At 65.6% G+C, this 130262-nt stretch overlaps 6 protein-coding genes across 14 annotated transcripts; 4 read left to right on the forward strand and 2 right to left on the reverse strand.

The window, feature by feature from the left end:
- Positions 1–12610: 12610 nt before the first annotated feature.
- Positions 12611–39681, forward strand: INF2 (inverted formin 2). Of its 4 annotated transcripts, none has more exons than XM_043554429.1 (23): positions 12611–12740; positions 24120–24519; positions 26057–26172; positions 26240–26399; positions 26738–26771; positions 27366–27507; positions 28211–28352; positions 28563–29309; positions 29880–30025; positions 30103–30164; positions 30595–30697; positions 30923–31008; positions 31338–31438; positions 32023–32093; positions 32164–32271; positions 32360–32430; positions 33110–33230; positions 33571–33735; positions 33818–33920; positions 34113–34274; positions 34833–35441; positions 35876–35932; positions 38719–39681. In XM_043554429.1, the coding sequence occupies exons 2-22, from the start codon at positions 24129–24131 to the stop codon at positions 35929–35931; spliced, it is 3696 nt and encodes a 1231-aa protein (XP_043410364.1). In that variant the 5' UTR covers positions 12611–12740; positions 24120–24128; the 3' UTR covers position 35932; positions 38719–39681. The 4 variants fall into 4 exon arrangements, with proteins under 4 accessions (XP_043410364.1, XP_043410365.1, XP_043410362.1 ...); XM_043554430.1 differs by lacking the exon at positions 12611–12740 and adding an exon at positions 18591–18703; XM_043554427.1 differs by lacking the exon at positions 12611–12740 and adding an exon at positions 22249–22476.
- A 2910-nt stretch (positions 39682–42591) lies between these two features.
- Positions 42592–60258, forward strand: ADSS1 (adenylosuccinate synthase 1). Of its 2 annotated transcripts, XM_043554431.1 has the most exons (13): positions 42592–42843; positions 50363–50465; positions 52667–52729; positions 53456–53506; positions 53822–53888; positions 54617–54724; positions 54826–54907; positions 55667–55793; positions 56366–56520; positions 57525–57649; positions 58442–58539; positions 59643–59792; positions 59874–60258. In XM_043554431.1, the coding sequence occupies exons 1-13, from the start codon at positions 42649–42651 to the stop codon at positions 59924–59926; spliced, it is 1377 nt and encodes a 458-aa protein (XP_043410366.1). In that variant the 5' UTR covers positions 42592–42648; the 3' UTR covers positions 59927–60258. The 2 variants fall into 2 exon arrangements, with proteins under 2 accessions (XP_043410366.1, XP_043410367.1); XM_043554432.1 differs by lacking the exons at positions 42592–42843; positions 50363–50465 and adding an exon at positions 52042–52140.
- A 4607-nt stretch (positions 60259–64865) lies between these two features.
- Positions 64866–71736, forward strand: SIVA1 (SIVA1 apoptosis inducing factor). 3 transcript variants are annotated; one of them, XM_043557102.1, is made up of 5 exons: positions 64870–65047; positions 66966–67160; positions 67885–68041; positions 68296–68358; positions 69953–70141. In XM_043557102.1, the coding sequence occupies exons 1-5, from the start codon at positions 64930–64932 to the stop codon at positions 70008–70010; spliced, it is 591 nt and encodes a 196-aa protein (XP_043413037.1). In that variant the 5' UTR covers positions 64870–64929; the 3' UTR covers positions 70011–70141. The 3 variants fall into 3 exon arrangements, with proteins under 3 accessions (XP_043413036.1, XP_043413037.1, XP_043413038.1); XM_043557103.1 differs by lacking the exon at positions 68296–68358 and having other exon boundaries at positions 64874–65047; XM_043557101.1 differs by lacking the exons at positions 67885–68041; positions 68296–68358 and having other exon boundaries at positions 64866–65047; positions 69953–71736.
- A 2975-nt stretch (positions 71737–74711) lies between these two features.
- On the reverse strand, positions 74712–96419 carry AKT1 (AKT serine/threonine kinase 1). 2 transcript variants are annotated; one of them, XM_043557099.1, is made up of 14 exons: positions 96312–96419; positions 93662–93801; positions 83777–83905; positions 81090–81201; positions 80765–80912; positions 80509–80640; positions 80374–80439; positions 78870–78938; positions 78559–78684; positions 78360–78488; positions 78065–78279; positions 77429–77516; positions 75852–75954; positions 74712–75601 (listed from the first exon to the last, which is right to left on the reverse strand). In XM_043557099.1, the coding sequence occupies exons 2-14, from the start codon at positions 93705–93707 to the stop codon at positions 75522–75524; spliced, it is 1443 nt and encodes a 480-aa protein (XP_043413034.1). In that variant the 5' UTR covers positions 93708–93801; positions 96312–96419; the 3' UTR covers positions 74712–75521. The 2 variants fall into 2 exon arrangements, with proteins under 2 accessions (XP_043413034.1, XP_043413035.1); XM_043557100.1 differs by lacking the exons at positions 74712–75601; positions 77429–77516 and having other exon boundaries at positions 75872–75954; positions 96312–96411.
- Positions 96420–102794: 6375 nt separating this feature from the next.
- Positions 102795–106245, forward strand: ZBTB42 (zinc finger and BTB domain containing 42). The gene has a single exon (XM_043557107.1). The coding sequence runs from the start codon at positions 102847–102849 to the stop codon at positions 104071–104073; it is 1227 nt and encodes a 408-aa protein (XP_043413042.1). The 5' UTR covers positions 102795–102846; the 3' UTR covers positions 104074–106245.
- LOC122469594 lies at positions 105887–121964 on the reverse strand. Of its 2 annotated transcripts, XM_043557106.1 has the most exons (4): positions 121919–121964; positions 109612–109785; positions 108442–109419; positions 105887–107626 (listed from the first exon to the last, which is right to left on the reverse strand). In XM_043557106.1, the coding sequence occupies exons 3-4, from the start codon at positions 109186–109188 to the stop codon at positions 107078–107080; spliced, it is 1296 nt and encodes a 431-aa protein (XP_043413041.1). In that variant the 5' UTR covers positions 109189–109419; positions 109612–109785; positions 121919–121964; the 3' UTR covers positions 105887–107077. The 2 variants fall into 2 exon arrangements, with proteins under 2 accessions (XP_043413041.1, XP_043413040.1); XM_043557105.1 differs by having other exon boundaries at positions 108442–109785.
- Between the last annotated feature and the right edge of the window lie 8298 nt (positions 121965–130262).

Genomic DNA, 130262 nt, shown 5'->3' on the forward strand with positions numbered 1-130262 from the left:
TGCCATATCTGGGACGTACTTATACCTAACATTGCAGAGGACATGGTTATATACTTAGACTAAAACAGTATTTATCTGAAATTCAAATTTAACGGGGTGTCCTGTATTTTTATTTACTAAATTTGGCAACCGTACTCAAGGGTGTTGCTGTGCCTTTGTTTACCTGGTTTAACAAGTGCCAAACTTGCGCTCAGCACATGGCAGGCTTCCAATAAACATCGGATGGATGGATGGATGGATGGATGGATGGATGGACGGATGGATGGACGGACGGATGGGTAGACGGGTGGATGGATGGATGGATGGATGGATGGATGGATGGGTGGATGGATCGATGGATGGACGGATGGACAGATGGATGAATGGATGGGTAGGCGGGTGGATGGATGGATGGATGGGTGGACAGATGGATGGATGGATGGACGGACGGATGGATGGATGGATGGATGGATGGACGGATGGATGGACGGACGGATGGGTAGACGGGTGGATGGATGGATGGATGGATGGATGGATGGATGGATGGGTGGATGGATCGACGGATGGACGGATGGACAGATGGATGAATGGATGGGTAGGCGGGTGGATGGATGGATGGATGGGTGGACAGATGGATGGATGGATGGATGGACGGACGGATGGATGGATGGATGGATGGATGGACGGATGGGTAGACGGATGGATGGATGGGTGGATGGACGGACAGATGGACATTGGATACTGTAATGGTTTTAACACTAAGCAGCCTCAAGTATCCCTCGACAGAACCAGGGTGGAAGCAAAGGAAGTGCCTGCTGATGGGAAGAACCTCGGCTCTGACACCCCTTACCACCTCTGGGCTCACTCTTCTCAGGCTCTGAATCTGCAACATGGAAATGCTCTGCTGTGCCCCAGGCTGCGGGAAGCCCAGTGTGCCGGGGCATGCCCCATGCGTCCTTGACGTGGGAGGGAGGGGACTTGCCTACAGGCTTCAAAGCCTGCCCACCCCCCCACCCCCGATTTCACATGAAAGGTGACCTCTCAATTCCCAGCACCAAGGGGTCGCTCCCAGACAGCTGACCATTCCCATGGCCACGGCCAAGCTCGCCAGCCTCTCCAGGCAGCCCTCCAGAGGCCTCTTCAGTGCTGGTGAACCTCGGATACGCCCCTCCCACCTGGGGGTCCTGAGCCCTGGGAACCACACCTTTCCAGAGAGGTCCACCTCTGTCTGTAGGGAAGGGGCTCCCACCAGGCGGGCCCAGGGCACCTGTGGACGTCTTTCAAACCAGCCCCCCTCTTTTGGAGTGCTGCCCCCTTGTTGAACCAAGGCCTTGTGGGAAGCAGCCCACGGTCCTGGCCCCACCCTGTCCCCTGCCACAGAGGCTGCGGGAGGGTGGGAGTCCCCGGAACTCTCTCCGGGGTGGGGCGCCTCATTGCCAACGTCCCCTTCCTCCAAGGGCCCCAGGCCAGGAGTGCTACAGGCGCCAGCATGGGGGAGGGGTGGAGACAAGGCTGACGGGGCAGAGCTGAGACCAGCAGGGAGCAGGAGAGGGGAAGGGGCCTTCTCCTACCTCCTGGGACTTCGGTGGGGCCATCCCTCCCGGTCTCCTTTCCTCCACCAGGTCGGGTTTCTGGCTCTTGCACCTAAAATGCTCCCGACTACTTCTGTGCCCTGAACAGGAACCACATGGGGTCAGGTCGCAGGGTCAGGCCGAGCCCCATGGGCACCTCCACCAGCGTTCAGGGACCAGGGCGCCATCCTGCCAGCGGGGACCTTCCCGCTGGCTCTGACCCGTGTCAGGTGCACTGCACCATCACCCTGAATATCCTCTAGCGGCCTGAACCCAGAGAGGCAGAGAACACATGTAGGGAGCCGGGCGATGGGCCCCCCACATTGCTCAAGGGGGGCATGTGGTCAGGGGGAGGGCAGGCTGCAGTCTGCCCCCACTGCTTCCTGCCCCCACCTATGCCTCCTATCCCCTACCCTGGAACCCTCAGGCCCAGGCTGCTCCCTGGTCTGCGGCTGAGGGGGAGGGGTCCTGGGGAGACTAGGGGTCTGGGAGCCCCTTTCTCTCTCGGGCCTCAGTTGCCCATCTGCATGTGACATGACGGGGAAATGTCATCATTCCAGAGGAGCGAGAAGGCAACAGCCTAGGGGCTTGCCCAGAGAGGACACCCCCTCCCAAGGGCCGGCAGGGTGACACAGGGGCAAGGGGAGGGGCTGGAGCCCCCTCAGAGCCGGCAGGAGTCCTCCTGGGGGCGGGTCTTCAGCGACACTTGGCCCAGCCCCTCCCACAGCTGCCGGAGGGGGAAGGGGCGAGGCGTGAGGGGGTGGTTCTCAGGGATTTGCTGAGCCAAGGTTCCCACAGCCCCAGGGGACAGGGGACGTCTGGGTCACCACCGCACTCGGGGGCGAATGGTTGGTACTTGATTCCCCCCCCCCCCCCCCCCCGCCACTGCCTGCTAAGCTCAGGACAGACGTGCAGGTTCTGAGGTTCCTAAGCTGGGGACGGGGGAGCCCCCAAGTTGCCCCTTGGTCAGAGCCCCCGTGAGGCCCGGCTTGCTGTGCGGAGCACCAGACAGCACCCCCTCGGATTGGAGAGCCCCCACCCCACCGAATTGGAGGGCCCCGTGGGGGCTGAGGTGAGAGCTGCTTTGGGAAAGACCCCCCACCCCCACCCCCGTCAGCCCCAGGGACGGCGCGCCCCCTCCCCCGCCCTCTCCTCCTCCTCCTCTTCCCAAGGAGACAGATGGTGATGGAAACGGCCTCCCTCGTTTTCCGGAGCGTGACTCAGTCCGCAGCTGCTTCCTCAGCCCCACACAGCAGCCTGCCCTCCCCCGCCAGCCCCGCCACTCCCCCTGCAGAACTCAGGCGAGGGGCTGGGAGGTCTCTGCCGGACCGCCCCTCCCCAGGCCCGGGGTGGGGCGGGGGGAGAGCTGCGGATCCGGGGCCAGGGCCTGGGCTCTGCGCTCCTGGGCTGGGGGACCCCAGCGAGGCCTCTGGCTTCCTGCCCACCTGACGTCACACCCCTGGGCGGCAGCGGGGACGACCCTGTGTTCTGGGTTCCCCAGGTGTCCCAGGATGTGGAGAGATGTGGGGAGTAGGGCAGGGGAGGGGCACTGCCCCGGGGGTGTGGGGGTGTGGGGGGCGGGGCTGAGCCCTGGTTCTCAGGGACACTGACCTCCACCCGCCTGGGAGAGGGCTGAGTACAGGAGGGGGGAAGGGCTAGGAGGGAGCCCCGAGGGAGAAGCAGCAGAGAAATTTCCAGAAGCAAGTCCAGAGGTCAGTGTGGAATGCTGCAGGAACCGGACAGACCAGCCCTTCCCCCGGGGTGGGGGGGGGGTGGTAATGAGTATGAGCCAGAGCCCAGCAGGGCAGATCCACCCAGGAGTCGCCCCTGGGGAACCCCGGACCCCTCAACTCAGCACAGCTCTCCCCCACACCTGCAAGCCCTCCTGGAGGCCTCCCAAGGACAGTTTGCGGGACCCCCTCCAGCTCCTCCCCACCGTGTCTTTCTCTCTCTCCGCTGCTGCCCGGCCAGGCCACAGAGCCGCCCGGCCCCCAGGACAGGGGCACGGGCGCAGACACGCACAGGCATGCACAGCCATCTGACCTGCCAGGGCGCTGAGATCTGAAGGCTGTGGTTAGAGCTCCTCTTCCGTGCCCCTGCCAGAGAGAGCCTTGCTCACACACCCCGACACCCCTCTCATCCCACCCGGACCCCCAGCACCCTGTGGGGATGGGGGGGGGGGTGGGTTGCAGAAACTGAGTTCAAGGAACTTCAGTCCCTCTGCCCAGGGCCACAGACTGGGGGAAGCCCAGGACCCTAGACCCCAGGCCACAGCACGTGGCTCCCTCCACGTGTGGGGCTTGTGCAGGTGGCCAGGCCAGAAGGGGCCTCCTGCTGGCTGGCCTGAGGGCCACCTTCCAGCCGGGGACACCAGTGCTCCCAGTCAGTAGGTCCCTGGGCCCCCTGGGGCTCCCGCAGGGGGTCCCCAGACAGCCCTGCAGGCTCTCCCACCCTCGGGGTGCTTCTGCCTGCCTGTGAGCTGCTCCCCACTCTGAATGTCAGGCTCCGTAAGTTGGGAACAACAGCCCCCTGGCCCCCTGACCAGATAGGTGGGAGGAGGGGTGCGGTCATGGGCGGGAAGGGCCAGTGTGCTGGGGGGAGGGGCGGGGGGGAGGGGCCCATGTGCTAAACAGCTGTTTTTCTCCAGGTGGAGCCTGTGGAGGCTTGTTCTGGTGGGGAGACTCCCCGATGTGAGCTGCCTGCCCTCCGTGCGTGCGGCCCTGAGTGAGCTCCTAGCCCCTTGGGCCCTGGGTACCCGTCTTTGACAGGTGGTGACACCTGCCGGGCCTGGCTGCATGACGCGGACGGGCTGAGCCTGGCGGGCACCCCGGGTCGCGTGCTGGGCGCCCACCGTGGGCACGTGCCACACTGGGTGGCCTTCCGGGCCAGGGCCTGAGGCTCCCTCCCACGCTCTGTCCCCACGGAGCTTCCCACGGCACGTTCCAGAGCCAGGGGCACTGCCCCACATCCACATGATGAGGCGAAGCACAAGGCCGGGGCCTGGAGACACCATGGGGTCATGGCTGAGCAGGACCGCAGCCCCAGAGGAAGTCAGCACACGCTGGTCAAGACAAGCTGCCGAGTGTCCCCAATCTTTGTAAATGGCCACCTGCCTCTGGAAGCCTAAGCTGAGCGCATCCTCAGCAAATACTGGGGGGGCCTGGCTGCCTTCGACTGCTCAGCACCCCTGTCTCCCAGGTCTTCCCGACAGACCAGGTTTCTGCCCTGTGGCAGAAACCAGAAGCTGACCTCTGACACACACACACACACACACACACACACACACACACACACACACTCATGTCTTACCCCACCAGCTCTGGCCAGCTTGGCCGCACATCACAGCCGGCCTGGCCCTGCCCCCTTGCCTCCCTCCCTGCACCCAGGGATCCTTCCTGATAGGTCAGGTCTCTCTCCCAGATCACTGCCCCGCCCTTTCTAACCCTTCCCCTGCTCTCCCTGCCCTGCTCCGAGGCTTGTCCAGAGAGCCTCCCCAGACTTCTCACCCCCCCAGCCCCTGGTCCACAGTGGCCGGCTGGTCCCCCCTGGGTCACCCCTGGGCCTGGTCCCCTATACCCGCCTCCACAACATCGCTCTCCTTATCACAGAGAGAGGAGGGCGCTGCTCAGAGGGTTTCACGCAACTCACACCGTTGAACCCCCCAGAAGAGCTGGGTGGGACCGGTGTTTCCACCCTCCCTCCAAGGGGCCCCAGATCCAAGCAGCCGGGGTGCCTGGCAGCATATACGCACAGAACCAGCATCTGGGCCCCCGGGGCCAATGGCTACGATGCTCCTGGGCTGGACCACTGGGCCACACTGCCCACTGTCCACAGGGCGTGACCAGCCTCCAGGGGGGCCCTCCCCAGGCAGGTCAGGCCCACCCAGGCCCACTTCTGGAACGCAGCCCATGGCACTCGCTCCCTGACCACACGGGTGGTGGTCAGACGGCACCTACCCCCGCCCCCCCTTGCCCAGCCTGCCCAGCCCCCACCTCGCCACTGCCCCCACCAGCAGCCACTCCCGGGTGTCGGGAGGCAGGCCATGATTCAGGCCTGAGTCAGCAGCTTTGGGAGAAGGACTTGGCCGCTTCTGCCAGCACGGCGGGGGGGGGGGGGGTGTGTGGGGAGAAGAGTCTAGGCTCTGTTGGCTGGGGTCACCGGGGTCCCCTGGCCAGGGCACACCTGATGGAGCCCCGGAGCCCTCTTCTGGGGGAAGTTTACACACACACAGCCTGCCATCTGGGGGTCGGGTCTGGAGCAGTGGGAGCCAGTGGAGGAGAGACAGCACGCAGTGAGGTGGGGTCTCGGCCGGAGGGGCTGCTCTCTGGGCTCGCTCAGGCTGCAGCCCATCCATGTGCCCCCTTCCAAGAGGAAACGGAGCTACAGGCTGACACAGTCACTCAGCAAACACCCCTGGGCGCCTCCCCAGCCAGGCCCTGTGCCGGAAAAGCAAACACGGGGGTGGGGGGGGCGGGACACCCAGCCATGGGGCAATTCACTGACTGGAATGTGCAGAGAAACAGCTTTGGCTCCCGGGGGTGGGGGTGGGGGGGCGGGGGGGTGTCAAGGGCTCCTGAGAAGCTAAAGCAGGGAGGGGCCTCCCGCTGTCCCCCTCCCGCAGGCTTCGAATCTGGATCTTGCGAATGCGTCTGTGCTCAGTGAGTACGTGGGACACGGTTAAAAATGGGAATAAGAGAAGTCATCCTCAGGACAGCCATCAGCAGAAAGCCTGGCGCCACACTTGTCCGTCGCCTTCAGGGACAAGACGCTGTGTCGGCTGAGCCCGGCTGGGGACACGTCCGGAAGGACCTACCATCCAGAGGCTCGGTGGCCATCGGCCCCTGGGCGCCCTCACCCTGTGAGCCGCCCCCAACTTGGCAAAGGGCGGGGCTGCACCCGCGGGGCTGAGAGACCAGGGGCCGAGCCCAGTCACCGCTGTCAAATTAGCACCTGACTTCTGGTTAGTCTAAAAAATACGACCCAAGTAACCGGAGCCAACGGATAGAGGAAACGGTGCCTGGGGCGGCCCCAAAGGGCTTTGCCCAGGAGCCAGGGAGAGCCTGGCGGGTCCTGAGCCGCCCGTGTGGCGGGGACAGTCCGGGGTTCGTTCTGTGGCAGAGCGGGGAAGGTGGGGGGAACCACTCCAACCGCCACCCCGGCACCCCTCTGCCACACCTGGTCTGGAAACACGGGCTAATCAGGCAGACAAATGACACACAGGCCTGTACGGAGAGAGGTCAAAGTTCGGTGGAGACAAGGGACAACAGGTGCCTGGTGCCCAGAGGCAGAGAATCGCAGTGGAGGGAGGCGTCACCCCTGCAGCGCCCGTGCAGAGGTGTGGGAGAGAGCCTTCGCGGCCAGTGTGGGCAGAAGAACCACCTTGGGGTCATAGTTTTTTGGTTATTTTTAACCCTTAAGTCTCCGGCTGCTGCTCAGGAGACAAGCCCACAAGCCAGGCCCTGAATGGTGCTCGGGAAGGTGGGCCGGCAGGTGTGGGAGCAGAGACCTGGCGGGCGGGGGGTGTCGGGCAAGGAGCAGGCCAGCTGGGGCACCAGGGGCCCCCACCTCCAAGTGACTCTCCAGTCTAGTCCGGCCGTGGGACAGCTCAGGTGCACTGAAGCTGACGACACTCAGCACCCAGTTCAGGGATGGCTGGGCAAACTGGGGGCCAGGCCTGAAGGTGGGGTGTGCTGGGACCACAGGGGGCTGCGGCGTTGGGGACCCCGGGGCAGGGCTGGAGGTCCAGGGGTGGGTCGGAGTGAGGCAGGCCCCTGGCCGGAAGGGTCACAGCCACCCGCAGGGATCCCATTCATAAATTCTTGGGTAACAGGCTCCTTCCCCAAAATAAAGTCTTCACGGACCTGCGATGCCCAGGCTGGGCACCGTGTCTCTAAGAAACACAGTCCAGGAGCCAAAACCACCGGCAAGCATTCCAGACTTGGTTCCGTCTCTTCAAGAACACCGGGGAGAATCCGACTCACCAGCCTAAATGCCCCTGTTCCCCACCCCCCACCGCTTCGCTGCCCTGAGACCCGATCCCCTTCGCCCCCTGCCCCCTGACTGCTTCCCTCTCTAGAGGGTAGAGAAGACCCACCCTTGAACCTGCAGCTTCAAGGCCAAGGGCAGAAAAGACCTGTCCAGACACTGAGTTTGGGGCGCCATGGGGCCCGGGGGCCCCCTCACCCTCGAAGTCCCCCAGGGTCTCCATCTGGTGTGCCCCCCAGTTGCTCCCTCCCCCCAGTTCCCAGAACCAAGGCCGCTGGTCCCAGCGGCTTCCACCTGGTTAACTGCAGGAGCCTTTCTTTGGGCACAGGTGACGCAGCCCCCAGTATATAAACCAGTCAGAGCTCAGCTGCTCTCTGCCCCCATCACACTGAGTTATCCGTGCAGAACCCCACTTGTCCGTCTAGACCTTCCCTGGGCAGCTGTGGTCACCAGAGGAGGCCAGGGAGGGGAGGGGCAGCCTGTCTCACCCGGGGTCTGCAGGAGTCCCAGAGCCCCTCTCTGCTCTGCAGGCCGCATCTCCGGCCATGGCCCCGAGCACCCCCCAGGGAGTCAGGGACCACTGGCCACCCCCAGCTCAGACAGGTGCCTGAGGGAAGCAGGCCGCAGACAGAGGGACTGTAGACCTGGAGACTGGCCACCCCTGCCAACACCCCAGCCTCTGTGCAGGCAGCGCCCGTGGCCCGAGGTGCGGAGGACAGTGAAGGAGCAGGTGCCCCTGTGCCCCGCCCTTGGCAGTGAGGTCCTCACGGTCTCGGCAGCCCCGGGGGCCTGGCGGTTGTGGTCTAGGGTCACCACGAACAGCGAATTGGCTTCTAGGGGACACAGGGTTAGCGGCTGCTAGCCTCCGGCCAACATTTCCCCAGCTGATCAACACATGACCTGGTTCTGTGCGTGTTTCTGTTTAGAAACGCTTTATTTAGTGTAGAGTTGATCCTTGAACCACAACGAGGCTAAGAGCACTGACCGGCGCACCGTCGAACATCCACGTATAACTTTTAACTCCCCAAGACTTTACTCATAGCCCACGGCTGGCCAGAAGCCTTACTGGTAATGTAAACCGTCGGTTGGTATGTATTTGTATGTTACGTGTATCATACGCTGTACTCTTACAATGAAGTGAGCTAGAGAAAAGAGTGTTACCAAGAAAATCATAAGGAAGATACGTTTGCAGCACCAGGCTGTATTTATTGAGAATTGATCTCCGTCTAAGTGGACCCACGCAGTTCAGACCCGTGGTGTTCACAGCCAACTGCACACTACAGACTCGCTCTCCCTGAGCTCAGGGCCAGCGGCTTTGTAACCAGCACCTGAAGGAAGTTCCCTGACCCAGGCGTGTCCTCCGGGAGGCACGTCCCAGCACAGGATTAGCCATTTCAACAGGGAAATCTCCACCAAAGGGACAAAAATGTGGAAAACACAGTCCTGAACAGGCAGGAGAAGGACGCTTGTTTGTGGCGCAGAATGAAATCGGGAGGCAGGACACCCCCTCCTCCGACCTCAGCGGGGGGCCTGATCATCGGGGGACTCAGTTTTTGCCACCCTGGGCACGTTTCCGAATGCCTGCGATTTTAGGGTCACGAACGCGAGTTGAACGGAAGGCGAGCTTGCGAATACAGTCTGCAAGTGATGGCGGGCTCCTGCGAGTGTGTGTGGGTGTTCAGACAAAGGGGGTGGAGGTCACTCCCGGACCCAAGCCTCTCCTGACCAACCGGGCCACTGTGCTCGTGAAAGCAGCTGCTGGTTCTGGGGCCCGGGGGCAGCTCCTAGAGCAGGGCAGGCCCTGACTGACCCCAGCTGCCCGCAGCCGTGCACAGACAGGTTTGGGGGGGGGTGGGTTGGCACCCCCTCACTGACTTCATTCTGTATCAGCGTCAGAAGTCATGTCAGGGCACCCCAGTAAGGAAACAGAAGGAAAGATGTTTCAAAATGAAAGCAATAAAAAGCATTCTGGGTGTCTGTCAGGGGAAACAAAACCTTGGTTTCATCTGGTGGCCTTAGAGCCCCCCTCTGGGCCCGCGAGTGCCCACCCACCACACTCAGGGTGTCCTGGCCTTCACCTCCGCCCCCCACGTCAGGCAGGGAGGCTGCTCTCTGAGAAGTGCCCACGCCAGCCTGCCCACGCCGGCAGGGCTCACGCGGGCAGAACCAAATCCCCATCTTCTGCTTCCTGATGAGAAGTGGTGGCCAGCTCTGTGCGGGTCTGTGCCGGACGACGTGGTCCCCCAGTGCCGGTGTCGGGAGGCACGCCGTCTCCGGCTGGTGTGCTGGCCGCGGCTGGCCGTGTGTCCGAGCTGCAGCGGGTTTCTGGTGCTTAGGCATGTGGGTATGGGCACGGGCGCACCCCCAGCTCTGAAAACAGACCCAGGCCCCGCCCGGGATGGGACCTGCTGGACGGACACGGCTTCCAGAAAGAACATCCCTCATCAGACGGGCTGAGTGTGCTGGAGAGTGTTTGCAGAAGGTTTCTGAGGTCTCCCCCTCAGGGACGGGAAACCATGTTGCAATGGGGCCTGGGTCTAGGGGGGCCTGGGGGTGTGGAGCCACTAAAAGCAATGGGGACCAGGGTCGAGGATGGGTCTTTGTACGCCTCAGTGGTTCCGGCAAGATGAGCCCACAAACTGAGGCTTGGCGGGGCAGAGCTCCAGGCTGGAGAGAAAGTCACTCCGAGACCAGTGTCCGCTGCACCTCTGACCTCAGCCACGCACTGCACTGCACACGCGCTCACACGCTCCCTGCCTTCCTCCTCCCGCGTCACCGTCACCCGTTACCTGTTCCTGCGCTGAACTTGGCCCTCGGGGTGCAGCACAGAACTGCCTCCCCCCGGGTGCCTCACCACCAGGGCCTGGCCTGGGGACCCCGTCCTGGGTCCCACCCGCCCCGGGCAGGGACACAAGGGAGCCAGCCCTGGGGGTGCCAGCCCACCGGCAGCCTCCCTTTCCTCCATCCGGGCAGGGGGCCTCACAGCCGAGGGGGCCACAGAGGGTCTGGCAAGCTGGATCCAGACCCCCGCCCATGCCAGGCCTCTGCTCCAGTCTCTGGGTGCGACTCAGGATCCCGCCCACTCCGCAGGCCCGTGGGAGGGGTGAGAGAAGGTGTGGGGCGGGCACAGAGACCCTGCTCAGCACTGGGCTCCCAGCGCGACCTCCCCCACGCCCCCCCCTCCCAGCCCAGTCCTTAGGCCAGAAGATCCTCCCACCTGTCTCCACCACATTCTCGCATCTGTGAGGTCAGCAAACACACCCACTAACCACAGCCGGCAGCAGCCAGGCGCCAGCTCAGGACAGCAGAGTCAGCCAGGCCCGCGTCTCCTACCTGCCTCCAGGGGTACCAGCTTCTCGAGTCAGGACAGTGTGGAGAGGCCTGGAACCCAGCTCCAGGGAGGGCAGGAAGGCTTCCCGGAGGAGGCCCCGAAGCTCCGCGGGTCAAGGAGAGGGGAGGGGGCTGGGTGGGGGAGGGCTGGCCCCCTTCCAGGCTGAGGGACACTTGCCCAGGCCAGGACTGGGTGCATTCCAGGAACTGTTGAGTCGCGCCCAGGAGTGGCCGTCCCGCTCCGAGTCTCCAGGTTGGAGCACGGCCAAGAGTCGGCAAGCGCCTCTCCTGGCCGGCTCTCATGGGTGCGCAGGGGCCCTCGTGCGGTAGTGGCCTGCTGCCCTGGGGCCGACGCTCGAAGAACCTGCGGCTGTGGGGCCGGGGAGGGGCCGCACTCGCCCTGGGAGTGGGCATTGATAGGCCAGGAGCTCCGGGCCTTATCCCGACCTGACAGAGCGGCAGAGGGGCAGCGCCGTGGGCACCGAGAAGGCGCGGGGCTGCCCCCAGGGCAGGAGCTGGATCAGGGCTGGGAAACCAACCGCCCGGCCACCGCCCCAGCACCTGCGTCCACCTGGCCCCGCCCACCCGTCCGCCTCCCCGCGGCCGTGATCGTGATCGGCTGGTCTCGGAAAGGCTTGTCAGGCAAGTCCGGGGAGCGATGCTCTGTCCTCATCTTGCCCGAGTTACAAGCTTTAGAGGTTCCTGCGTTCTTCTGCACGGGTGGGGAAACTGAGGCATGTGCAAGCCTGACTCACGGAGTGCTGGAGCAGGGCCCCAGGGCAGGGACAGTGTCTCCTGTCAGACTGGGGCAGCACAGAGGCCTGCCTGCTTGCCTCCCCCCACCCCACCCCCCACCCCCAACCCCCGTGCACCCGTGGCCCCCCGGGCCCTCAGGCCTGGTGCACTCCAAGCCCAGGGACCTCCAACTGAGGGTTAGATGTCGGAAGGGACTTCCAGAGCTGGGGGCCGCCTCTCCCTAGCCAGTCAGCCAGGCTTTCTGAGCCTGCTATGAACAGGCCACCCTGGCCAATGTGGGGGTCAGGGACCAGGTCCGGCAGTCTGGCAGGATTGATTGGGCCGGGCAAGAAGAGGGGGTGACAGAGGGCACGGCACAGCAGTCCCGGATGCCGGGAGCCCGGCAGAGTGGGGGCAGCCTGGAGACCACTCAGACCCCATGTGGGAGCTGTTTCCGGAGGTCTGCCGGGAGGAGGCTGCAGGGGCTGGCCCGGAATGCTGGGGGCGTTCTCCATCGCAGAGCACCGGGAAGAGCAGTCTCCCACGGGGACCCTGGGACTTGGCATCCAGCTGGCCAGAGTAGGGGTCCCATGTAGAGGGCAGAGGCACGTGAGCGACACCAAGGAGGCGGTTCACCCGCCCCTGGGGCTGGACCTGGAGGAGGGGCCGGGGGTGACAAGATGCGGCGCGGCGCGGTGCAGCCCGAGGAAGGGGCCCGCCCCGCAGCGAGGTCTGAGGCAGGGGGGAATGGCTTCCAGACGTTTCCCAGTACCCCTCCCCCCCCGCTCCTCGTGTTCCGCACCCACCGCCACCCCCGGCCGCCAGGAGCGAGGCCGGCAGGGCGGGGAAGGGGCGACTTCGGGGAATTTCCAGGCACGAGGAGAACCCCGGAAAGCGCGCGGGCCACTGGCGGGGTGGGCGGGGCCTCCCGGCGACCCCTCCCCGACTCCGCCCCCGGGCGCGCCCTGTCCCCACGTGGCCGCATGCCGGCGGGGCGGGGCGGCACCTCCTCTTCCGCGCGCCCCGCGGAGCGGGAGCCCGAGCCCAGCCCAGCCCGGCGCGAGCCGTGCGGAGCCTGCGGTGGGCGGCCTGGCACGGCCTCTGGCCCGACCCGAGTGAGCGCCGCTGCACCCCAGCCCGGTAAGTCCGCGCCTCTGGGCCCCCCGCCCCAGGAGCCGCAGGGAAACTGAGTCCGAGCGAGGGGGCCCTTGGGGTTGGGGAGGGGGGCTGGGGCAGCGCGGCGTGCGCCCCGGGTGGCGGCACAAGGCGGCGGGCTCCCGGCTCCCTGCCCCCGGGCGGGGCCCCAGGAGTCCCCCTCCCGCCCCCCCCTCCGCCCCCGCTGACCCCGGGGCTCATCCCACCCCTGACTGCCGACCCCCGCGCGGAGACGCAGCTGGAACGCACTGGCCGCGGTGGTGGCCGGTGGTCAGCCGGGCCAGCGCCCCGCCCGGTGCCAGCAGAATTTCCCCTTCCCGCGGCTGCCACATCCTGACCATGAATCAGCCACAGTTGGGAAAATAAACTTCAACTTCGGGTCGGCAGTCCGGTGGCCCCACGAGGTGCGCACGGGCCGGGGGTCCCGCGAGTGCTGCTGTGTCTGTAGCTGCAGGGGAGCAGCTGGGCGCACCCGGGGCCTTGGCACCCCGCAGGCAGGCCTTGGGGGAGCGAGAGCCCCCATCACTGAGCTGGGTTCCTCCCGGTGGTCGGCCGGTTCTGTGTTCCCCCGCTGTTCCTCCAGTCCCGGCCCTGGACCCCCTTCCTGGGGAGGGACCTGAGGTGCCATCAGCCTGCAGCTGCTCCCGTGGCGTTCAGGCTGGGGTCTGACTGCCTAGCCTCCTGAGGTTCTGTAACCCAGGGCCCCAGGCTGCATGGGGGCCGGAGCTGTGACCACAGCGTTAGTGTCCCACTGTGACACACAGAGACCCCGACTGGCGAAGATGGCCGCGAACCTGCCCGGGGTCAGGCACACCCACAGGGGGGCTGTACTGGGGAACCTCCTTTCCCACCAGCCTGCTCCCTCTGGCAGTGGGACCTGGGCGGGACGCTTGCCTTCTCTGGGCCTCAGTTTCTCCATCTGTACCCTGACGGTGGGGACAGTGGCTCAGGTGTGGACCTCTTCCCTGGACCCAGAGCAAATGCCCTAACCCCCTTCACCGTGCTGTCCAGGGCAGGGAGCGCTGGGGGAGAGGGTGCCGCCGTCCCAGCGTGTCCAGTGTCGGCTCTTGGTTCTGGCTCTGGGGCCTCACACTGTCCCCATCCCTCACCAGGAGAGCATCGACTCTCAATTTAAAAAGCCAAGTTGGGGTAGCAGCCCCCAGCTGTCCCCTGTCCCCCGTCCCAGCCCCACGCAGTGGCTCAGGGACGATGGACAGGTCATCAGGGCCAGCAGACAGGCAGGGGGGCCCTGCCGAGCAGAGGACCCAGAGGATCGAGTGATCAGGTGGGGCTGCCCTCCTGGGACCCAGCCATTTACAGCAAAGAGTTAACCGTCAGGTGAGGGCCCCCCACTTTGTGGAGGTGCTGACGGCTGTCGGAGCTAATTGCGAACACCTCACCTTCCGGGACCGCGAGCTCCTCACCTTAAATAGACTCGGTTCGCCTTTCCTCAAAGCGCAGTTGATTCCAGGTTGGAAAAGTTAGCAGGTTCGGAAGGGCGGGGGAGGGGTGGATGGTAGCTGGATAACCTCGCACGGGCGCTGCCTGCGGGTGCAGGGCCCGCCGCCACCGCCGCCGGACTGGCTCCGGCCTGGGGTGTGGGCACTCCCTGAGGCACCCAGAGGAGGAACCAGGAGGCAGAGTGCCCCCACAGTTGGAGGGGTGAGGCCTGGCCCCCTCCCCTCTGCACCCCAGCAGGGGTCTAGCAGTTGCTTGGCTCAAGGCCCAGAGGACACAGTGGCTTGGGAAAGGCAGTGGACAGAAGTGGGTCCAGGGGACCTGGGCCCGGCACGGAAGGTTGAGGCCAGGCAGGAGCCAGGCCTGGGGGACCCTGTGTGTCCAAGATGAGAAAGTGGTTGCAACCCATTATCAAGGAAGGAGTGCCTGTGCTGGGCCAAGCGCCTGGTCCCTGGACGTGTGACAGAGGATCTGACCATGAGGTCCCACCCCCAGCAGCCTCACCCCTAGCAAGGAGGGTCTTGCCGGGCCCACCTCGCAACACCGGACAGCCTGAGTCCTGAGCTGGCCTGGAGTCTCTTCACCAGCTGCCCACCTACCCAGTGCGCAGAGAAAGCTCCAGACCGCGGGAAGCTCTCGCTCCGGGACCGCCAGCCTCCTCCTCCTCCTGGGCCAGGCAGCAAGACAGGGGGCAGGGTGGGCCCGTCCCCCCAGCAGGGGCCACCGCTGCTTGTCCGCTGGACAGCACCTTCCCCAGGTGTGATTGAGGAAGCTGTGCGGCTGCTCGGGGCCTCCCCTCTGCCGGGTGCACTGCCAGAACCTCCTGAGAGCGAGTCCCGAGCCTGGCCTGTGCACTGCAGCAGTCCCAGGGTCCTGAGTGGAGTCTGTGTGCAGAACGGGTGAATGCACGAAGGAGTGAATGGACCCACCCCACGGCCTCCAAGTCCCATGCCTAACCAGTGAGGCACGGGTACTGTGATTATCATCTGTTTCACGGAAGAGGAAACTGAGGCACGGGGTTGTTGGCTTGCAGAATCTGTGGTGTCACTCTGGCAAGATGCATTTATAAAGCCCCTACTGTGTGCCCCGGGCTTCTGGGCTCACCTCACTGCTCCAGTGGGCCAGAGCAGGCGTACGGAAAGTGCTTTCCTAGGGTCAGGGTGAGGACTGGCTGGCCCCGGCGAGCACCTGGAGGCCAAGGCTATCCCCTGTCCCGCGTCACCACCACTCTGGGAATAGGAGAGCCTCATCCTGGCCCAGCAGCACCCTCTGGCCTCCCAACAAGGGAGGGGGCAGGCCCCGGGGCACCCACCTGGGTGACTCCCTAGCAGTGCACGTGGGCAGGCAGCTGCTGTGGGGCAGGAGGGGGGTGGTGACAGCACTGGGAGGACTAGGCCACCGAGCTACCTGAGGACAGCGTGCGCTCTCTGCCCGGCCAGGCCACCCTCCCCGCCGTGTGCTGCTGGGGCACCCTCCACCACGCCCCTGCCTGTGAGCTGGGCCCACGTGGGAAAGGAGAGGCTGGAAGGTGGGAAGGTGGACCCAGGGCCACCTGCTCGCATGAGGCTGGCCTGGGCCGACCCCACAGGGAAGGCAGGGGCCGACGTGAGCAAGGAGTCGTGTGCAGTGCTGCTGAGGGCCATCATGTGGGGCCCTCCGTGGGTGAGAGACCAGCCAGGAGATACACTTGGGGAGGTGGAGGCAGGCCGTGCCTCCCATTTAGCAGATGGTGCCACTGAGGCCGAACCTCCAAGCCTAGCCTTGTGGCTAGCCCAGGGCATGCTGGGTCAGGGAGGAGGAGGCCAGTTCCAGATACACACACAGCCCCGGGTGGTGGCTGCCCTGCACTGTCCCAGTCCTCACCATGCCCGGGCCAGCCAGTGCCCACCCCTACATGCACACACACAGCCCGTGGGGCAGGGCTTTCTGTCTCTGAGCTCGATCTTGGCCTTGCAGAGTGCTGGTGGACGTGGGTGTGGACACCAGCAGGGGCCCTGGCCAGCTGTGTCAGAGGGCATCAGTCTCTCCACTGTGCCTGGCCCTGGGTGTGACCTCAGTGTGCGGCCTGCTTCCGCCGCCATCCGGGTCCCCGTGCCCGGGTGCACGGTTCTGCTCCAAGTACAGCCTGGCACCGCCGTCCTCGAACAGCCACAGGGAGGTCAACTGTCCGCTCTTGGCCCGGCCGGCGGCGGGGAGGGGGCGCGGCCTGTCCCCCCCTCCCACCTGCACTGACGGGAGTGCCGGGCCGGGACCCCGCCCTGCTGGAGGCCCCCACTGCCCCTGCCTGGTGCCAGCCGGCTGCCGGCTGCCATGGAGGTGGGGGCGGGGGAGTGGGGGGCCGCCCCCCGGAGGTGGCAGAGTGATGGGAGGGACGCCCAGAGGTGGGACCCGGGAGATCACCTGTAAGAAGAGGTGGGGGGTCCCGCCCAGGAGGGGCCTCCCAGGCCAGGCAGGCAGTGCTGGCTCAGCCAAACCAGCGTCCCCGGAGAAAATCCCGGCCCTTTTACAGATGAGGAAACCAAGCCCACGATGGGCCTGGCCCTGCGCAACTGGCAAGAAATACCTGGGGGGGGTCTTGTGCTGGACACTGGGTCTCGCTCACCGGCGCGGGCCAGGCTGCTGGCACTGGCTGCCTGAGCCAGGCGGCCCGGGGCTGCTGAGTGGGGGGCTGCATCTCAGCTCATGTCGGCTGCTGGTAGCCTGGCTGAGGAGGAGCAGGCGGGGGGGCGCAGTGGATGGGTGGGCAGCTGGGCACGGCGCTTTCCGGCACATTCCCGGGGCTTACGGATGGTGTCTGTTGCTCTGTCAGCAGGCCCAGGGGTTGGCACTGACCCGCGCATCCCCATTCGAGGACTGCGGCCAGAGCTCTGGGAGGTCCCGTGGCTGGTCCAAGGGACGCAGCCAGCCAGCGGCGGAGCCTGATCCCAGCCAGAGCCTGAGCCGTCCTCTGCCCTCAGGGCCCTGGTAGTGCCGGGCGGCCCCTCCCCCCCCCCCTCAACCCGCTGCTTTGTCCTCCCTGCTCCTGGGCAGGAAGCCTCCAGCTGGGACCGGGGACCGGCCAGGGGCAGGGACTGCCAGGGCAGGCAGTGGGCAGTCTTGAGCCCTACCCCAACACCCCGAGGCCTCGGCAACCACACACTGCAGGGCCCGAAGCCTGAAGTCTCTGGCCAGCCCTTCTCCCTGGGCACCGAGTGTCCTCCCAGCCTGGGAGAGGCCTTTCCTGAGGACGGCAGGGAGACAGAGGAGGGACATGGGACCTCCCGAAGGAGGCATCTCTGAGCTGCATCTGGTCTTGGGGGACAGAACCCAGGGAGGAGGGATTCTGGTGGCCTGAGGTCTTCCTGTGGCCCAGCAGAGCCCCTGCGGGCGGAGGCTGTGGCCAGGCGCGGGGCCTGCGGGCGGTCCAGCAGCCCCAGAGTCAAAGGCCACCCTGCCACGTGGGGGCCTCCGGTTCCTCACAGGCAACACAGGTCTGTACTTGTCACTGTCCTCCAGCGATCACTGTTGGAACTGGCTCAGCCACGGAAGGCAGCGGTGGCCGCCGCTGACCTCCTCAGCCACCCCATGCCACCCTCCTGTGCTGAGGCAGGCGGGCGGCACCCGCCCCTCACGCCTCCGGCCACCAGGCGCTGGACCAGACCCCTGGGAGTGTCAGAGGGGACCAGCCCCCTCCAGGGACTCCCACTGGGCCTGCCCTTCGAGCAGCTGGGGGAGTAGAGGCCTGGTGACAGCAGGAGGTGAGGGCAGACCCAGTCCCTGCCAGCTCCCAGCGCAGGTGGAAGCGAAAGCTCGGCTTCCTGGCGTGGGTGCCTCCACCCCTTCCTGTCCTTCCCCACCCAGCAAGCCATCCGCTGGGGTCAGGGGGACACCCAGACCACCCCAGCCCGGTCCCAGAACCTCCTCCCAGGGAACAGGGGCAGGGGAGTGATAGGGGAGGGGCAGGGGTGGGGCAGGGGCGGGGCAGGGGTGGGGCAGGGTCGGTATCAGCAGTGCCCCCCCCCCCCCACAGGCGTTTCCTGTTTGCCAAGTCCATCCCCCACACCAGGGCAGCCCTTTCTGTGGCTTCTTTCCTAACCCAGGAGGGTGGGACCCACGGAGGATGCAAACAGGCCCGGCCTGGGCTCTGTGTCTGACCTCACTCCCACCTGCCCCCAGATCCTGGTGGCATAGTGCCTGGCCTCCCTGGTGACCTGAGCTGAGCCCTGTTCCCTCTGAGATTTGGGGCCTTTTCTGTCTTTCTAATTATGACAAAGACCACATTCACCCAGATGCAACTTCTGTTAGCATTCAGGCGTGTGTCTTGTGTGATATGTTTTATGGTTGAAATCCTACACAGTACGGCTTGGTGTCCTACTTCCTGTCTCTGTTTTTAATTCAACACTGCTGTGAAGGTCTTGGCGCCCACCCGCCTGCAAGCCGCCCCTTCTGTCTTATTGCTGGATGCTCCGGGCGGCCCGGCCGGCCTCCTCACACACAGCGGGGCATTCAAGGTGAGGGCTTGGGAGGCATGGATCTTGCACCCCGTGCTGGGACTGCAGGCAGCAGGGGGTTGGAGCCTGAGACGGAGGGGGGGGCGCGGGCGGCGGGAGGACTCTGCCCCTTGGCCAAGGTCCTCTGCACTCTGTGCCTGCGGGTGGGCAGGTGATGGGCCGGCACTCTGGTGTTCCTCCTTCCCCAAGGCCCACCGTGCACTGGACCCCCACGGGGGATGAGCCCTTGGGCGGGTGACCCACCCAAGCCCCTTGGGGGCTTGCAGCCTGGTGGGTAAGGCAGTATGTGCCCGACGCTCAGAAGGAACCAAGGTCTTGGAGGGCGGAGAATGGGGTCAGCCTCAGGGGCTTCCCCAACCCTGCAGGGCCCCGGCTGCCCCTGGGCTCCGGGGGAATTGCCGCTGGAAACACAATCCAAGGGTTACCAGGCAGTGGAAAAATTCGGAGCTAAAAATACAGCGTGGCAGCCCCTGCCTCCAGTTCCGGAACCCCGCTCCTGCCATCTTACCCGCCCTCCCCAAGGAAGACAAGCTCGCTGTTTGCACCCCGCCCCCGCCCTCACTGGCTCTGGGCCCAGAAGCACCCCAGCCCTGGTGGGGATGTTGGCAGGGCCGCCCCTCTCACAGGTGCCCAAGTCCCCAGCCTGTGCCTTCCCAGGCCCTCGCGGCCCGCCCAGGGCCCCCAGCCCCTCCTCCAGCCCTCGCAGGGATCAAGGAGCAGAAGGCCAAACCCCCTCCTCCAGGGCGCCGAACTCCCGCACTTAGTGCGGGCTTCCCCGCCGCCGCACGCTGCTGGAAGCCCCCTCCCGCCCCTGGGCCCATGCAGGGGCCTCCCGGCAGCCGTGCCCAGGACATGGCTTGGTGCCCGGTGCCCGCCTCAGGAGGCTCTCCCGCTCAGGCTCGGTTTCCCTATTTGCATAGCAGGGGCTGGTCTCTGAGGTCGGGGGGGGGGGGGGGGGCAGCTCTGACCCTGCCCCCGCCCCCACACACACAGCTTGACAGACAGGCAGGGGCGGTGGCTTGCCGTGAGTCAGCACAGCTGCCCGGGCTTGTGGGCGCCGGGATGTAGGTGCGGGCAGAAAGGCAGATGGGTGCGCGAGGAGGGGCCGGGAGGACCGGCGTCCAGTCTCCTCCAGGTCCTCGAGTCAGCAGCGCGGGCCGTGAACGCGCGTGAGCCGTGGGCTCACCCAGGAGAGCTCGGAGGGAGACCCTGCCTTCGGAGGACACAGTCTGCAGGGGGAGGCGTGGCCCCGCCCCAGTGGGAACCCCACGTTATTGGTAGAAAAACTCGAACGCTGGAGAATCTCGGGCGACATCACACTCCTGCGGGAGCCCCAGCGCCTTCCTCTGCGGAGTCCCTCTGGTGCAGGGCTGGGGGTGGGGGGGACGGACTGCCTGGGGAGGGGGCACCTCCCAGCTGCCCTAGGTCCAGGGTAAGGCCTCAGCCGCCGCCGGGGGCTCGGGCCCTGGAGACCCTCGTGCTCTACGGCGGGCGGTGCTGGCTGCAAATATTCTGCGAATGCAAATTCCTGCGCTGGCCCCGCCCCCGCGCGGGTGGGGGCCCCGAGAGCGCATTCCTGAGCGTGTGGCCCCGCCCCCGGCAGGCTGGCCACGCCCCGCCCGGCGGGCCTGCGTCTGGGAAGGTCCCTGCGACCCCGCCCTGTCTCGGCGCCGGGCCTGGCTGGGGGCCGGCCACTCAGCCCACGAGTCGGGCAGGGCCGGACGCCCGGGGACGGCGTTACGACAGCCACAGCGCTCCCGGGCGCTCGCCCTCCCCACCAGGTCCAGCTTCTCCCCTGGCAGCCCCGCAGCAAGCGTCACTGTACAGATGGAGAACAGAGGGGCAGAGGGACTTCCCCGCGGCACACAGCCAGCGAGCGAGCCCAGGAGCCTGGCTTCTGGCTCCCAGCATGCTGCCTCCCACGCAGGTCCCCTCGCTGTCCTCCCGAATCCCTCTGGGGCTCGGGGCGGAAATGCTCAACCGCCACCCGGATGGGAACGAGCTGTTTATTCTGAGCCGCTTCAGGCAAAGAGTCGGTCACCACTCGCGTTTGTCAGACTCGAGGCAGGCGGGAGGGTGGGAGCACTTCGTATTTTAGTTCCATGTATATGTGTTCGCTGTTAGTGTGGACGTGCGTGTACAATGTATGCGTGCGGTGCATATTTTTTAAGCATTCATTTTTAAAAATTATTGTATTTAAAAATTTTATTGTATAATTATTATTATTAAAATTATTTATTTAAGTAATTTCTACACACAATGTGGAGCTCGAACTCACCACCCTAACTGAAATCAAGAGTCAGAGGCTCCTCTGACTGAGCCAGCCAGGCGCCCCACATCTATACTTCTTATATATAATTGTTGCCATGTATGTGTAATATCATGTGCACACGTATGAGGTATTCATGTAGTACATACACGTTACACAATATATGCTTACTGGGCATGTGTAATATGTGCATTAACGTACATGTGCAGCCTATGTACCTAGTGTAGAATACGTGCGTTAATTATCACTATGTAGTACATATAATATCTGTGTGTATACAATGTATACGTGTAGTACATGGGCTCTGTAGCATGTATATATTAATATGTGAAAGTATTTTCTATGTATAGAAAGCTTCGTTGTAGGAAAAAGGGGGGCTCAGGGGCACCCGGGGGGAGGGGCTGGGGGCCTGGGAAGTGGGACAGCCCGCGTGATCGCTTGGGGAGTGCGCTCGGCTTTCTGGTTGGTCCTCAGGTGGACGTGGCAACAGAAACTGTGGAAGCCGTCATCCAGCCCCGGCCATGTGGGACACTGTCCCAGGGTGGTTGTGCGTCAGAGATCGAGGTCCGACTTCCGGCAGGTCTGCCGTGGAGACAGCGGGCCTCCTCCTGGGCTGTGGCTACAGTTTGTGGGTCCGGAGTTCTGTCCTGGTGTCTGGCCGCCGTCCATCTGTGTATTCAGGAGCTCGTCCTGAAGGGCAGTTGGAACATTTCTAGGGAGTCATCCTCAACCCAGGACTAAGCAAGTGGGCCCTGGATGAGGCCAGGCAGCCTGGTGGCATCACAGAGGGAGAAAAGTCATCCCTACCCACAGCTGAGCTCACTCTCCTAGTTGGACGCCCTCTCCATACTGGGCCACAGCCCGGTGCCTCGTGGGGCATGGCCAGCTTGTGAAACTCAGCTCCGGAGCACACAGCTTAGGATCCTTCGTGGACAGGCAGGTGGATGGGCCGGTCACCTGCTGCTGTGGTCCCACCCACCCCACCCCCACAGGCCAAGGGAGCCCCCACAGGTGGGGTCCCTTGGGGTGGAGAGCCCGTGGCCGCCAGGAGCCCGGTGGGGTGCTCTGGGCCACGCAGGCTGGCTCTGAGAGGTTGTTTTCTGCATCTAGGGACCCCTGGGGCTCTTGGCCGGGGAAGATACTTAGGATGCTGGAGGCCTGGCCTGGGAGAGGTCATGTTCCAGCCACTCAGCCTGTGCCAGGGAAACAGGGACTTGGGCCAGTGGGGCGGGGGTGGGGGCGGGGAAGGCAGGGTCAGTCCCGACCGCGTCTTTAGGCAGCAGCACCCGAGGTGCGTGCCAGCGTGTGCGAAGGCCCCTCTGCTGTGCTCTTCGTGGTGGTGGGAGCGGCCCCCTCCCCTGCCACCAGGAGGCCGCCCAGGAGGGACCAGAGCCACAGCCGGCAGCGGTCAGCAGGGATGAGAAGCCAGGAGAGTGTGAGGGGCGGCCCGCGGCAGGGCCTGGAATGGGTGGGCAGAGGCAGCCGGAAGGTCTTGCGCATCTGGGTGAGTGGACGGTGAGGGAGGGGGTAAGAGGGCCGGGCTTGAGGGAGCAGGTGGGCTGTGCAGTCACAGGGAGGGCTGTAAGGGCTCCTGGGGGATGGTGACCGCCACCCGGCCACCCCCCTGCAAGGACACGGCACCCACTCCCTCTCAGGATGCCCCCAGTAAGCTGATGCAGAAATTCAGGCGAGGAAAGGAGGCTCAGACGGCTCGAGTGGCCGGTGGGCCCAGAGCCGTTCCTCACCCCCCCCCCAGCCACCCCATTGGGGGACCCCAGGGGCCTGTCCGGCAGCCAGCCAGGCAGGAGGATGAGGGCCTCGGTGGGGGTCTGGGCCCACTGCAAACAGGAGGGGCTGCTGAAAGGCCAGGCCAGCCATGCCAGTGGGGGGAGGGGGGGCGCCCGGGAAGCACAAGGGACAATACCCAAGAGTCACCAAGGCAGAGGGGGCGGGAGGCCTCCAGCTGCACCACAGTGAGCACAGAGGGCCCAGAGCCAGGCCTGGGACAGGCCCCTGGGCTCTCGACCCCGCTCGGCCTGCATCTCCTATATATGACCTCAGATGGTCCGTGGGGTCTCCCCCCGACTTACCAGGTCCCGCAGCCCTGAGATCGAGGCCAGGCTGGACGGCCAGCCTCTCCCAGCCCCCCTCGGACTGGAGTGCAGTCTCACTCAGCCCTGCCCTTTCCAACGGGGGGGGGGGGGGCGGTGGGCATGTGACCACGCTTCTCTGGGTGCCTCCCCCGTTCCTGTCCTGTCAGGTGGGCGCGGTGGGGGGCTGGGGGGCTGTGGCGTCCCCGGGCGCGAGGCGTGACGGTACCGCCGCGCTCTGGTCCTCGGGCTCCCTCTCGGCAGCCCCGGGCTGTCCTTCTCAGGCTCTAAATATAAAACCTGAGCCATACATGGTCGCGGAGAGCCTGGGCTGCCCCTGACTTTTGAGGCCGGTCCCCAGAGGCCGCGGTCCGGGACGGCGTCACCACCGAGGGGCCGGAGGAGGGGGGCTTGCCGGGGGTGGCGAGGGCGGAGGCACAGCCCGGCCTCTTTAGGGGAAAGGTGTGTGTGAGGGGACGTCCGGTGCTCCGTCCACATTGGTTGCCAAACGCAGGGCCGCGGAAGCCAGGGCCTGGCAGGCTGCTTCCCCGCAGGGAGGGCCCGCGATTGGGTGGGCACCGGGCATGACCCTCAAGTCAGCCCCTTCCCCGGCACACGCCTGAGGCCTGGAGTTGCCCCGCTGTCCCTATCTGACCCTGTCCACTGGGCAGGGGAAGTGCCCCGGGACAAGATAAGGGAGCCCTGGAGACGCCACTTTTGTTCCATCATCACCGCTGGGTCAGTGGTATTCCTGCCGGTGTAGCCGCCTCGAGGCCCTCGGGTGGGCGGGGGCGGGAGGGGGACGCTGCTGTCAGCCCAGCCGCTGTGGCCAGGAGCACCTGGCACGGAGGAAGCCCGGGGGCGGTGGCAGCCCAGACGGGACGAGGGTCAGCCTGCAGCGTCCCCCCCGCCGCAGGGCAAACCCGGCGGGCGGGCAGGCGGGGATACTGAAGCAGGGGACCCGGCCCGCACCGGCCCCGGCCTCTCTCCAGCGGTGGGGCACCCGGGGCACGGAGTTGGGCTCGGGGCTGACGCTCCCCTCCCTCCGGCCCTGCAGTTCGGCAAGATGTCGGTGAAGGAGGGCGCGCAGCGCAAGTGGGCGGCGCTGAAAGAGAAGCTGGGGGCCCAGGACTCGGACCCCACGGAGGCCAACCTGGAGAGCGCCGACCCCGAGCTGTGCATCCGGCTGCTGCAGATGCCGTCCGTGGTCAACTACTCGGGGCTGCGCAAGCGTCTGGAGAGTAGCGACGGCGGCTGGATGGTGCAGTTCCTGGAGCAGAGCGGCCTGGACCTGCTGCTCGAGGCCCTGGCGCGCCTGTCCGGCCGCGGGGTGGCCCGCATCGCCGACGCCCTCCTGCAGCTCACCTGCATCAGCTGCGTGCGCGCCGTCCTGAACTCGCAGCGGGGCATCGAGTACATCCTCAGCAACCAGGCCTACGTGCGCCAGCTCTCCCTGGGTGAGCCGCGGGCTGCCGGGAGGCCAGGCCGGCACAGACAGCCCCTTAGTAACTCTGCGGGAGGCTCCAGGCCCCGGAGGGCAGCGGGAGGGCTGGGGTCACAGGAGAGAACTCAGCTGGGCAGGCAGGGAGGGCTTCCCGGAGGAGGAACCGGGTTCGCATCGGCCCCAGATCTGGGACGTCCAGGTGACCTTGGAGCCCTGGTCCTCCACCAGCCGCACCTGGTTGCCCGGTCTGTTCTGTGACCCTGCCCGGCCTTTCCGCCCAGCCCTGCGCTTGTTGGGGCCCCACCCTCTTCCCCGGCTCTGCCTACACCACTCCCACCACCCGCCACCCAGGTCCGGGCCCTGGCGGCTGGAGTCCCGCTTGCCTTCCACCTGGCTCCGAGCCCTTTGAGCCTCGCCGCCGGAACCCCAGCCCTTGCCGATGGCCTCTTCCTCCACCTTCCCCCACACCCCTGCCCCTGCCCATTCTGTGCCGTCTCCAACCACGTGGGGCTTCACCTCCAGCTCAGGCTGCTCTCTGCCTTTGTGTGCCTGCTGATTCCTTAAGTTCTTTTTTTTATTTTTTTTTTATGTTTATTTATTTTTGACAGGGGGGGAGAGAGAGAGAGAGAGAGACAGACAGAGCATGGGTGGGGGAGGGGCAGAGACAGAGGGAGACGCAGAATCTGAAGCAGGCTCCGGGCTCTGAGCTGTCAGCACAGAGACGGACACAGGGCTCGAACCCACGAACCGCGAGATCATGACCCGAGCTGAAGTCGGACGCTTCACCGACTGAGCCACCCAGGCACCCCTGACTCCTTAAGTTCTGACTCCCGCTCCCCTCCTCCCGGACGTCTCCCAAGGCTGCGCCCAGGGTTGGTCTTCCACCCTTGAGAGCAACCTCAGGTGGCCCTTAGTGAGCAGGGATCACTGTGTGTCCCTTGCCTGCCAGGCTGTGCTGCTCCATGGCAGCACCCGGGCCCCATGATGCTTGGGGCTCCAGGAGGGGCCAGTGACGGGTGAGTCGGCCCGTGGGGTGGGCGAGTGCCCGTGTGGGTGAGCAAGCCACAGGCCACCTCGTTCCTGCCCTACCCAGCCTGGGCTTGGCTGTGCCCCCTGTGCCAGCTCGGGGGATAAGGTGGGAGGCAGGGGGCCATGAGGGCGACGGGACATACCAGGCTGTCAAGCACAGTCGGTACTGAGTTTGATGGAAGCATGGGCTCTGCCCAGGGCCATGTGCCAGCGTGGCCCTTGGCAGATCCAACAGGGGCCCCTCTCAGAACTGAGGCCCAGTCCAAGTGGACCCCCGCCTGCGAGCCCGTGCCTGCGGGGTCTGCCTCTCTGGTCCCGGAGGCGGGTCTGGGCACCTGGGGAGGCCAGCCAGGGAGGTGGCCCGTGTGCCGGTGCAGGGCGCCCTCTGGTGTCCACCTGCGGAAGTGTGAGTTCAGCTCAGGCCCAGGGGAGGACCAGCCGCCAGGAGGGGAGAGGGGGAGCCGGGCCTGGGGGCCTGGGCCCCCGCTGAGACTCCCCCACAATCCCCCGCCCCTCGGCAGCTCTGGACACGTCCAACGTGATGGTCAAGAAGCAGGTGTTTGAGCTGCTGGCTGCCTTGTGCATCTACTCGCCTGAAGGCCACATGCTGACCCTGGACGCCCTGGACCACTACAAGGTGAGCCTCAGGGGACCCTGGGGCCTCGGTGGGCCCGGGCACGTGCTGACCCCTGCCCGCCCTGCAGACCGTGTGCAGCCAGCAGTACCGCTTCAGTGTCATCATGAATGAGCTCTCGGACAGCGACAATGTGCCCTATGTCGTCACCCTGCTCAGTGTGATCAATGCCATCATCCTGGGCCCCGAGGACCTCCGCACCCGCACCCAGCTGCGCGGGGAGTTCACTGGTAACCGCCCGCAGCCCGCCCCAGGACCCCAGAGGAAGGCTCTGGGAAGCCGGCCCCCACCTGCCCCCCTCTGGGGACTCGGGGCCTCTCGGTGTTGACGCCCATCCCCAGCTCAGGTCCTACCAGTTGTGGGATGACCCCTTAGTGGGTGCGACCACGTGTCCCTCCAGAGTGTTCCTGGGCCCTTAGGAATGGCACCACCTTCCGGGGGGTGGGAATAAGCCCACGGGGAGACCAGAGGAGAGGCATCAGAGGTGCAAGCGACCGGGGTCGGGTTGGGGGGGGGTGCTGGTGGCAGCAGCCTCTGAGGCCTGCTGACTCCTCCTGTCCCTTCCCAGGGCTGCAGCTGCTGGACGTTCTGACACGTCTGCGGTGAGTCCCCTGCACCATCCCCCAAAGCCAGGCTTGCCTCCCCTGGGCCCCACACAGCACCTCCAGAAGGGCAGGAGAGGGCTTCTGCCGCTGGACCCAGGCCAGGTGACAATGCAGTGTGCCAGACGGGCCACTCTGCGGGGTCTCCCTGCCTGGGGCCTTGGAGCTGCCCCTGGAGGCTAGGGTTGCCTCATGCAGTGCAGGACCCCTAGCTGAATAAGAGGGCTCCTTCCGTGTAAGTATATCCCAGATGTCGTATAGGATATACTTATGCCAAAGGTCATTGGTCGTTTATCTGAAATTCAAACTTATTTGGGTGCCGGGGAATCCACGTAGCAGAGAACCCCCATCCTGGGCCTTCTCAGGACCACTCTCCTGGGTGGGACCCCAGCCCCGGGGATGCCAGCTGGGGAGTGGGGAGCCAGGGGGAGGAGCCTGGGCCTGTGGCTCTGCTGCTGAGCTGGCCTCGGGCTGAGGTGTGGCCACATGCGAAGCATGGGCCACGCTGAGGGTCGTCCGTGCATCTCTCCAGGGCCGGGGGAGGCTGGGGGGTGGGGGGCAGCGGCCTCAGCCCATCCGGCCCCCTCGCCCCAGGGATCTGGAGGACGCCGACCTGCTGATCCAGTTGGAGGCCTTCGAGGAGGCCAAGGCCGAGGACGCGGAGGAGCTTCTGCGCATCTGCGGCGGCGTCGACATGAACAACCACCAGGAAGTCTTCACTTCTGTGTTTCACAAGGTGACGACCCCCGCGACTGTGGCCTGGGCGCCGGGGCTCGGACACGGCTGCCTTCCCGGCCCTGGTAGGCCCCACCCCCAGCGGAGCCGTGGGCCAGATGTGGAGACGCGAGGGAGCAGTGAGGGGTCAGGGGGCTGGAGAGGGGAGAGCCTGGCGCCTGGCGGTAGGTCCGGGCTGTCACAGGCACAGAGCCAGGGCCCCAGGACCTAGGAGGACAGCATCGCAAAGGCCTGGGCTGCCCAGAGGGAGCTGGACTGTCCTGGGCCCCAGGACTGTCGCTGGCTACCGCCAAATGGCCTGAGGGGCCCCAGGACCAGCAAGAGGCCAGGAGGCTGATCTCTGGTCCAGCTCAGGCCCTCCCTGGCTGGGACCTTCTGTCCTTCAAAGAAACCGTGGCTCTCATCCAGGCGCGAGCATCCCCAGGGGGCATCCAGAAACATCCAGAGACAGGAGGGTTGCCACAGTGGGGCAGAGGGCACTATTGGCTTCACGGGGGCCGGACCAGCATCCCACAATGCACAAGGAAGCCCCCGCACGGAGAGCGGCCCCACCCCAAATGTCACCGGTGCGACGGTCAGGGAACCGTGACCCCAGCTCATCACCAGGGCCCTGCAAGCCGTAGAGTGCTGATGGGGTGGACGTTCCCGGCAAGCTGAGGTGCTCCCGCTGACCCAGCCTCCGCCCCCCCCCCCCCGCCCCCCAGGTGAGCTGCTCCCCAGCGTCCGCCCAGCTGCTGTCCGTGCTGCAGGGCCTGCTGTACCTGGAACCCACCCTGCCCTCCAGCCAGCTGCTCTGGGAGGCTCTGGAGAACCTGGTGAACCGGGCCGTACTCCTGGCCAGTGACGGTGAGCAGGTGGGGCCCAGCGGGCACGGTGCCCACAGCCCTCACCCACCTCCCGCCCTGACCGCCCCCCCCACCATGCACGGCCAGCAGGGTCTCAGACCACTGCGGGAGGGTAGCCGCCCCCTGCCTGAGGGCAGTGGCCACGCCTGTCCCACCTCCCCCTCCCCACCTCCTCCGGCCCTCGGCCCTGACCCCGGCACCCCCTCCCCAGTCCAGGAATGCACCCTGGAGGAGATGATGGAGCGGCTTCTGTCCGTCAAGGGGCGGCCACGCCCCAGCACCCTGACCAAGGCCCACAAGAGTGTCCAGGCTGACCTAGGCCAGGGTCGGAGGGGCAGCGTGCCCCAAAACAGCGGCGCCCCCAAGGCGGGGGTGGGGGGCCCGAGGCCCGAGGTGGACCTCAGCAGCCTGCACGCCGTCGAGGACCTGGTTGCTCCACAGCTGAAGGCCCCAGCCCCCCCACCTGCACCTCCACTCCCTGGTCCCACCACGGGGCCCCCTCCCCCGCCCCCCCCACCTCCTCCTCCCCCCCCGCCCCCACTGCCAGGCCTGGGAGCCCCAGCGCCCCCACCTGCACCCCCACTCCCTGGCTCCACCGCCGGGCCCCCTCCTCCTCCCCCCCCTCCCCCACTGCCAGGTCTGGGGGCCCCACCCCCTCCACCACCCCCCCTGCCTGTCTCTGGCGGGGCCTTACCTCCTCCACCTCCACCGCTCCCGGGCACGGGGTGCCCGCCCCCACCCCCGCCGCCTGGCCTGGACGGGGGCCCCCCTCCACCCCCACCCCTGCCGGGTACCTCTGGCCCCTCTGCAGCGGGTGGCGTGGAGGAGGTCATCGTGGCCCACGTGGGCCCCAGCCTGGGCTCCTCCGCCTGGGTCCCAAGCCACCGGTGCGTGCACGCTCCCACTGTGCGCATGAAGAAACTCAACTGGCAGAAGCTGCCGTCCAATGTGGCGCAAGGTGAGCCCCCACCCGGCTCTGACGTGGAGCGAGGTGAGGGCCCGCCAGGCTCCGTGAGTGGCTTCCTGCCCGAGCGGGGGTGCCAGGCCCTGCTGGCCTGCGATACCGACTGGTAGTATGTGTGCTCACACCTGGGCCCCCATGTCTCCCCCGCCCCCCTCCCCCAAGTGTGGGCTAGGGCCATTTGATCTCTGCTCTGGACTCAGCTCCTGGGAGGTCTGGGCAGGGCGGGGCAGGAACGGGTCACAGGTCACCTGTGAAGGGCCTCTCTTCCCACGTGCACCCTGGCAAGCCGATGGGTGGCTCCGATGCCACAGCCCCACAGCGCCCAGGCCCCTGGGTGCCAATGCCCAGAGAAGGTCAAGGCCGGGGCCTCCTGCCAGCCGGGTCACGGGCACGTATGCGTCCGCATGCATACGGTGTGACAGCAACGGGGCGGCGGGGTGGCGGGGGTGGGGGGGCCTCCCCTCCCCTCCCCTCCCCTCCCCTCCCCTCCCCTCCCCTCCCCCTCCGTCCGTCAAGCCGCTGGGTGGGTGGGCGCGAACCTGACCGGGGGCCCCTCGTCCACAGAGCACAGTTCCATGTGGGCCTCGCTGAGCAGCCTGGGGGCCGAGGTCGTGGAGCCGGACTTCTCCAGCATCGAGCGGCTCTTCTGCTTCCCCGAGGCCAAGCCCAAGGAGCAAGTGGCAGCCCTGGCCAGGAAGGAGCCCAAGGAGGTGGGGCCGGGCTGGGGCTCAGCCAGGGGCCTCTGCTGCTCCCCGGGCACCAACACCAGGGCGGGGGTGTTTTCCAGATCACTTTCCTGGACTCCAAGAAGAGCCTGAACCTCAACATCTTCCTGAAGCAGTTTCGATGGTGAGCGGCACAGGCGTCACGGCCTCGCCCCTGCCCCGCCCCCTCGCCCGCACCTCCCGCTGGGCTCTGCGGCGCCCTCTGCAGGCCGCTCTGGGAACTGCACGTCCCGTCCCTGAGACCCAGACATCCGCGGGGAACCCCTCTGGTGGCTCCGGCTAGGGAGCTCCCTGGGGTGCCTGAGCCAGACGGCCCGTGTGGTGAGCAGCCCCCCGGAAGGGGGAGGCGGAGGGTGCTCTGGCAGAGAGGGAGTGTGGTAGTCGGCCCCCGGCCTCCTTACTGTGCAGCCGAGGCAGGTGGTTTGCCTTCTCTGTGCCCCAGGTGTGACCAGCGGAGATGTCACAGGCCGAGGGCAGTCCCCGACTGGCAGGGTCCCCGGGAGCCCACATGAGGCCCCTCTCCTCCCATCCCAACCACCCCCTGTCACCTGCAGCTCCAACGAGGACGTCACTGCGATGATCCGGGCTGGGGACACCACGAAATTTGACGTGGAGGTCCTCAAGCAACTCCTCAAGCTCCTCCCTGAGAAGCACGAGGTGAGTCAGGGAAAGAGACTTGCTAGTCCTGCCGGGGGCGGGGTGGGGGGGCAGCAGGGAGGAGCCGGGGGCGGGGGGAGGGCTCCCGGCTCGCGGAGTGTGCCGGATGGGAGGGGAGCCCGCGTGAGCAGCCCCGGTAAGCCGGTCCACACAGGTGCAGGCAGGGCAGAGGGCTTCCTGGGAGGGACGGGATCCGGAACCCCAGGAGTGGTCTCCTGTCTGCAGGTTGAAAACCTGCGCGCATTCTCGGAGGATCGGACCAAGCTGGCCAACGCCGACCAGTTCTACCTCCTCCTGCTGGGCATTCCCTGGTGAGCGAGTGGGGGAGGGGTAGAGGGGAGGGGAGAGGGGCCGTGCAGGCCGTTCCCTCAGGACTCCGTGAGGAGCGCCACACGGGTCACTCGTGCAGCCACCCGCTCTGAGAGCCAGGGGTGCCCCGCAGGGAGGCGGCCGCCCTCCGGTGCAGCAGAGCTGGTCCGAAGTGCCATCTCTGGGCCCTGCCCCGGTCCTGCTGAGGCCCAGGAGCGCGTGTTGGAGCGCCAGGCCGTGGGACCCCTCCCCGAGCTCTGTGCCTCAGCCCCCGGCCGCTGCCCACCTGCAGGTGGGGGGCCCCGTCCCTGATCTCCCGCTCTGTCCCCAGCTACCAGCTGCGGGTGGAGTGCATGTTGCTGTGTGAGGGCACGGCCGTCGTGCTGGACGTGGTGCAGCCCAAGGCCCAGCTGGTGCTGGCCGCCTGCGACAGTGAGTGGGGGCGGGGCGCTCGGCACCAGGAGAGGGAGCGGTCGCCCGCCAGAGACGCACGCAGTCGTGCGCACACAGACACAGGCACGCGTGCGTTTGCGGGTACACACGTACGTGTGCACGTATACACGCACGCACACGTGCAGAGGCACACACGTGTGCACAGACTCGCCGCGTTCTCCAGATGAGGGATCAGCAGGAATACACCACAGCCACAGGGCAGAGACACGCGCGGTGGCCCCCCACTCCCTTCTTGGCCACGGGGCCAGAAGGGCCACCCTCCCTGACGCCCCAAGGGACAGTTAGCCGAGAACCAGGGAGGTCACAGCTACAACCTTCTAGAAGGTTCCTCTCAGCACCCTCATCCCCAGAAGGGGGCAGGGGTCATCTGCCCCAGGGTCGTGAGGGTTCAGTGAGAACGCTGGCGGACCTGCTCCCCGAGCCCCGGAGGCTGTCCGCGCTGGGATTGCAGCCGAGCCCAGGAGGGAGCGTGGGGGAGGGGACCGAGGGGTGCTGCCCCCACGCCGCAGCCTCAGACGCCTCGCAGCACCCACCCCTCCCTCTGCCCTGGCGCCCTCCCGCAGGCCTGCTCACCAGCCACCAGCTGCCCATCTTCTGCCAGCTGATCCTGAAGATAGGAAACTTCCTCAACTATGTAAGTGCGCCGCGCTCCCGGCCGCACCCCCAGCCCCAGGAGGCAGGATGCTCACTCCCCACCCCCGTAGGGCAGCCACACGGGGGACGCCGACGGCTTCAAGATCAGCACGCTGCTGAAGCTCACGGAGACCAAGTCCCAGCAGAGCCGCGTGACGCTGCTGCACCACGTGCTGGAGGTGCGCCCGCGGGGCGCCCCGGGGGCCCGGGCATCCCTGGGGCCCAGGCGGGGCCACGGCGGCGCTCACCGGACGCGTTCTGTTGCAGGAGGTGGAGAAAAACCACCCGGACCTCCTACAGCTTCCGAGGGACCTGGAGCAGCCCTCCCAGGCAGCGGGGTACGTGCCCCCCACCCGCCTCGCCCACGCCGGGACCCCCACCCTGGTCCTGACCAGTAAGGCGGCCGGACCAGGCCGGGCCCCCAGATGCCCGTGGGACCCTCGCTTTCGATCTGGGATAGGACCTCGGGTCCATCATGGCCTGATGGCCTGTCCCCAGATGATTTAGGGGAGGAAACGGAGGCCACGAAAGGGAGGGAGTGACCTGGTCGTGGCCACACCAGGGGCTAGTGCGACACCACCCTTCATAAGGTTGACCCTCACAGCAGCCCGTGAGCAAGGCCCATTGCACAGATGGCAAAACCGAGGCCCGGGGAAGTGGGGCTGCATCCACCTGGGTCACTCGGCCCAGAGGGGCAGCCCTGGGGAGGGTGCCCCGAGCCTTCCAACACCAGGCACACGCTGCTATGGGAGGTCGTCAGGTCCCAGAGCTGCAGAACCTTTCTCGGAGGGTCAGACTAGGAGGATGGGCCGAGGCTTTGGGGGTCGCTGTCCTGACACGTCCCCCCAGCACCGCTTGGCCCTTCCCAGAGCCCTGATGTGCTTCCAGAAGCCTGTGGGTGTACGCGGTGAGGGCCCCCAGTGACCCCGCGGGCGTGCAGGGTGAGGCCCCCGCCGACTCCACGAGACTGGACCTCAGCTGTCACCTGACCCCAGCGCACTCTCGGGTACTTTTCAGGATCAACCTTGAGCTCATCCGCTCGGAGTCCAGCACCAACCTGAAGAAGCTTCTGGAGATGGAGAGGAAGGTGTCCTCCTGCATCCCTGAGGTGCAGGAGCAGTACGCCCAGCGCCTCCAGGCGAGCGGGGCTGGGCTCGGGGAGCAGTGGCCCGGTGGCGTCCAGGGGCGGGCCCCTCCAGCCAGTGGGCCAGTCCGGGAGGGTGGAGCAGGCAGGGCCGGGTGAGCGTGGGGCCGGGTCAAGGGGCCCCGCGGCAGGGCGGCGCTGCTGTCCCTGGTCCCGAGGCAGCTCCTTTCCCCGGGGGCCGCGGTACCCAGTTGTCTGGTCCCACTGAGAAACCACTGCCTGTGGGGGCCCCTGCCGGCGGCCATCACCCTCCCAGGCTGTGTCCCTGTGACGGCAGGTGCCCCCCCCCCAAAGGGGCCCTCCCAGGGCCGTGACCGTGTGCCCACGCCCCCAGGCCAGCATCGAGGCCTCCCGGGCGCTGGACGAGGTGTTCCAGGCCATCGAGCAGAAGAAGCTGCAGCTGGCCAGCTACCTGTGTGAGGATGCTCAGCAGCTCTCCCTGGAAGACACGTTCAGCACCATGAAGACCTTCCGGAACCTCTTCCTCCGCGCCCTGAAGGTGGGCCCGCAGCCCCTTGCGGGCCTCAGGCGGGACGGGCGCCGAGGGCTGGGGTCACGGGCTCCGTGTTGGTCCCGCGCAGGACAACGAGTACCGGAAGGAGCAGGCGGCGAAGGCGGAGAGGAGGAAGCAGCAGCTGGCCGAGGAGGAAGCGTGCAGGCCGCGGGGCGAGGATGGGAAGCCCGGTGAGGCCAGGCGCCGGCCAGGGGCCCGGGGAGCCCCCGCGGGGCTGCGCCTGCATCTGGCCCACGCTCCTCCCTGCCCTGGAGACCCAGCGGCACCTCCCACGCCTCCCGGCTCCAGGTCCCCTGGGCGGGCTCGGGGGGGGGGGGGGGGGGCCACGAGCCGCGTCTCTGAGGGTCCCCGGGGCTTCTCAGTCAGGAGGGGAGTCGGGAAGCAAGAGGACGTGTGTGTCATCGATGCCCTGCTGGCCGACATCAGGAAGGGTTTCCAGTTGCGCAAGACGGCCCGTGGCCGAGGGGACGCAGAGGGCGGCAGCAAGGCGGCTGCCGGAGACCCCCTGAGGGACAAGGCGCCTGGTGAGACCCTCTCCCACCTCCTCATCGCCATTTCCCGCCCTCCTCGCTGCCCGGAGCCTCCCCTCCTCCAGGAAGCCCTCATCTCCCTTGCCGTGGGAGGTGGGGCCAGAGGAGCGGCTCACCCTTCTTGTGCTGGGGTGTCTCTGCCACGACAGAGGGCTCCCCGCGGGTGTGACAGCCCCCAGGCGGGCCTTTGGCCAGAGATGGGCCAGCGGGCCTTTGACATCCGTCCCTGGGGCTCAGGGGTGCTGAGGGGGGCGGGGCGGGGCGGGGCGCTGCACTCCATTCTGCGTGGCTGCCACGGGGGCTGAGGGACAGGGGTGAGGTAGGCCCACACCCCGGGGGGGACAGTGGATGCCGAGGGCTGTTCTCCGGGAACCCCCACCTGGAGGCCGCCGGGGACGCCTCCTGGGGCAGCGGGTGCTGCGGAACGGGGACGTTCCGGTAGAAGCAGATACGGAGGGAGGCCCCCCGCTCCAGCACACCCTAAGTGGGGGCGCCGTCGGGCTGGCCTGGGAGTTGGGCCCCACCCTCAGCGGCCGTGTCCTGTGTCCACAGTGGCCACCAGAGACCCTGCAGGAGACACCAGCCACCCCGCCTCTGAGCCCCACGGCAGGGACCGCGGGGATGCCACGGCCCCCGGCCCGAAGCCCACTGCTGACCCATCGGAGGAGGAGGGGCCCGGGCCCCTGGGGAGGCGTTCTTCCTGGTACACCGACGCCAGTGATTTCCTGGCCGCAGAGGACCCCCAGGCCCCCCAGCCCTCTGCGGGGGCCTGGCCGGTGGTGCTGGGAGGGGCTCAGGCCCTAAAGCCTCTCAGGCTCTCTGGTGACAAGCCCCCTGGGGCCACGGGGTCGAGCCAAGATGCTGAAGACCCCGCAGGCCCTCGGGACGCCTGCCTGGCCGAGGCCGACAGCACCGTCCACAGGCCGGAGGCTACAGGCCCGCGTGGCCACGGTGCCACAGGCCCCGGCGTGGCTGGGGACGGGGATGGGGACCAGGAGGACACAGCCCCGGATTCTGCACTGGACACGTCCTTGGACAGGTCCTTCTCGGAGGACGCAGCGATGGATTCCTCAGGTTCCGGCACCCTCCCCAGGACCCGGGAGCGAGCCTCGAAGGGGACGGGCAAGCGAAGGAAGAAGCGCCCCTCAAGGAACCAGGAAGGTAACTTGGGGCTCCCCTCCCGTCATCCTTTGTGCCCCGGAAGCAGGGCACCTGGGCGGGCAGGTCACACAGGGCCTGGGGGCACTGGCATGGGGTCAGAGCTCATCCGTCCCATGCCAGAGCCCTGAGTCTCTCTCTGCAGCGGGCAAGTGGCCCTCATCCCCCCCCCCCCCCCCGAGAGCGTCCCCACGGCCTGGGGGAAGGAGGCCACGGCCCCACCTTCCGTGGGCGGGAAGGGCGACTGTGGGGCCGCCGAGTGGCCATGCCCCTGGCCCACTGGCAACCGCTTCGCGCGACCTCAGGCAGGGAGTGGCAGGTGGGGCCGTCAGCCAGGGGCCGCCTGAGGCCCGGCCGTGTTTGGCTCGGCGTCCAGCTCCCAGCTCAGGGTGGGTCAGGAATAAGCCGTTGAGTGCGTTTCTCTTATTTGGAAGCAGAGGTTGCCCCTGACTCTGACGATAATAAAACAAAAAGACTCTGTGTGATTCAGTGAGGTACGTACCCCGCCTGGCGCCTGCACTAACGGTGAGCAGAGGCGGGGCCTGGGCCCGGCCGCTCCTGGACGCTAACCCGCTCCCTGCAGCTCCCCCCCGCCCGGGCCTGACAGCAAGCCCCCCTGCCTCCTCTGCCGCTGGTGGTGGGACCTGCCAGCCCTCCGCCTCGCCCCCCCTCTCGGGAAGGGCGGGAGCCATGCCTCGCTTAGCTGGTGTCCCCGCTGCGGCCGGGTGCGACCTCAGAGCTGTGCGCCCAGCAGAGGGGCCTCAAGAGGGCGGGGTGGACAAGACCAAGTCGGGTGCCCTCCGGGGAGCAGGGCCGCTGGGTCCCTGTCCCGACCAGCCTAGCTGACCGTGGGGTTTACTGACTCCCAGCCTCCGGGTGAGACCCTCCACAGGGCACACCCCAGCCCTCCTCTGGCCCTGGTCTGGCCACACGTCCTCCTGTGGGGCAGTGAGTGACAGGCCCTCTCCAGGGAGCGGGGGGGCCTCCCCTCCCTGGCCAGGTCCTGGAGGCCATGAATGGGTCGATAGGCACCTCCTGGGTCGATAGCACCAAGACCCCCGAGTACGGGCAGGACCGTCCGTGTCTCTGATGTGCCCAGCAGGCTCACAGACGCAGACGGACAGGCCTGGGGTCCCTGCTGCGCTCTGGACTGTGTCAGTGGGTGCCGATCTGGTGTGTCACGATGGGGGGTGGGCGTCTGGTTCTCCCCACACCTGCAGCCTTGCTGGGGCCGGCTCGGCTCCCGGCTCTGGGGCTTAGGCCTCAGCTGGCACCCAGAGGAAGTCAGGGGCTCCCGTCTTTACGGTTTATCCTCACTGTCGGGGACAGCCTTCCGTCTGTCTGCTCCCGGGGTTACTTTCTGAGCTGGGCTGGCGTGTCCTTTACGAGCCGGGTCCGCCCCCGCTGCCGGCCCCAGGTGTAGGGGACAAGTGGGCCGTGTGGTCCGTAGGTTGGCCTGCGGCTACATGTGCCCACTGCCCAGTGAAAGGCCGGGGTGCTGCCTCTGCTGCCACACAGCCCTCCCCAGGTCCCCCGGTCCCCGGGGGGGCGGGGCGGGGACAGGAGGCAGGAATCCCAGCCTCCTCATCTCCTCGAGATTTTATTTGCAAAAACGTCAACCCGACAGGAAGTTTGCAAGATCATAATGAACACCGCCCACCCTTCACCCCGAAATGGCAAAATCTTGCAAAAAATAGCAAAGTTATCAGCATTTGCTGCCAACTTTGAGCATTGCTCTCAACTTTATGAAACAATTTGAGAGTTCTAGACATCATAACGCTTGGCCCCTGAACCTGACCTCAGGGGTCTCCTGAGAGCAAGGCTTTTCTCTCCCCTCCCCCCCCAGGACGAGTCAGGGTCTGTCATGTGCAGCCCCAGGCAGGTGTCCCCAGGCAGGCCTGTCATACTGTTCACAGTTGTTTGGACTTTTTGGAAATGAGGTCCTAGCCAGGACCAGGCATCCAGCCTTGGTCTGTCTTGTGTGGCTCTGGGATTGTGGTTGTGGAAGACACCTTCACTCCAGGTGTTTCCCCTTGCCCCCGGCCCACCTGGTTCCCAATGGTGTTTGGGCAGGAATTCTGCACACGGGACGTGGGTCCCCCCGCTGATCCCCAGCACCGCAGGAGAGCTCGGGGCCATTTGCCCTGTGGTCAGTGACCTTCACATCAATTACCTGGTGAAGGTGGTGATTTTGAGAGACCCCTGCTGTGTGGTGCCCTGGGCGCCCCCCGCCCCTGGCCCTGTGTCCTGGCACCCTGCAGTGGGGCTGGGATAGAAACCGTGCTCTGAATGACTTTTTTCTTAAGATTATTTTTTTTAACTTTTTAATGTTTATTTTTGAGAGAGAGAGAGAGAGCGTGAGCGACTGGGGGAGGGGCAGAGAGAGAGGGAGACCCAGAATCCGAAGCAGGCGCCAGGCTCCGAGCTGTCGGCACAGAGCCCGGCACGGGGCTCGAACCCACGAGCTGTCAGAGCGTGACCTGAGCTGAAGTCGGGCCCTTAACCGGCCGAGCCGCCCAGGCGCCCCTTTCTTGAGATTATTTTTTTAATGTTTATTGTTGAGCCGGAGAGAGAGAAAGCGCTCGAGTGCGTGCATGGGAGAGGGGCAGAGGGAGAGAGGGAGAGAGGATCCCAAGCAGGCTCTGAGCTGTCATAACAGATCATGACCTGAGCCCAAATCAACAGTCGGACCCCTGAGCCGCCCAGGCGCTCCACTTTGAATGACTTCCGACCTTTCTGCCCCAACTTTCTCAAGCATGCTCCCCAAACCCAAATCTGCTGCAGACGCTCGGGGGGCCTGGGACGGGCCTGGTGTGGCCGGGGTGCGGGGAGGGGAGTCGGGCAGGGTGCCAAGAGCGGGCCCCTGGACCAGAGGGCTTTAGTGGGCCGGGGACCTTGCAGGGCCAGTTGGGGGGGCATGCAGGTGGCAGGAACTGTCCAGGTGGGGACAGCGTAAGGGAGCAGGAGGGACACCGCTGGGGAAGCACCGGGAGAGACAGCGGTGCCGGGGATCGGTGAGGGCAGACCGTGTGCTACGGGCCCAGATCCGGCCTGGACGGGTGGGCAGGAGCCAGCTGGCTGGGGGGCATCCCAGCATCTTGCACCCGGAAGAGTCCTGCAGTGCAGGAGCGAGGGCCCAGGGTCAGAGCGGACCCAGAGACAGTAGGCCCACCGGGCAGTGGTGATGGGACAGCAGGAGCCTGGGGACCCCGACGCAGGTGCCTCGGCGCTGTCCCCGGCAGGTCTGCTCCTAATGATGCTTTCCTCTCGCCCCCCACAGGCCTCGGCCGTAAGCCCAAAGCCAAGTGAGCGTGCCCGCTGCCGGCCTCCACACAGCCGTGGGCCGCCAGACGTGTGGTTGAGCGGGGCTCCTCCGGGGCCAGGCTGGGACTGGGCCCCTGGGAAACCAAAACTCTGTGCCTTACCCTCCGGGGCCGTGGGCCTCCCGGAGCTTCCTGGGGCGTTCTGGCCGAGACCCCAGCAGGCACCAGAGCCCAGCCCCCCGCACGCCCCAGCCCCCTCGTGGTCCGCTTGCCGAATGCCGATGCCCACGCCCACGCCGGCGCCCGCATGCTCCCCAGCACCTGCCCGCGGGGGTGAGGGGCAGTGGCTGTGTCCCCAGGGCACCTTGAAGCTTGCGCCCTGCCCTCCGGCCACCTGGTGCCCAGATGCTTCTGGAGACGGGCCCTCGCGGACCTCTCCCTGCAGAGCCATGGGAGCCCCCGCCCGCTGCCTCCTTACCGAGCCTCAGTCCCCCGCTCCCTGCTCTGCCCCCCCAACCTGCTTCACCAGGCCGGAGCAGAGAGTGGTTTTTCACTGAAATAGGGTTGTTCATGCATTCCTGCTGTCCTGCGGTAGCTGAGTTGGGTACGGGTGGGTGGGAGGACCCTGGGGCCTCGGGTAGGGGCAGGCTGGCCAGCATTGCCACAGATACGCCATGGTCCCCCTACTCGGCTGACAGGATCCACACCGGGCACGCCCAGCCCTGGGGGCGGGAGGGCATCTGTTCTCACTGCCCCCACCAGGCCCTCGCCACCCTGTCGGCAGAGTGACCCAGCCTGCAGCTGCCGCTGCCTCCGGCGGGGTCGGGCGTGCCCCCCGCCAGGCCGAGAGGAGACCCAGGGCCCACCCCGGGAGGGCCAGCCTGCCCGCGCCCCCACACCCACCCCAGGTGTGCCCTGCCACCCAGGCTGGCATCTGGAGAGCCTCAGACCAATAAACAATAAAGAGCAGAGCCAGCCCAGCGAGGGCCACGTGGTCTCAAGAAGCTGTGAGCGAACGTGCAGGGGCTGGACGGTGCCCGGAGGGGTCTGCCCTCCAGCAGCTGTGATGCGCTGGGGGGAGGGGGGGGGGAGGTGGGCGGGCTGGAGCCCACAGGGCACCCAGAGTGGCCTGAGCAGACGGTAAACACCCCCGAGGGCGGGTGACACCCCTGAGGGCGGGTGAGGCGAGCAGGGCTCTTGGGGGCAGAATTCATGTACCTATGGCTCAGCCGCTGTGGGTGTGTAATTCGGTGACTTTTCAGCAGATGCACTAGACGTTCAAGCACCAAGATCCTATTCTAGAATATTCCACCATCCCCCAAAAGTTCTCTTAGTGCTCACTCCGCGTCCCCCCTCCCCCAGCCCTCAAATCTGCTTTCTGACTCGTGGATTTGCTTTCTGTGGACCATTCGTATGAACGGAATCCCAATACGTGGCCTTCTGTGACTGCTACGGTTCACATGGCGTGCTCTCGAGACTTCTCCGTGTGGCGGCGTGTGTTGGCACAACACCCCTTTTTCTAGCTGAGTAACACCCCGCCGTCTGGCGGGGCCTCGCCCTGCTCCCCCTTTGTGTGCAAGACCCCGCGTTGTTGCGGCGCGAAGCGTTTGCGCCTATCCGCTCGCCTGTGTTTGCGCCTACGCGTGCGCTCGTTAGGCTGGGGCTACGCGTCCGACATCTTAGGAAACTGCGGCCCGCCCTCTTCGCCCCTGCCGCATACTGTCTTCACCCCTGCCGTGCAGTCTTGCGCTCAAGGGTGCAAGCGTCCTGCAGGCATCTGTGGTGTCTGCGTCCTGGACCACCGTGTATGATGTGGTTCCAGGGGGCCGTGTGGCCCCCGGATGGTGGAAACCCCATGGGGCTGAGCCCGAGGTCACACGGTGAGGCCCCCGAGCTTGCTGACTTGTTCCTCCACCACCCTGGTGACAGGCCCACTGTGCACCGGCCACGGCAGAGGGGATGTGTTCTAATTCAGGCAGGGCCGTGTGACCGGCAGGGCCCCAGCTGTTGGGCCAGGACAGGGCTGTTTATAGAAAAGCCCAACCCCGCCCCCTCCCACCAGGCCCTCTGGCTATTTATAGATGGGGCTTGGGGGAGTCGGAGCCCCTGCCGGACAGGGTTTGGCCCTGCAGATCCCGTGTGAGCCCCCACGCTGGCCCCACTGAGCCCCAGGCTCCCCCAGGAAGGGCTCCAAGCTAGCAACCCCCCCCCCCCCTTCGGCAGAGAGAAATATCCCCATCTGACGTGACTCGCACATCCCCTTCCCCTCCGGGGCTCCTGTGGCCTTTCGGAAGGCTGGACTCCTTCTGCCAATGCAAACAACCCTTCCCGCCTTCTCGGTCCCTTCTGCTACAACCAGGCCTTTCCGACTTTTCCGTGTCTACACAGCCAGTTCCCCTCCCAGCCCCCACTCCCGGAAACACCCAAGCCCCCTGCCACAGCCCCTCCAGGCTGCCCGAGGCCTTGGGCCCCACCCTCAGCCTGCTCTGCCTGGCCTTGCAGAAGCCAGCCCGCCTGCCCCTGCACTACCAGCCGGGGCGGAGGGGGGCTGTCGCCCAGGGGGGCCAAGGACGGGAGGCCTGCCCCTCGCACCCCACTTGTACCCGCACCCTGGTGTTTGCCCCACAGCAACTCCGGGAGGAAGGAACCGCCCACGTGAGAGAAGAGGGTCTGGGCCGCGGAGGGATCCCAGCCAGGACCCCGGCAGGGGGTGGGCCGAGGAGGGGACAAACGAGGGGCAGGTTGGCAGTGCAGTCCTGAGCTGGGACTCTCTGTGAGTGACTGTGTGGCAGCCAGAGTCTGCTCTCTCTTCCTCCGTGGGAGCTCTGGTCCCGCCACCGGAATCCACGGAGCCCGGCGCTCCCTGAGCCCTGGCCACAGGTTAGTTGCTGGGCTCTGGGCTCTGGGGGCCTCTGTACTGAGACTGCCCCCCCCCCCCCGCCGCCCCCAGAGGGAACAGGGTGAGAGGCTAACAGTGTGCTCCTGCCCCCCCTCCCGGGGCCCATCCCTGGCCCCATCTCCCAGTGGGGTGAGCCATGCCCAAACCCGAATCCACTCAGGATGTGGCGCATTCCCGGGAGGCCACGCAGGGCACCCAGTTGGGAGCACGGGAGCCCAGCAATGGGATGCAAATCCTGTCTGGAAACCCAGTCCCTGCACAGGCTGGGCCAGGAAAGGTGTCTCGAGTGGAGCCTCTTGGAGACCCTGGCCGTGTGGGGGTTGGCCAGCATCCCTGGCTGTTTCTCTGCTGGCCAGGTGGCCCTACCGTCGCCGGTCCTGTGTCCCTGGACTCTCGGGCCCTGCGGACCAGAGGCAGCACAGCCCGAGTGGGGCCTGCCTGCCCCGTGCTGGACGCCAAGCCCCCCCCCCCCCCCCCGAGAGTGTGCGTGGGTGTGCTGGGGGAGGGGACAGCCGCGCGCTCTCTCTTTGGCCACCAGAGTGCGCGCTTGGGTCCAGGCACCCAGGTTCACCTCAGGGCAGGTGCGCTGCAAGCCCCCAAGATGCAGCCCGCCCCCCCCCCAGGTGCGGTGTGAGGACACGGCTCCCCTTTTACAAGCCGCACCCCACCCTGGAGAGGGCCCCCCAGAGTCTCTAAAGCCCTGAGGTCGGAGGCCGGTGGGGAGCCGGTGGAGGGCTCCCCAGGCCCCGCTCGGGGCCGGGAGCGCAGACGTCCCCATCCGCCTTCCCGAGGGAGAAACCTGGACCTCGGAGCGCTCTCGCCGTCGTTGTGCCCCCACCCCCATGAGTAAGCGTCCGCGGCCCAACTCGGCTCCCCGGTGGTGGCTGGGCGGGCGGGGGGCGGAACCCGGCAGCCTGGAGGTCACCGAGAGGCGCCGCCGCACCGGCCAGGCCCGCCCCCGGCCCGCCCCCTGCCCCGGGCCGGCTCCTTTTAATGGTGCGGCGGCCAGGCCCTCCCGTGGCCCAGCGCAGCCGAGGACCGCACCAGCATGTCGGGAACCCGAGCCTCCTCCAATGACCGGCCCCCCGGCTCGGGCGGCGTCAAGCGGGGACGGCTGCAGCAGGAGGCGGCGGCCACCGGCTCCCGGGTGACCGTGGTGCTGGGCGCGCAGTGGGGGGACGAGGGCAAAGGCAAGGTGGTGGACCTGCTGGCCACGGACGCCGACATCATCAGTCGCTGCCAGGTGCGGGCCCCCGCCCCCCCTCCAGCACCCCCCCTCCTCCCCGCTCCCGGGGACCCTCTCCTCCCGCGCCCTGACCTGGCCACGCCTCCTGGATACCTTCCCTTCCTGGACACCCGGACCCTCGCACACGCACACACTCCCCTCCCCCGCCCCCTCCCCCAGGGACCGCCTCCCCCGCCCAGCCCCACCCCTTAAGGCCGAGGGCCAGGGCAGAGCTATAAATACAAGTGCTGAGTTGGGGACACCCGATCCTCATGGGATGGGGTGGGGTGGGGTGGCGCCCCCAGCTTCTGTCTGGTTTGAGACACCCTCCCTTCTCATCCTGTCTGGGTCTGGCACAGGGCCGGCCAGCGGGGTGGCCCTGGGGCATCAGCCAAGAGGAGGCAGAGGCAAGGGCAGGACAGGGGGCCAGGACCCGGAGGAAGAGGGACCAGGGGCAAGGAGGGTCCCGGCCAGACTCGGGGGGAAAGGGAGGGGCCACGGACGGCTGGCCAGGGTGACCCAGGGGCTGGCAGCACCACCGGGGAGCCGGACACGGGCTCTGTCCCCAAGGGCCCCGGGCGGCCACTGCCAGCTATGGGCTCCCTCCGGGCCGCTCCCTCGGAGCCACTGCCCCCCTACCAGAGCGAGAGCCACGCTGCTGACCGGATAACTTAGAGCTCAGGGCACAGACGGGTGGGCTTTACGCTTCGTGCTTTGGCTCCGCTGCGGTTTGGAGCCGTGCCCAGAAATGCTGCTCCGAGTGGGGAGGGGACACCCCTGAGCTCCTCTGCCTGGTCTGTAGCCTTATCCCCTGGCCCCTGCCGGGAGGGCTCAGGCTGGGGCATGCCCCCGGGGAAAGGGTGAGCCCAACGCTTGGCTCTCGGCACACGCCAGCCGCTCTCTGTGCCCACTCCTGTGCCCTCCGGGCAGTGGGTTCCCGGAAGGTGCTTCCTGGGATCGTGAGAGGCTCCCACCCTCCGTGCCCTGAGCCTGGCCAGCGAACCCATTCCTGTCCCCCCGCTCCTGGGCACACGGCGCCACGGCCCTCCGTGTAACCTGCCGGCCCCAGTGAGCCTCACGCGTCTGTCTGTGGCCCGTCTCCCTCCTGAAGAGACTGGGGGCCTTTGTGGGCTCTCCTCGTTCTGGAAACGGTTCTGGAGTGGGGCCTCCCTGCTCTGCCACCTGGATCAGCAGGCCAGGCCCTGCCCTCTCCCGTCCATCACCAGTAAGAGTCCCGGACGGGACCAGCCACGGGCAGAGCAGGCTGGCCCCCATCTGACTTCTCACACTGAGATCACCCGCGTCTCTGCCTGTAGGAGCCCCGGCGCCCTCACCCCACCCCCCTCCAGCCTCCTGACAAGCCGGGAAAGTGAGGCCCGGAGAAGTTGAGGAATGGGAATCAGCAGCACGTGTGGGCCCTCGCGTGTGCCACACACCCGTGGAGACGGCCCTGGCGTCCGGCTGCCTGCTGAGGCGCCAGCCTCTGCCCTGGGGAAGGCTGCCTCTTACTCGGGGTGCAAACGCATGAAGCCCAAAGTCACGGCCACCGGGTGCACAGAGCCACACGGAGCCGTGACCCCGGGAGCCGGGCAGCACGTGGGAGCGAGGGGCCCAGGGAAGCGGGCGGCGGGCACGTGCAGTGGGCAGAGCAGGCCGGGCCAGGAGTCCCGTCTGGGTGGCTGCCTGGAAGGGCTGAAGCCGGCCAGCCCCAGTGACCAGAAGGGTCACCTGGCCTGTCACTTGGGCCCGGGGCCGTCCTGCGGGGCGGCTGCTGACTGGCGCCACCCTGCCTCTGCTCGGCCGACCGTCCTCCGCCAGCAGGCCTGTCTCCTCCGTCTCGCACTCAGCACGGCCGGGAAGCCCTCTGCGGCCCTCGTGGTCTGAGGCCGCCTGCACCCCCACCGCTGTCCTGTTTCTCTCCCACCCGTCGTGTGGGGACCGTGGTCGGCGCCCCAGGACCCCCCCACGACCTTCCTTACTGTCGGGGGTCTCACTCAGGCTTGGCTTCCTCCCGCTGCTGTTTCCCGTGCCACTTGAACGCTGAACAGACGCCTCGCGCCCGCCTCTGTGCCCTCCCAGCTTTCACGCCCCGCCCCCCGCCCCCCGCAGTGCCTGGTCCGCGCCCAGCGTTCTGGGTCTGGGGGTGCTGCTTTGGGTCCCCCGGGGCCTCCCTTTGCTCTTGGCGGGGCGGGCTCCCTCTGGACCGAGTGACAACAGCCCCGGGGGCCTCTGCTCTCTGTACGCAAGTTCACACGTTCCCCCTGTGAGCTCTGCTGGCCCCTCCTACGAGCCCCCACACCTCCTCAGACCTCCTCCGGGGTCCCTCTTTCAGCGTCCTTCCTTCACCCCCAGCCTGGACTCGGCCCCAGGCCCACAGAGCCAGGGGCTCACGCTCAACCCTCCCTCCACCTCCCAAGTTACTTTGGTCAGAAGGCTGTGGGGCCCCCTGCCCAGGACCGCCAATTCCCTCCTTCCAGCTTCGGTGTAAACGGGGCTCCGTGTGTGACGTGCTCAGTACGAGCGAGGGTGCTGTGCTGGGTCTCGGTTTCCACTGTAGTCCAGCCAGTCACTTCCTGGGAAGGGCCTGGGGCCTCGAGCGGTGGTGGAAGGTCTGGTGCTGCACACGGTGACCTCAGTGGTTGAGGGGCCACGCCCTGCGGCTTGTTGGTGCTCTGGGACCCCTCTCCCCGGGGGGTTTCAGGAGGCACCTCACCTCGAACCCCAGGCTGGCCGGGGCCCTCCATAGGGACGGGGGCCGGGAGCGCCCGGGGTTGCTTCCAGGAGCAGGCCTCCCCTGCAAGTCTGCATCCTCTGATGGCACTGACCACCCAGCGGCGGCTCTGGAGGGCCCCCCCCCCCCAGGTTACACAGCCCCCTGTGGCCCCGGCAGGTGAGGCCTGCCTACCCACCTGGAGCCCAGGACCTCCCTCCTCCCAGCCCCCACCCGGAGCCTCACTGAGCAGAGGGCAACTCTTTGTTTGGGTTGAATGAGTGAACGAGTGAAGGAGCTTGCCTGCGGCAGGCAGATAGAGACGGGGTGAGGCTGCGCACAGGAGGGTGAACCGGGTTTCTCCCCCAGGGGCGGGGCTGTGGCCGCAAGCGTCTCCCCCTGAGGGCCGGCCCCTTGCAGTGTGTCGTACAGGAGCCTGATAAAACCTGGCTCTGCAGCCCAGGACCCAGACACACACCCAAGCGGACCCCAAGCACTCTGGGGGCTGGCCGGGAGGGGCCCCGCAGCCTCTGAGGAGCTGCCCCCACCCCCACCCGCCCCTGCTCACCTCCCTGCTCACTCCCTCCCTTTGTCCACTTGTCGGGCACTTGGACCAGGGCTGGGGGCCGACAGGGGCGGTGCCCATCCAGAGTGAGCCGGACTGGGAGGCAGGCTCTGGCTGCAGGGATGGGGGTGACGCTGTGTGAGAAACACAATGAGGGACGTCGTTGGGGAGAAGGGGCCTGGGGCCATCAATGCTGACGATGGCGGGGGCAGGGAGGAGGGGGCTGCATCGCAGAGCAGACGGCCAGGCTGGTGCCTCCCTGGGAACCGGGGCTGAGGGGGCACTGTGGCCAAACGAGCCGTCCAGAGCAGCGTGGGGACCCGGGTAGCTGGGGGTTCAGAGAGAACGGGAGGAGTGGTGGCTGAGCTGGTCGTAGGGGTCAGGCCCTGGCAGGTCAGAGGTCAGCGGGGTGCTGGGGCCAAGGGCTTGAGAAAGGGGGCAGGGATGGGGACGGATGCTGGACGGCAGCGGTACACGTGTGGGTGACAAGTCCCCCTCCATAGGGCGGCCACGCGGAGCCCCGTGGGTGTGGACCGTGGCGGCCAGGAGGGGTGCGGAGAGGCACCGGCGGCCAGGCAGGGGTGCTGTGGGAGAAGGAACAGCTACAGCGCCGGGCGTGGGGGTGACGTCCCAGGAGCATCCTCTCCCCTTCGCACTGCCCCCCTGTACGCTCCCAGCCCCCACCCCCGTTGCCTCCGAGGAGGTGACATCCCTGAACAGCAGATGGTCCCTCTGATCCGGCAGAGCCCGCCCCTGAGCGTTCCCAAGGCCCGCGGGCGCCAGACCAGACTTGGGCACCGGGTCCTGCTCTTCAAAGGGCACGGCTGCCTGCCCAGGGGAGCTGCAGAGGCAGGTCCGTCAGGCCTGGAAATGGCCCCCAGGGGGACTCAGGGGGTCAGCAGGGGCCTCCTGGAGGGAGGGCCTGAGGGCACCAAAAAATTGCTCCCATAGACTCTCTGTCCCCCAGGTTCGGGGGCCTGGTGGGGACCCGGAGCGGGCTCTCAGGGCTGCACAGCCTTGAGATGCCAAGGAGGGTGGCGGAGGGCACACGGGGCGGGGCCCGCTCTCTAGATGGGGCAGGAGAGGGGTCTGCGCTGTCCGGCCCACGGCCGCCACTCACACTCGAAGCCCAGGCAGCCCCGTGGAGAGGCTCCCTGCTGGGCCTGGACCCCGGCTTTGCTGGGCTCCTGCGGGGATGGGAAGGTCAGATCTGGCCAGACTCCCTAGCGGGCCAGCCGTGGCCTTGGTTCTGCTCCTGTGTCCAGGAGTGAGGAAGCCCCCCTTTCTTAGATCTCTTCCTCCAGGGAGGCAGCTGGCAGGGGTGTCCAGGAGTGACCAGACAGGCTGGGCGGGGGCAGTGGGACTGGAGCTCTGCCCGACCTGAGGCTCGAGCAGAGGGAGGACCCGGAGGCAGGCAGAGCCCCCTGAGGCCGCCCCGAGCCCTGCCTCTGTGCCCAGCTCCCACCTGACTGGCCAGCCCCCCAGGGACACCAGGAAGGGTGAGGCCAGCTTCAGGCAGTGGAGTCGAGGTCTGGGAATCCCACCCCCCACCCCGGCCGCCCTGAGGTTCGGAGTGGTCCTCGCTCACCACCCCCCCACCCAGGGCAGAACCTGCCCCCTGAGACAGGGAGGCCGAGAGGGGCCGCCCAAGAGGCAGTCCCCACGGAGGCGGCCAGGCTGGCCACGCGTCCTCACCCATCTCGCTGGACCCTGGACAAGCTCCTCCCTCCAAGCGGTTTTCCAAACCAGGCTGGAGCGTGTGGGGCCGCACTCTCAGCCCGACGGCCCCCTGGCCCAGCCGTCCCGGGGTCTGTGGACTACAGACGGCACCTGGGCCACCACCTGAGGAGGGCAGGTGGGGTGTTCCTGCCCCGACCTCACCAGCAGCCTGCGTGTGACCTAGGGGAGGACAGACCGGGGCGGCTCTGGGACAGTCCCCCTGGAGCTCTCAGAAGTGTTCCCTGCAGCCCAGCAGGCCCCGGGCACGGCCTCCTGGGGCTAGCTTCTGCCCCCGGGAGAGGACTGTGGCCTGACGCCTGGGCCCTGCAGCTGGCAGCGGTCACCTGACGCCCACTGGCCCACGACGGCCTGTGTCTGTTCCTAGGTACCCGTGTTTACCCCAAACAAAGGTGGGGGTGTGCGTGAGGAGCTTCTCATTGTGTGTGTGTGTGTGTGTGTGTGTGTGTGTGTCCTGGGGCCAGCTGACCCTGGTGCTGGGTACAGGGAGAGTGGGGAGGGACGGGGGGGTGTCTGGGGGGGAGCTGGGGCAGGCAGGAAGCGGCCACGGGGGGGGGGGGGGCAGGCGTCTGCAGAGAGGCAGTGGGGCCTGCGTCCAGCCCAGCCTGGATCCTGCTGCGGTCACTGCTCTGGGGACCTCAGTGGCCCCATCTGCCAGTGGAGACCACACCCCCAGGCGCCCCTCCTGTGGCGGCAGTTGTGACGGGGCATGAACGTCCAGTGCGCGTAGACGTGTGCAGCACACAGGTGCCGAGGCCGGGGCAGAGCAAGGACAGCGTGTGCCTCTGGGGCCGAGCCCTCTGCCCCGCTCCCCTCCCCCACCACCGGCCCGCCAGCATCTTCTGTCTTCATCCCCCTTCCCTCCCACGGCCCCTCTGAGGCCCCTTCCCTGGCTCCTCTGGAGCAGCCCACCAGGGTCACCTCCCAGCACCGTGTCTGTCCTGAGCCCCCTGCGGCCTGGTGCTGTCCTCCTGCCCTTGCGCGGGGGACACCCCCCCTGGGCTCCCAGGCCCCCACCGCCCCTTCACCCTTCCTGTCTGCTCCCCACGGGGCAGCCCATCCCTTTCCACCATCATTTGCCGGGAGCCTGCGGTCCGTTCCCACAGCCACCGGCCTTCAAGTCCCAGGGCAGCTCGGTCCCTGCCGGCCTCAGAGCACCTGGGGACACGGCCCGGTCCTGGGTCGTGGTGACCCCAGGCGTCTGTTAGAGAGGGTCCTCCACACCGTGTCCGGGCAGCAGCAGACCCAGAAAGACCGTCCACGTGCACTAAATAAGCGGGGTGCTGGGGAGTCGAGGGGGCCCCACGTGGAACTGCTTTCTCGCAGGGCCGTGTGGGACGGTCGGTACAGCTCACAGGGGTGAGTGGGGGTGGAGGGCGCGTGGGAGCCCGGGAGATGCGCTAGGGCACTGATGCATGATGGGAGGCGCAGGAGGGAAAGCTTCCGGCCTGGGGGGTCTCCCGTGTCTGCCCCTCGCTGCCCCCAGGCTCCCGGCCATGCCCCCCCACCCCCCACCCTGGGCTGTGTGTGGAGGGACTGGAAGGAGCAGGTACTCCTGGTAGGCAGGTGGGGGGAGGAGGCTGCTGGCATCCAGACCTGCCTGGGGCGGGCAGGACCATGGCCCCCGGCCCCCCCTTCGCAAGGCTGGAGCACAGTGGGCCGGCAGGGAGAGGCCCGATGGATAAGGCTGTGTTTCGGCGGAGATTAGGGCAGGAAGGTGGGCGAGGCGGGGCCCCAGCCAGCAGGCTTCCGGCCCCAGGGGCCGCTGGGGTGCCCACAGTGCCCTCTGCTGGTGGGAACGGGAGGCTGGGCCTCCCTCCTGGGGCTTGGCCTCCCCCGGCTTGGCCACCCACCCCAGCCAGTCCGAGCCTGCCGTCACCTGGGTGTCCCCAGAACAGGGCTGGCCTCGGGATTGCTTTTTCCTTTTCAGGCACAGGCCGAAAGGGCGGGAAGGGAGGGGCCCCTGCTAAGGGGGTGGGAGCGCTGGCCCCGACGACCAATGACTGCACCTGTGCCTCACCCAGCCCCAGAGGTGGCCGCCAGGGTCCACCACCGCAGAGCTCGAGCTGTGGGGGCCTGTCCGGGTTTGCGCTTCCTGGGAGGGTTGGCCCCTCATTCCCGCATCAGAGGAGGGACCCCCAGAGAGGGTCACAGGTGGGGCGGAGTTATAAGCGCCTCTGGGCGACCTCTGCCAAGCCAGCCTCCTAGGGGCCTGCCCACGATGGGGGGTCCTGGGGGGCTGGGGGACCGGCTGGGCCAGCCCCTCTCCAACCCAGTCCCCCGGCCAGGCCCCCGCACCTCATGCGAGGAGTGGGTCACCAACCCGATGCACCCCAGACCCGGATCAGAGCCACCCGCCACACCAGAGTCCCCAAGTCCAAGTGTGGAGGGTGTCCCGTGCACCCTGGGGGAGGCAGCCCCCAAGCACCTTGTCTGCAGCCGGTCCAGAGTGAGGCCGGCAGGCCCTCCCAGGGAAGGGCCAAGCCCTGAGGCTCCTGCACATTCAGCCGGGTCTCTGTTGCCAGGGCGGAAACAACGCGGGCCACACGGTGGTGGTGGACGGCAGGGAGTACGACTTCCACCTGCTGCCCAGCGGCATCATCAACACCAAGGCCGTGTCCTTCATCGGTGAGTGTCCGCCGTGCCCAGCCGCCAGCCTGGGGTCCCGAGTGTGCCGGCAAGATGGGCCCGGGGTGCCACGTGGGGCTGGGCCAGACGGAGAGGGGGCGGCGGGAGGCCCGTCCGGGCCGCAGGGACCGGCACGTTTGCGACTGCGGGCGTGAACGTGAGCGTCTGCCCGCCTGCACGTGTGTGCGTGCGAGCAAGTGTGCCGTGTGGATGGGGACGTGCACGTGTGCAGGCAAGCGTGTGTGTGCGTTCGCGGAGGCCCAGCCTCCTCACCACCCGCTCCCCACAGCACGGCTCGCCCTCAGGGCCGGGACCTTCGTGGCCCTTCCGGGACTGCGGGGTCTCCCGCTCTGTGTCTCTTTGTCTCTGTCTGCCTCTCTTTCTCTCCCCTCCCTCCCGGCCACTGGGGGGACTGCCTGTCCTGCCCTCAGCTCTTAGCCTGAGCGCCCCCCTGCCCGGGCCAGGCCCCCAGGACGCCCTCCCACGGTGTCCGGGACTTTTCCTCTGGCTCCTTCCACGACTTAGCAGGACCTCACTGGTGACGTATCCGCCCCTCCCCGGTTGGGAAGTGAAGTCTGCAGCTGCGTGTGAGCCCAGCGAGGGCACAGTGTCGGGGAAAAGAAGGAACGTGTGGGCTGAGGGGCCGTGTGTGGTCAGGCGAGGCTGGGCAGAGGAGAGGGCTGCAGGAGTGCAGACTCGGGTGCCCTGCAGGGGCCGAGGACAGCCCGGGGACAACCCGCAGGCTGAGGCCCTGCTGCAACCAGGCCCCGGGCCCCACTTGGCGGGAAGCAAGGCCAAGGAGGCACTGCTTCATCGGAGGAGCTCTGCTTGCCGCTGAGGAGCTGGGGCGGGCGGGGGGCCAGCAGCCGAAGCCCAGGCTGGGTGGTCACCGGGCAGCACGGCAGGGCTCAGCCCAGCCACCGGCGTGCTTGGGCAGGGGCAGAACGTGCCAGAGCTCACGCAGCTGCCCCTCAGCTTGCGACATTGCCTGGGCCCCTGCCACGTGGTCATCTCAGGACGCCGTGGCATTTAGGTGACCTTTTGTACTGGGCACGGACCGCATAGTCTCGGAGCCACTCCCATCTGGACCTGTGTCTCGTCTCCCTTGGCCGAGCCTGTGCCACCGCCCGCCAGCCCTGGCGGGGACCGGGCCAGGAGGGGTTCCTCATGGGAAGGCAGCAGGTGCCCCAGCCCCACTGCCTCTGGTCTAAGAGGAAAGGGCTCGCGTTTCACGTCGGACCCCACACCAACGCGCCATGTGACCTGGGGCCAGCCACCTTCCTACTCTGGGCCTCGGTCCCTGCTCGTGTAAAGCATGTATGTGGATCCCACTCCAGCGTCGTATGGCTAGGGACGGCTCAGCTCCCCGGAGGCCCCAGTCGGGTCCGGGCACGGCTGGGGCTGCATTTCTCCCGCTTTTCCGCTGCTCAAATCAACCGTAGCAGCTTTACTGAAGTGTAATTTACGTGCTGTGAAATTCGCCACAATCGCGCAGCCGCCACCACAACTCAGCCCTAGGACACTGTCATCACTCCAAGAGGCTCCCTCACGCCCCTGGCTGGAGCCCTGCCCCCGCCGCAGCGACCACCAAACGCTGTCCGGCCCTGTAAACGCTCCGTGCTGGCTTTTGTCTTATTCGGGCCCTGTCGTCTCTACCGTGATAAATACGTAGAACGTAAGCTTCCCCTCTTGGCCACCTTCAGGCACAGGGCTCAGCACACGAAGCGCGTGTACACTGTAGCACACCCACCGCCTTGGTCCGTTTCCAGAACTTTCCATCTTCCCAGCCTGAGGCTCTGTCCCCATTAAACATTCACCCCCAGCCCCTGGCACCCCCTTTTACTTTTTGTCTCTGCGAATCTGACTCCTCTGGGGACCTCGTGTGAGTGGCCACACTGTGTGGGTCCTTTGGGGACTGGGCTGTTGCACTCGGCGTCGTGTCCCCGCGGTCCGCGTGCTGTAGCAGGTCCGAACGTCCTCCCTTTGCAGGGCTGCGCAGGCTCCCAGCGCGGCCAGAGCCCAGTCTGCTTCCCGCTCACCGCGTCCGGGGCCCGGCTTCGCGCACACGGCTGCTGGGAGCGTGAGCGCGCACGCTTGATGACGCTCTCACCGCACTTGCCGTGAGCGCGCACGCTTGATGACGCTCTCGCCGAATTCGCCAGGGTCTGCCATTCAATCCAGTCTCCTGTCGTGTGTTGCAGGCAATGGGGTGGTCGTCCACTTACCCGGTTTGTTTGAAGAAGCAGAAAAGAATGAGAAGAAAGGTGGGTCCGCGTCCCCACGCGCTCACCCTGGCCCGGCTCTGGGGTGGGGGGCTCCCCGACTCGGCCGGGCCCCCACCCGCCTCCTGCTGACCTTGCCCCTGCAGAAAGCCGGACTTCGCTGCAGGACGCACAGAGCAGGGCGGCCTAAAGCCCCAAATTGGCTGTGGGCCCCAGTGTTTGTAAGGCGCTTTCACGACACGGGGGACAGGTGGCTCTGGAGCGTCACATCCAGGAAGTCAGGGAGGGGCCCTGGGACCTGGAGTTGGCTGGAGCCCCCCAGCCAGGACTGGGGAGCGCTGGGCCCGCCACGCCTGCACGCAAGGATGTGGTTTCCGGAGGCAGGAGGCAGAGAGGGGCTAGAGCGAGGCCACCGGCCAGGTGTCTGGGCAACTGCGCCCCGTGACGGTTGTCTAGAGGCCGCAGCCCTGAGACCCCGATGGGGTCCGAGGAGGAAGCGTGCCTCGGCCTCAGGGCTCGAGTTCAGGGCAGGAGACAGAAGAGTCAACGGGAACCTGACCCTGGGCCGTGAGCAGCAAGAAGTGACAGGACGGAGGCCCCGCAGGGAGATGTGGGGGGCGTCCCGGGCGGGGCGGTAGGTTCCGGGGCCCTCGGCGGGGAGAGAGGCCAGGAGGGGAGGGCACACCCCTGGTGGCCTCTGTGGACTCGCCCTGGGAGGGACCTGGGCCAGCTGCCCCTGAGGGCTGACCGCCTGCCCCGTGGCCGCAGGTCTGAAGGACTGGGAGAAAAGGCTCATCATCTCTGACCGCGCCCACCTGGGTAAGCTCCACCCACCTGCCACGTGAGCGATGACGCGGCCGCGGCCCTCCTCCCCGGGACGCTGGGCCCCGTAGCTCCACGGGGCCTTCTCGAAAACTTGAAAGTGGGCAGTGGGTGGGGGTCACTGTTCCCATTGACAGGTGGGGAAGCTGAGGCCCGAGGGACTCACGGTGACGCGTGAGTCCGGGCGGCGGCCAGATCCTAGTATGTCCCCTTTCAAACTGGACCACCTGTCCCGGGCGGCTGGGCTGGCGCAGGCGAGGCCCTTAACCCTGTGTCTGTCTCCCCCCTGGGGACCCTGGCCTGGCCGGGCAGTGTTTGACTTTCACCAGGCGGTGGACGGGCTGCAGGAAGTACAGCGACAGGCGCAGGAGGGGAAGAAGTGAGTGTCTCCGGGGGGCTTTCGAGTCTGGGGGCCCTGGGGTGTGCGGAGAGGGGGCCGAGGTCCACTGGAAGCCACCGGGACCGCTGGTGCCCCGGCCCCGCCCCGCCACACACACACACACACACACACACACACACACACACACACGGGCCACCACTTCACCACGGCGCCCAAACCCTCGCCCCACCAGCACCAACGGCTGTTTCCCTGGCCTCCAAAGATCCTGGCGAGAGTGTGCCAGCGGCGGGCTCTCAAAGTCAGGACAGGGTGAGGCAGTGGCCGTCCTGCCTCGTCACGTGGCATGCTCACTTGCCGCATGTGTGCGCGCAGGTACGCGCACGCCTACCGCGCGCGCTCACACGCAGGTACCGCAGGTGGCAGTGCCGAGCATCCCGTCGGCCGAGCCGGTCAGACACGCAGGGCAGCAGCCTCAGTGCCCCGCAAGAGGGAAGCTGGGGCCGAAAGCAGACAGGATGTCTTAGAGCCAAGGCCTGGGACCACCTTCCAGGGCCCCAGCCCCTTCCCCCACCCCCATCCTGGAGAGGCCACCCCAGACTCCAGGTGCTACTGCTGGGAAGCGCCCCTCCCAGCTCTACCCTTTTTGTAGGGGTGCGAACCGGGGTCTGGGGGTGCCGGCCCGGGGCCCTGAGCGTCGGGGCTTCTCCCGGGCGCCCAGCAGGCTGCGGGGCCGGGCTCCCTGTGTTCACGGCCGCCCCATCTTCCAGTATCGGCACCACCAGGAAGGGGATCGGACCTGCCTACTCTTCCAAAGCGGCCCGCACGGGCCTCCGCATCTGTGACCTGCTGTCGGACTTTGATGAATTTTCCGCCAGGTACCCAGCCGTCCGCAGCCCAAGGGGGGGACCGTGGCTAGTGAGGAGGGGCGCGGACACCCAGGCGGGGCGAGGGGTCGCAGTCACTGTCACCCCTGCAGATTCAAGAACCTGGCTCACCAGCACCGGTCCATGTTCCCCACCCTGGAAGTGGATGTTGAAGGTCAACTCAAAAGGCTCAAGGTAGAGCAGGGACCCCTGGCACGGCGGGCAGCCTGCCAGAGGCGCGACGCCCTGTCCGACGTTCACGGAACGCTCGCAGGGCACGCTGTCACAGGGCATTCTTATGGGGCGGCTGGCCTTCTTAGGGACCTCGGGCCAGCCAGGTCAGGAGGGTCCCCTCGGGAGGCCAGGGGATGCTTGGGCCCCTCGCGTTCCCACAGGGCAAGTTTCCCAGGAAGCACTGGAGAAAGAGGCTGTCCCCGTCCTATTTGGGGCATGAGGTATAGGGGGCCTTGCTGACTCACAGAGGGGCAGCATGGGGTCAGGGACAGGATGAGGGGAGCACAGAGCCCTTCCAGAAGTTTCCAAGGCTGGGATCTTGGCTCCTTCCAGTCCTTGCTGGAGGCTGTGAACGAGGACAGGGACAAACCGATGAGGATGCCAGTCACGTTGGATTAGGGCCCACCACAGTGACCTCAACGTAATCTCCTCTTTAGAGGCCTGTTTGCAAACGCAGTCACATTCCGAGGGGCCGGGGGCCAGGACTCGGACAGATTAACTGGGGGGACACAGTTCAGCCCATGACAGCAGGAAGAGGCTCGTGAGAGTCGCAGATAAGATTCAGGTGGGCCCAGGGGCTGTTCCAGGTCTGGGGACAGGTTGGCAGGTCAGGACCCTCGCGGGAAAGGAATGTTCTGAAAGGATCAGGCTGTCAGGCGGGGCTGGAGCTGGACGGACGTGGCCTGGCCCCCTGCAGCCTCCCTCTGCCTCCCCCCACAGGGCTTTGCTGAGCGGATCCGACCCATGGTCCGAGACGGCGTCTACTTTATGTACGAGGCACTCCACGGCACACCCAAAAAGATCCTCGTGGAAGGTGCCAACGCAGCCCTCCTTGACATTGATTTCGGTAGGTCCCCAGCCCAGCTGCTCCCAGCGGACCTCCTTTCGTGCCTGCTGGGGACCAGGTTGGCCACTGACGGGACGGGGCAAGGCTCCCCCTGAGGATGATCACGCTGCACCCCCCGCCCCAGTCTTCCTGCTTCAGCGGGGAGGGGGGAAGAGGGAGAGATGATCTAGAAGGAAGGGAGAGTGTCCGGAGCTGGGCCCAGGGCTCCCCGCAAGGCTGGGTACAGCCGGTGCTTCCGGCTGTGTGGGCCCCCTGTACATCCTGTCCCGACCCCGTGGCCGCACCCGAGCCGAGGCCGCCTGGTACAGCAGGGGAGGCCCCCACCATCCAAGCTGGGAGCAGCCTTCTTCCTCTGTTCACCCCCAGACTCCTACTTGAGCCACAGCGGCCTGACTCACAGTGCCCTTGCAGGCAGCTCCCCCAGGTTGGTCCCTGAGACCACCGGCCCTGGAGACCCCACCAAGGGGACTTAGGGGAGGCTGAACCCCCCGCTGTCCTCTGCCAAGAGGCAGCCCCGGGCCGGGGTGATCTGCAGGGGCGGTGGACACCCCCCGTCCGGTTCTGTCTTGCAGGGACCTACCCTTTTGTGACATCATCCAACTGCACCGTGGGCGGCGTGTGCACGGGCCTGGGCATCCCGCCACAGAACATAGGCGAGGTCTATGGCGTGGTGAAGGCCTACACCACACGCGTGGGCATCGGCGCCTTCCCCACCGAGCAGATCAACGTGAGTCCCCAGCCCCCGCGGGGCCTCAGCAGGGGGACACAGAGGCGGTGCGGGGCGCTCAGCGGCGGGGCGGGCAGGGACACGCAGGGCAAGGGCAGAGGCAGGCAGAGACGAGCACACAGAAGGTTGCTACAGCGGCCTCGCACCGCGGAAGCTCAAGCCGACCGACACACTGCAAGCGCGCGGGGGGGCCTCAGCCCCCCTCAGGGCGCCCCGTGTGGTGCAGCTCAGGGACCGTCAGGAAAACACTGGCCTTTTCTCAGCATGGCCCTGTGCCCTTGGCAGTGAGGGCACAGGCTCTTGTCCCAAGCAGGTGCGTGTGAAGACCGGCGTCGGGAGGGAAGGGTGCCACGTCCAGGAGTAGCCAGGGCTCTCACGGGGCAGGGGGAGCAGGGACAGGGATGGGGATCTTGCCCAGAAATAAACCTCGCCCCTGGCGCAAAGCTACAGGGCCAGCTCCCCCTCTGTCCTCGCGGGCCGTCGGGGGGGACAAGAGGCTGCCCTGCTCCCCACCCGCGTGTTCGGGACGCATTGAGAACACAACCCCACTGGTCGGCAAGGCCCGATCAGGGGAGCCTTAGCTGCAGACACACCTGCCGGGGATGTGAGAAGCCAGGTGTGAGGAAGGGTTTGTCAGGGGGTGTGATTTCAAGCATTCCCCTGAGGGAAGAGGGAGGGGAGGAGGGAGAGAGGAGGAGGGGGGGAGGAGAGGAAGAAGAGGAGGGAGAGAGAGGGGAGAGGAGGAGGGAGAGGAGGGGAGAGAGGAGGGAGAGGAAGGAGGGGGGAGGAGGGAGGGGAAGGAGAAGGGAAAGAGAAGGAGGGAGCGGGAAGAGAGAGAGAGGAAGAGGGAGAGGAGAGGGGGGAGAGGGAGAGGAGGAGGGAGAAGGAAGAAGAGGAGGGGAGAAGAGGGGAGGAGGCGGCAGCAGAGAGAGGTGTTGAGCACAGAGGCAGCCAAGCGCGGGCTCCCTTGAGTGGTGCCGTGGACCCGCTCTGTTCTCACGCAGGAAATCGGGGACCTGCTACAGAGCCGTGGCCACGAGTGGGGGGTGACCACGGGCAGGAAGAGGCGCTGTGGCTGGTTGGACCTGATGATTCTGCGATACGCGCACATGGTCAACGGCTTTACCGCGTGAGCAGCCCTTCCCGCCTGTTTGTTGCCACAGGGTCTCCCCTTCCCCACGGCGAGGCCGCAGTGGGGGTGACAGGGAGGCCCCCCCTGGGAGCCCCCCCCCCCCCCCGCACGTCAGAGCCGGCTGAGCACGTGCGCAGCAGGTTACGCCAACGCACGGGGGCGCACGCGGCCGTCCTCACGGGCACAGTGGGGGCCGGCCTGGGCCTGGCTGGACTCGAGTCAGCACCTCCGTTAGGTCTGTAGGTTTGGGTCGGGCCGTGGGAGGGGGCCACCGTCCCCAACTAGGACCTAGTGCCAAAGCGGCTGCGCTCTGAGCGCCGAGGGGCTGAGACACAGAAGCGTGGAAGACAGGGTGTCCGCGCCGGGCACAGAGGCCACCACGGACTCACAAGCACGGGGAGACCCACCTGCGAGCCTTCTCGGCCCGGTCCATGAGGGAGGGAGGAGGGAAACACGGAGGAAACAGGATGGAGCCCGGGGCCCAGGGCCTGTGCCGGAAAGAGCTGGCACCCGGGGAGGCCGCCAGTCCCTGGGGTCACGGGGCAGCTGCCCGCAGAGGAGCACTTAGGCGGAGCCATGACGGAGGGCAAATAGGGCAAGAGCCGCCAGAACGGGGTCCCGGGGGGGGAGGCCCTCGAGGTGAGCAGAGCGAGGACGGGCACAAACCCCACTCCCTAGCCTGTCTGCACCGCGTTTTCCTGGGACCACCTCATCTTTGTAGAGAAGCAAGGGGCACGGACGAACGGAACGGCTTCTCCAGCGTGCCTCGGTCTGTTGGCTTTTGGACAGGCTGGCCTTAACAAAGCTGGACATCCTGGATGCCCTGGACGAGGTCAAAGTCGGTGTCTCGTACAAGCTGAACGGGAAGAGGATCCCCTATTTCCCAGGTACCGGAAAGATCCGAGGCGGGAAGAGGCTGGAGCAGGGGAGGGTCTGCACGTCACACGTGCAGAGTGAGCACCTGTCTCCGGAGCCGGCCAGTCCTGGGCGGGCGGCTGCCAGTCACAGGTTCTCACCCCTGGGGAGGCCTGGCCCCAGGACAGGGTTGACAGGTGGGAGCCAACCCCGCTGGCCCCAGCCCCCGGGGACACTGAGGCACTGGCTGCCGAAGCCCAGCTCCCGGGAGCACTGGAAGCTCCCGAGCGGCCGGTGTGGCCAGCTCTGTGCAAGCACAAAGCGGACTCTTCTACCCAGGAAAACACGGTTTTCGGTCAGACCATTTAACACCTGATGGGTTTCTGCTTCCGTGCATCCTTTCTTTTAAAAATCTTTTAAAAAGCACAAAGGCTCATGTTTTCTTGGATCTGTTACTTACGCACCTGGACGCGCCCCTGCCAGCGACTTCCTGCCTTCAGCTGGGGGTGGGGGGAGCGGCCCTCCCTCGCCTGTGCGCGCACGCAGACCCGCCACCCACCAGTGCCGCTTGGCTGCGGGGGCTGCGTGTGTCCTCTCGGCCTGTGTGCCCTGGCCCTACTGGTCCCCGACCTTTGAGAGGGCACAGAGGGAGTGTGGTGTGAGTCCAGGGATCCAGGGCCCAGGGGAGCATGTGAATGAGGACCCTTGCAGTAGACGGCTTGTTCCAGCACCTTCCGTCAATAAGGGGTGGTCGGCATCTACCGTGAGCCACATGCCAGGAACCACACAGCTAGAGCGGGGCCCTCGCCCCGGGAACGGGACACAGAGTTTTTCAGGAACTCTTCATGCTTCAGGACCCTTAGAATTTCCGAGTGGGGTCCGTGAAGTTCCTTAGCTGAGTCATCGCTGTATGTTCTGTCAGAGCACTTAGCAAACCCACGTCTGGGTGGATGTGTCCCCCCTGGTCTGGAAGGGTTACAGCCAGTGTCCTAAAACCACCCTGCAACTCTGAGAACAAACAGGGCTGCCTGCCTTCCTCACTGCTCAGCCCCACGGCAAGCAGGCCCCTGAATGGGCAGCCTGAGACGCCAGCATCTTCGGGACACGGGTCAGCCCCTACCCTTTGTTTCCCCAGCTAACCAGGAGATACTGCAGAAGGTCGAGGTCGAATACGAAACACTGCCTGGGTGGAAGGCGGACACCACGGGCGCCAGGAAGTGGGAGGACCTCCCCCCGCAGGCCCAGAACTACATCCGGTTCGTGGAGAATCACGTCGGAGTGGCAGGTGGGTGCCCGAGCCCCGGCCACCACCCCGCCCTCTCCCTGCCCCAAAACCCTGGGGCTGAGCGACCCTTTTCCCTTTCAGTGAAATGGGTTGGTGTCGGCAAATCAAGAGATTCCATGATCCAGCTGTTTTAGACAAGCAGCGCTGACCCCGGGGGGGCCGCAGCGTCCCCTCCGGCATCATCAGCCACAAAAGCAGCGCCGCAAACTAAGAGATAGGGAAACCATTTTCTGTACTTTTGTATTTCTCTCCAAGCCTTCAGCTCAACCACTGATGTCTACAGTGACTCAAACATCTGACAGCCAGGGCTGTGGACAGTTGTTGTTTTTAAATCCTGCTATTTAAAATGAGCCCAAGTACTCAAAACAGGGAACTTTTATGGCACGTTAATTGTCACATGGCTGTATGGCCGGTTGGAGCTCAGCAATAAACAAATCTAGTAGCCACTGCATGGTAGTGGTCGGTACGTGTCTCGTTCCGTCTCTTCGTTTTGACTTTCAAACTCTAAAAGGTGCTGCTAATGCTTTGCTGTGACGACAGTCTGGGGGGGGGGGGGGGTGCCGCAGGTCTCCGGTGTCATGAAGCCAAGCCGTTTGCTTGCTTAGACGGCAAACGGGAGGGAGCCCGTGTAGGAGAGCCTGCAGCCGTTTGATGTTTCGCTAACGGGGGCAGTTAAAGGAGCATCCCCTTGGTCTGGGAGCCCTCCCTGCCCGGGCGGAGGGAGGCCACCAGCAGGCCCCTCTTCACGTCACTTGCAACCACCTGCCCCCGTCCCTCGAAATGTCAGTGGAATAAGTCGCTTTTTAGGTTGACTTGTTTTGAGACAGCGCGAGTGACCAGGGGAGGGGCAGAGAAAGAGAGAGAATCCCAGGCAGGTTCCACACTGTCAGCACAGAGCCCGACATGGGGCTCGATTCCACAGACCGTGAGATCACGACCTGAGCCGAAATCAAGAGTCAGACGCTTAACTGACTGCGCTGCCCAGGCGCCCCGAGTAAGTCACTTCCTCACTGGCCAGAGCTGGAACCAGCTCACTGTGGTCTCCATTGGAGGCTGAGTAGCGTCCTCAAACAACTCTCCAGAATTGGGGGTAAATTCAGAAAAATAACCACCCTTTCAATATCACTTTGGAGAGAAGGAATTCAGTGGGGAGACCCATCATCGGTCGGGGTCAAATCCTGGCTCTGCCACACTGCCACTGTCATCTGGCTCACCGAAATGGGCCAAGTGGCCATGGTGCTTGCTTCCCAGGGACCACACCGGTCCAGGAAGGGGCCGCGGGCTGCAGTGTGGCTGGCTCACCCCTCAGAGATGCTAACCGTGTGGCGGCATCTTCAGTGCGCCGTTCTGAGACTCCTGCGGTTTCAGGCACGCTCGCAGACCGCTCCACACGGTGCCCAGAACGGTGTCCAGTGATCTGAAAGCAAGCCAGGAAAACGGGTTCCGACCAGCTTCCCTGGGCCTCCAGTCCCCAAGCGGCACAGCCACTTGAAGGCAGAGGTGAGGAACACAGCAGAAACTGCTCTTTGAGTTTCCTGAGAATCATCTCCTTCCATGATGCAGCGAGAAGGACCAAAGAGCCCGGAGGCAGGGGTGGGTTCTTGGGGGAAGTGGAGCCACCCTCTCAGCCACGCTGGTCCCCACACTCCTCCCTGCCCCCTGGGAGCACGCTTCTCCGTGTGAGGTGACCGTCCGGCAGCATTTTGCCGCAACAGAGAAATGCATGCCCTTGTCAGTCAAGCGGAGTAGACGTTTTTCGGAAGAAAGAGAAATCATTTCATTCTACACGAAAAGCTCCAAGCCTGGCTTCGGAAGGTTAACCAGCAATTTATATTAGCTGCAAAAATGTTTCCACATCTCCGTCTTGTAGTGGCTGCTAAATCCTTCGCTTGGACACAAACCGTTGTTGGTTTTCTTCCATCTCTGGCCAAAATCTCAAAGAGGCAGCCTCAGGCAATGTCCTCGGGTGTCTGTGGAGTTTTACAGGCTGAAAAGACCAACTTCCAGGGGCAGTGGTCCTTCCCTGGCACTGACTTCCTCACTCTCACGGCCCAGGGGCAGGAGGCTCTGAGGGATGGGTTGGTACTCACAGCCCCCTTTTTCCAGCATCAGGTGTTTTGAGGGCCTGAGTAATTATAAGGTGCTCTACTTTGCACCAATAACACAGCCCCAGAGTGGGGGGGGGGGCTCACAGTGGCCTCAGCTCGATACGGGAGTAAAAGACCAATCGGTAACTGATCATGACTGATGTGCTCTTCCAAGCACTTTGAAAAGCTGCCGACTCTCTAACCTGCCACCTAGCCATTCCATCCCTGCTGACCACAATAAATGAAGAATGTTTAGAAAAAGACTTGCAGAAGGATATCCAGAGAAGCCACCTTTGTCACAGCCCAAACCTGGCATCAGCCCAGTGGCCGCGGACGGGTAAACAGACTGGCCTGTCCACACATGGGATACGACAGTAACAAAGACGGTCTCAAAGTCAGCATGCTGAGGAGCCCGACACAAACGCACCCATGCACTGGCATCTGCAGAATGAGTCTGCACGTGTCAGGTTCTAGGCCTGCAACACTACCCCACGGGGACAGAAAGCAGGGCCGTGGTCTCTCCAGTCCCCCGGGCACTCGGGTTTGTTGTGACGGATGAACTGGGCATCTATCATCTGGGTGTTCCGTGCAACTTTGCCGTAAGTAAATAAATTAGCCTCCAACCTAAGTTACTAAGAGTAATACAACCACACTACCCAGCTTCAGACAGCTGAGATGACAACTCACAATCTTGAGGCCCTGAGGCAGCCCTGATTAGACACTTGAATGAGTACAATTCCTGCCCGCCTGTCCTCTCTGGCAGGTATGCTGCCCTCCTCATGAGAAAACAGAAAGCGTGTTCCTTCCTCAACGCGATTCTGGAACATCCATTTCCAGAATGTCAACTGTAGGCAGGTCCTAAAGGTGGGGTGGTGAGAGAATTGGAAAGCAGGGGGCTAAGACTCTCCAGGAGCCGAAGCATCGGTCCTCTGGCCCAAGCCTCTTTTATTTTTGCAAATTGTCTGGTAACGGCAGGCACGTACAACATAGTATTTGGCATCTTGACAGGTCCGGCACCTGCGGTGTGTTCCACACTGGGTCCTGAGTACATCTGGCGCCAGAGAAGATGTTCTTATCCCAGGCCTGGCGCCCGTATGATGTCCTCTGGAGAGAACGAGCAGTCCCGGCGGCCTTCCGTCCCAGGGATGAAACGGCTCTCGGTTTCTTGCTGCTCCGTCCCTTTCCTTCGGGACATGCTCACAGTGCTTCCGGCTTCTCGTTCTCCAACATCCAACTTTAAGCTTATGCCATTCAGCAAAGGCTTCACGTGAGCCCTGCTCCTGGCCAGCTGGGTTTCCTGGGGCATTCTGACCTGGGCAGGGCAGGCGTGCTTACCTTTGCCTCCACGGCCCCCCATGCTTCCCCTGTCGTGACATCTGCCCCACCGGGGAGGGACCCGGCTGGTTGTACTCAACGGCACTCCAAGAGCCTAGTGCAGAGCGTGGCATGTGTTATAAGCCGGACTGCATCGCCCCAAAATTCCTATGTCCGATTCCCAGTCCCGCGAAAGGTAGACTGTATTGGAGACGAGGTCTTCAGGGAAGTAATTTTTCCCCAGCATTGAGATATAACTGACATATGACACATTCTTCACCCCACGTGGTGCGGTTGCTCCGGTGAGAACACTGAAGATGGACATCACAGTACCGTTGGCTCGTCACCACGCTGCAGGGCAGACCCACCTCTGACCCACAGCTTCCGCCCCCCCCACACCCCGATGGCAACCACCATCCGCTCTGTTTCTGGGAGTTTGAGGACTTTAGGCTCCTCGTATTAGTGAGATCATAGGGTATGTGTCTTTCCCTGTGCGCAATATCCTCCGGGCCATGCGCGGTACTGCAGGTGTCCTTCTCATCTTCTTCATCCACTCGTCTGTGAGGTCGCACAGGCTGCAGCCAGGTCGCGGAAGCAACGAACAGGGGTGCGCGCGTCTCGCTCCCGCAGTGACCACAGGTCCTCACGGACTCAGGAGTGGGGGCTGCTGGACCTCCAGGTGCTGGAGGCAGCGGTGGCAGTGCCGGCCCCGCGACGGAAGCCAGGACACGGTAGCCCACCCAGGGCGGAGGCCACCCCGGCTCGCGGACCCACAGCCTTGCCGGTGGCAGCGCGTCACCGCGTCATCCCGTCAGGGGGTGCCGCCGGCAGGTGCACACGCGACCTCCTGGGCCCCCACGACACGCCTTTAGCCACGCTAGGCGGCTCCTGTGTCTTCAGAGGTCCCGAAGCAGCTTCGAACCCGAACACAAAGACTCTAGAAAACGGTCCAACACTCGCAAGATTAAAGCCAGCGCCCCGGAGTTCCCGCGTTTCAAGCACCACAGTCCCAGCGGCTCACATGGCTCACATAGTCGTCTTCCGCGCTCGCGTGCCACCGGCCGGAAGTGACGTCAGCTGCTCCGGAACCGCGGCCGGCGGCGATTTCCTTGCGTCCAGGGAGTCCGTACGCCGTTGGCCACTTCCGTGAGGACTAGGCATTCCTCCCACTTAAAAGTTAGGACGACGTGATTCATCCTCCAACTTTGATGACTTCAACAAGGAAATATAACCACTCTCAACAGTTGTGTTGGGACCACCACCCAGAAGACACCCGAGACACGCCACCCCTGCCGCGCGGCCACGCCGATGCCGGACGCCAGAGCACCCCCTGCCTATCCTGCGGCGCGCCTCACACAAGACCCGCCCCTGCCCCAGTACCGACCCCAACCTACGCTCGACCTATCACGCGCCGTGTCCACTCTAGCCCCGCCCCCGCCCCACCCCCCACCCCCCCGGCCTATCCCGCGCCGCGCTCCAGCCCCGCCCCGCCCTCGCCCCCGGCCTATCCTGCGGCGGGCTCGAGCCCCGCCCCCGCCCTCACCCCCGGCGTTTCGCGCGCAGCTGGGTCCCGCCCCCGCCCTCGCCCCGAGCCTATCCCGCGCCGTCCTGCTATCGAGCCCCGCCCCGCCCATGCCTCTATCCTATCCCGCGCCGCGCTGCGTTGGCGCGCGGCTGTGACGACACGGGTCGCGGCTAGGCGCGCGGCTGAGCTGCGCAGCCCCGGGCCCGCGGCCATGCCCAAGCGGGGCTGTACCTTCGCGGACGCGGCCCCGCTGCAGCTGAAGGTCCGCGTTGGCCAGAGGGAGCTGAGCCGCGGCGTATGCGCCGAGCGGTACTCGCGGGAGATCTTCGGTGAGTGCCGGGTGGGCTTCCCGCACGCGGGAGCCTGGGAGGTGGTCTCCGCAGGCCGCGCCCCCCGGGAGCTGCGAGGCTGCGGGACCAGCAGTCCAGCCGGGCTTCGGGAGCGGTGAGCGGGGCATGAAGGGTCGCACGCTCACCTGCGCCGACCCCAGGCCGCAGGAGGCGTGCCTGTCCCTGCCTCCCCTAACGGGCGGCCTGCGGGCGGTGCTGCCTCGGGGCTCTGTCCTCCCGGGAGACCCCGGGTTGGGCCAGTAACTAACCCCGGCCGGGTTAACCCCCGCGTCTCTCGGGCCCAGCGGGAGGTGGGGAGGTGCCCTGTCCCGCGTGGGGTAAGCAGGCGTGAGTGCGCATCCTAACCCGAAAGCTGTCTGTGGAGCGCGCCGCCCCTGCCCTCCACCGCGCGGGAGACCCCGCCTTTTGGGAGCTTCCCGGCCCAGTGTGGGGAGGACTCTCCGGAGGTGATTTGGGCGGGCACCGGTCGCTGCAGGACCAGCTGCAGGGGTGTCCGAGGGCTCGTGCGGGGTGGGTGGGAGCTAGGTAGGCGGAGAGGAAGGGGAAAGGGATTCCGGGCAGAGGGACACACGTGCAAAGGCCAGGAAGCAGGAGCGTGCTGGAATCCAGGTCCCGGTGAGGTGTGAGGGCGGCGAGCTGTAGGCCTTCTCATCTGGCTTCCTCGTGCATGGTTCTTGGTGCATTGACACGATGGCTCTTCAGTTTGGGGCGGTTAATACCCTGAGGCCGCTCCAGAGTGGAGCTCACCTCACCTAGTGGTGGGGGCCCGGAGATTATACCCTTAGAGCAGTGAGGGTTTGCAACCAAGCGGAGTCGCTGTGCCTGAGGGATGTGGGGGAGAGCCCACCTGGGAGACGCGGTTCCTGTCCTCCTGCCACCGCCCCAGCCTGTCTGTCAGCAGTCTGTCGTTCTGCCCTTTCCTTCGCGCACACTCGAGTGGTGAACGAAACTGCTTTCTGAGGCCAAGTCAGTCTGGCTTACCCTCTCCCTCGACCCCCCGGGGCCTTCCATAATTAAGGACCAGGCGCCCAGTTTGAATTCACGTGCAGCAAATTCCAGCCCAGACTGTCGCCCTGACCCCTTACCTTGAATGAACCACAAGCCTTGGAAAACCGGTCACCTCCTGACACTCCCCCTTTCCCCAGGATAAGGCGAGGCAGGGGCTGGAGGAGGAGGAGCTGGGTGTGGCAGGGGTCATCCGAGTTACCCGGCGATTGTCCTCCCATCAGTAGTACCACGTAGAGCCAACAGCTTCCAGCATCTCCACCCTGGCTCTCTTGGGACAAGGCAGAAAACCTCAGATAAGGCGTTTTGGGGGCTGGAGGTGGGCGTCTGCTCTCGTGCAAGCCCCTGGATAACCGATGTGCGGCCTGAGGCAAAGCCACTGCTGCGGAGCTGAGCATCTACTTTGGCTCCGGGGGCGGGGTATCCAGGGCCCACGGAGATCTGGGAAGTCCTGGGGCGCCTGTGTCAGAGCTGGTTGCTGCTCTGTTCTGCCAGCGGCTCCACAGTAGGTGGAGGGGGGCACACTGGCCAGGGCTGTGAATTAGTGACCTGAGGGGCAGGGCTTCCTCTGTGCCATACACCGCCAACTCACGGGGGTGCTCGCGGGGTCTGGAGGGGAGAAACCGCGGTGATGCGAGGCCACACGTCAAGAGAGCCATGTGGAAGATCAGGAGAGGGAGCCTGGGTAGGGCTGCACGGTCCAGAACCTTCCTGGAGGAGGTGGCCCGGGCTCGGGTAAGGAAGGGCCAGCAGCGAGCAGCATGGGCCGGGGGCGACCGGATGACAGGACACAGAGGAGGCCTGGCCACAGCTGGCTCGGAGGACAGGGTGGCCGGGCTAGGGTTTCCACGCCACAGGGGTGTGGACGCTGGGACTGATTTGTCTTCCCCAGAGAAAACCAAGCAGCTCCTTTTTCGAGGGGCCCAGGCCTATATGGACCACTTGTGGGAGGAAGGCTGTGCCATCGTTGACCTGCCAGAGTCCCCGAAGCCTGGCCCCACAGAGGCCCTTGGGACCCCCCGTGGGCAGATGCTGATCGGACCGGATGGCCGACTGACCAGGAGCCGAGCCCAGGCCTCCGAAGCTGGTGAGTGAGGCCAGCAGCTGGCACTTCCGGCCCTGCGCGGAGGATGAATGTGGAGGTGTGTTGTCCTTCATTCCTGATGCCGTCTGCCGGGGAGCTCTTCCGTTCCTGGGCAGGCGGGAGCTGGGGAGCCCAGAAGGCTCCTGACGTCAGGAGGCTCTGCCCTCCCCCAACCCCGACATCCAAGCCCTGGGTTTTGAAGCAGCCTCTGGCTGGGGGTCAGGAGAGGAGTAGAAACCCTCTTGGCGTCCTGCCTGCTTTCCATCTGGGCGGTAGCAGCTCAGACCACTGCCCTCATTGCGGGGTAGATACCACAGTCCTTGCCCCCCCCCCCCCCCCTTCGCCCCCAGGCCCGGAGTGCAGCCTTTGCTAAGCAGTGGTGCACGGGCCACGCTTTGGGACACCGGGACTACGATCACGAGACGAAGGCCACAAGAGTTCTGATACGAGCCACCAGGGGGAGAACTGCTCCTTCCCGCTCTGACTTGGAGATGGCAGAACGGACGGGGACGGGGTCACGGAAGCCGGCCTCTTATGTGCCCCTGGGCTCCTGGGGTCTCCCGAGTGAACGCGGGTCTGTGGGCCGTGCTTTCTTGTAGGTGGTCAGGAGGACCCCTGGTAGGGGGCAGGTCAGGTGCAGGGAGTCAGGTCAGCCCTCTGTCCACGGGTCGGGGAGGCGGGGCCCCGCAGCCGCTGCAGGGCTGACGGCGGCGTCTCTTCCTCACAGACCCGTCCGGGGCAGCGACCAGGGCCTGCTCCTCCTGCGTGCGAGCCGTGGACGGGAAGGCGGCGTGTGGCCAGTGTGAGCGCGCCCTGTGTGGGCGGTGCGTGCGAATCTGCTGCAGCTGCGGGGCCGTGGCCTGCGCGCTGTGCGCCCTTGTGGAGTAAGTGACCGACCGCGGGGCCCGAGCAGGTGCCAGGTGCCGGAGCGTCCCGGTCCAGCTGGGGGGCGGGCAGTGGGAGGGGCCCCGCGTGGCCTTGCTTCTCGGGATGCCGCGGTGCCCACGGATGCTTCACCGCTTTCACCTTTTTCTGAAGACCGGTCTTTTCTCGAGGAAATCCAGGTCACGTCGGCCGCCAGTCCCGCCCTTTGCTCTGGGTCTGCTGTCTCAGTCACTTCGTGATTTGATCTTTCGAGGTCTGGTGTCGGGACTGTCGACGTGGTTTTTCCCGGCAGGGTGCTCGCCGTTGGTGGAGGCAGGTGGGGGCAGGCGCAGGTCCGTTCGCGGGTCTGCGCGTGGCTGGTTGCGGGCTGCCGGAGCCCCGGCGGAGCGTTTGCTTCGTGCGCTACTTGAGCGTGCGTCTGCCTCAGCTCGCTGGATCCCGTGCGGGCTGGGGCAGCGCTGGGTCCCAGTCCCACCCCCGCACCACTGTTGGCTGGCCGGGCGGGGGTGAACGGGGCCCTGTAAGAAAGACGAGGCCCCCGTGCAGACTCGGAGCCGGTTGTGTCGACCTCCAACCAGCTTAGTCCCGACAGTCTTTAGAACCAACCACGGGAAGCAGACACCCAGCTATGGTGGGCCCGCCGGCGAGCCCTGGCGAGCCCCGGAGAGCGGGGGCAGGGGTGCGGCCCGGAGTGAGGGTGGGGGACTGGGAGCTCTGTGCTGTCCAGTTTGGGCGCATTGTGCACGTGTCGTGTCTTTGCTTTGTTTTTGCCGGTTTCTTCTCTTCATATTCACGGGCAGACTGAGGGGGGCCGGGCCCTTCCGGTGTCCCCCCGCTTACCTCCTCACCTGCGGGGGGGCTGAGCACAGAAGGGCAGGCGAGGGAGAGAAAGAGTTGCCGGGAGCCCTCCTCCCTGCAGCCCCGTGTGCAGGAACCTTCTTCCTGCCTGACAGCATCGTCCTGGCCTTTACTTCCTGCTCTTCCCCCCACCCCCACCCTGCCCCTTACCTACAGAAGTCACCTGTGATGGGGGCGGCCACAGGCCCATCTCTGAGCCCAAACGGGGTGGGTTCCTGCCCCATTGTACAAGTGACTTGCTCCGGGTCACAAGGCCAAAGCGGCATCCCCAGGTTTAGAAGCCAGGCCGTGGCCTCGTAGCCCCTCCCCTTCAGGTGCCCCCCCTCCCCTGCAGGTGCCCTGCTCCCCTGAAGGTGCCCCCTCCCACAGGTGTCCCCTCCCCCCAAGGTGGGTTCCGTGCCAAGGCTCTGCTCTCACTAAAATGCAGCCCAGTGGGCCACGCATGGCCACCTTGGGGCCCATGGCTCCTGGCTCGCCCGTGGGCCACAGGCTCACCACCCTCCCTGCCAGCAGCTGGGCAGCTCCGACTTCTTGCATCTCTGACGAAAACGGGTTTCCTTGGGCGTTCTGTAACGTGCTGCCAATTCCTTGTCCTTTTGGCGTCTCTCCTGATGAATTTCCCCTGCGATTCGCTGAGCCACTGTGGTCCAGTAAACCCTGCCTGGAGACTGGGAGATCTCTGGGGTGGGGCGGGGGCCTCAGATGGGCCCGTCAGCAGTTCTCACACCCCATTGGCCGGAGGTCCGAGGTCGGGCGTCGGCGGGACTGCCTCTTCCCGAGGCTCAGGAAGGCCGGCTCCGGGCCCCCTCTGCCCCCCCCCCCCGGTGGCTGTGGGCGCACTTCGGGGTTCCCCTGTGGCCTCACGTGGTCTTCCTCCGGCGATGCCGGCCGTGCAGGGTGAGGGACCTCGTGTTAAGTAGTTCTGTATGCGGCTCACGGCCCTGTGTCCAGATGAGGTCGAGGGACTGGGGCGGGGGGGGGGGGGGGGGTCAGCCTGGGGACTCAGCTCAGCCCCTCAAAACGGTTCTCCTCTCTTCCCCATGATGCTGCAGCTGTGGCGACGTTCAGGAGACGGTGCTCTGTGCCAGCTGCGCCACGTTCGAGGCCTGAGGGCCGGGAGTGGACGACAGCCTTCCTGGACGGCCGCGCCAGTGGCGACGCCGAGGGACCCTGGGGGGCGGGGGTGTCTATTTTATATTTTGTACTGAGGGCGGAAGCGAATAAACCCCTTTATATTTGGACCAGAGGACTCGCTGAACAGTTCTGGGGTGCGGCCTTCTGGAGACCTCTGCGCCTGCTCCCCCATCTTGTACGTGGGAAACGGGCGTCCAGAGTCTGCTATTTCCAGCCCTTCCAGCCAGCAGTGGTGAGAGAGGACGGACTCTACAGTTCGTGGCCACGGTGCCAGAGTGGCTCAGGGTTGGTGTCCCAGACTGTCCCTCACGTGCCCCCATCTGGGTGCCCGTGTGGTCGGGGCTCCCGGTGACCTGACAGTCCCTGCTCTCTGGGAGTGACGGCCGGGCAGTCTTCACGTCGGGGGCAGCCGATAGGAGCAGCGGGGCGGCTGGACCAGCAGGCTGTGGGTCTCCGTCACCTGGAGCCTCCACCCTGGTCCCCACACGCGAGGCTCCCCTGCCGTCAGACTCCGCATCCTAGACGGAGCCTAGGGGGTGGACGGGGGTGGGAGGGGTGTGGGCAGGGGACGGCGGGGTGGCGGGCTGGAGCCGGGCCCAGGGTGTGGTTTGCTATGTCGGGGCATCATAGAAGCCACTGAAGCGGAGACAGGGAGGCCGCCTGGAGGGGGGTGGCGGGCGCCCGGGGCCTTCCTGAACCCATACTGTTCCAAGGCCTTCCGGCTCAGGGGCCTGGGGCTCTGGCTAACCGGCAGGCTGCGCCCTGAGCAGCAGACACGGCCATCCTCGACCTGGGACTTCCTCGCGTCCAGCTTCCTGCTGGGGCTGCAGGCCGTGACCCCAGTAAGCAGGACATCGCGCTGGTCATTTGGGGAATGCAGATCAAAACCACCTCACACCTGTCGGATGGCCGTTATCAAGACAAAAAGCAAGTGTTGGCGAGGATGTGGAGACAATGGGTCCCCGTGCACCGTATGGGAGCGTAAGGTGGCGTGGCCGTTGCGGAAACAGCCCGCGGTTCCTCGGAAAGTCAGAGTCAACTGCCGTGTGGTGAGCAGCCCCACTACTGGGTGACAGTGAAAGGAGGAACCTGAAGGCGCCGGCACGTCCCCCTGCTCCCCACGGCACGGCTCACGGGATCCAGAGGGAGGCCACCCGCTTGCTCCCCGACCGTTGGGCGGATGGACACTGCAGCCCGTCTGCGTGACAGGGTCCTTGGAAAGGGGGGGGGGGGTGTCCTGCCCCTGCTGCAGCGTGGACGGACCGTGAGGACACGGTGCTCAGTGACGTCAGCCGGCCCTGAGAGGGCAGATCGCTCATGGCCCCTCTCGTGCCGTCCGTACACACAGTGGGATGGGGGCGCCAGGGGCTGTCGGGGGGAAGGGGTGTCCGTGTTTCACAGGGACGGAGTTTCAGTTGTGAAGATGGGTGGGGGGTGGTGAGGGGTGCACGACACCGTGGGCCCACGTGGTGCCATTGACAAGTGTGTGTGCTACCAGTAGAAAGACCATAAAGCCTTGGTTGGCGAGCATAATTCGTTCCGGAAACATGCTTGTTACCCAAAGCACCTGCATCGCAAAGCGAATTTCCCCATAAGAAACACCAGAAACTCAGATGATTCGTTGTACAACCCAAATATATGCATATAAAGATGGTTACGGTGCTGTAATACAACATAATAAAATGCAGATTACAAAGCTGAATTAACCTGCCCTTTGAAAACCCTCCTGGCTGGTGTGAGGGGCACAAGAGAGGAGGGTTGCTGTGTAGGATGACTTTTATCACTGACGGCATCACTGCTCTCTGTCGGCTCCATGGGATCTTAACTTCCGTGCAACTTCAACAAGGAACGTGTCCGATGACCTAGAATGAAGCAAAGCATTCCTGAGCTCCCTCTTGGATGGAAAAGCAAAGGACGGTCCAGAGGTGCTTTGAAGTGACAAAAATACGCCAGTGCCAGTTGTGGGCACCTTCCAACGTCCTGAAAAATCACTGATTTCTTCCAAACGCCGCGGCCTGAGACCGAGCGTCTGAGCATGGGAGGTGATCACCCACAATCCCACGGCGAGTGAGCAAGAGAGAGAGGGAACTATTGGCTAGTTGTGATCATGTGACATCTGGCTGCACGTACTGCTCATATCTCGGGACGCCGCTCGTGTGTCCAGTTAAAATTTATCAGGGGGACGCCTGGGTGGCTCAGGTGGTTGAGTGTCTGACTTCGGCTCAGGTCATGAACTCACGGCTCGCGAGTTCAAGCCCCGCGTCGGGCTCTGTGCTGACGGCTCGGAGCCTGGAGCCTACTTCGGATTCAGTGTCTCCCTCTCTCTCTGCCCCTCCCCTGCTTGTGCTGTCTCAAAAGTAAATAAACGTTAAATTTTTTTTTAATTTATCAGAAATGTTTGCTTGTATTGTGTTAGACACAGAATGAGCTTCTCGCAGTCCAAGGTGTTTCTGTGTTTAGAATGTCCAAGCCCTCGACTGCCGAAGGCAGAAGTCACGGCGGGTTTGTGGACGTGGCACGGGACGGCCGCACAGGGCTGGGAGACGCCGCCCTGTCCCCACGCCAGGGGTGCTCTGGCAGCACTGAAGGCGGACCGGGAAGTTGTCGGTGTGCGCGGTGCATGTGCACGTCGGTCCTTGAGCAGCCGGGCCGTGGCACGAAGTGCCACTTGGTGTCGTGGGCTGGATCCGTGGCGGAAAGGGAACGTTAGAGAAAACTGGAAAAACAAGCCACTGACGGAGATAAAACGGATGTTAACACGAGTCCTTTAATCCAAAATAAGGTGGGGGAAGACGGAGGAGGGAACACAGGAAAAGGGCAAGAGGGTTTGTAAGCCCAGCCCGCTGACAGCGGTCTGTGTGTGAGCACTGGGAAGGCCTCAGTCAAGGCCAGACGTGGTCAGATTGTCCAGCACACGACCGGGCAGCAAGACGCCGGCCTGCCGCCTGCAGACACTCCCTCTGAGCGTGAAGACGGGGAACCGAAAGGAGCAAGGGAGACGCCGTCTCTGAGCACGCGTCCCTGCTGGCGGCTCCTGGAGGGCCCCCCACCCTGCCCCACCCCGCCCAAGTCTGTGGGGCAGGCCGCGGAGGCAGACCCCAGGTCGCCAGCCGCTGCCAGCCAGGCCTGCGGCCAACTTAGCTCGTTCCACACGTGGCCGGGACGTGGGCCGTCGAGGTACGGGGCGCTGGTTTCCATCCCGTCCCTCGCCAGCCACCCAGCAGTGGCAAGAGCAGCTGTGGGGACGCGGGACACGAGAGGGCATCGTGCCTCGCTCTCCATCCTAAGTGTCCGTCCCCTCGTGTCCCCCACTCTCCCCCCTGCCCCCGCAACTTCAGGGTGTCCGTTCATTCCTCGGCCCCACCCGCCCAGGATGCTATGTCCATGCCCGTGACCTTGAAGCCCCTCCTGGGACCAGAGGCACCCACAGCGCCCGTGGGGAGGGCGGGCCCGCCTGATGACCACGCTGTACGGATTCCAGGCACTTCCTGCGCTCTCCACCACAGCCGTCACCTGCGGTCATGCGGTCACTGCACCGCTGGCTCAGTGGTGGGAAATATGCTCACGTTGTTGTGGGCCCTCACCACCACCCGTCCTGTAAATCTCCCCCCGCCCCCAGCCCCTGGCACCCCCTTCTACTTTGTCTCTGTGAATCGGACTCCTCTGGGGACCTCGTGTGAGTGGCCACACCGTGTGGGTCCTTTGGGGACTGGGTTGTTGTGCTCAGCGACATGTCCTCGAGGCCCATCTGTGCTGTGGCAGGAGCCAAGATGCCCTTAAGGCTGAGTAATACTCCGGTGCACGGACAGACCACGCTTCGCTTCCCCGTGTCCACAGACGGACACTCGGGTTCCGTGACGGTCTGGCTACTGCAACTCATGCGGTGAACACGGGTGAAAGTACCTGTGTTCAGTCCTTTCGGGGACAGACCCAGAGGCGGGGTTGCCGGGGCCCGATCTCTTGAGCCGCCGTGCTGTTCTCAGCAGCCCCGTCCCGGTACTTCCCCACCAGCAGCGCCCCGGGCTCTGGTCTGACGCACGTGTCCATGCGCACGCCTTCTGCACGTCTCTTACCGCTTAGGATGTGATGTCTGGTGTGTGTGTGGGTCCCCAGACAAGCCGTTGTGTCGTGCCCCGCGGCCTGTGCAGACGGAGGTGGTGCGGCATTACTGGGGGCTGCTCCAGACGTGCCCCAGGCAGAAGGGGACGGCCGCCCCGCTGGGGTCACCGTGGACTCTGGACAGGGAGGTGCTCTCTCCCCGTTCGCCAGGCCCACGCACCAGGACCTACACGTGTCCCGGCGGCCCGGCCACACCCGCAGGCTTGAATCCACGGGAGATGAGGCCGAGGACCCCAGGCGCCCGGCAGCCCTGCCCTGTTCCGTTCCTTGCCGGGCAGCCGGCTGCTCGGCTGGGAGCTGGCGGCCACCGGGGGCTGCCCGCAGCACGTCCCAGTGGGCCGCCCGTGCCCCTCGACCCGGGGATCCCAGACGTGCTGTGAGGGGGTGAAGCGGCTGGGGATGTGGATTCCCTGCCCCGGAGGTCCCGCAGGGAGGGGCAGCTGGAGCCAGGGCGGGGGCGGGGGCGGGGCGGCGGGGAGGAGGCTGGGTGCTCCCCACGCACACGTGGGCCAGCCCACACGCTCTGCCGCCCGCCACCCACCAGAACAAGCCACAAAGTTGAAAAGCAGTGTTTATTGAAGAATTTGGAGGGAAAGTCTCATAATAGTAAAAATAGTAAAGTTGAATGTAAAAAGCGCCCCCGTGCAGCGCGGAGTCCGGCCCGGAGGCACAGAGGGCGCGCTGAAGGCCCCTTCAGAGGGCGTGGGGCGCGTGGCGGGACAGTGAAGCTTCTCGACAGAAGAGTGCTACCTGGGGACACCGTTGAGGTGCCCCAAAGGGAAAAGAGGGCGGGAGGGAGGGGCTTTCTTGTCACTAAGATGAGAAAACCCCAAATGCACGTGATAGCGTATTACACAGCAACAGATCGCAACCTCGTTCTCAGCCTCCGGCCCCCGCCTGCCCCTGCCCCTGCCCCTGCCCCCGCCCCGGCCCCACTCAAGAGCCGCTCCCCGCCAGGACGCCGAGGGAACCGGGCCAGCGCGTCACCGCCGGGCGCTTCTGGGGTCCCGGGGGCTGGGCCGAGACAGGTGGCAGCCAGGGACCGCTGGCTGGAGGGCCGGAGGGGCCAGGGACAGAGCCCTCCCGGGCCCCCAATTGCACGTGGCTGCAGAAGTCCTCGACCCTTTCCTATGTGAGTCTAATTGTTCTGAAGGCCAAGGCCACGTCTGGAGAGCTAGACGAAATAAATTAGAAAGACCCGCAGGACCCCTTCCCTCCCAGGCGGGCCGCCCCTCCCGCAGCACGAAGGCCTTCCCACCGCGCTCCGAGGCGGCTCCCTCGGACACGACACGAACTAGGGATCGGATTGTCCGCGAGGCTTCCTCCCCGTCCCCTGAAGCCGGCGTCGGGAGTCCGCTGCTGGCCTCCTCAGGCCGTGCCACTGGCGGAGTAGGAGAACTGTGGGAAGTGGGGCCTCCGCTCGCTGTCCTCGCCCTCCACGCTGTCGCCTGTGGGCGGGTGGGCGGCACGCTCAGACCCCAGTGCCGGGATCGCGGCCACTGTGCGCTGGGGAAAAGGACCCTCTTGATGCCAGGAACAGGGACGGTGCCCTCCCGCGCCCATCGCCACCCTCCATTGGGACCTGTCCGGTGAACCCTGTGGGCCTCTCTGCCAGGGGCAGCCGCTAACTTCTGCGGTTTGAAGAGAAGGGAGGAAACAGACTTGGGGGTCGGCGGCGGGGGGGGGGGCATCCCTCACCTTGGTCGGGGGGCGTGATGGTGATCATCTGGGCCGTGAACTCCTCATCAAAATACCTGGTGTCCGTCTCTGAGGTGACCTGGGGCTTGAAGGGCGGACTGAGCTGCAGGGCGCAAGGGGAGGGGAGGCAAGTTACAGACCGCGTTCTGCACTGCCCCCCCAGGGGCCGCCCCCAGGAAGGGTTTCGTGTCTCCAGGCAGCGCGAGACTGCAGCAGCAAGGAGCCACAGGGGAGGGCGGTGGCCCGGGCCCTGCAGACCCGCCCCCCCCCCAAGGGCAGGCCCGGCAGGTGACCAGTCCTGCGGGGCCCCAGTACCCCCAGGTGGAAGGAAACAAGTCCTGATTTCTCCTCTTTCGTAGCTTTCTTCGGACGCGGAAGGGGGTGAACAAGGACACCATGGAACGCGGGGGGGCTCCCAGCCCCAGAGCCCCATCCCCAGGGGCCACACGCACCCCTTCCTGACCACGGCCATGGGGGCCCAGCTGCCAGCGGCCGCACTTTGATCGTTCCTGACAGAGGGACAATCCCGGTTCCCCCATCCCTGGAGCCCCCTGGGCCAGCGGGTAGTATTCCCACGCAGCGGGTCCAGAGAGCCCACCGCAGCCCTGGGAGGGAACCCAGGGCGGAGCCAGGCAGCGCCAGGTGCCCGTGCCAGCCCCAGCCAGGCGCCCCCGGGCACAAAGTGAACTTGACCTGCCCCCAAACCCAGAGGGCTCCCAGGGCCCTCCCTGCCCGACTTCCCACCAGGAGGCGAGGCCAGGCCTTCCTGCGCACGTCCCTGCTGGGGCCTCGCCCTCCAGGCTTCCCACCCGAGCGCGGGGCCTGGCTGGCCTCACGTGCGCTCAAGGCCACAGTGCAGCTGGCTGAGTCAGGCTGCAGAGAGGCCTCCCCGTGACAGAGGACGCACAGGTAACCGTAGGGGGTGTGCATGTGGGAGGAGGGCCCTGCAGGCCAGCACCACCACCCCCGCCCCCCCCCCCCCCCCCAGGACACCAGGGCTGGCCCTCATGAGCTAGCAGGGTCTCTGCTCGAGGCAGGGCGTGTGGCCTGTGACGGGCCTACGGGGGAGGGTGCGATGGAAACCGGCGGGAAGTGTGTTCGGAGACAGGGCGCCCCGCACGCCCTAGCACGGCCTTCTTGAGCCTGCCGGGCCGCCGCGCCGGCCTGGGCCAGGGCCCGGCGCTCCCAAATCCCTGGGGGCGGGGGACAGAGGGCTGTGTGCAGGAAGCAGTCGCCTGGCTCCCGGGAGACCTCCCATGTGCCAGACAGGCCTGTGTTTCCCCCCAGTTTGCATGCTCAGAGGGTGGGTGGGGCTCTCCTGCAGCAGGAGGGACCGAGGTCAGATAACTGGAGGCACTGGGAGAGCAAAGGCCAGCCCTTAGCGGCGGGGCTGGAAAAGGCCTGGTGCCCCCACCTGGCGGGGGCACCGTGTTCCAGGAGTCCGTGCACACGGCTCCTTCCGGGGGGCCAGGCGGGGGGCGCTGAACAGCGTTCAGGAGGAGACCCCGCGGCGCAGACCCTGCGAGCCCGGGGAGGGGGTGCGGGGATGGGGGGCCGCGCGCCAGGCCCCCACGCACCTTCTTCTCGTACACGTCCTGCCACACGATGCTGGCGAAAAAGCGGTGCTGCATGATCTCCTTGGCGTCGTCGGCGCCCCCTCCCAGCCTGCGGAGGAGACTGGTCAGTGCCTCACGCTGCCCGCTGGCCCGGGGCCCCTCCTCCTGCTGGGGGAGGCTGGGACGCCTGACTGTACTGGACGCTGGGGTCCCTGGGGGCCGGGGGGCAGTACAGGAGGGTCAGCGTGACCCTGGGAGGGGTTGGGGGGGCACAGCGAGTGGGACGGCCTGGCCCCGGGTGGTGGGGGACGGTGGGGGGTGGGGCAGCGGGGTCTCGAGGGCGCGGGGAGATCGCGTGAGGGGGACAGCTCGATCCCGGGGGTGGGCTGGGGGCACAGCACCAGGTGACTGACGGCGCGGCCCCGGGGCGGCGGGGCCGGAGGAAGAGGGAGGCGCGGCGCACCGGGTGGGGTCTTCCTGAGCACGTGTGGAGGCCGCGAGGCCCGGGCGCAGGTGCCCATCCGGCCCCGGCCAGCCCCGGCCGAGGACGCCGCAGGTGAGCCTCGCGGCCCGGGAGGCGCCCGGCTGCTCCTGGGGGACGCGGGGGGGGACGGGGCGGCTCGCCGGCACCCTGCCGGCCCGGGGCCAGGGGCTCACCTCTGCTTAGGGTCCTTCTTGAGCAGCCCCGACAGCAGGGACTTGGCCTCGGGGCTGAGCGTGCGCGGGAAGCGGAGCTCCTCCATGAGGATGAGCTCGAAGAGCTTCTCGTGGTCCTGGTTGTAGAAGGGCAGGCGGCCGCACATCATCTCGTACATGACCACGCCCAGCCCCCACCAGTCGACCGCGCGGCCGTAGTCGTTGTCCTCCAGCACCTGGGGGCGGGGCACAGGGTCACGGGCCGCCCGGCGGTCCCGGGTCTCCGGGGGGCGGGGGGCGGGGGGCGGGCGCGCACCTCGGGGGCCAGGTACTCGGGCGTCCCGCAGAAGGTCTTCATGGTGGCCCCGTCCTTGATGCCCTCCTTGCACAGGCCGAAGTCGGTGATCTTGATGTGCCCGTCCTTGTCCAGCATGAGGTTCTCCAGCTGCGGGGCGGCCTCCGGGTCAGCGCCGGCCCTGCCCCCGCCGCGGCCCCGCCTGCTCGCACCCACCCACCTTGAGGTCGCGGTAGACCACGTTCTTCTCGGAGTGCAGGTAGTCCAGCGCGGACACGATCTCGGCGCCGTAGAAGCGCGCACGGTCCTCGGGGAAGACCCGCTCCCGGGACAAGTGGAAGAAGAGCTGGCGGACGAGGGCCGCCGTCAGGGTCCCAGAGCGAGACCGCAGTGCTCGGGGCCGGGGGTGGGGGGGTGGATACCGTCCCCGGGGCAAGACCCCGACACGCGGTGCGGGGGGCGCTGGGGGCGGGGCGGGCACCGTCCCCGTGCCGGGGAAGGCGGCCCGAGGCTCACGGAGGGCCGGCCTACCTCGCCCCCGTTGGCATACTCCATGACGAAGCAGAGACGGTCGTGGGTCTGGAAGGAGTACTTCAGGGCCTACGGGGAAGGCAGAGCTGGCACCGTGGCCCTGCGGGACCCCTGACGCCCACCGGCCGTGCTTGAAGCAGGCGCGGGTTCCGGGTCGGATCTCGGGCAGGGTAGGGGCCAGCAGGCTCCGGTGCACGTGTGGAGGCCTCCCTGCAGGGCCGTGGGGCTCCAGGCCACAAACATGGGAGGCAGGACGGCGGCGGAGAGGCTCCTCCCCACCACCCCGGCACCCCTTCCTGCCTTGCTTTATTTTTTTTTTAATTCTTTTAATGTTGTTTAATTTATTTTTGAGACAGAGAGAGACAGAGCGTGAGCAGGGGAGGGGCGGAGAGAGAGGGAGACACGGAAGCCGAAGCAGGCTCCAGGCTCCGAGCTTTGAGCACAGAGACCGATGCGGGGCTCGAACCCACAAACCAAGGTATCATGACCTGAGCCGAAGTCAGATGCCAAACTGACTGAGCCACCCAGGTGCCCCTCCTGCCTTGCTTTAAAAGGAAAGGCCTGGAGGACCAAGTCTTCCCCACGAGGGACAGACCCTGGGTCTCACCCGGCGGCCAGGGATGAGCCCCGTTCACAGGAAACACAGGCCAGGAGACCAGCTCCAGACCTTGTGCCATGAGGCCACCGCCCCCAACTCTCCAGGTCCCACGCCCTATCCTGTGGGGAGCCCGTAGGAGGGGAGCCAGTGTGCGTGGCCTGAGTTCCGTCGCCTGTGACAAGGGCATGCAGAGGGGGAGGGCAGGGCACGAAGCCTGGGGAAGAGGAAGAGCGGCGAGTGAGACGAGGTAAGACCCCCCACAGGGGCGGGCCGGTCACGCCTCACAAGGAAACGTTTGAAGGAGCACGAACTGGAGGGAAGGGGCTTCTCTGCTTTGCCGCCGCTTTGGGTCAGGCAGCGCCTGGGCTGGGGACGCCGTGCTGGGCGGAGGGTGACCGGGCCTGGGGGGGGTCCTCAGGAGAGCCCGAGTGGTGCCTGGCCCGGTCCCGACGCCCCAGGCGAGCAGCAGCCCGTCCGTCCACTGCACTGCTGACCAGCTCGCCCACACCTTCCTGGGTGGCTCGGCCAGGAAACAACTTCTAGCTCATTCTCGATGCTCTCTAAGAGCTTCCCTATACCCCTCCTGGGCCAAGAACCTCCCCGGGGACAGAGACCCTCCTGACCGGAGCCTCAAAGGGGAAACAGCTGGAAGGCTGTGTGCAGAAGGGTCGGCGTGCAGGGGTGGGCGGGGTTGGTGCCTCCCGGGGCCTCAGGCAGAGCAGAGGGAAGACAGGGTCACCCACCACCCCTGCACGGCAGGGGCAGCAAACAGCACCTCCCCCCCCCGCCCCCATGGGCCTGAATTCTGAAGCACAGAAGCCCGGGGTCTGTGGGGAGAAGGCACGAGGGTCCCTCAGGCCAGGGGCGGGGGACTTCACGCAGACAGCTCGCGCCTCCAGGACTCACCGTCAGGAAAGGGTGCCGAGAGTTCTGGAGAACGCGGTTCTCTGTGAGCGTGTGGGCCACCTCATCCTGGAAGACAGGCCCAGGTGAGCCGCCGGCCCGCCCCCCGCCCCCAGGCCACCCGGCCCTGCGCCCTACCTTGGCCACGATGACCTCCTTCTTGAGGATCTTCATGGCATAGTAGCGGCCCGTGGCCTTCTCCTTCACCAGGATCACCTTCCCAAACGTGCCTTTGCCCAGCAGCTTCAGGTACTCAAACTCGTTCATGGTCTGCGGGGCGGCGGGCCGGTGCCCGGGGTCAGGGGCCGCATGGGGGCCCGGCCCTCCGGGGGTCCTGCGTCCCTGCCCCTCGCCGCCCCCCACTGTGCTGCCCGTGGTGGCGGGGGGGCCTCACCACGCGGTGCTTGGGCTTGGCCAGGGACACCTCCATCTCCTCGGCCCCCGAGTTGTCGCTGGGCGAGCCCGACCGGAAGTCCATCATTTCCTCCTCCTGCCTCTTGAGCCCGTCGGCCACCGTCTGGATGGCGGTGGTCCACTCCTCCCTGCAGGGCGGCCGGGTGAGGCCCCATGCTCCAGGCCCAGATGCTGGGGGACACCGAGGCCTGGCCCCCCGCAGGCTGGCGCGTCCACCCCACCAGGGGCCTGAGGAGGGCACGGGAGCGCTGGGGAGCAGGGGGGGCCCCCCCGCCCCCCCCCACCCCCGCGTGTCCGTCCCGCACCGCTCCTCGGGGGTCTCCACGTGGAAGGTGCGCTCGATGACCGTGGTCCACTGCAGGCAGCGGATGATGAAGGTGTTGGGCCTGGGCCGCTCCGTCTTCATCAGCTGACACTCTGGGGGCGGGGCTGGCACGTGAGCATCCCTCTGCACACCCCCGGCCCCACACAGCCCCCCTGCCCCCGCCCCCCCAGGCCCTCCTCCCCTCCCCCCCCCCCACCGGGTCCTGGGAAGTCCTGTCCCATCCCCGCCCCATGCTCTGGCTTCCCCAACCGCAAAACGGAGCCGGGACCCCTGTCCCGGCCCAGACACCGTGCTCCAGCCGGGAGACGCGCCCCTGCAGGGCGGGCTGAGGCTGGGTCTCCTCAGCCCCGGGCCGTCTCCCCTGGCCATTTGGTCGCTGAGCCCATGCGGCGCGCCAGGACACCGCTCGACTGGACAGAGGGTGGGAAGTATGGGGGCCCCCGGGGGGGCAGGCAGCTGGCCTCCGAGCAGGAACCTCCCGCCATTTCCCAGCCGTGACTGCCGGCCCCCTGCCCCTCCAAGCGGGGCCAACCCCAGGGCAGAGGCTGGTGCCGACTCACCCTTCAGGGGCCGCCTGTCCCGGCAGATGACCCTCCCTGGAGGCTGCTCGGACTGTACCCGGCCACCTGACACTGGCGACACCCTACCGCCACCCTCCAGAGGGATCCCAGACGCACACCGGGAGCACACACACCTACACCGGGAGCACCCACACACAGGGAGCACCCAGACCTACACCTGGGGCACGCGCACACCGGGAGCAGAGGGGCTGTGGGGGTGCACCAAGCCCCCAGAGGGGTGGGAACCAGTAGGGGGTGCTGAGAAATCCCAGGCCATGCCAGCTCCGTCTGTGGGAGAGGAGACGGGTTTCGGGGCCCGTGAAGGGGCTTCCGACGTCCCGGTGCCTGTGCCCCGGCAGCCTCGAGGGCCCCTGGTTGGGCTCAGCAGAGTATAAGCAAGGGGTGAACCAGGGCCGGGTGCCAGGAGGGGCTTGGGGCCAGCCTCGTGGGGCCGGTGGCCCGTGTTGGCACAGGGGTGGGGGCTGGAAAATCCCGTGGCGGTCTCCTCGGTGCTGACACCCACCCCCCACTCGCCCATCGGAGACCACCGGTCTCCCCAGCCCCGGCACCCCCCCCCCCGCAAGGACGAGCCCCTGTCCCGTGCGGCTCTGCTCCTTGGCTGTCGCTCCAGCTGGACCGCGGCCCGGTTTCGAGGCCCCAGCACCTCCCGCTCTGCTCAGGCAGCCCTCTGGAGGGTGCCTACCTCCTGTGCGCCTCTGCAGAGTCCCCCTCGATCCCCCCACTCTCCGCCTGTACGGAACATCCCTTGGGGCCCCTCATGCCCCTGCTAGCACGGTGGCACCCAGCCCCACCCCAGCCAGGCCTCCTTCCTGAAGCCCCACCTGGCCCCAAACAAGGAGGCGCTGGGGGGAGCCCAGAGGCACTGCAGTAAGGTCCCCTGCATGGCCACCAGGCTGCAGGGGACAGCGGCGCCTGCCTCCCTGGTCTCCCTTCACCCCAGGGCTCCTACTCTCACAGCTGCTTTGTGGAGCCTGAGGATGGAGAGGCGGGACTCACTGGACCCAGGTCGTGGTAAAGCCCCCCTGGGAGACCCCCAGGCCGGAGGACGGAAAGGCAGCGACTGCCCGACAGAAGCCCTTGGGGTGGGGTGTGCTGGCCATGCCCCTTGTCCCTGCAGCACAGGGCCGGGCACCCTGGAGGGTGGGCAGGACGGCCAAGGTGCCAGGACACCCCCCCCCCCCGCCATACCCACAGGCACGGAAGCCACGAGTCCCTCCCCATCAGCCTGTGCTTCCTCCTCCTGAGACCCCAGACCAGAACCTGCACCAGACGACGTGGGGCAGCCCCAGGCCCCCAGGCTGAATGAAGACAGAGCCGGCCAGAGACGGGGTGTATGAAGAAGCCCGGGGGAGGGGGGCAGACCCCTCGGTGGGCACTGCACTCGGTACCCCTGATGGCGTCCCAAGAGGAACCCAGGAGGGCGGCCGGTTGATGAGCCCATCCCTCATTTCCCAGCCCCCCACCCGGCCTGGGTCCTGGGTTGGCCCCTAGACAGAGCCAGGTTCCAGGGTGGAAACGGAGACCCCACAGGAAGGCCTGCCTGGCTCAGCAGCCCCTCTCCAGGCCCGGGTCTCCCCCTCACGGGTGCGGGATGAGGCCGCGGCCACACGGTTCGGAGAGGTCCCAGTTCGTCCAGCTCTGCCAGACGCCGCGGCCGGCTGCGCTGTGCCTGCCGACCCCACCCCTGCTGAGGGTAGAAGGAAACCAGTGCGGGGCCCAGGCCTCTGAGGGCTCTTCCTAGGGGTGACAGAGGCTCCCGGAAGCTAAGGGTCCCCACCCAGAGGCTTTGTGGAGAGACCCTGGTGAGCGCCAGCCGGCTGTCCCGGGCGGGGCTCTGTCCCCCAGAGGCAGAGTGCCCCGAACAGGTCTGGGGTCTCCAGCCTTGGGCCTCCGCACGAAGACCTCCCGGCAGCCGGAAGCATCCGCTAACCAGTTCCCAAGGTGATGCAAAGCCAGCACCGCCCAGCCCGGCCCCTGGCAGCAGCTGGCCCCAAACGCAGAGGCCCAGGGGACCCGAGCCTGGGGGCCGCTGGGCACTGTTCCGCCCTCCCCGGTTCCACCCCAGGGTGGCCGCGGGCACACTCACGCGCCACAGAGAAGTTGTTGAGAGGGGACTCTCTCTGCTCCACGTCCTGTGGCCGCTCCTTGTAGCCGATGAAGGTGCCGTCGTTCTTGAGGAGGAAGTACCGGGGCCTCCAGGTCTTGATGTATTCCCCTGCGGACGCGTGCTCGGTGAGGGCCGAGGCCGCCGGGCCCTGTCCCCAGGCCCCCCGGGAGCCCCGTCCCTGTGGCAGGCTCGCAGCCGGCCGTGCCAGAACAGGTGCACCCGGGACGCCGTGACTCGGGGACACGACCAAGAGCCGGCCCCCGTGTCGGAAAGGGGACCTGGGCGTGGGGGGAAGGGGCACAGCTAACGAGAGGCCGGCCCGATCCAGGGGGCCTTTCTGGAGGAGGCGCCGCCAGGCCGGGAGGTCCCCGGCACACACAGCTACAGCCACCCACCAGCGCTTCAGGGCTAAGAGCTCCCCCCACCCGCTCGGTCCAGCCAGGTGTCGGCCACACCGTTACCGCCATCGCGACGGCAAGTGGACTGCCCGCCGGAGCCGGCCCCTCCCTGGCCCACGGGAAGGAGCCCGGCACCCGGCATTCAGGGGACAGCGAGTGGGGACCAAGGGCCCTGATGCAGCACGGCCCCCGCAGCCCCTCACCGCCCACGTGACCACGTGCCCTGCCCAGGGGCCCAGAGCACAGTCTCGGGCACCACAGGGAAGCCGGCCCCAGGAGGCGTCCGTGCGGTCCGCAGGCCGCCACCCGCCACCCTCGACCGCGTCCCACCCGTGGGCCACCCAGGTGCTCGGGGAAGTTTCCCCCCAAGTCGTGCCACATCAGCCATAAGCAGGCAACCGCACTTAAGAGCCGGAGCAGATGTCCTCTGTGATATTCCGGGGACCGTCATTTTTCATTCTGACACCCGGAAAAAAAGAGCGTCTCATTTACATTTTGCCGAGCAAGGAGTTTGCACGACGCTAGAAAACTTACTGATCAGACAACGGCTTTGCCAGGAGGGCCACTAGGCAGCAGCAGGTGGGGAGGGGGCTGGGGTCCCCAAGCTCCGGGCCCCGGGGGATGGGGACGGGCAAAGGCCCCACCCAGGACCCGGCAGCTCCCAGTGTGCTCCTCCCCCATCCCCGCTGCCCAGCCGCCTCCCCCGGCCAGGGGCCTCGGGGTGTGACCCAGCCCTCACTCCGCTGCACACGACGGGGAGGGAGGGACGGGGGGGGGGGGGGGTCACCTCGGGCGAGGACCCCCGTGAGAGCCGGCGGCCTGCCCTCTGCCCCAACCGCATCCGGTTCCGCCGAGGCCCCCCCCCCCCCCGCCCCGGCCTGTGGAAGGCTGGGGTCCACAGGGTCGGCCCCCTTCGGACCCGCTGCTTCCGACCGCCCGGGGACCCCGCCCGCCCACGCGGCTCCACCGGGCCTCCCGCCGGGGCAGCGGGTGGGCACGAGCAGACGGGGCGCCGGGGGCTGTGCGCAGCCCCCCACCCGCGCCGTCCCGGGCCGCTCGCTCCCACCCGCCTGCGCGCCAGGCTGGAGCTGTCGGCCCCTGATGGAGTGTCGCTCATCCCGCCAGCTGCCGCTCCCCGGGACGCTAACTGAGCGGGGAGAGTGACGAGCGCCTCGCCCGCGCAGCCCCGAAAATCAATCTTGATTCACCAACTGCCGCCAGCCCCCACCGCGCCCGGCCCCGCACCCTGTGCACGCGGTCGGCACGTGCACACCTGCTCGGCAGCGCCCGCACGCCAGGCTGGGCCTCAGTTTCCCCACCGGGCCACAGGATTCCCGGAACGGGGGTGCCACCGGGACTCGCCCCGGCCACCTGACCCTGCACCTGGTCCACTCCGGGCCCAGGAAGGTTCTACAATCCAGCCCTGGGGTGTGGGGGCGGGGGGGGGGGCCGGCAAGGGAGCGGCCCTGGCCGGGAAGAGGCTGAGGGACAGGCCCCCAGTCTGCATGAGCCCTGGGCAGGGGCCCAGGAGGACAGGCAGTGGGTCCGCCGGACCCTCCAGCAGCCCCCTGACCCAGGGCGCTGAAGGGGGGCCACGGTCGGCCCCCAGCTGCTCCCCTGCCGCGCCCCACGTGGCTGAGCCCTCGAGCCACAGGACACACGGGTGGGACGGGAGGGCCCGGGAAGGCAGCGTCACTCGGCCCCTCGCCTGGGCAGCCCCGCCCACAGAGCCCTTGGGGAGGCAGGGGAGGCTGGGGCCAAGGCTCAGAGACACACGGACCCTTCTCTGCCCGGCCGCGTGCAGCCAGGCGGTCACCTGGGGGCCGAGGCAGTGCTGACTTCGTCCTGGGCCGTGGCCTGCATCCGAGTGAGTTCAGCCCACACAGGATTCGGGCCAGACGACCGGCCCAGGCGGATGGGGGGCCGGAGCCCTGCTTACTCCCGAGGAGGCTGGGGTGACACAGGATGTAACGAAGGGGGGACACAGCCACCCCCATCCTCAGCCACAGGACTAGGGCCACGGGGGCTGGGGTGGGGACAGACACTCGCCGGCCGCTGCTGTCGGTGGGAACCTAGGAGCCTTCACTCCGGGCACAGGCACGGGCGGGTGACGAACAGGGAGGCCTGAGTCTGCCCTTCAGGTCACTGCTCCCTAAATGGGGGTCCCCACCACTGCCCCGGGGACAGATGCCTGCCCACAGCCAGGGTGACCTCCGGGAAGCTGTGCAGTGCACCGCTGGTCCCTGCCACTCACGGCCACAGCCTGGGTCTCCCGGAGGGGCTCCCCACCCACCCACCCCACTGCAGGCAGACACTTAACCAAGGCCCACGTGGGGCGTCCTCACAGTCCCGGGGACCAGCCTCAGGGTCCCCTCCGCACAGCCGGGCAGCCTGGCCATGAGGGCCCCCACCCCTGCAGCCAGGAAACAGGAGCCATGGCAAAATTGGGAGGCAGGTGGGACGGGCAGGGTTCTCTCAGAAGCCCAGCCCTAGGCTGGGGTGGGGGAGAGACCCACACTGGCCCTCAGAGACCCCGCCCCGCCTGCCACCAGAGAAGGGGACCCATGCTCCCCCCCAGCCCTTCACTCGCGGCCGGTCCACCCCCAGGGAGGGCCCTAGGCGTCCTGGCTGGGGTGGTGGGGGGAGGGGGACACGCAGTCTCAGCCAGTCTCCCCCACCTCCTCCTGCACCTCTAAGGGACCCTCAGCTCCTGGCACCGGCCGCCGTGGTGTCCCCGTGCGTCCTCCACTAGGAGGGCCCTTCTAATAGCCTGCTCATCTTGGGGCCGGCTCATCTCCAGGAAGATGCCGGAAGATCCTGACCTCCTGCAGCCCAAGTCACCCCACCGGGGCCACACCGCCAGGAGCTGGGGACGAGGTGGGCAGAGGCTGAGGGCCTGTCCCCTCCGTGCCTCCCAGCCGTGGGTCCTGAGCCACGTCACGATCGGGGCGCCCCAGGCAGCGGACCTGAGGGCTGGGACCCACGCTGTGGGCACGCGGGGAGTCACGGCGCAGCCCGGGCCTGGCGCCCCAGAGGGCCCCCCCTCCCCGCGCCGCCAGGCCCCGGCCCGCTCAGCCACCACGCCCGAGCCCCGCGAACCTTTCCTCCAAGCCTCTGGTTCTCGGGGAAACTGCCGGATAAACACTTTGCTGCGGGGGCGGCGGCGGCTGGCAGGGCGCCAGGCGGCACCGGGCTGCTTCTCCACAGCAAAGCGAGCCCCAGCAGGCCCGGGGAGCGGGCGCCAGCTGACAGCGGCGACCGTGCGGTCCCCTGCCGCCAGCACATCCATCGCAGGCCGACAGCTGCCGGGCGTCCATTTACCTTCTCCAGCACAGTGAGCAAACAGCCCTGCTGACGGCGGCCCATCCGTCGCCGCCCACCGGGAAGGGGGCAGGCAGCGGGGGGGCTGGCCTGCCAGGCCTCTGCCTGTGCACAAGCTGCGGTCCCTGCGTCCCCGTCCCACTAGCAGGATACCAGGCCACAGGCTGACCCTGAGGGTCCGGGAGCCCCCAGGAAGGAGCGCCAGGGCCGGGCGGTGTCAGACCCTCGCTCAGGCGGGGCCGCGGGGCACCGACCTGCTTCCTGAGACTGAGCCTTGCCCAGCGTCCACGGGGTCCGGCCAGGGGCACGGCTGGATGAGAGGAGGCGTCCGCCCCCTGCCCAGCAGAGGGGTGACACATGGAGGGCAGACGCTCCCCCCGCCCCCCACAGCCCCTGAGCCTCGCTGGGCCCTCCCCCACGATCCCACCCAGCCCTCCCAGAAGGCCCACCTGGCAGGCAGGGAGGGCAGGGAGTGATGTGCCCGCTAGCTCCCAGGGCACCCGAGGCCCGAGGAAGGGACTCTCAAGGTCACAGACGGTGAGCGGAGACCCCGGTCCTGCGGCCCAGGCTAGGCTCCCTCCGTGACACCTGCCGACGTCCCCACAGGTCTCTGGTTCTGCCATCAAGCAGGCAGGTCCCAAAGTCACGGCCCAGTGCACACAGGTCGACTCAGAACACGGGGACGGGGGGCGCCTGGGTGGCTCAGTCGGTTAAGCGGCCGACTTCAGCTCAGGTCACGATCTCGTGGTCCGTGAGTTCGAGCCCCGCGTCGGGCTCTGTGCTGATGGCTCAGAGCCTGGAGCCTGTTTCCGATTCTGTGTCTCCCTCTCTCTCTGCCCCTCCCCCGTTCATGCTCTGTCTCTCTCTGTCCCAAAAATAAATAAACGTTGAAAAAAAAAAAAATTTTTTTAAAAAAAATAAATAAATAAACGTTAAAAAAATTAAAAAAAAAAAAAAAAAAAAAGAACACGGGGACGGTGCCGGGGGCCGCTCGGGCCCTGCCTGCCGCATCAGGACAGCGCCCGGGACGGCGCCCCTCACCGACCAGCACGTTCCACCCCACCCCAGGTGCCGCTGCCTGCCGACCATCTCAGCCCGGACGTCATCGTCCTTGCAAACCCCACCTCCTCCTTGGGCACCGAGCGCCCCCCCCCCCCACGCAGGCCAGAGGGGCTGCCCCTTAGTCCCAGCTTGCCCACCACGTGTCCCAGCTCCCCCTGGGACGTCTCCACGTGGCTTAGTCCCCACGACCCCTGCCCTGGTCCGGGGGCCCCCTGCCCACACCCACCGTCTCATTTCTGGTCTCCTGCGCCAGGCAGCCCAGAGACCCTGGCCCAGAGACCCTGGGTGCTTATTCAGCGCCCCCAGATAAGGCCACAGCCCCACTGCCCAGGCGCCACCTGCCACGGCCCTGCTCACTCCCGGCTCCAGCCTGGGGCTGCGTGGGCCTCCCCGCCACCTATTCTCAGTCTCCCTCCACAAGCCGGCGGCTGGTCACCTGCCTCACCTGCCCACTCCGGCCGATGTGCTCCTGGCCTCACCACAGTGGGGTTCGGGGAGGCTGGGCTTCAGAGACCCAGTTGGGTGAGGGTGAGGGCGAGGGGGCAGCCACAGCCCCACCTCCACGAACAAGCATCCCAGGGGGCTGGACAGTCCAGGGGGCAGCCCCCCACCCATCAGTCCACCAGCTTCACTCCTATGTGCTGGCACCTTGGGTCACAGGCCTGGGGAGAGAGGCCTGCGGTCTTGGGGCCCACCTGGGGATCTGTGGACCCGAATCCAGAGCCCAGAGATCTAGGTCAAGCACCCGGGATTATCAGAAGGAACCTCTCCCAAACCCGGCCGTCAACTGCAACACCCCCGAAATACGGGTCTAGTATTTCTTATGGTTAAAGAAACACACCTGAAAGCAGGAGAGAGGAGGCGAGGGCTCGGCCAGGCAGGGCTCCCGGGTCTGGCCCGTGGCTCACCCGACCGGCCCACCCCAGCCTGGAACCCCAGGAACCTCTGCCGGCCTGTCCGGGGCCAGATCTAGCCGGGGGGCCTGCCCGGGGGGCCGCCAAGCAGGGACCGGGCACGTCGAGTGGGCAGGAACAGTGGGCATGTGCCCACCGTGGGGTGGCCCTGGGGAGCAGGCACGGAGCCACAGCCACGGGCTCCAGTTACGGGAGGGCCCGCGGGGAGGGCGCTGGCCCCGAGCCCGGCTGGGTGTGCCTGGGCAGGAGGGACGCCAGCGGTGGCCGGGCCAGCTCCCACCCCGCGCCAGCCCACAGCACTTCTAGGAACCCGGCCTGATGCAACCGAGCCTGGCCTCTGAGGAGAGCCGCTGGCCGCTGGGGGTCTGGGCAGGGGGCTCGGGACCCTCTCCCCTGCACAACGTGCTACCCAGGGCCGGCTGGAGGGAGCACAGCCTACCCTGTGGCCCCTCACCCCTCCCCGGCTCGTGACTCCCACCTCCCCCGCCCCTGCCCGGCGCCTGGCTCACCATGGGACAGCCACCCGCTGGGGCCATCAGCAAGGGCAAGGGACCCAGGGCCAGGAGGGCAGTGACCCCTCACCCCCCACGCATCGCCCCAGCTTCCTCTTCTGCTGTTTGTTCTACAGGGAGAACCCAACATGCTCACAAAACAGGAAACAGCCCCACCGATGGCGGCCACGGCCACACGCCAGGCCCAGCGGCCCTGGAGCACACCTCGGGGCCCTCCCTCCTAGGCACCTGCCCTCGCCCCCAGGCCCGGCCACACTGCCCTGACCTGTCCCAGGGGCAGTTCCGGACCCTCACAGACACAAGGCATTGCGCGGTCGGCCTCGCGGACCAAGGGGCTGCTGGGACGGAAGCCATAGCCACATCGGTGTGACCTGTACAGGAACTGGGGCCGCCCTTCACCTGACGGCCAGGGAAACTGAGGCCCAGGAGGCCCAGGGCAGCCCTGCCCTCTAGCCCGAGGCACAGGGTAAGGGGAGCGACACCCACTGTTGGCGGTCCTGCTGAGCCCCTCGCCCTGGTGGCACCCGTGCGCAGGCAACGGTACGGGGCCTTCACAGGAAACCCCACAGGCCTGCGCTCAGAAGTGCGTTCAGCAGGCCCACAGGCCGGTCCCCTGGTGTCTGCCTAGCAAAGCCGCTGCCTCCTTCAAAGGTCCAGGGGCACCCCAGGACCAGGGATGGGGTAGGGGACTGTGTCAGCAAGGGGAAACCATGGTCTCCTCATCGGAGCCACACGTGAGACACGGGGAACGGCCGTGGCCACGGCGGGAGACGGGACCTAGTCGCCACCGAGGGAGAGGCGGTGGGAGAAACCACCGGCCCAGGAGCCCACCTCCACCAGGACGCCTCGGACCACCTCGGCCTGGAACCAGGGCCGGATCCCTGCTGGGAAAGGGCTCAGGGCTGGGGCACAGCAGGGCGGGAGACGGGCCAGGGACCAGACCTGCTAAGCTCCGCGAACTCGGGGCCCCGGCCGGCACCATCCCTGGGGGCGAGAGGGCAGGGAGACACGACCGCGCCCCGTGCGCTCGGCACATGTGCTCGCAGACCTCAGGGCCGGCTCTCCTCATCCCACCCCTCCACCCCCGGGGGCCAGGCTGTGCTCCGCTGAGGACTGCCGAGCACGCTTCTGGGCCAGAACCTCCTGGCCAGGAGCCTGTCTGCGTGAGCAGAAGGGTCCCCAGAGCCCCCTCCTGCCTCCGTGGCCCAGCTCCTCACTGCCTTCCTCCCCTCTCCTGGTCCAGTTGGCCTGCCTGTGGGTCAGGGACACCGAGGAAAACCACCACAAGCCTGGCCGGGTAGACAGAGCCCACAGCCTGGGCTCCAAGAGTGAGGCCACCGGGCAGGGATGTCCCAAAACAGCTGCAAAGACAGGCCGTGGCCTCAGCACAGAGCGGTCTGAAGACAAAACCAGAGGCCACAGGCCAAGCTCAGCCAGACCTACATCCTGGAGCAGGCCTCGTTTTCAAAAATCGTCAGCCTTTAAGAATCAAGAGAGTGCACAAGTTTCTGAGCGGTGCTGAGCCCAGCTCCAGCCATCAGCGCTGGGGGCTCGTGGGCTCAGCTGCCCACTGCTTGGGGGCTCCACCTAGAGCTGGGGTGTCTGCTTCTCACTCGGGCTGCCCGCACGTCCAGATGTCCAGCTCTCAGTCGGGAAGCCACCCGTTTCTGGGGCCGCCCGTCTGCCCACCGTCCCTGCCGGCCCAGCCTGCCTCCCAGCCACCCTCTGAGCCGTCAGCAGCTTGAACTCAGTCTCCCGGGGACGGGCTCCCCACTGGACACACTGGGACCCTGAGGCCTGGAGGGCTCGCCTGGACCCCAGAACAGGTCAGCACAGGGCTGGAACACAAACCCGGGCATCCCCACGCAGGCTGGACTCCCCACTGTCCTCCGTGGCTTCTCTGCCCAGAGTACACAGTATCAGGACACCCAGGAAACAGCCCAGAGGTCACTCCCCCCAGCAGGATGCCCATCTCCCGGAGGGAGCACGGACCCTCTCTCCCAGTGAGGCTGCTGAGGCTGGCTGTGCCCAGACTGGGGGCCCCCTAGAGTTCACCAGGCCGTTCCCTGCCACCGTTCCCGTCACATACGTGAGAAACCGAGGGCCGAAGAACTCAACAGATTTGTCCTTGGAGAGGGACACAGCGACAGAGCAGCCAGGTCAGATCCAAACCCAGCCTTCTGGACGGCCACCCCCCCACCTCCCCACCCCGGCCCGATACCCCAGCCTCCTGCCCCTTCAGAAGGCACGTGCCCTGAGGGGCAACCTGAAATTCACCCAGGGGTCAGAGAGGTGCCCCTGCTCCAGCCCGGCTGAGGGATGTCCCAGCAACTGGGCCAGGAGCATCTTAATCTAACAGTCAGTCAACAAATGTTTGCTGCTGGTTCAGGTAGGGGACCGTGTTCCCGTGCTGCAGCCAGGCATGGAGGAAAGAAAGGCCCGGGGCCGGTGAAGGGTGAAGGGCAGGGCTGTCAGGTGAGGCAGACGGCGCCCGGCCTGGTGACGGGGCTCCAGGCACAGGACACAGGGAGCAGGCCGGGGATGGCAGCAGGTGAGCACTGGGGGCGGGGATGGAGACGGCAGGTGTGTGCTGGGGGTTCTTGGGAGAAGCCAGGCAGAAGGGCTCCCCACGGACCACGGGGCCCGGGGGCCTCCTCGCCTCCGTCTCGAGGCCCAGTGTGCCGTCCTCCCTGCAGCCACCAAAGCCAGCCCTGACAGCACATGGCTGACCACATCCTGGACCCTGTGCTTCGAGCCCCTCCACAGCCCCTGACCCCCGTTCTCTGCCGCTCCAGGCCCCGCTGCTTCCCAGCCTGCTCTCCTGGGGGCTCCCGCGCATCCCACAAAACCCAGCCTGCGGCCGGTCGCCTTAGCATACCTCCCCGTCTGCTCCCCGTGTCCGAGGCTCCCCCTCCCAACAGCCTGGGATCCCGGGGTGGGGAGGGGGAACCCTCACGCCATCGGCCAGAGGGCACCCGTGAGGGCAGGCTAACCAGCTAGCGGGGATCACCAAAGCCTTGGGAAGGAACAAGTCTAGAGGAAGAGGAAGGGGGCGGCTGCTAATCCCTGCCCTGGGGCAGGAGGGAGTGACTCCCCAGGGGACACCTAAACATGAAGCCTGTCCACGCCCCACTCCCCACTCCCCCACCCCCGAGTCACAGAGGGCTGCGGGGCAGGGGGCTGCGGGCCAGGGGCCAAGGCCACATATCCTGTCACACCAGGACCTGCCAAGCCCCTCCCTGGGCGCAGGGCCCTGAGCCCGCGGACAGCAGAGGCTGGACGGGCGCTGGGCTCGGACGGCTCACAGGTCCAGCACAAACACACCGGGGCCGGGCCCCTGGTTGGTGCAGAGCCCCCTACCCCCCACCCCCCACCCCCACACCGCCCCACAGCCCAGGCCTGAGGCGGGCACTGGGCCAGGCCAAGTAACACTGCCCTGCCCTCAGGAGCCCTCGGGCAGCGCCCCGGGCCGCCAGCGAGCCAGGCCTTGGACGGGCCCCAGTGTCCTCACTGCCTTCCAGGAAAGCGGGGAGGGAGGCGGCGGGGCCCCTCCCGCCTGAGGGACCCAGCCAGGCAGCCACCGTACTGGCCGGCCCACACGGGCTCCACGCCACCCGAGGGACCCCTGCCCCAGGCCCAGCACCCGAGGGCACTGACCTCTCTTGTGCAGCCAACCCTCCTTCACGATGGCCACGTCGTTCATCGTGCCCTGTTCCGGTAGGGCCGGGCCAGCCGGGGCGCCGCTCACCGTCCCCTCTCAGCAGGATCTCCCCGAGCCCAGCCAGTGCACCCAGCCTCTGGAAGAGTCAAAGGGAAGCGTGTGAGGTTGTGTCCGGCCCGGGCCCACTCCTCCAACCCCACAGTGAGGCCAGGGAGCCCGCCGCACCTGGGGTCCCAGTCGGGGCCCACCCTCCTATGTGGCCTGCCCCCCTCATGGCCTTCTGAGCCACTGCCGCATCCCCCCCACCCCCCCAGCACGTGGTTCTGCCAGGACACCAGACAGGCGCCCAGTCCCCTGGGGCCGGGCCTCCCCTCCACCTGGGCTGCAATCCCCCTGGTACCTGAGCCCAGGCCCTCGGGGCTTGATGCCCCGGCTTCACCCCGGCCCCCAAAAGGCACTCCTGGCATATTCCAGCCTCCCTAAGCTGCCAACCCAGCAGAGGCCACCTCCTCCAGGCAGGCCCTCTGGCTCTGCTCTAAGCTGCTTGGCCTCCCCAAGCCCCTGGCGAGGGCGCCCCTGTTCCCACCCATAGGGCCCCGGGTTCCTCCTTCTTGGCCCAGCCTAGGAGAGAAAAGAAATTCAAGTGTGAAGAAAGTAGGGCCAGGAGACCAGGCGGCTGGCGCAAATGAGAACCCAGAGCCCTCCGAGGCGACATAAGAAAAACCTCCCCTCAAGAAACCCCAGGCCCTCCTAAACCACAGCACCCCTGCTGGTCTGAATCTGGTTCATTCATTCGGCCAACATGTACTAGGCATCCCTGGTTTTGCCAGGCTCGGCGCTGGGGACAAAGAGAGGTTCAGATGGGTCCTGTCTGTGAGAAGCACCCAGTCCAGGGTGGTTACAGACCCATAATTACAGCATTCAGGAGGTAACAGACGGGGGTGCCTGCACAAACGCAGAGGCCCTGGCGCTCGCAGTGGCCACCAGCAGCCTTCTCTTGGACATACTTCGGCCACTGAACCCGAGCGGCCATCCCCATCACTCCCGGCTGGACGAGCTCCTAGGCATCCCTCAAAACCCAGCTCACACATCATTCTGAGCATCCTGGGAAAGAGCAGTCTTCCCATGAGCAGTCCTGGGCTAGCCCTCCAGAGGGCAGGCCCAGAGACACTCCTCTCTGGGACCCCCAGGCCAGGAAGGCCCCTGAGGACCTCTGGAATGGAGCCCAGCATGGGTTCACCTATAGCTGCATAGACATTCTTCCTCGACCTTACTGGCCTCCTGAGGCAGGGGACTGGGACCCAGAGAAGGTTGCCTGGCACTGACAGTCTCAGGCTAAATTTAGAAGAATTGGAAGACCCCCCCCTGCCTGCATCTAATGCCAGGCCAGGGAAGACACACGGTGCCCAACATGTGCAACAGGGCACCAGCAGCGACAGGAAGCAAGACTGAAAATACCTCCAAGGACAGGGTTCTGAGCCCCTGCACAGCACTCCTGACGGGGGGGGGGGGGGGGGGGGGGGGGGGACTGACCCCTCTGGTGACACAAGTGGGTGTGGCCTGGAGGCAGAGGGCTGGACCCAAAGACCTCTGGATGTCCCCCACCCCCACCCTGGCCTAATCAGGGTCTGCTGCTGACAGAGTCAGACAGCTGTCGAGCCCCGTGTGTAAAAATATATCTGTGCACACACAGGGGCTGTGCATCTGCACGGAAACGTACACACCAAGCCGGGGCCTGGGCTGTCTCCGGGTGCAGGGCCGTTTCCCACAGGGCCGTGAGCGCCTTTACCGTAAAAGTGTGTCACTGCTGGTATTATTTAAGTCACAACTAACCAAAACATTGCCGTGCTCTTAAAGGGCCCCCTCCCTCTCTCTCCAAACACCGATCTATGAACTGCACGTTCAGTTGGGGGAGGCAGAACCAAGCCCCACGGGTGCACCCCGCCCTGCACTCGGGCCAGGGGCTCAGGGCAGTCAAGGCTAGCGGGGAGCCGGGCTGCGGGGCCCTGTGGTGACCTGCCCACCAAGTCGGTCCTCGGGAACCCGGCCTGCTCACGGAGCACTTCACCAGCTGCCCCACCTTCCGCCAGTCTGGGGGCCCAGCCCCAGGTGCCCATCCGGCCCGGCCAGGGAGGGTGGGCAGCACCTCCAAAGCCCACCCAGGTCAGAAAGCAGTTGCGGGGCCCAGGAGGGCCGGCCCGGGCACCTCGCCATCGCGTACAACTTTTCGTCTCGGGGCAAACGAGGTCTCCTTCCCAAGGCCCACCCACACACTTGAACGAGGGCTGGAGCGAGCCTTTCCGAGCGGTCCCTGAGGACCTCCTGGGCACCGCGGCCGGCCGGCCCGCCTCGCCTCCCCTCCCCGCGCGCCGGCCCCGGCCCTGGCCGCTTCCCCAAGGTCATGAGGGAGGCCGGGGCTGCGGCCCGCACCCCCGCCGCCGCCGCCGCCGCCGCCGCCGCCGGCCGGGCCCGCGCCCTCCCCGCCCAGGCCGCGCTCGGCCACTTCCTGCTCCGCTCCTCCACCCCGGCCGCGCGCGGCCCGCGCCCCGGGCCCCGCCGGCCGGGAACAAAGCGCCGGGCCGCGGGAGGAAATCCGGGCCCCGGCGGCGGGCGGCGCGCGCGGGGCGGGGGGCGGGGGGGACTCACCGGGCGCCGCGTCCGGGCCGAGCGCGGGCCTAGCCGGGCCGCGGCCTCCGGCGCCCGCCGCTCGGCATCCCCGCGCGCGCGCCGGGCGGGGCCGGGCTGGAGGCGGCGGCGGGCGGGCGCTGCTGGGCGGGCCTCGTGCGCCGCCGGGCCCGGAGCTCGTGGCGGCCGCCGGCTCGCGTCCTCCGGCTGCGCTGCTGCGCTGGCTGCGCTGGGCCGGCCGCCCGCCCGCCGCGCTCGGTCCCGCCGCCGCCGCCGCCGCCGGCCCGCCCTCTCCCCGCCCCGCGCCGCCCCGCCCGGCCGCCCGCCCACATCCGCCTCCGCCGCCCGGGGCGCCCCCGGCGCGGCCGGGGCGAGGGCGCGGCGCCGGGAGCGCGCGGCGCGGGGCGGGCCGCCCACTGTCCCCCGGCCGCGTGCTCCCCGGCCTCGGTTTCCCGGCGCGTCCGGGGCGCCCTCACTTCCCGGCCCGGTTCCGCCCCGAGCGCGCGGGGAGGGCCGGTCCGGGACGAACCCCGCGCTTCTGCCTCCGTGGCGTGGGGGCGGGGCAGGTTAGTGTCCCTTTCAAAACGTGCCCCCAGCCCCCCACCCCCACCCCTGGTGGGCAGCTCCGAGCTGGGGGCCGGGGAGAGAGCAGCCCGGGTGACCCTAAAAGGCGTGATCCGAGGCGCCTGGCAAGCTAGCGGTCCCCTGCAGGTGGGGGCGGGGCGCTGCTTGCGGGCGGCTGGTGGGGGTCAGCTTTGAGGGGTCCTGGAGGGCCGGCTGGAAGGCAGACAGGAGAGGGAAGGCTAGGGAGACAGGGGTCATCGATCCCCGTGCAGAAGGACTCCCTTGGCCCCGGGCAGGGCCCTCCATCTCTGGAGAGGGGCTCACTAGGGCCTTGACCGGAATGCAGACAGACACTGACGGCTTGACTACAAAAGCAGGCGGGAGACTTCCCAGGGCCACAGAGGGAGACCACGGCGCCAGGGACCGGTGGAGGGGCATCCACCTGGCGGGAGCCGCCTGCCCTGAGCCGGACACAGACACCCAGAGTGGGGGGCTGGGTGGGGGTCAGACTCCAGAGAAGGGCTGTCACAGCAGAGCGGCCCCGGGCCCTCCCTGCTGTCCCAATCAATGGGTCCTAGGCTCCCACAGTCCACTGGGGACTCCCCCCCCTGACCCCGCCCACCTACAGATTCCCGGGACACTGCAGAGGACTTCCAACCCCTGACCCCCCCCTGGGCCCTGTGCTCAGCTAGAGCCACAAGTTTCTCCAACAGCTGCCCCTGCCCCCATCCCGAGGTCTCCAAGTTGATGGGAATCCTTTGGTAAAAGGGAGACTCTAGTGAGCTACCCTCCTGGAGTTGGTATGTATTTTGTGGGGGAGGGGGGCATTTTTGTTCTTCATCCAGGGTCAGGGTTCAGCCTGGGAGGTATAGCCGCTTCACCCGGGTCAGAGGCAGGTGCAGCCCAGCCGAACGTCCAGCAAAGCGTCCACACCCAAAACGGGGGGGCTCCTGCCGGACTTCTTGGGGCTGAGGCAGAGACTTATACTCCTCAGGGAAGGACTGTCCCTGATCAGGGGATACTCGAACCTCGGGGAGATGACTGCCGGACCCTGGCCTCTCCCCGCTGCCCGTGTGCCCCTCTCCCCAACCCAGCCCAGCACTCCGGCTCTCACTGAAAACCCCCAGGTGGGGCCTTGCCTCCAGGGGGCCGAGTGAGAGGCCTGGACCAGTCTTCCATGCTTCTGGGACCCTGGGACCCGACAGCTGCCCTGAGGGTCACCCCCAGATGTCCCCCATCTGTCCATCCCGTACCTTGCAAACCTTCCCTCTGGGCCCCTGGGCCCCTCTGGGACTGTGCCACCTACCCACCGCCCTCCCAGGAAGGGGGTCCGCGCCCACCCCCATCTTGGGCTGGCAGTGCTACGGAGAAGGCCGAGGACAAGAAGAGAGCGGGGTGGGTGGGGTCAGGCAGCCCCTGGGGGTCTGGGAGGGCGCCCTCTCCTGGAAGATGTGGTGGCTCCCCAAGCCTGTCTGGAGCCCGATGGCCATTTGAGTAAAGGCATCTTGGCTGGGAGGCTGCGTCCCGGTGGTCCAAAACCCGCCGGCCGCCGTATTGGCCCCCGGCCCATCTCCAGGAGGCCTCCCTCCCTGCTCTGCACGGAGCTCTGGGGCCCGCCGAGGGCCTGAGACCTGTGTGAGCCCCAAGCAAGCCCCACTCGGGCAGCACCCAGTCCCGGCTGCAGGCGGGGCCTCCCCCCCACCCCCGGAAGGCGGAGCTGCCGCCCCCAAGAAGCCCCCTTGTGGCCCAGATAGATGAAGACCCAGTCCTGTCAGCCAGCCCTGGCCCGTGCTGGGGCCCCTGGGGAGCCCCTCGCCAGATGTTCCCCACAAAAACTGCTGTGGCAGCCCCGAGGACGTGGACGGTGGCTGCCTGCCGCCTTCGGAGCTCAGGGGCCTCGGGCCCCGTCACCTTCTGCTGCCGCCAGCCATCCGGCAGGACTCGCGCCCCGGCTGCCCGGTCTCAGCAGCAGCTGTAGGGCGGGGCCTGAGGGCGGCTCCCAGGCCAGGTGGCTGCCCGGCCAGCTGCATCCAGGGGTCTCCGCCTGCCGTGGCCTCCTGTCATCCCTCTGCCCGAGACCTCGCCAGGCCAGAGAGGGGATCCGAGGGCTGGGGTGGCCAGCCGGGACAGCCTCTCCTGGGAGCGGGGGGGTGGGACAGGAGGACCTGAGTCAGACCTTCCCACCCAAGAGGTACGGGGGAGGGGGCCTGCACTCCCTCACAGCGGGGACACGCCGCCTTCCGTGGCTCATCCCTATCTGGGCTGGCCTCCCCGGCTCCCATAGGCAGTGTCCCAACCTGCTTCGGCCTCTCTCTACACCCACAGCCTCTGTCGGGGCCCCAAGGAGCACTTTGTCCCCACAGCCTGGCAGGGCAGGGCAGGACACCCTGCCGGCCCCGGGGCCTCCCTCGGGCCTGGCTGGGGAGCAGTCCGCAGCAGACGGCCAGCCCTGCCTCCGTGGCCTCAGGGGCCAGACCTGGGGAAGCAACGCGGGACAGGTAGGCGCCACAGAGCACTCGGGATTCGGTTGGACATTCCTCAAAGCCACCGCATGCATTCAAGAGACATTTACTGAACCCCCTGTGTCAGGCCCAGCCAACTTCCTGGCCTCGTGAGGTAGTGTGGTCACATGACATGGGGAGCACTCTGGAAAAGGCTAAGGCCCAGAAAGGAGAAGATGGCCTGGGGGTGCTCTTAGCCGGGGTGGTCAGGGGAGACCACTCTCCAGGGGGAGGGGGGGAGGGGAGGGGGTTGGGCAGAGACGAGTGGGGGAGGAGCCGGGGAAGAAGGGCTCTCGGAGGGGAGGTCTTGCTGTGGGCCTGGCTGCAGGTGACGGTGTTAAGGCTCAAGGAGGTGAATGGCTGTGCCCGAGGTTGGCAGGGGGCAGGCGGTAGGCTGTGAGCCCAAGACCCCAGGGGCAGTCCTGTCCGGGTTCTCTCTGACCTGCCTTGAATTCCCCTCCTCCTGGGGGGGCCTGGGCTGGGGGTGCCAGGAAGAGGGGGGCGTGCTTGAGGAGGGGCCCCCAGAGTGGATGGAGCTTGGGAGCCAGGGGCAGTCTCCGTGGCTGAGTGCAGGGTGAGCTCAAGGTTCCAAGGTTTCCAAGGGTTCCAAAGGGTCGCAAGGGTTCCAAACCTTGCCTGGTTTGGGGAATAAAAATACAAGATGTTGGGGCGCCTGGGTGGCGCAGTCGGTTAAGCGTCCGACTTCAGCCAGGTCACGATCTCGCGGTCCGGGAGTTCGAGCCCCGCGTCGGGCTCTGGGCTGATGGCTCAGAGCCTGGAGCCTGTTTCCGATTCTGTGTCTCCCTCTCTCTCTGCCCCTCCCCCGTTCATGCTCTGTCTCTCTCTGTCCCAAAAATAAATAAACGTTGAAAAAAAAATTAAAAAAAAAATACAAGATGTCCAGTCAGATTTGAGTTGCAAATGAATAAGGAATAAGTTTTAGTATAAAAATGTGGCGCCTGGGTGGCTCAGTCGGTTGAGCATCCGACTTCGGCTCAGGTCATGACCTCACGCTTTGTGGTTTGAGCCCCACATCGTCGGGCTCTGTGCTGACAGCTCGGGGCCCGGAGCCTGCTTCGGATTCTGTGTCTCCCTCCCTCAAGGCCGCTTCCCCGCTCATGCTCTCTCTCTGTCTCAAAAATAAATAACACATTAAAAATTTTTTTAAATAAATAAAAATGTGGCTTTCCTGGGGCGCCTGGGTAGGTTAAGCGTCTGACTCTTGATCTCAGCTCAGGTCATGATCTCACAGTTTGTGAGTTCCAGCTCCGAGTTGGGCTCAGCGCTGATGGCACACAGCCTGCTTGGGTTCTCTCTCTCCTTCTCTCTGCCCCTCCCCTGCTTGCGTGTCTCTCTCAACTTAAAAATAAATAAACTTGAAAAAAAAAAACGTGGCCTTCCTTCCCACAGGCTGTAGACACCAGCTGTGCTGGCCCAGTCCTCAGGTCTCCAACCTAAGGACTTGAATAGGACCCCCCTGGGGGCTACTCACTCAAGAATCTCACAGGCCTCTGACGACTGGCGCTGGAGGTCCCATCCTTTGTGGTCCAGCCCCTCCCCAGCAGCCCGGCCCCCTCCCCCGTCAGGCCCCTGGTTGAGACTCCTCCTCCCCAGCCCCACCTCCGACTCCTGGGCAGCCGGGCAGTGCAGGTGGGAATTCAGGAGACTGTTCAGGTTCGAATCCTGGTTCAGGGACTTAATGCCTGCTGTGTGGCCGTGGGCCCCTTACCTAAAAACCTCCTCCATCAAGCGGGTGTAATAATACGAGTGCCCAAGTAACGGGATTCCTGTGAAGGTGAGCCGAGCAGTGGTCAGTGCCTCAATCCTGCTCGGTCAAGGGCAGCCCCTTTAGACCATTGCCCCAGGGAGACTCCCAGCCAACAGTACCTCCACCCCCGCCCCTGGGGCCCCAACTGCTCCAAAATCATCGCTTTCTATTTCTAACTTATATTTAATTTGTATTTATTTTTGAGATAGAGGATAGAGACAGCGCGTGAATGGGGGGGGGGGGGGGAGGAGGGGGGGCAGAGAGCGAGGGAGACACAGAATCCCAAGCAGGCTCCGGGCTCCTAGCAGACAGCTCTAACGCGGGGCTCGAACTCACAAGTTGTGAGATCATGACCTGAGCCAAAGTCGGAGGCTTTAACCCACCAAGCCTCCCAGGCGCCCGCATCGCTCTGTTGCACTCAGGCTACTTCCGTCTCCCAGCAGCCGGAGGGGCTGCTCTTGCACCGGGCCCCCGGGATGCCAACTCCTCCCCTCCACAGGGTCTCCCCGTCCCTAAACACTTTTCCTCTGGACTCTGGGGCGCCTGGGCCTCCCTCCCTCCGACGAGGCGTTTGTGGCCCTATCCACCGTGTCTGCGGAGGCGCGCCCTGTCCGTGAGGCTCTGGGACACCCAGCTCGGGGCTCTGGGCCCCCAGCACGGGTTGTGCCGAGCTCCGCTGAGCGGGTGGGACCCCCCCCGCCTCCCCCCCCCCCCCCGCCCCCCGTCCCGGCCTCCGCGGTCGAGGTCCTGCTTGAGTGTTTGGAAGAGGGTACCAGCCAAATTCACTGCAACCTCAGAAAGAAGCTTTCCACGAAGAAGAGGTGTCATCTTTTCAAAATTTACGACCCCCTCCGCGTGTCCCCTGCTTCGTCCCAGGGCCAGCGCCCCGCGAGGTGCGCCCTCGGGTGACAGCCCCACGCGGGGCCGGAGGGGATCCGGTCTTCGGAAGGGGTTCCTCAGCCGAGGGGCGCAGTGGGGACCCCACCGCGGGGGGGGGGGAGAGGATTGGGGACACGGAGGCGTAGGCGGCAAATATCGCGAGAGAGCCCCCTCCCCGCCGCGCCCCTCATCCCCTCCCACCCCGGTGCCCCAGCTGGCGGCGCGCCGGGGGCCCGGCTGGGCGAGGCGGGGCGGGCCGGGAAGGGGCGGCGAGGGTGACCTCAGCGGTTCCGCCGCTCCGGGAAGTCGCCTCGGCCCGCCCCCTCCAGCCCCCGCCCCGAGTTTCGCTCTCTCCGGGGCGGGGCGACGGCGGCCTCTGCCTGGCCGGCCAAGTTGGAGCGCGCCCCGCCCGGCGCCCTCCCCGCCGGGGCACGCCGCCCGGAGCCCCGCGCACCGGGGCCGCACCGGGGAGGGCGCGCGGCGCGGGCGGCGGCCGGAGAGCGGCGCGGGGCGGCGGAGGTGAGCGCGGGGGGCGGGCGCCGGCTCCGCCCGCCCCGCCCGCCGGCCCGCTCCCCACGGCCGCGCTGCCATAAATGGGGCCCGCGGCGGCGGCGGCGGCGGCGGCGGAGGGCCGGGCGGCGGGCGGGGACGCGGGCGTCGGGGGACGCGGCGCCCCGCGGAGAAGTTCGGGGGCGGCCCGGCGGGGACGCGCGCAGGTTCGCGCCCCGAGACCCGCCCCGCGGCCGGCGGCTTCTGTTTCACTCGCGGGCGAGCCGGTCCCGCCGGGGCAGGTGCGGGGGCGCGCGGGGGCGCCCCGTCCGCGCCCGCGGAGGCCGGCGGCCACATGGAGTTCCCGGAGCACGGCGCGCGGCTGCTGGGCCGCCTGCGGCAGCAGCGGGAGCAGGGCTTCCTGTGCGACTGCACCGTGCTGGTGGGCGCCGCGCGCTTCCCGGCCCACCGCGCCGTGCTGGCCGCCTGCAGCGTCTACTTCCATCTCTTCTACAGGGACCGGCCCGCGGGCGGCCGCGACGCCGTGCGGCTCAACGGCGACGTGGTCACGGCGCCCGCCTTCGGCCGCCTGCTGGACTTCATGTACGGGGGCCGCCTGGACCTGCGCAGCCTGCCGGTGGAGGACGTGCTGGCCGCCGCCAGCTACCTGCACATGTACGACGTCGTCAAGGTCTGCAAGGGCAGGCTGAGGGACAGGGGCCGCGCGCTGCCCCGGGGGCCCCCCGCCGCCCGGGCAGAGCCGCTCGGGCCGCCGCCGCGCACCCCGCCCGCCCGGGCCCCGGAGAAGGCCGGGCCGCCCCGCTCTGGGCTCCGCGCGCTCCCCGCGCGAGCCCCGGGGCCCCCTCCCTGGCAGGCCCCGGGAGACGCCGAGCGGGCCCTGGACCTGTCGCTGAAGCCGGGCCGCAGGCGGGAGCCAGCGCACGCACCGCGCGTCCTTCACACGGCCCCCCGCGTCCAGATGCGACACGGCGCGCAGCCACCAGTGCGGGACTCGCGGGACTCGCCGTCGGAACGGGACGGCGGCGCCCACGGCCCCCCGCAGCCACCCTGCGCCCCTGCAGCCGAGCCGTCGGCGGGCGGCCGCGAGCCGGAGCCGGAGCCGGAGCCGGAGCCGGAGCCGGATGCGGAGCTGGGGGCCCGCGGGGACGAGCTGGGCCCCGGCGCGCGCCCGTGCGTGTGCCCGCTGTGCGGCAAGCTGTTCCCCGGGGCCCACGTGCTGCAGCTGCACCTGAGCGCCCACTTCCGGGAGCGGGACGGCGGCCGGGCGCGCCTCTCGCCCGACGGCACGGTGCCCACCTGCCCGCTCTGCGGGAAGACCTTCTCGTGCACGTACACGCTGAAGAGGCACGAGCGGACCCACTCGGGCGAGAAGCCCTACACGTGCGCGCAGTGCGGCAAGAGCTTCCAGTACTCGCACAACCTGAGCCGCCACGCGGTGGTGCACACGCGCGAGAAGCCGCACGCCTGCCGCTGGTGCGAGCGCCGCTTCACGCAGTCGGGGGACCTCTACCGCCACGTCCGAAAATTCCACTGTGGGCTGGTCAAGTCCCTGCTGGTGTGACTTGTGTCTGTGCGGCGCGAGGGGGTGGGGGGGGGCTGGAAAAGGGAGGGGAGGGACCTCCCGGCTGGGACACTGGGATGGAGCTGCGGCGGGGTTGGGGGGAGCCCCGGGGTCAGAGCTCCCAGCGGTGGAAGACCACTGCTGCCCCTGGCGGGGACCTCAGACCGGGGCCGACTCAGGGTGGCTCGGGCAGCCCTCTTCCACGCCCGGCCCCTGCTCCCTTCCTCCGACTCACGTCTGCCCCCAGCCCGTGCCCTGATCTTAAACACCGTCTTGCCCTCCTTCCCCCTCCAGCCAGTGTCTCCTTTGCCCCGAGCTCCGGCCCAGGCTCCTTGGCTCCAGGAGGCACGTGTGTCCCCCTCCGAGGGCTCTCCTGACCACCCGCGCTGGCGCACTGGCGGAGCGTGTCCCAAAGCGTGTCAGAAGCTGTCAGCGTGTCCCAAAAAGGGCACTTGGACGGAACAGGCCGCCCCGGCGGGTGGCAGTAGGAGCTTCTTCGGGAGGCCCCGGGCACAGGGAGCGCGGGCAGGGGAAATCAGGGTTCTGCAGAACCTGCCAGAAGCTGAGTGGCTCCGGGGTTCCAGGTGCCGGGGTGGGAGGTGGGTCCCCCAGAGCTCGTGATCCCGACCACACGGGAACTCCCGCGGAGGGAGGGAATCGGAACTTGGAAATGATTCTCTTTAGACGCAGAAGGGGCCTCCCCGAGGCTGCCAGCTGTCTTCCCGTGGGCGACGGGCCGTGCTCTTCCCTGCCTGAGCACAGCGTCCAGGGTGCCTCTGCGCATCCCTCGGGTGGGGCCGGGAAGGGCCTGGGAAGGGAGCCGCCCACCGGCGTGGCCGCAGGTTGCCCCTGGGCTGCTGTGGGCCTCGCCCTGAGGTCACTGCCTGCTCAGGGTCTCCCTGGAGCTGCCGGTCATTTCCAGAGCCGTGATCTGGGGGCCCGAAGCTGCTCTCTCTGATCGGGGGCAGTGTTTGCAGGCCTTCCCTTCCCTCCAGTGGGGCCTGGGCGAAAGCTGCCATCGGACAGAGAGGGCACGGGGTCGGGAGGCAAGCCCCTGATGGGCTGGGGTCACAGCCCCCACTGTCGTCCACAGCTCCTAGAATGGGCAGACCTCTGAGTGTGCGTTTGGAGGGGTCACCCCGCCTAGCCCGCCTACTCACTCAGCAAATCTTGCTGCCGGAATGTCCTCGCTGACGGCAAGGAGAGAGGCCAGAGGGAGGCCTGCCACAGCTCCCGGGGGCCCTGCAGGTGGCAGACCCCCGGGACTCCGGGTTCCCACTGACTGGAGGCACTGAGGACAGAGTCCAGCCAAGTTTAAGTTATTCTCCCGTCTCCTGGCAACACTTGATGTCCTATTTATTCATCTGTCTGGTCTGGAGTGAAATGACCGGTGACCTTCACAGCAGGTGGACCGAAGGGGCCGTCTCCCCCCACAGGCTCCCGGCTCTCCTGGTGTGTGGGCCGCCCACCGTGCAGTGCGGGGGGGCCCCCTCCCCATTGGTGCTTGGGGTTCAGAGGCCCTGGACTGGGTGCAGACTGAGAGAGAGCTGGGGGAAGGGGACCCCCTGCTTGTGAGTATCGCGGAAGGGCTGGTGGCACCTCACACTCGGTGTCCTGTACTGAGTCAGGGTTCCGTGTGTGTGTGTGTGTGTGTGTGTGTGTGTGTGTCCCCAAGCCACGCCCACAGCCCAGTGGGCAGCAGGGAGACTGGGTTCTCCCCGGGGGTTTCCACGGGGAAGAAACTTACTGTCCTCCCCTGAGTTCTCAACACTGGATTCATCGTCTTCTGCAAACAGTTACTGTGAAGTTAATGTAAAGAGAGGTGGTGAGTTTATTTGTTAACCAATGCGGTTCCGACGAAATGTCTATATATTTAACGCCCTGATTGTGTGGGAACGTGTATTAGAGGCGCGAGCAGGTGCATTTCGAGGGGAGCCTGCCGGGTGGGGTCCTCGCAGGCTGGTCCAGCCTCCTCCTCACGGCCTCGTGCTGCTCTGCCCCTGGGGTGACGGCTCCCGGTGACCCAGAGGACGGTTGTTTGTGCTTAGCGTTTGGCGGGAGGTTTCCTTTGCACGCACCCGCCTGCCACGAGTCTGGAAACCGGCGCTGTCTTCCTGTGTTCACATGATCGTCTTGATGATGACCGTGGTAATAAAGTCCGCCCCAGGTGGAGATGGGCAGGATTATTCCTGGGGACCGGGGTGTGCGCGTCCCCGGGTGTGTGTGTGAGGTGTGGGCGCTGCTGGTCTGGGTGGGGGGGGGGCGGGGGAGGGTCCCGGTGGGCAGCGGCCACTCGGGGGGGCCCTGTCTCAGGTGGCATCACCTGCTGTGCCCCGTGGGGGGGCGTGGGCCAGGGCAGGGCTGTGGATGGGTCGCCTCCACTGCCCTGAGTGAGGGGAACAGGATGCAGCCTGGGACCCGGTCAGAGGCCTCAAACTTCTTCGGGGGGAAGGGGTGTCAAAGGGGGCCCCTGCTGGGCAGCCACAGGCCCTGGAGCTTGGATCTGAGGCTCCTCCCGACGCTCGGGTCTTGGGTCCTCCCGTCTACCCGCCTTTCAGAGGCAACCCCAACTCCCGTGTGCCCCCCCACATGCCCTTTGCCCTCTGTCCTCCCACCGTAACTCCGGTGCCTCCCACCTCCCTCAGGGTGGGGCCGGGCCCTCAGAGGCCTGGATCTGGGCAGTGCTGGTGGGCCTGGCCCCAGGGGTGGGGGGGTAGGGGGGCTCTGGAGCCCTGAGCCAGATCAGAGCTGGCAGGTGGGCTCGGGTGGGTGCCCCAGCCCTTGCCCGGCCCTCGCGTGGGAGCAGGACGCTGGAGGCTCTCAGCACGTCCCTGGGCCCGGGGCAGAGGAGCACACGGCCTCACGTGCAGGCCAAGCCTCGCTCTGGCCAAAGTGTCCTTCAGGAAGAGCGGAAGCAGACAGACCCAGGGGCAGGGCAGGGACCAAGGGGTCCCCAGAGGTGGTGCTCAGCTGAGCTGGTGCTGAAAAGCCTGCTGTGTTGTGGCTAGACTTTGAGGCCCGACCCGTCCCGGTCCCAACCGCAGCTCGTGGCTTCTCGGAGGTGGTGCCTGGTGCCTCCCCTCCCCCACGCAGCCTGCCTCCCACTGAGCCTTCCTCCTGGACCGGAGCCACTGTCCTGCAGGGGGACCCTGTCATGTTCCCAGTTGGGCCCGTGACTCAGCGGCCCTGTCAGAACCAGGGAGCAGGCTGTTGCCATGCTAACCAGGCAGGGGAGGGGGGCGGGGGAGGGGCCGACCAGGGCCCGGGCTTCCAGGGTCCTTCCCGCCCGCCCAGCGCTGCCAAGCTGTGTCCACACCCAGCCCGCTGCCCGGTCTGTCACCCAGGCTGCCAGCTCCGTTCCTCGCAGGCTGGAGCCACCCAGCCTGACCCACTGGCTGGATGGTAAACCGAGGCACGTGGAAGGGTCTGGCGCCTCCGCCTCCAGCTCCTCCTGCATCGTCACCTCCAGCAGATCCCCACAGAAACGGACCCCTGAAGTCTGGACCAACTCGCAAGTGGAGGGCGCAGTGCTGGCCATCTGCACGCTGGCGACCTGTAGGAGACGGGGGCGAGCCCCGGTCCCTGTCCCCCCTTTCCCTGCAGCCCTCACTTCCGGGCTGTTCCCGGGGTCCCGCCGCACCCCCTCTGTCCGTACTCAGGGCAGAACGGGTCTGTGCATCTCCCGACCACCCCACCTGACCTCCCCCACGGCAGCAGGGAAGGCAGCCCTCTGCCCGTCAGAGTCCTTCTGGGCAGGGCCACCGGCCCTCATCCTTGTCCCCGGGCTCTTCTGCCCGGCTGCTCAGTGCACAACGGGAACAAGGGCGGGGTGCACAGCTTTGGAGGGGAAAAGGGGGTCAGGCCCGGCAGGCGCACGGGCAGTGGCCACCAAGCGCGGGCCGCCTCCCCGGGGCCGTGCCCGGGTCAGAAGGCGCCCAGGACAGAGGGCACCACAGAGCCGGCCGAGCTGTGCCGGGTTGCAGGTGACAGCAGTTTGCGGTTTGGGGACCGGCGCCGTGGGCCCCGAGCCTTGTCACAGAGCCACCCGCCCCCGGCCCTCACCCTCCCTGCTGCGTGCCCCTGCAGCTGTCCCTGGCGGAGCCCCCGGGCCGTGGGAGCCGTGGGAGGAGGATGGGGACAGCCGTCTGGGGCCTGGGGCGGCTCCAGGCTGCGGGCCTGGGAGCTGATCTGCTCCGGGCCCGAGGCGGGCAGGCGGGCGGGAGGCAGCTCCGGGAGCAGACCAGCCGGGCTCACGGCGCCCAGGCGCCCACCCAGCCCAGCCCCAGCCTGGCTGGCAGCTGGCCCTGCAGAGACGTCAGTGGATCTGGGCATCCCCGGAAATCTCGGGGGGGGAGGGCAGGGACTCACCTCCCTGATCGGGACCAAATGACGTTTCCAGCAATTTGAACAAAAGCCTGTGTGCAGAGACCCAGCCGTGCCTTCCTGTCGCTGGCTTGTCCGCCGCTGCATGGTGAGCTCAGGCCACCAGGACAGAGCAGCGCGCACCGGGCGGCTCCCACGGCCTCGGAGTTCTGGGGCTGGAAGTGTGAGATCAGCTGTCACAGGGCCGGTAGCTCTCGAGGGCTCTGCCCCGGGCGTGTAGATGCGTCCTCTCCCCGTGCCCTCACGAGGCCACCCCTCTGTGCGTGCCTGTGTCCTGATGGCCTCCTCCTCGAAGGGCACCGGTACCATTGCTCTGGGGCCACCCCGGGAACCTCGTTGTAACCTGAACGCCTTTGTAAAGAGCCCATTTCCAAATACCGTCACCTTCTGAGGGGCCGGGCGTTCGGGTTTTTGGAGAGGCATTTTGGAGAGACGCAATCCAACCCCTAGCCAGCGGTGTTCCAGAAGAGTGCGGAGGCCCCGTCCGAGCGAGCCGCTGCCGTACTCCCGTAGGTTTGGCGAGGTCCCGTTCTGTCCTCCGATGTGCCGGGCACCCCATGGGCTCTGACCCCGCCCTGCCCACGGGCCGTGGGGCACAGCTGCCTGCCTCTGCTTGGCGTTCGGGGCCTCAGCTCGGGGAGGACCCCGCCCTGCCCACAGCCTCCACACCTGAGCCTCACCCCGCACCGGCTGCGGCCCAGGGCTCGGCCCCTCGGCCCAGCCGGCTGTCATCCAGACTCTGTCCCCTGCAGAGTGTCAGGTACATCCAGTTTCTTCCATCTGCCCCCCCAGCCAGGGCCAGGAAGGGAGGCGGGGGCGCCTGTGCCCCCCGCCCCGCCACTCCCAAGACCCCACCCTCTCTCTGCTGGGCTCCGAACCCCAGGTCCCTGTGTTCACAGAGGGCTCACGCCGCTCCGGCTCCGCGTCCCGTCTCCGAGGCCAAGGCTTTCAGCGTCCAACAGCCTGCGGCCAAACACATCCAGCACCCTTCGCTGCGCTCGGCGGCCTCTCCCTCTGCCCCCGCGCCCCCGCTCGCCCAACAGCAGCACCCCCTCCGGAACCTCGAGTCCAGATCCCCCGGCACAGCACCAGCCGCGTCCCCGTCCGACCAAGCAGCTTCTGCGACGCGGACCACCGCCGTGGCCACCTCCTCACCGTCTGCCCCCGCCTTCCTCCGGCTCCCCGGTCCTCACCGGGAGTCTCTGCCTGTCTCCTCCTGTCCTGGTCCTTGGCAAGCCCAGATGCACGCAGCCCTCCCCTCACCGCACAGCCCGCAGAGGGGAGGCTCGGGAGGGCTGCTGACCCCGTTCCGACAGCGTCCTGAAAGGGCTCAGTCGGTGGAGCGTCCGACTCTTCCGCTCGGCTCAGGTCACGATCTCACGGGTCGTGGGGTGGAGCCCCCCGTGGGGCTCTGGGCTGACAGCCCAGAGCCTGCTCAGGATTCTGTCTCTCACTCTCTGCTCCTCCACCACCCATGTTCTCTCTCTCTCTCCCTCTCTCAAAATAAATAAACATTAAAAAAAAAAAAAAGGGACTGCAGAACCAGTGGCTCCCAGGGGCCAGTGAGGCCACCACAGAGGACGAGACATTCTGGACACGAGCATCGCGTTTCAGAAGACGACTTGAAGGCGCCGGGGGGCGAGGCAGGCGGCAGCACGTGGACAGGTGTCCACACGAGAAGCGCCCAGTGCGGCCGGGAGGTGTGTGCGGCGGCGGGCCGGGCAGACATTTCTCGAAAGAACTTAGCACGTTCGCGGAAGGGTGCTCAGCGCCACTCATCACGGGGCGGGGGTGTCGATGGAAACCACGGCGAGATCCCAGAACGCGCCTGTCCGCAGCCCGAAGGCGACGCCAGCCCCGGGGAGGCGGGGGGCGGGCCAGCCCCTCAGGAGGTCAGCCGTGCACCTGCTACTTGACCCGGCACTTCTGCCGTTGGGACCATCCAGCGGGAATGAAACACGTGTCCCCCAGAGGGACCTTCCTCAAGTGTTCGCAGCACCAAAGGCCAGAAGCCACCCGAGAGCCCATCCCCCACAGACCGGGCAGACCACTTGCACGGTCCTCTCCCCGCGGGACAGCGCGTAGCAACGAGGAGGGGTGGCTGGCAGGCCACCACGGCGTGGGCCAGTGTCCCTGTTCTGAGGGAGAGAAGGCGGGCAGGAAGGGCGCCTGCCGTACAGTCTCCTTGGCGTGAGTTTCTAGAGTGAAGTCACGTCCAGCAGAGCAACCAGACTTTAGCCTCCGTGGGGGGGACGAGCATCGGCCGGGGGCACCTGCGAACTTTTCTGGGGTGATGGGCCGTTCTTGAGTTTTATAGGGCGGAGTGCTACGTAGCTGTCAGAGTGGGTAAGGTTTACAGTGAAGACTGGCGCATTCTGAAGCACGTTTAAAAAAATGATAAAAATAGTTGCTAAAGGGCAAGAACAGAGGCGTAGAAGCAGCTGGAAAGCGGGAAGAGGGCAGCTGTTGAGACCGATGACACACGCAGGGGGTTTACTGTACCTCAAACACTTGCATGCGCGAGGCGCCCCGGGGGCTCGGCCCGTTAAGGCTCCGACTTCAGCTCAAGTCATGATCTCAGGGTTCTTGGGTTCAAGCCCTGCATCGGGCTGTGTGCTGACGGCTCAGAGCCCGGAGCCTGCTTCGGATTCTGTGTGTGTGTGTGCATCTCTCTCTCTGCTCCCTCCCTGCTCACGCTCTGTCTCTGTCTCTCTCTCTCAAAAAATAAATATTCTTTTAAAAAACTTACATATTTGACACTTGCCTTAACAAAGTGCTTAGAAACACTAGGGGCGCCTGGGTGGCCCAGTCGGTTAAACGTCCGACTTCAGCTCAGGTCATGATCGCACGGTTCCCGGGTTCAAGCCCCCCGTGGGGCTCTGTGCTGATGGCTCGGAGTCTGGAGCCTGCCTCGGATTCTGTGCCTCCCTCTCTCTGTCCCTCCCCAACTCACACTCTTGTCCTTCTCTCAAAAATAAACAAACATTTAAAAAAGTTAAAACCAAACCCAATGCTTAGAGACACCGTTTGGCATCAGACTGGCGATGACGACGGCTCCGTCACCTCGGTCCCTGGTGGGGCCGCGGGGCAGCAGCGCTGTGACAGACGCCTGGCAGGCGCGAAGTCGGCTAACATCTGATTCCGGGCCGAGTCCGGAGCTGCTGCCCACATCACGGCGACACGAGCGCTTCGACCCCGGAGTTCTGGGGATCTGTCTTCAGATAAGCTCGGACGTGTGCAGAACGGCGTGCGAGGCCGGGTGGCGGAGCGCTGTTCCACCCGGCCGGTCATCGCTGAAGGCTCGGGCACTGTCGGCAGGGGACCCGCCAAGCCGTGGTATTAAACGGGACACCACGGCCACAAAGGTGCCTGCGTGGCACCGCACGGCCTCCGGAAGCCCCCACCAAGTGGGAGTCACAGAGCACACGGGTGGCAGCGTGCCACCCTCCCGCCACGGAGAGCGGAAATTGTAAGCACGTGAATATGCGTTTGCACGGTTAACAAGATACTCTTGGAAAGATGTTGAAGAGAATAATCGGTAACTCGGGAATTCTGGTCCCTCACGGGGAGGAGACTTGGTCCCTGCAGGACGGGGAGAGGTGGGGAGACCTGGCTTTATTTCGGATCGGGTTACTGGGCATTAGTTGCCAACCTACGTGAATTAGGTTCCACCTGAAACCCCGCCCTTTACCCCTCACCCCTCCCTCCTCTGCTCCTTCTCCCGGATGGCTTAATTCTGTGTGCGGTTTCCTTCCTTCCTTCCCGAAGTGTTGCGTTTTCGTCTCCATTCTGGCGTTAAAACGGACACGGTGGACCTGCTCCCTCTGGCTCGTGCCCCCTCCCACCCCGTTTGTCCCTGCCTTTGGGCTCCCACTAGGACTCGTGTCTTGGGTATTCTCCAATGTTCCTGTAAATGCGGATATTCTTTGTCCCCAGTGTCACCCAAAAAGGCTGCTGCACTATTCTGCAGCAGGGTAGCTGCTCATTCCTGCCTTTTCAGTTTGGGTTTTTTTCCTTTACTATTTTTGCTTGTTCGTGTTTCAGGCGAACTCTAGAACCGGTTCCTCTAGTTCAGAGGGAAAAGCTGTTTACTCCGCAATCCCCGCCAATACAGCCCCTTCCCCACGACTCCCCCCGCACTGCTCGCGAAACTAGCCACCTCCTCGCTGCCTTCCCGTCACGTGGCCTCCGTCTCAACAGCATCTTGCTCCGCTAACCACTCCCCGCTTCACTCGCTGCTCTCCCAGGTCCTTTCTACCCCACTGGCTTCGGCCACCTCCATCTCCGAACACGCCGGCACTCGGCCCCCCGCCAGGCTTCTCCATCAGCGCCGGTTCCTTAGGGAGCCTCGCCCTTTCCGTTTCGACAGATGCCATCTCCTGTTGGTGCCCCCTGAGCGGGCATTGCCTGCCACCAGCTCCCCTCTGCGTCCAGTCACAGATGCGACGCCTACACACGCCTCCTGCGTGCCTTCCAGGAGCACGGGATGAAACCCGGATCCCCCCACAAACCGGTTCTCTCCCAGCTGCCCCCCTTCCAGCAAAGGAGAGCCCCGATGAGCTCGTCCTTCAAGCTGGGAGCCTGGGAGCTCCGTCTTCTTACTCCCCAGGTTCCACAGAAAGTTCTGGGCCCCTGTCTGCACAACCTATCTTGGGCCTGTCCGCCCCCACTGGCAACACCCTAGTCCAAATCACAATCGTGGTCCACAGATACCGCGGCGGTCTTCCGAGGCACCCCTGAGATCAGATGCGGGTGTGGATAATCCCCGCGGGTGTGCGCTCCTCGTCCCGCCCGCAAGGACATCCTGCCCCTTCTTTCCCTCCGACCTCGCCTCCCAGCACCCTGTCCTGGGCCTTTTCTAAGGTTTGGGGTCACCAGCCGCGGACCACGTCCCACAGGGCGCTGTGTGCTTTCCTGCCCAGCCTGGTGAGGGGCGGCCGGAGGTCTGGGGCCCCAGCCGGAGGCCCGGGGGCACCGGGGGGTCCGGGGAGTCTGGCGGCCGAGGGTCCGGGGTCCGAGAGGCCGGGACTCCCGCTCCTCGCCCCTCCGGTCCCAGGTTACACGCCTCCTCCTCACTCTATTCCCACCGGCCGCCGGTCTTTGATGCCGCCCGGGGAGGTTCTCGAGGGGACAATCGTCACGCCCCGCCCTCCCCGAGCTGGCGGGTGGCGAGGAGAGCGGCCGAGGGGCGCTGGGCGTAGAGCCACCGACACGGAGAACTTGACCCTCGGCCCGCGGCCCCCAGTCCGCCCGGAAGTGCCGGCCGGACCGCGCATGCTCGCCCCGCCTCCCGCGCGCTCCCCGGTCACGTGGGACGACGCGCCGGCGCTCCCGGAAGTCCCCCGGGAAACGCGAGCCGCGGGGCCTCGGGTTCCGCCCGGCGGCGCTGCGCGGGGCTGAGTCCGCCGACGGGTGCGCTCGCGGAGGACGGAGCGCGCGGGGACGACGCCGGACGCGTGGGCAGGGGGACGGGGACCCCGGGTCGTCCTCGCTGCGCCGGCGGGACCTGGCCGAGGGGCCCCGGGCGCCTGGGGAGAGACGCAGAGCGCGCACCCGCGCACGGCTACCGGCTGGCTGTGTTCAGGCCTCAGCCCCTGCCGAGCCCTCCGGCTTCTCCCGGGCGGCCGCAGCCCTGCAGACGGGTGGCCGCCGCGGGGCCTGGGCCTTGCTGGCGCTGGGTGGGAGGGCCAGGGGTGCTCAGGGTCCGATCCTCCGCGCTGCCCAAGGCAGCCTGCCTTTCCTGCCGAGCGCCTGCAAACCTCTCGATGGGGACTCTCCGCGGCCCGGCTGGGCCCGGGTTTGGGAGGACGATCCTGGTCTTGCCCCTGGCCGGGCCCTGGCCGGGCCCCGGCCGGGCGGGACGACGCGCACGCAGCCGGGTGGCGTGCAGATCAGGTGGAGGAAAGGTTTGGAGCCAGCCGTGGAATGGAGAATTCCCACCCCGTCTGCAGAGGCTGAGATCCGGAGCTCTGCTACCCTGGAGGGCGCTAGTGCAGGTGCCGTCCTCGCCGGACAGCTGGTTTGCTGCAAATCTGGGAGTCCTGAGACGCTTTCCCCAAGCCTACCTCTGACAGTGCGCAACCTTCCACAGATGACTTCGGAATAAACTCCATCCCCACCCCCGCCTCTGCCTCCAGGCGGTCTGTGTGCCTCTCTTTTCTCCCAGCCTTTGTAAAAGCAAGCTTAATTTACTGCGGAAACTTCCTGAAGTAAGTTTAAACGGACGCCACTCATTTGCTTAAAAGCTTTGTTAACCTGGGGCACCTGAGTGGCCTAGTGGGTTAAGCATCCGACTTCGGCTCAGGTCGTGATCTCACAGTTTGTGGGTTCAAGCCTCACGTCAGGAGCCTGCGTCAGATTCCGTCTCTCTCTCTCTCTCCCTCTCTCCCTCTCTCCCTCTCTCTCTCTCTCTCTCTCTCTCTCTCTCTCTCTCTCTCTCTCTGCCCTTGCCCCGCTTGTTCTCTGCTTCTCTCTCTCTCTCTCAAAAATAAATTGGAAAAAAAAAAAAGCTTTCTTAACCTAGGCTTGGATGGAGGGATGGTCGGATGAATGGATCACTGCTGTATGAATCGATGCATTTTTGGCTTCAAGTAGCAGAAATACTGACAAGTGCAGTCATTTGAACCATTGGGGCTTTGTTTTTCTCCCATAACGGGAAACCTGGAAGCAGGAAGGTTTCTGTGAGTTCAGCAGCCCACAGGTGAACTATCTCTGTAATCCTGTTGGCCTTTTCCTCATGGTCACAGAGGGGTGCCATAGCTCCAGACGCTACCTCCATGTTCCAGGCTGGAGGAAGGTGGAAAAGGATAGTGACAGAGATGTCTGTCTCTTTTATCATGGAAACACTTCCCAGATGCTCCCCGGTAGGCTTCTGGCTACGTCACCGGCCAGAACTGTGTCACATGACAACACTCCTGCAGCATAGTAAAAGAGAAGAGAGTGGGGTTAGTGGCTGGGGGGGGGGGACATCTGTCACCATGGCTGTCCAGTGTCTTTGATGGCTCCCACATTGTGAGTCCCGTCTTCCCACTCAGAATTCGGAGCTCCCCCTTCCGCCGGGGTATGCATCCCCTTGTCCCCTTGCCACTAGGGGCAGATGTCCGACTTGGCGGGTCGTGGGTGGGGGGGCTACTGGGGCAAAGGTGATGGGGTCTGCTTCCTGCCGCTGCTGGACACCGCAGTTCTGGCAGTTCTGGGCTCGGTGGAGGCGGCAGATCCCTTACGCAGACTGGTTCTGGCGGCGGGTCCGTGTTCTGTTCTTGGAAGCTTAGCCTGATCCTCAAGCCACCTCACGGCTCCTTCTAAATCCGTATCTGCTGAACAAGTGGGTTCTGTGGCCTGCACCCGTGTCCCCTCAAACATGATGTTGAAGTCCTAATCCCCAGGACCTGTGAATGTGACTTCATTGGGAAGCGGTCTTCACAGACGTAATCAGCTGGGAAGAGGTGATCAGGGTGGGCCTTAATCCAACATGACCCGTGTGTCTGCAGGAAGAGGGACACTTGGATGCAGACACAGGAGGGGAGAGGCGGACTCGAGTGGTGCAGCTGTGAGCCCCGGAGGGCCAGGACTGACGGCCACACCAGCAGCTAGGAGGGTGGCGGGGAGGCTCCGGACGGAGCACCGTCCTGCCGACTCCTGGATTCCGGACCCGGCCTCCAGAAAGTGAGAGGGGAAACTTCTGCTGTTCTAGGCCCCCCAGTGTGTGGTCTCTAGTTCCGGCAGCCCAGCAAACTCCCGCAGCAACCAAGAACCCAGCGGCTCCTCAAACCACAGTGTCACGGGCAGGAGGGGGGGAAGGGAAAGGGGGGCGGGTGGACGGGTAACCCAAGTGCCAGGGGGTGGAGTTTGCTTAGTGTTGAGGCTCCCGCACCCTTAAGACCCAGTGATTGGCCCAGAGTTTTCTGCCTGTGCTTTCAAAGAAGCAACAGAAGTCCCCTACCTGGCAGCTGCCCTCAGGCACCCTCCCCCCACTGTCCCGCCTACCTGTGCAAAGGGGTGGGGAGGAGGGGAGGCCCGGGGGAGTCCTTGGCCTCACGGGAGCACCGTGTTCACAGCGGGATGGGTGGATTCCACTGCCCGGCCCCCTGGGAGCCAGATGAGGGAGTGCTCCACTCCAAGAAAGAGGGTCTGAAACACCTGTGGGCTGGGAATCCCGCCCCCCCCCAGCCTTCCTGGAGGGACCCTCGTCCTTGGTCCCCGGGGGCTGGATTCACCCTCCCTGAGTTGGGCTGCACACTCTCCCTGGGGGGCTTCCCTGTGGGAGGCACGGGTGCTGAGAAGTGCCCAGTGGCTTGGAGGGGGAGGGCCTCTCAGAGGAAGACCTGGGTGAGGGGGCGTTTTGGGTGTTTACAGAGGGGCGGGGAGGCCGTGGGGCTCCCGCCGTCAGGTCAGGGGCAGGGGTGCTGATGCTGGCTGAGCGGCAGCTTAGGGGCCTACCCCCATCAGCCCTTCCCGGGCCCTGGGCGGTGGGGGGACCCCAGAAGTGCCTGCACATAGTCACGTGTTTTTGAAAATGTGTAACAGTTGCACAGAAGATAAAACATACACTATGAGCACATGAAAGTATAGAAATACATGGAAGTGTAATGTGTGTGCACACGTGCATATATGTACACATGTATATACACATACACACCCACATACACATGCTTCGGCCGCCAAAACAGCGCTATAGACTGTGTCTCTGTGCGTGTCTGCATCCCAATCTCCTTTGCTTTTAAGGACGCCAGTCACACTGGGTCAGGGCCCACCCTGATGACCTCATCTCAACTTGATCACCTTTGTGAAGACCCTATTTCCAAGTGAGATCACAGCCTAAGGTGCTGGGGACTAGGGCTTCCACAGTAAAAAAAAATTAAGTTTCTGTATCTATTTTGAGAGAGAGAGAGGATGCAAGCGCGAGAGGGGCGGGGGGGGGGGGCAGAGAGGGGGAGGGGCCCTGAGAGGGGGAGGGGCAGAGAGAGGGAGAGAATCCCAAGCAGCTTCTGTGCCGTCAGCACAGAGCCCGACCTGGGGCTGGATTCCACGAACGGTAAGATCGGGACCTGAGCCGAAATCAGGAGTCAGACGCTTACGGGACTGAGCCACCCAGGTGCCCCCCAACAATACATTTTTAAACTCCAGGAGCACACGATTCAGCTCATGCCTATAACTATGTGTACACTAGGTATATGTGTGACTGTCTGTGAAAAGATATGTAAATACAGACATCCGTATGTGTGTAAGCTTTTCGTTTATTTTCTCCTTGAAGAGGAGGAGCTCCCAAGTGTGTATTTCAGGCCGGACGAACCTGCAGTTGTCCGTGTCTGGACCCCAGGGGGCGATAAACCCTGGAGCGCTGCAGGTGTGGGGATTTGGCTGTGGGGGGCGCGCCAGAGCGGGGATGGGGGTGCCCCAAACGTCTTCCCGCCCCCTCCCAGGATCCTGCCAGCGGCTCCCACTCCCTGTGGGAACCCAGCTGGCCAGGGAGCCAGAGGATGTGTCGTTCTGAGCCGGCGGCCTGGGGGCGGGGGTTGGGGGAGAACAGACCAGTACAGCTCACACCTTGCGGCTCGGCGTCCACACCCGTCCTTCACTTGCGTGTAACCCTCATACCCAAGAAGGAAGAAATGAAGGCACAGAGGAAAGTCAGCGTGGCCATACTTCCAACCCAGCTCTGTCCCGTGGTGGCAGCCGCTACTAATCCTCTTTGTAGGAAGCAGAGGGAAGGAGAGGATCCGAACAAACCAAAAAAGGCCGGGTTCAGTGAACCTTAGATACGCGTCGCCGCTACGGCACTCACCCTAGCATTGGCTGAGCGCTGGACGAGGGCACGAATGGAAGTGCCCACACTGCCCGGCCCATGCTGGACCCTCCTGCCCCCCGAGCCAAGAGGGCACAAGACCCGGGAGAAGGAGGTAAAGGCTCGTCCCAGAGGCAGCCCCACCTCGCTCCTTCCCAGTCCCAGGTGCTGAGCCAATGAGCGGACCGCACCCCTGCCACAACTTAGGTCCCTTGAGTCACAGGTATGGCCAGCGACGAGGGATTAGCGGAGGACGATGGTGCTTACACCGGCTATGAGACGGGTATTTTTAACGAACCAGGTTATTCCAATGCCGGACCGTGTGGACTCTGCCTGAGCCTGAGAGGTAATCACAGGGGGGACGGGTGGGGCTGGACAGAGCACCAGGGGTTTACCCCTGAATGAGCCGAGATGCTTCCAAACGACAGGTACTGGTGGATGGCGGGATGGCTTGAGAACGGACGGCGGATGGGTGGTGGGTGACTGGATGGGTCAAGATCGGATGGACAGATGGGCGGACAAGGAAAGGACGGATCCGTGGATAGACGTTTGGGGCTGGACGCGCAGATAGGTGATCAGCGGCGGCGTGGGGACAGCGGCTCGGGGGTGGGTGCATAGAAGGTGATTGGACAGATGGGGGATCAGCAGGGACGTGGCCTGAGAACTGCACATGGTTTGGAAACGGATCACGTCCTCCAGTGGATTGCTTTGCCATGACGTCTGCCCCTGCCGACCCTGTGGCTGTGCCAGCGACAACCTGACCCAGTGCCCCGTCGTGTGTGCTCAGGATGCAGGAGTGGGGAAGCATTTTTCCTGGCCGAGGTCGGGGGCAGTGGCCGATGTGGGGCAGAGGTGTGGAGGCACAGGTGGGAACGGGGTGCAGGTATGCTCTGGGGCATGGTCTGGGGGCTGCTGGAGAAGCTCACCTGGGGACTCCAGATGATGCTAGAAGGCCCCAGGGCCTTCTGGGTGTGATTAACAGCAGGCAGCAGATTCCTGTGGCCCCACATGCAAATGGGAAAGTAAATACTGGGGACGCCAGATGCTGACAGGGGTGAGGTGGTGGCAGTGATGGCCTGGCTGGCTGGGGCAGAGGCTGGAGAGGATTCAGACAGGGCTCGCTGGTGCCCAGGAGGGCAGCCAGTCTGGAGCTGAAGGAGGGAGGGTAGAGGGGACAGGAGAGAGTAGAGGTCTGTGGCCATTGTACAGACTTTGACTTTCTTTCACCTTGAGTGAGTGGGAACCCCTGGGGGGTTGGATCCCCCGAGTGACAGGGTCAGGCTTGGATTCCGACCGTATCTTCCTGGCTGCCGCGTGTCGAGCACACACGCAAAAGCGGAAGGATCCGGAAGGTCAGGCGGTACCGCAACTGTGCAAGATCGTAGTGCAGGGGGAGGGCTGGGAGGACTGGGGTCCTGCTGAGGGGGGGGGGACCTTGGTCCTTATGCTCAGGCTGTGGGGGGGGGGGGCACTGCCCCTGGGACGGTGGACCACAGCTCGCTCAGCCGGGCCCCCGGGGAAATCAAGCACTTTAAAGTTCCCAGATGAGGGCTCGCGGGGGAAAGGTTTGGTCCATCTGGGAAGCTCTGCGGGCTGGGACGTGGGGGAGGGGTGGAGGGCAGGGGTCCCACAGAGGCGAGCCCTGGACACGTGCTCTGCAGCAGCTTGAAACCAGGTGTCTGCATGGAGAGGCCCTCTTCCTCCTGGAGTTCAGGGGTGCTGGGCCTCCCGGATGTTCTTAGCAAACTAGGGCACCCAGCCCTGGGGGCTCTTTGCATGCGGAGGAGGGGGGCTCTGGGCATCGAGGGGCGCTCGGTATCCCGAGGGACCCTCTCAGCATCCCAAGGGTCCTCAGCGTAGGGGGTCTCCGCACGGGGCGGGGGCTCTCAGCATCCGCTCAGCATGGGCGGGGGGGGGGGGGGGGAGCGCTCAGCACCCTGGGGACCTCTTTGGAGGCCTCGTCCCCGCGATCAGCGCGCCACCTGGCGGCCCTGCGCCGCCAAGCACCCCGCGCAGGACCCTCCTCTCTTGGGGCCGCGCCGGGGGCTCCTCGGGGCAGACCCCCTGCGCACCCCGAGCGCGGGGCTGCGGCAAGGTACCGCCCCTGAGTGCAGCTGGAGCGGGTGGAATCTGGGGTCCCGCCGGGGGGTGGGGAGCGAAGATCTGGGAGATCCTCCCGGAGCGCGCGGGCCAGGGGGTGTGTGCGGGGCGGGGTCGCGGCGGCGGCCCTGGGGGACCCGGGGGAGCGGCGGAGGGGAGCGAGGGCTGGTCGCGGGGGTTCCCAGGAGAAGGGGGGACGCACGGGGGCCGCGTGCGGAGAGGAGGGGGCGAGGACCAGGTAAGCGGGAAAGGCCTCGCTGGCGGCCGGGTGTGGAGGGAGGGGCGACGAGGCAGGTGCCCAGGGCCGGGATCTGCCGGACGGGAAGGGCTGGGGGGCGCCGGGAGGGGGACCCCAGGTCTGGTACCGGGGTCGGAGAACACGGGGGTGGGGGTGGGGGGCTGGAGAGGTAGCCTAGGTCCCTGCGGGGGCGGGGCGGAGGGCAGGCAGCGTTCAGGTGGGGACCCAGTAGGGGTCTCTGGGCAGTTTGGGGCCAGCATGGTGGGGGGGAAGGGCTGGAGGCGCTCCTGTACCCTCAGGACTGCCGGGGGGGTGGGGTCCCTCAAGGAAGACGCCGGTGCCCACACTCAGCCTGCCCTCTGCCCCTTCCTCCGCTCCATCTGCTGGATTCTCTCCCAAACAGTCCCTGCAGCCTCTCCCCCAAAGCGGCTCCATCTGGGGTCTCCGGAGGGTGTTCTCTGTGGCCACCCAGCCTACGTGCCCCAGGCACTGTCCAGGGTGCCCTCAGGTGCTGTCAGAGTCCGTCCTGGGGAAAACGGCCTGCATCTTCCCTGGGGGGCCCCCACGAGGTGGCCGGCCGCAGGGGGGCAGCTGGTAACACAGCTCACTGGTCCCCAGAGGTTTGGGGCCCCGGGGCCACTGTGAGTGGGGGACGTGGCTGGTTTGGCGGGGGAGGGCAGGCAAGCGGAGAGCCTCCCCATCGCATCACCCGGACTGTCTCCGGGTCCCTCCTGGCCTTGGCTGGATAAAGTGTTTGTGTTTGTTTGAAAGTTTATTTAAGCTTACTTCACGTGTGTGTTTTAAACTTAGAAGAATGACAATGTGTTAAAAATCATGCTGGGTCTTTAGGGAATATGTTTTCCTTGAGGTGTGCGGGAGCCCAAATCTTAAGTGTGCGGTGAGATGACGTCATGGGTATGGAGGCCCCAGCGGCAGTCGGTTCGCCCCCCCCCCCCCCCCAACCAGCCTCTGACCTTCACTCACACGTTAGCTCTGCCTGGCTTTCGGCTTCAGCTTTCTCTCAATGGGTAACGTGTCCCTGGGATTCGTCCCATGTCCAATGGACAGGCCACCGCCCACCCTCCTGGCCGTGGGCACGTGGGCCGTTTCCAGTTTGGGGTGGTTAGCAGTGAAGCCACTCTGACTGTTTTGTCTATTTTCTGGTGGATATAAGCAGGCCCTGATTGTGTTTCTCCTTTCCTTTTTTTCGAAGTATAATTTGCATCTAATGAAGGCGCAGATCGTTCCTGCCAGATATTTGTAAGATATTGTTTATATGCAAAGCCTCTTACCTGCTTTTTGTTCTTTTTAAAAACTTAAAAAATTGAGATATAATTCACCTACCATAGGGGCGCCTGGGTGGCTCAGTCGGTTGAGCGTCCGACTTCGGCTCAGGTCATGATCTCACGGTTGGTGAGTTCGAGCCCGGCGTCAGGCTCTGTGTTGGCAGCTCGGAGCCTGGAGCCTGTTTCGGATTCTGTGTCTCCGTCTCTCGCTGCCCCTTCCCTGCTTGTGCTCTGTCTCTCTCTCAAAAAAATAAAATAAAATAAAATAAACATTAAAAAATGTTAATAGCCATTCACAGACCGTAAGATTCACCCCTTTAAAATCTACAGTTGGGTGGCTTTTAGTACTATTCACAGAGCTGTGCAGACGCCGTCCGTCATTGTGACCCAGTCGTGGCCCATACCCCTCAAAGACCCCCCGTCCCCGTGGTCCCCGTGGTCCCCGTGAGCAGTGCCTCCCCACCCCACACTGGCAACCGCCGCTCCGCTTTCTGTCCCCATGGATTCGCCTGTTCCGGAAGCTTCACGTGAACGAGTCACTCAATATACGGCCTTTCGTGACCGGCTGCTCTCGCTGGGCGGAACGATCCGGGGTCCCCCGCGGGGCAGCCTGTGCCGCTACCGCACTCCTTATTCTGACGGAGGGTTTCCCGCGGGACGGACCGACCGCACTTTGTGTTTCCCGGCGTCTGCGGATGGACATTGGGGCCGTTTCTCTTACGAACAGCGCGGCCGGGAGGACGCACGTCCACGTGTTGCGTGGACGTGCGGTGTTCCTGCGCTCGATTAATTACCCGGAAGCCGGATCTCTGGCTCACGTGGTGGCTCCGTTTGAACTGCTGGACGAGAGTCGGGCTGTAGCCAGAATGCCTACGTCATTTCCGCCCCCAGCGGCAGGGCGCGAGGGGCCCGGTCTCTCCCGTGTCCTCGCCCGCACGTGTTGGCGGGCGTCTCTTGGCTGATAGCCGTTCTGGTCGGAGGGGAGTGGTATCTTCTTTCTTATTTTTTAAGGTTTTTTTTGTTTGTTTATTTTGACAGAGAGAGCGCGAGAGAGAGGGAGTGTGGAAGGGGCAGAGAGAGGGAGAGAGAGAATCCCGAGCAGGCTCCACACCGTCAGCCCGGAGCCCGATGCAGGGGCGGGAACCCACGACCCCTGGGATCATGAGCTGAGCCGAGATCGAGCCAGACGCCCACCGCCCGAGCCCCCCGGGCGCCCCCCCCGCCATACACACACCAATGAAAGACCCCTGAGGCGCTAACTGACCGCTTCCCTCGCTCAGCTCTCGCCCAGCCCTGTTCTGTAAGGCTGCATGGCTTTCTTCGTTTCGGTCCCGGCCTTCCTTGGGGGCCAGAGCGGGCGCGGAGGGGGCCTTCCCTCGTGCCTGGAGTCTGGGAAGGAAGACAAGACCATGGCCGGGCCACCTGCAGGCCAGGCCCGGGTGGCCTCAGGGTTCCCTTCAGCTGCCCGCCGGCCGTCGCCTCCACACGCGGCCACGCACACGGTCTGGGTGGGTAAAGTGGGACAAATGCGTGCCGGCGGGCCACGTCGAGGGGCTGCAGGGACAAACAGCAGGGCAGAGAGAGGGTGGGGCCGGCAGGTGCTCCTGGGGGAAGAGACCGTCAAGCCGGACAAAGGGGAGGGGGCAGCAGCCAATAGCGTGTGCAAAAGCCCGAGTCCCGAAGGTGGTGGCCCCCAGCTTGAGGCTGGTGATGGGGCCGGAGGGGAGAGGCTGGGTCAGCGGGCCTCCTGCAGGCGCAGGCTGGCCGCTCGGCCCTGGGGGCCCCAGGGAGCCCGCTTGTGCTGGGCGGGGACAGGAGCCACATCACAGGCCAGGAAAAAGGGGTGAAGGAGGCCAGGCCCCACTGCCATGTGCCGGCCTGGGTCCCGAGACCCGAGGGAATGGCTGCTGTCCTCTGGACTGGTCTCCGGGGAGGTGGCTCTGACCCCGGAGAAGGGGAGGCCGCGGGCCTTCGGAGAAGGCAGGTTTCCCCTCCTCCGCCCCGGTGACTCCCCCTCTTCCCGAAGCGGCCTCCCCTCCCACAAGCGGGGCCCGTCCAGACCCTGGTGTTCCCACTGCGCCTGCAGCCTTCAGCCCACCCTACCCGGAGCGGGGACTCCCCGACCTGCGGGCACTCCTGGTCAGCAGACCCTGAGACGAGGAGAAAGTGAGCGGTGAGAAGGGAGTGGATGAGTGAGAGGCGGTGGGTGGCAGCCACGGTGTGCACAGGAGGCCTCTCCACCAGCAGGCTGTGGGACAGAGCTAGGAGCCACCCCCCCCCCCAGGCGCAGGGGCCACGGGGCGCCAGCTTCTCCTCACCCCGTCTTCCAGGGCTCATCAGCTATGAGACTTCCATCCACCAAGTTCTTAACTTTAGTTATTTTGTTTTTAATTCTAGAATTTCCATCTCATTTTTTTCAGAGCTTCCAGGCCTCTGGTAGAATTCTCCATCCTGTCATTTATTTCTTGAATGTTTTAATCACAGCTATTTAAAAATCCATGTCTGATAGCACCAATATCTGGTCACCTGTGAATCTGTTTCTTGCATTCTCTCTCTCTCTCTCTCTTTCTCCCTCTCTTTTTCTTTTTTATTTGTCTTTTGTTTCGGTTCCCTGGCATGCCTGGTCATTTCTGAGTGAATGTTAGACATTGTGTAGGAAAGCTGTCCGAGGTGGAGACAATGTTTGTTTTTAAAAATTTTTTAATGTTTATTTATTTATTTACTTTTGAGAGAGAGAGAGAGAGCATGAGCAGGGGAGGGGCAGAGAGAGAGGGAGACACAGAATCTGAAGCAGGTTCCAGGCTCTGAGCTTTTAGCACAGAGCCCGACCCGGGGCTCGAACCCACAAACGTGAGATCATGACCTGAGCCAAAGTCGGACGCTCAACCGACTGAGCCCCCCGGGCGCCCCTGGGGCCAATGTTTGATCGTAATTGGCTACAGCCTCACGTCCTCCGGAGGCCTCGTCCAGAAGGCCGGCGCCCCAGCCTCCGTCTGCAGGGTCAGCAGACCGCTAGCCATGCTGCCTGGCATTTAGCTGCCGCTCTCTCGCCTCGCTTCCTAGCCCCCCACCCCAACTAGCCTAGAAACGATCAGATACCTTGAGGGGAAAGGAGGAGCACGGGGCTGGGTGTAGTTCGGTCTCCCCAGGCCTGTGGGAACACTGGAAGCCTTGAGCTGCATCCTGCGTGGCCTCCAGGCCCATTACCAGCCACAAACGAGCACATTTCCCCAGCGGGAAGGGGCTGATGGGGAGGGCTCCCCTCAGTGTGAATCCCTCTGGAAGGACCTCCACCCCTCAGGTCCTGGCTTCCTCAGGGCTCACTGGTAGCTGCAATCTGCTATGTGCTTTTCAGTCAAACGTTCAGAGTTGTTTTTGGTGCAGGGTTTTGTCTGATATTTGCTATCCTTCATGGCTAGAAGCAGAGGTTTTTGCTTTGTGCTGAGACTTTACTTTTGGGTGCGCAGAGTCTTGTGAATGTGATTAAAAATTAAGTGGTCTAATAAACCATAACGAGTGCTGTAGATTTGGTGGGTACATGATAAGATTCATCTACCGGATGCTCTGATGTAAGAGTGTTAGAGTTATATACCTTTGTGTGCATTTTAAGTGTATAACAGAATAATGAAAGAAAGAAGGTTGCATTTATTTTAGTAAGAAACATACATTAAGAAAGAAAACAGGGACGCCTGGGTGGCTCAGTCAGTTAAGCATCCGATGTCGGCTCAGGTCATGATCTCAAAGTCTGTGAGTTCAAGCCCCGCATCAGGCTCTGTGCTGACAGCTGGGAGCCCGGAGCCTGTTTTGGATCCTGTGTCTCCCTCTCTCTCTGCCCCTCCCCCGCTCATGCTCTCTCTCTGTCTCTCTTAAAAATAAACATTTAAAAAATTAAGAAAGAAAACATACCGAGATAGAGCATTTTCTTTTCTTTTCCTCCTCATAAAATTTGACCTGAGAGCAAAACCTTGAATCAAGACCCTCTGATTTCCCTGGCACGTGGCTTCTGGTGGGAACCTTACGCTCAGCTCGGCGCTCGTGCAATTCCGGAACAGTCTGCGAGCCGCAGTGTATCGACCACAAAGGAAGCAGCGAGCGCATGCACGCCTCGTTCCCACGCTTGGGAGCTGGCTCTTTGGGTTCTGCCCTCCTCTGGGAGGCTGCAACCACTTATCTGTCTTGGAAGAACTCGGATTTCTGCCTCATTTGATTTGGGTCCAGCTTGAGGCCACAAAACCTTGCTACATTTTCAGCACTCCCCTCTTGGAGCCACGGAACCAGGAGAAACAGTCGGTGCAGCGTACGGGTCCGGTATGCCACGAACACGGAAGGGCCGTGTGACACGTGTTGAGGTTGTAAAGCAAGGTCCCTGATTTGGGGCAACGCAGGGGTCAGAGTGGGTGCCGGGCTCCAGGCCCTGGCTGCGGGGTGGGACTCACAGGTAGGTCACGCCTAAAATAGTATCTATAAATGCTGTTGTAACACATTTTTAAAAAATGTTGACTTCTAGTAAAATTTTAAAACTATGCAAAGAGCCTGTGTGCATGAGTCAAAATACACAAAGGGTCAAAATGCACAAAGGACGTGAATGTCGAGTGTCAAAATAAATAGAAATATATAAAAATAAAATTAAATCTGAGACATAAAACAAAAAATTCCATCATGCGACTCAAAATAAAAAGCATCTTGGTTAATAAAAAGTGATATTTCAATATCTCAAGAAGTCTTTGATTAGAACTATAGCAGAAGGCTTTTCTGCCACCCTTCAGTGAAAGGCCAGGTTCAGTCTTACTGACTGTAGATGGGATGTACTTTAGGCCATCAGCCTCCATCCCCACCTGCACCAGCCCCCCCCCCCCGCACCTGCCCCCCATGCACCTGTCCCCCATGCATCTGTCCCCCTGCGCACCTGCTCCCCACGCACCTGCCCCCCCATGCACCTGCCCCCCCCCCGCGCACCTGCCCCCCCATGCACCTGCTCCCCCTGCGCACCTGCCCCCCCATGCACCTGCGCCCCTCGCGCACCTGCCCGCCCCCTGTACACCTGCCCCTCCCCCAACCTCCGTGCACCAGCACCTGCCGCAGCCGGGAGAGACTGAGGCCGTGAACTGTGGAAGGTGAGCAAAACACCCCCTCCCGTCTGAGGGCCACCCTGAGAGAAGACCCCATGGGTGGGGGGATAACTCCCACAGCCCTTCATCACCTGCCTTGTCCACCAGGGGGGCCGCAGGGGTGTGGGCAGGTGTGATGAGCCTGGCGCTCAGCAGAGATGGGTTCTGTGTTCTGGCTGAGTGTGCAAGAGACCTTCTGGCTCCTCGCCGTCCTTCTCTGTCCCATAGCGGTGGGGACATGGATGTGGGGGGACAGGGCAGAGGGGGCAAGAGAGTAGGAGGAGGGGCAGTTTGGGTGGGGGAGGGGCTTGGATATGTGGGGGAAGCACGGGGCGGGGGCGGAAACGTGGGGGGCAGTGGGGTGCTGCCTTCCCTGCTCGTGGACCCCTGTGCAGGGATCACTTCCAGGAGGGTGCAGGCAGACGCTAACTCCCTGAGGAGGAGGCTCAGAGAGGACCTGAGGGGGCGCGGGCTCGCAGCCACTCCCCCCCTCCCCCCCCCCCCCCCCCCCGCGCCTTAGCCCTCAGGTTCACCCATCCTGGGGCTCGTGCCAGGTCTGCCCCAGCCCAGTGCCCTGCTGCTCCCAAGCCAGGCCCTGGAAGGACGGATGCCCCGGTCCCAGAGTCGACGGCGTCCTCCTTCTGCGCCTGGGTCTCAGCTGGGGCGAATAACTGAGCGCGGACTCAGTGCTGCTCGGGGGAGGGAGGAGGGGTCAGCTTGTGGGCCCTGCCCTCCTGCTGCCTGCAGATAATGACCCCGGCCATCAGGCTGAGTCTCGGGGACCGGTCTCCAGGAAGCCAGCGAGCCTGGGAGAGCGGCCGGGGGTCTCCATGCCTCTGAAGGGGAGAGAGGCCACCGTCTCCAGTCCCTGAGCACGGCCCCTGCCCCAGCTGCCTGGACAAGCCCCACAGAGGGCTCCCGAGCTGCGGGCTGGCGGGATTAGGGCCTGCAGACAAACAACAGTTCCTCTCCGGGGCTGGACAGGCCCACGCAGACGCAGCAGATGTCACCTGGCCTGGCCTCCAGGAAGGCCTGGCGCCTGGCTGCAGCTGGTCCCTGGCTTCTGGTCACCGGCAGGGCTGTGCGAGGCCCAGACTGACCGCTGGGAAGGGAAGGACGTGTGCGGTCCCTTCGCCGGCTGTGTGAGGGACGCCCCGGCGTGACAAGTTGCGTGCCAGCCCCGAAGGTGCCTTCTGCTCCCTGTGCTATGCCCAGTGCTCAGACTCGAAGCTTTTAATGCCGTGACACCAGCGGCTGAATGCAAAAGTCCCAAGGCAAGGGGACAGTAAGAGCTCCCCGCGGAAGGCGAGGCGGCTGGGCTCCACCAGAGATTCCGGGCCCGAACTCTGGAGAGCGGGCTGTGAGGCCCAGGAGGAGGCCGGGCCCAGCCCCGACCCCACCTGGAGGCTGCGGAGTCCAATGGCTTCAAAGGGCCACAGGACCCTGGGGCTGGGGACAGACAACCCCCGTTTTCTCTCTCTGACTGGTCCCCCGTCTCCACTCCACCCCTGGAGGGGTCTGCAAACTCCATCTGAAGCGGTAGGCACCAAATGAGGCCCTGCCTGGCCCTGAAGCCGTGTGTCCCCGGCCCAAGCCCACCCGACCCGCTGGACGCTCCCTAGACCTGACACATTCCGCAGGGGGACTCTCGCCCCGTTCCTCTCCCCTCCCTAAGAGATACAGCAAATTTTGTCATCCTTAATACGGCTTCCTGGTTTAAAACATTTCAAGCAGAGCCAAGGGCAGATGGTGGGATCAAGGTCTCCCCGCCCCCAGTTCCCATATGCAGAGGCCACCATGGAGACCGCACAGTGTGGGGGAGCCGGAGGGGCTGTGGGTTCACTTTGAATATCACGAAGATGTCCCTGCGCCAGCCCAGGACGCTGCCACATTGTGCCTGAGGCTGCAGACGGTCCAGCTTCACTCCGGGGCGCCCTTGCGTGGACCCACGTTCAGGCTGTTTCTGGCTTTGCCCTTAGGAGCAGGGCAGTGATGGAGATCAGGCCGTGCACGGTCACCCATGTGGATGCTCCCACAGGACGGATCCCAGGAAGGACACGGGCTGGCGGGACACAAGCCTTTATAAGGCTGACAGGCACTCCCCACCCCAAACTGCAAACTCCCATTCTGGGGTAAGCGGGTGCCTGTCTCTCTGCCCGTCCCCTCCTGACCCTTTTCCAAACTGCCTAGCTTCCCCAGGGGGAAAGTACTATCTCTGGGCGGCGTGTACCCTCACTTCTCTGATTACGGGTGGACTTCAGCATCTTTCCGCAGACAGCCATTCCTGCTTCCTTTGGCAAACGCCCAGACCGCCTGACCCGCTTCTAGGAGGTTGCGGCCTGGGCCTTACTAACTCATGAGAGTGCTTCTTTGGCGGGGGAGGGGGTCAGCCCAGTGGTGGGCATGTGAGTTACAAAGTCGTCCCCAGTTTGTCACACATCCTTGACTTAAAAGGCTATTTCGGGGCACCTGAGTGGCTCAGTCGGTTAAGCATCCTACTTCAGCTCAGGTCATGATCTCACAGCTCATGGGTTCGAGCCCCGCGCTGGGCTCTGTGCTGACAGCCCAGAGCCTGGAGCCTGCTTCGGATTCTCTCTCTGTCCCTTTAAAATGAATATCAAAAAAATTTTTTTAAAGGCTATTTCTATGCAAAATGTCACAATTTGTAATTTAATTAGAGTGATAAACTCTTTTCTTAACTGGTTTCTGCTTTTGTATCACGCTGAGAAAAGCCTTCCTCATCTTGAGACTATGGAAGTCTCCTGTTTTCTTGGAATGCTTTTGTGGCTGTGATTTTTTTGCAGTCATGATTCTGGGCCAGAGGAAATTTGTGGAGGTAGGAGTCCGATGTTTTGTTTTGTTTTGGTTTTTTGCAGATGGCTGCCAGTTGTCCCAAACCCTTAATTAAATAATGCCCTTTTCCTCGTGGCTTTTGAATGCCAAATAATCGTTGCTGAATGATGACAGAAACCTCTGATCTGTGTGTGTGGTGAACTGCCCATAACAAAACGTTCCGGTTGGTTCTCTGATGGTCTGCCCTCCGGGAGGACTAGAGCCTTCTGTTCCAGAACTTTCCAGAACCTTCTGCTTAGTCATCTTTCTTTTTTATTGTGGTGAAGTACATATAACATAAAATGTACCGTTTTAACCATTTTGAAGGCTACCTTCTGGGGGCATCGGTACCTTCGCGTCTTTGTGAAGCTATCACCACCACCTACTTCCTGAACTGTTTTCATTTTCCCAAACTGAAATTCTGCACCGCTTAAACACCCCTCCCCCTCCCCACCCCC

Source organism: Prionailurus bengalensis, chromosome B3 (genome assembly GCF_016509475.1).
Source record: "Prionailurus bengalensis isolate Pbe53 chromosome B3, Fcat_Pben_1.1_paternal_pri, whole genome shotgun sequence".
Lineage (NCBI taxonomy): Eukaryota > Metazoa > Chordata > Mammalia > Carnivora > Felidae > Prionailurus > Prionailurus bengalensis.

What these genes read in the sequence shown, in the direction of transcription:
- LOC122469594 (XM_043557106.1), bottom strand. Translation starts at nt 109,188, where the DNA reads ATGACAGCCGGCTGGGCCGAGGGGCCGAGCCCTGGGCCGCAGCCGGTG. An exon ending in ATTTGGTCCCGATCAGGGAG is followed by an intron (nt 107,627 to 108,441) that starts GTGAGTCCCTGC and finishes CGTCTCCTACAG; the next exon opens with GTCGCCAGCGTGCAGATGGC.
- AKT1 (XM_043557099.1), bottom strand. Translation starts at nt 93,707, where the DNA reads ATGAACGACGTGGCCATCGTGAAGGAGGGTTGGCTGCACAAGAGAG. An exon ending in CCAAGCCCAAGCACCGCGTG is followed by an intron (nt 80,641 to 80,764) that starts GTGAGGCCCCCC and finishes GCCGCCCCGCAG; the next exon opens with ACCATGAACGAGTTTGAGTA. An exon ending in AGGACGTGTACGAGAAGAAG is followed by an intron (nt 75,955 to 77,428) that starts GTGCGTGGGGGC and finishes TGCGCCCTGCAG; the next exon opens with CTCAGTCCGCCCTTCAAGCC.
- ZBTB42 (XM_043557107.1), top strand. Translation starts at nt 102,847, where the DNA reads ATGGAGTTCCCGGAGCACGGCGCGCGGCTGCTGGGCCGCCTGCGGCAG.
- INF2 (XM_043554427.1), top strand. Translation starts at nt 22,390, where the DNA reads ATGAGAAGCCAGGAGAGTGTGAGGGGCGGCCCGCGGCAGGGCCTGGAA. An exon ending in GCCGTCCAATGTGGCGCAAG is followed by an intron (nt 29,310 to 29,879) that starts GTGAGCCCCCAC and finishes CCTCGTCCACAG; the next exon opens with AGCACAGTTCCATGTGGGCC. An exon ending in CCCCTCAAGGAACCAGGAAG is followed by an intron (nt 35,442 to 35,875) that starts GTAACTTGGGGC and finishes ATTTGGAAGCAG; the next exon opens with AGGTTGCCCCTGACTCTGAC.
- SIVA1 (XM_043557101.1), top strand. Translation starts at nt 64,930, where the DNA reads ATGCCCAAGCGGGGCTGTACCTTCGCGGACGCGGCCCCGCTGCAGCTG. An exon ending in GTACTCGCGGGAGATCTTCG is followed by an intron (nt 65,048 to 66,965) that starts GTGAGTGCCGGG and finishes TGTCTTCCCCAG; the next exon opens with AGAAAACCAAGCAGCTCCTT. An exon ending in AGCCCAGGCCTCCGAAGCTG is followed by an intron (nt 67,161 to 69,952) that starts GTGAGTGAGGCC and finishes ATGATGCTGCAG; the next exon opens with CTGTGGCGACGTTCAGGAGA.
- ADSS1 (XM_043554431.1), top strand. Translation starts at nt 42,649, where the DNA reads ATGTCGGGAACCCGAGCCTCCTCCAATGACCGGCCCCCCGGCTCGGGC. An exon ending in ACATCATCAGTCGCTGCCAG is followed by an intron (nt 42,844 to 50,362) that starts GTGCGGGCCCCC and finishes CTCTGTTGCCAG; the next exon opens with GGCGGAAACAACGCGGGCCA. An exon ending in GTCAACTCAAAAGGCTCAAG is followed by an intron (nt 54,908 to 55,666) that starts GTAGAGCAGGGA and finishes CTCCCCCCACAG; the next exon opens with GGCTTTGCTGAGCGGATCCG.